Source organism: Primulina tabacum, chromosome 16 (genome assembly GCF_025594145.1).
Source record: "Primulina tabacum isolate GXHZ01 chromosome 16, ASM2559414v2, whole genome shotgun sequence".
NCBI lineage: Eukaryota > Viridiplantae > Streptophyta > Magnoliopsida > Lamiales > Gesneriaceae > Primulina > Primulina tabacum.
Window position 1 is genome coordinate 33,852,390 of NC_134565.1, and position 142,218 is coordinate 33,994,607.

The 142,218-nt window shown below is 33.4% G+C and overlaps 18 protein-coding genes, 1 long non-coding RNA gene, 1 other non-coding gene and 4 pseudogenes across 29 annotated transcripts; 13 read left to right on the forward strand and 11 right to left on the reverse strand.

Moving 5' to 3' along the window:
- The first annotated feature begins 842 nt into the window (after positions 1–842).
- Positions 843–3,465, forward strand: LOC142528714 (uncharacterized). 5 transcript variants are annotated; one of them, XM_075633826.1, is made up of 4 exons: positions 844–1,489; positions 2,065–2,314; positions 2,414–2,523; positions 2,856–3,465. In XM_075633826.1, the coding sequence occupies exons 2-4, from the start codon at positions 2,080–2,082 to the stop codon at positions 3,225–3,227; spliced, it is 717 nt and encodes a 238-aa protein (XP_075489941.1). In that variant the 5' UTR covers positions 844–1,489; positions 2,065–2,079; the 3' UTR covers positions 3,228–3,465. The 5 variants fall into 5 exon arrangements, with proteins under 5 accessions (XP_075489940.1, XP_075489941.1, XP_075489938.1 ...); XM_075633825.1 differs by having other exon boundaries at positions 843–1,489; positions 2,065–2,523; positions 2,868–3,465; XM_075633823.1 differs by having other exon boundaries at positions 2,077–2,523.
- Positions 3,466–3,558: 93 nt separating this feature from the next.
- On the forward strand, positions 3,559–6,089 carry LOC142528713 (uncharacterized; annotated as a pseudogene).
- Positions 6,090–7,625: 1,536 nt separating this feature from the next.
- On the forward strand, positions 7,626–15,328 carry LOC142528240 (eukaryotic translation initiation factor 3 subunit A-like). Of its 2 annotated transcripts, none has more exons than XM_075633270.1 (14): positions 7,626–7,867; positions 8,537–8,606; positions 9,091–9,572; positions 10,459–10,674; positions 10,803–11,171; positions 11,263–11,292; positions 11,515–11,742; positions 11,846–12,007; positions 12,256–12,477; positions 12,593–12,799; positions 12,884–13,090; positions 13,273–13,353; positions 13,976–14,177; positions 14,646–15,328. In XM_075633270.1, exons 2-14 carry the CDS (start codon positions 8,561–8,563, stop codon positions 15,083–15,085), a joined length of 2,892 nt encoding a protein of 963 aa, XP_075489385.1. In that variant the 5' UTR covers positions 7,626–7,867; positions 8,537–8,560; the 3' UTR covers positions 15,086–15,328. The 2 variants fall into 2 exon arrangements, with proteins under 2 accessions (XP_075489385.1, XP_075489386.1); XM_075633271.1 differs by having other exon boundaries at positions 7,626–7,842.
- A 676-nt stretch (positions 15,329–16,004) lies between these two features.
- On the forward strand, positions 16,005–19,948 carry LOC142529316 (UNC93-like protein 3). The gene is made up of 10 exons (XM_075634821.1): positions 16,005–16,393; positions 16,516–16,679; positions 17,026–17,089; positions 17,169–17,282; positions 17,459–17,503; positions 18,102–18,349; positions 18,495–18,585; positions 18,828–18,940; positions 19,029–19,152; positions 19,592–19,948. Exons 1-10 carry the CDS (start codon positions 16,238–16,240, stop codon positions 19,775–19,777), a joined length of 1,305 nt encoding a protein of 434 aa, XP_075490936.1. The 5' UTR covers positions 16,005–16,237; the 3' UTR covers positions 19,778–19,948.
- Positions 19,949–20,918: 970 nt separating this feature from the next.
- Positions 20,919–23,896, forward strand: LOC142528781 (putative ADP-ribosylation factor GTPase-activating protein AGD6). Its single transcript, XM_075633952.1, has 3 exons — positions 20,919–21,933; positions 22,025–22,114; positions 23,138–23,896. Exons 1-3 carry the CDS (start codon positions 21,118–21,120, stop codon positions 23,636–23,638), a joined length of 1,407 nt encoding a protein of 468 aa, XP_075490067.1. The 5' UTR covers positions 20,919–21,117; the 3' UTR covers positions 23,639–23,896.
- A 3,443-nt stretch (positions 23,897–27,339) lies between these two features.
- Positions 27,340–28,827, reverse strand: LOC142528528 (transcription factor bHLH143-like). The gene is made up of 2 exons (XM_075633577.1): positions 28,705–28,827; positions 27,340–28,398 (listed from the first exon to the last, which is right to left on the reverse strand). Exons 1-2 carry the CDS (start codon positions 28,825–28,827, stop codon positions 27,340–27,342), a joined length of 1,182 nt encoding a protein of 393 aa, XP_075489692.1.
- Positions 28,828–29,519: 692 nt separating this feature from the next.
- Positions 29,520–30,096, forward strand: LOC142528783 (uncharacterized). The gene is made up of 2 exons (XR_012815748.1): positions 29,520–29,929; positions 29,989–30,096. It is a non-coding gene; the product is annotated as an uncharacterized LOC142528783 (long non-coding RNA).
- Positions 30,097–33,266: 3,170 nt separating this feature from the next.
- On the reverse strand, positions 33,267–34,592 carry LOC142528529 (protein ANTAGONIST OF LIKE HETEROCHROMATIN PROTEIN 1-like; annotated as a pseudogene).
- Positions 34,593–37,652: 3,060 nt separating this feature from the next.
- Positions 37,653–38,187, reverse strand: LOC142528992 (histone H4). Its single transcript, XM_075634328.1, has one exon. It carries the CDS (start codon positions 38,129–38,131, stop codon positions 37,820–37,822), a length of 312 nt encoding a protein of 103 aa, XP_075490443.1. The 5' UTR covers positions 38,132–38,187; the 3' UTR covers positions 37,653–37,819.
- A 2,046-nt stretch (positions 38,188–40,233) lies between these two features.
- Positions 40,234–43,469, forward strand: LOC142528213 (heat shock cognate 70 kDa protein 2-like). The gene is made up of 2 exons (XM_075633239.1): positions 40,234–40,565; positions 41,498–43,469. Exons 1-2 carry the CDS (start codon positions 40,352–40,354, stop codon positions 43,228–43,230), a joined length of 1,947 nt encoding a protein of 648 aa, XP_075489354.1. The 5' UTR covers positions 40,234–40,351; the 3' UTR covers positions 43,231–43,469.
- Positions 43,470–45,298: 1,829 nt separating this feature from the next.
- LOC142528936 (uncharacterized) lies at positions 45,299–47,852 on the reverse strand. Its single transcript, XM_075634227.1, has one exon. The coding sequence runs from the start codon at positions 46,980–46,982 to the stop codon at positions 45,504–45,506; it is 1,479 nt and encodes a 492-aa protein (XP_075490342.1). The 5' UTR covers positions 46,983–47,852; the 3' UTR covers positions 45,299–45,503.
- A 7,259-nt stretch (positions 47,853–55,111) lies between these two features.
- On the forward strand, positions 55,112–56,850 carry LOC142529864 (dof zinc finger protein DOF2.4-like). 2 transcript variants are annotated; one of them, XM_075635545.1, is made up of 2 exons: positions 55,112–55,299; positions 55,529–56,850. In XM_075635545.1, exons 1-2 carry the CDS (start codon positions 55,249–55,251, stop codon positions 56,540–56,542), a joined length of 1,065 nt encoding a protein of 354 aa, XP_075491660.1. In that variant the 5' UTR covers positions 55,112–55,248; the 3' UTR covers positions 56,543–56,850. The 2 variants fall into 2 exon arrangements, with proteins under 2 accessions (XP_075491660.1, XP_075491659.1); XM_075635544.1 differs by having other exon boundaries at positions 55,113–55,299; positions 55,526–56,848.
- A 12,838-nt stretch (positions 56,851–69,688) lies between these two features.
- On the forward strand, positions 69,689–70,478 carry LOC142529851 (metallothionein-like protein type 2). The gene is made up of 3 exons (XM_075635521.1): positions 69,689–69,857; positions 69,978–70,064; positions 70,156–70,478. The coding sequence occupies exons 1-3, from the start codon at positions 69,793–69,795 to the stop codon at positions 70,238–70,240; spliced, it is 237 nt and encodes a 78-aa protein (XP_075491636.1). The 5' UTR covers positions 69,689–69,792; the 3' UTR covers positions 70,241–70,478.
- A 2,574-nt stretch (positions 70,479–73,052) lies between these two features.
- On the forward strand, positions 73,053–79,295 carry LOC142528938 (transcription factor MYB3R-3-like). The gene is made up of 8 exons (XM_075634229.1): positions 73,053–73,274; positions 73,953–74,169; positions 74,921–74,972; positions 75,121–75,178; positions 75,746–75,840; positions 75,951–76,054; positions 77,130–77,258; positions 78,030–79,295. Exons 2-8 carry the CDS (start codon positions 74,024–74,026, stop codon positions 79,054–79,056), a joined length of 1,611 nt encoding a protein of 536 aa, XP_075490344.1. The 5' UTR covers positions 73,053–73,274; positions 73,953–74,023; the 3' UTR covers positions 79,057–79,295.
- Positions 79,296–80,306: 1,011 nt separating this feature from the next.
- Positions 80,307–82,269, reverse strand: LOC142528942 (transcription factor AS1-like; annotated as a pseudogene).
- Positions 82,270–87,256: 4,987 nt separating this feature from the next.
- On the forward strand, positions 87,257–90,696 carry LOC142528939 (receptor-like cytoplasmic kinase 176). Of its 2 annotated transcripts, none has more exons than XM_075634231.1 (6): positions 87,257–87,848; positions 88,352–88,680; positions 89,255–89,390; positions 89,532–89,674; positions 89,812–89,935; positions 90,047–90,696. In XM_075634231.1, exons 1-6 carry the CDS (start codon positions 87,797–87,799, stop codon positions 90,484–90,486), a joined length of 1,224 nt encoding a protein of 407 aa, XP_075490346.1. In that variant the 5' UTR covers positions 87,257–87,796; the 3' UTR covers positions 90,487–90,696. The 2 variants fall into 2 exon arrangements, with proteins under 2 accessions (XP_075490346.1, XP_075490345.1); XM_075634230.1 differs by having other exon boundaries at positions 87,259–87,854.
- A 550-nt stretch (positions 90,697–91,246) lies between these two features.
- Positions 91,247–91,319, forward strand: TRNAK-UUU (transfer RNA lysine (anticodon UUU)). Its single transcript has one exon. It is a non-coding gene; the product is annotated as a tRNA-Lys (tRNA).
- A 934-nt stretch (positions 91,320–92,253) lies between these two features.
- Positions 92,254–93,645, reverse strand: LOC142528940 (putative WRKY transcription factor 49). 2 transcript variants are annotated; one of them, XM_075634233.1, is made up of 3 exons: positions 93,312–93,645; positions 93,077–93,232; positions 92,254–92,754 (listed from the first exon to the last, which is right to left on the reverse strand). In XM_075634233.1, the coding sequence occupies exons 1-3, from the start codon at positions 93,572–93,574 to the stop codon at positions 92,436–92,438; spliced, it is 738 nt and encodes a 245-aa protein (XP_075490348.1). In that variant the 5' UTR covers positions 93,575–93,645; the 3' UTR covers positions 92,254–92,435. The 2 variants fall into 2 exon arrangements, with proteins under 2 accessions (XP_075490348.1, XP_075490347.1); XM_075634232.1 differs by having other exon boundaries at positions 92,267–92,757; positions 93,080–93,232; positions 93,312–93,644.
- Positions 93,646–103,671: 10,026 nt separating this feature from the next.
- LOC142529869 (uncharacterized) lies at positions 103,672–104,743 on the reverse strand. The gene is made up of 2 exons (XM_075635552.1): positions 104,439–104,743; positions 103,672–103,998 (listed from the first exon to the last, which is right to left on the reverse strand). The coding sequence occupies exons 1-2, from the start codon at positions 104,678–104,680 to the stop codon at positions 103,860–103,862; spliced, it is 381 nt and encodes a 126-aa protein (XP_075491667.1). The 5' UTR covers positions 104,681–104,743; the 3' UTR covers positions 103,672–103,859.
- A 3,891-nt stretch (positions 104,744–108,634) lies between these two features.
- On the reverse strand, positions 108,635–110,495 carry LOC142529580 (L-type lectin-domain containing receptor kinase S.4-like; annotated as a pseudogene).
- Positions 110,496–112,441: 1,946 nt separating this feature from the next.
- Positions 112,442–113,500, reverse strand: LOC142528531 (protein PSK SIMULATOR 2-like). Its single transcript, XM_075633578.1, has one exon. It carries the CDS (start codon positions 113,498–113,500, stop codon positions 112,442–112,444), a length of 1,059 nt encoding a protein of 352 aa, XP_075489693.1.
- Positions 113,501–116,107: 2,607 nt separating this feature from the next.
- LOC142528532 (uncharacterized) lies at positions 116,108–116,677 on the reverse strand. The gene has a single exon (XM_075633579.1). The coding sequence runs from the start codon at positions 116,675–116,677 to the stop codon at positions 116,108–116,110; it is 570 nt and encodes a 189-aa protein (XP_075489694.1).
- A 5,140-nt stretch (positions 116,678–121,817) lies between these two features.
- LOC142529605 (zinc finger protein 10-like) lies at positions 121,818–123,069 on the reverse strand. The gene has a single exon (XM_075635178.1). The coding sequence runs from the start codon at positions 122,853–122,855 to the stop codon at positions 122,010–122,012; it is 846 nt and encodes a 281-aa protein (XP_075491293.1). The 5' UTR covers positions 122,856–123,069; the 3' UTR covers positions 121,818–122,009.
- Positions 123,070–129,935: 6,866 nt separating this feature from the next.
- On the forward strand, positions 129,936–132,696 carry LOC142529115 (tropinone reductase homolog At5g06060-like). 2 transcript variants are annotated; one of them, XM_075634510.1, is made up of 5 exons: positions 129,936–130,086; positions 130,180–130,387; positions 131,816–132,032; positions 132,125–132,231; positions 132,334–132,696. In XM_075634510.1, the coding sequence occupies exons 1-5, from the start codon at positions 129,995–129,997 to the stop codon at positions 132,511–132,513; spliced, it is 804 nt and encodes a 267-aa protein (XP_075490625.1). In that variant the 5' UTR covers positions 129,936–129,994; the 3' UTR covers positions 132,514–132,696. The 2 variants fall into 2 exon arrangements, with proteins under 2 accessions (XP_075490625.1, XP_075490624.1); XM_075634509.1 differs by having other exon boundaries at positions 129,943–130,086; positions 132,331–132,696.
- Positions 132,697–142,218: the final 9,522 nt, after the last annotated feature.

Genomic DNA, 142,218 nt, shown 5'->3' on the forward strand with positions numbered 1-142,218 from the left:
ATCTTAGGCTCGGAAAAATGGTATTCTAACATATGAGGTCGAAACAACAAGAATCGTAAGGTTTTAATTTCAAATAATCAAATCTCAGTTGTGCGGATTACCTTAGGTAGTTTGGAAAAGATGTAACACCATCATTGTATCCGAAAAAATATCCAAAATGGTTTTTACACATTTATATTTATAATATAACAGAGTTGACTGTTACAAATTTAAATCTGGCTTGATTCTGGCGAGGCTTTTATTTTTGTAATGATAAGTTTAGGTATCGAAAAACTCGAAAGATGAGTAAGTTTTTTGTGAGACGGTTTCACGAATCTTTATCTGTGAGACGGTCCTTACGAATCTTCATCACAATAAAAAGTAATGCTCTTAGCATAAAAATTAATGCTTTTTCATGGATGACCCAAATAAGATACCCGTCTCACAAAATACGACCCATGAGACCGTCTGACACAAGTTTTTAACTTCACCATTTTATTATTAATTATCTTACTAATCAAATATTTATGAGTTTAATTATTACTTTTACATTTAAATAAATTGATGTATACGTTTTATTTTTATTCCTAAGTTAATTAATTTAATTTATAATTTTTTCATTAAAATTTTAACTTAATATTGAATTAGGTATTTATTTACAAATAATTATTATTAAAATTTTATTAAAAAATAATATAACATGACGATACAAAAGTATTACAAATTAGATTGCATGTAGCGTGGTGGGCTGCAGCTGGCAGCCACCACGACGCGAGCGTGTAGAGAACGCGCATGATGAGTGGCTGCGTGCAGCCATTTTTGAAGAAAAACACGCCAGGGAGAAATGTTCTCTTTCGGAATATTCTGCAAATGCCCTAAAGTAGTTGCCCTAATTATACAAATCTTCCTATCGGTCATTATCATACATCGTCCTTAAGTCGAGGCCTAGGGTTACCATTTTCGATGCCGATGATTCCGTGATTCTTCGATTCAAATACTGTTACAATCTCCATTTATTTGAAATTTGAAATTCAATCTACTTTACGTTTCCCAATATCGCTGCCTGCAGTTCGATTTCTATTGGAGATTTCCACCCCAAAAGAATTGGCGAATTGTGAATCAGGGAGCATCGAACTATGCATTCGGTGCCTTCAAACGATCTGCTTTTGCTCCCACACAGGACGTCCTATTGTGGCGGCTCGTTTTCTCATCGTCTGAAACATCTTCAGAAAAGTGATCGGCGTGGTAATCTTAGTTGTTAATATTTGTCTTGATCCTTGATTGGTTTGGTTGTGTTTCCAGTTTTCGACGGTGCCTGGTCGCTATCTGTTGATTTCCAGCTACTTTTGTTAAATTATTTGAAGATTTCTGATAAATTTTCTCGTGGGGACGATTCTGATCTGAATTACCTATCGAGATTTGCGGATCTTTTTGGGTTTTCTGTTTGTTGGTATCGCTTCATTATATATTTGGGAGAATTCGTGTTAAGGGAGCTCGGAATCAATACAAGGTACGGTACATACATGGTGAAATGTATGATGATTTGTTTATCGTTATTGCTGCGCTTTGTTTAATGGAATATATTATATATAATATATATGTAATATATTTGCCGCCGTTGCTAGCACGAAGTATATACCTTAGTACTGGGTGGAATTATCAAGGAAACACTATTGTGATGTAAAAAATCTTTATCCCATGTTTTAAACTATTCAGTGATTTCGTTAGTTTAACGTTCTAAGAGTGGAAAACAACATATTAGTTTCGGGGTTCTTTTATTATTGAGTGAGTAGTTACCCCCGCCCCTGCACCAGTTACAGCAATCCTGTATATATCAGGCTATAAGATAGTTATAATGAAATGTATAAGCTAATCAATTTAGCCGGTTGTCTAGCGAAGAAGAAAATCTGGTACACAAGGATAAGCTAATTCCTTATTCATGGAATCTGACCTATGATGTCAAAGGATTTCTCAGGAGAATATGAGTGTTTTGAATTGAATAAGAAAAATATGCTTTGGGTCTATTATACCATGTAATACAGATCATTATCAATTTGAGGTTGTATTTATGGATCTTCTCATCAGTTTTTACTGCAGTAGATGGAAGTTTGCGTTCCATATACACCATCTGCGCAAGATAAAAGCGATGATGGGGGTTCTGCTGCAGATCCATGGCTCCGGGATTACTGCAACTTAAGGGATCTTTCAGTGAATGCCCTCGAGACATGTTTGAGTGAATTTCTTAACATCGAGGACAATAAACCATCAACCAGTAGCTTCCACGAATTTGCTGACAAGAATGGTACTTGCAATGTGGTAAGGGAAGGCAAACAAGGTGGTTTTGATAGAAAAAATTCCTATGGTTCAGCATCTGAGAAATGCTTAAGCAAATCTGATACATTTCCGCTTCCTGGTGAACCTAAATCCTCTGTAGATGGATTGTTGGTTGGAATAGGAAAGCAGGAGGACGTTTTAACTGTTGAAGTCTCTGAACCAAATGGCTGTGGTAAATTTGTTAACTATTCACAATCCATATTGCTACCTGTAAGTCTTTCCATTTTATATTTTTGTCTGTTCACTATAGTGTTTTCTGATTGGTTGTAGAAGTTCTCTATTTTGAAATGGACTTTGCCAAGTAATATTCTTGGCTGAAGACACTCGCAAGAGCAGATATCATTAATACGTCAACCTGTGCACATAATATTCTTTCTGTGATTCTATTATATATACTTATATTTTCATATTTCAACATCACATTTGATCCCAATTTGGAGAAAAGAAACTTAATTGTTCTACTTGATGGATTCAGGTCTCGAGAATCCACTTTTTAACATCTCTATTATTTTATGTTTTTTTCCTTATGCTAATTACCTCAGAAATCGTCAAAGATTGTATCTGCCATGAAAGGTAGCCGTGAAAAGCAGGGTATTGAAACTAAGAAGCTATTTGTGACCTGGGCCCCTGATGTCTATGATCCAGTTCCAACAGCAGCATCACGTGTTCCATCAAACAAGAATCAACGTTATCGCAATGATGGCAACAATTATGGAAAGAACAAGCTGAAGGGAGGAGGTAAATCTTCACGAGGCAGAAGGGGCAAAGACAAGAAACAAGTTCTTAAAAACAATGGGGGTAACAAGGTTAAGCCTATACGCGATAACAGATTGGTCGGTTTTAGCAAGCCTGTGACGGGTATCGAAATTTTAATGTCTGGAGTCCATGCCCCATCCGTGGAAGTAGTTTTCTGAAGAAGTCTGTCACAGGTTGCCCTTTCCAACAGTAGTAGTTACTTTATGAGGGAATTTATGTTCTTAATTATCGTGTTTTCTTTCATCTCACTCATTGAAATAAATAATTAACTAGAGATGAGTCTCTTTTGGTCAGTTTAACTTGAAAGTGTTCGTGGTTGTAGTCCCATGTTTTAAAGATTTTAGTATGATGTACTTGGGGTTCACACCTCTCTTTTAGAATTTTTGGATTTGGATTTGGATTTGGATTGGATTTGGATTTGGATTTGGATAATCAATTCTCTTTTAACCTTGGATCGAATAGTGCCCACGGAATTTTCCAACGTTAAAGATATAGAGTTTGCTTTTGCATTTTGCGGTCAGAAATAAGTGAACTTTGCAATCGGGTGAGCCTGTTGCATCTCTCATCATTGTCAGAGCTTGTATCTCCTATCATTGTCGGAGCTTAGACCATATGAAGTTAAAATGTTGATAATGATTGTGATCTATTTCATCTATGGTTAGAGAATACATATTCGAAAATAAATGGAGGAATTTTTGTGTAAATAAAAACATGAAAGAAATTCCAAAAAGCCAAAAGAAAGAGAATTTGGTCTATGCTCACGTGGACGCTGATTTTATGGAATTCATTTTATCCGATTCGGTTTTCTAAATTTCGCCGACTATCGGTTTGGTCGTCACTCTCCAAAGCTGTTTTGGACACAAAATGTTTGTGTAATTGACTAAATGGCGTTCTGCTCTTGCCTGAAGTGCCATCCCTTTCTTTTTCAACAGATTTCAGAACCCATTAAAAATAATTCACTCTCATTTTCGATAAATCACGTGAAGCAGCTCACGCCATTCTCGTTTGCCGTTTCCTCGAGTGTTTCAAGCGTTTCACTTTCCTCGGACTTCACTCAACAATTTTTGGACACACTTCGTGCTGAAGATAATGGGATGTCGGCCCTTCGTGTCTTCGAATGGGCAACAAAGCCGCCCAATTTTGCACCCACTTTACCGATATATGAGGAAATACCGGAAGCTCGGCGAGGCAGGGTCTTTTGATTCGATGAGACGTCTTTGATGATATGAAGGACTCTAAATTTGAGGTGGTTGAAGGATTTTTCTTTGTTTTAGTTGATAGTTATGCGAAATTTTCTTTGTATGATGAGGCAGTTGGAGTTCTTGATTTGATGGAAAATGAGTTTGGGGTGAGGCCTGGAACTCATAGCTATAACTTCTTGTTAAATGTTCTTGTCGAGGGAACAAATTTGTACTGGAAGAGAGAATGCATTTTAGGAAGCTGAATTACGGCGTGAAGCCGGATGTTTCAACTTTTAATATATTGATAAAGGCATTGTGTAAGGTACATCAAATTAGACCGGCAATGTTGATGATGGAGGAGATGCCCAACAATGGTTCAGCACCAGATGAGAAGACTTATACAATGATAATGCAGGGTTATATTGAGGAGGGTAATATAGAAGGAGCATTGCGAGTTAGAGAACAAATGGTGGCAGTTGGATGCCCGTGGAGTAATGTGACAATTAATGTATTGATGAATGGGTTTTGCAGAGAGCGCAGGATTGAGGAAGCTTTGATATTTGTGCAAGAAATGGCTAAGGAGGGGTTTTGTCCCGATTCACATTCAATGCACTGATAAGTGACTTGTGCAAAGTTGGATTTGTAAACCATGCCATGGAGGTCCTGGATTTGATGCTACAGGAGGGTTTTGATCCAGATGTATTCACGCTTAACTCTGTCGTATCAGTACTATGTAGAATCGGAGATGTTGAAGAAGCAATCGAAGTTGTCAATCAGATACTTTCTAGAGATTGTTCTCCAATGCAGTCCCATATAATACCATTATTAGCACCTTGTGCATAGAGAATCATGTGGAAGAAGCTACTGAACTTGCACGTATTCTGACAACCAACGGTGTTCTTCCTGATGTGTCCACCTTTAATTCCCTTATACAAGGCATGTGCTTAACTGGACACTTTAGCATTGTGATGGAATTATTCTTCGAGATGAAGGCTAAAGGTTGTCGATCAGATGAGTTAACTTACAGCACACTGATGGATTGCCTCTGCACGAAAGGCAAGCTCGATGAATCCTTTGAATTGCTTAAAGATATGGAATCGAGTGGTTGTGCAAGAAGTGTGATAACTTACAACACCTTAATCGATGGATTCTATAAAATTAGAAGAATTGAAGAAGCGCGGAGGAGATATTTGATCAGATGGAACTACATGGGGTTTCTCGATATATGGTACTTATAATACCCTTATTGATGGTCTCAGTAAAAGCAGGAGGATGGAAGAGGCTGCTCAGCTTATGGACCTAATGATAATGGAAGGAGTAAAACCCGATAAATTCACTTACAATTGGTCCTTTCTCACTTTTGAAGAGGAGACATAAAAAAGGCAGCAGATATAGTATAAACCATGACCTCAAATGGGTATGATCCGGATGTTGTGAATTATGGAACTTTAATTCAGGGACTGTGTAAAGCCGGTAGAGTCCAGGTTGCTTCAAGACTTCTTAGAAGTATCCAGATTAAAGGAATGGTTTTAACGCCACGGGCATACAATCCTATTATCCAAGCACTTTTTAAAAAGAACAGAGTCAATGCAGCTATGAGATTCTTCAGGGAAATGGAGGGAAAGTGTGATCGTCCCGATGCTATCTCATACAAAATTGTATTTGGAGGCTTTGCTCCTGTGGAGGGAAAGTGTGATCGAGAAAGATGTGGCTTTGGTACATAAATTTGGATGGCACAAAACAGGGCGAAGCTTCGTCGTGTGTTTCTGTTAAAATTTAGTGTTAGAATCTGTTTTGTAGTTTGTCCCAATTCAAATCTCCATATCTTAAGAGGCATTCCCTCCTATATAAAATAAAAACTTAAAAATTAACAATCATTAAAATTATTTTCAAAATTTACATATATAATATTTAATAATAAATTTTTTTTTTAAAAGTTAACAGTTATCCATTTTAACTCAATTAAGAATTAATTATCAATTTGTATTTAATTAATAATTAATTAAAAATATACAATTATATGTTTTTATATTAAATATATTTATTTTAATTTTAAAATATTATAAAATAGTTTATATACGAGTCGGGTTTTTGATGGGTACAATTAAAATTGGGACCCAACTCAGATCCTCTCGATACCCTATTAAGCGGGTCGAAATCTGCTTTGTCGAGTAGGGTTATTATGGGAGTGAGTTTTGATTTAGTTCATTATATTTTTTATATTATTGTTTGAATTGATTATATTTATATAAAAATATTACAATTTTAAAAATTATCTAAAATTAAGTGAGATCAATTCAATTCAGAGTTTTGATGACTTTTAATGATTTTTTCAAATGATATACTTTTATGGATTTGATAGATTTTTATTGACTTATACAGAATCTCACATATTTATAAATAGATTTATGTGGATTCATATAGATTTTTTTGCAAGATTTTTATAGATTTTTGTGAATTTTTTTATTATCGAATTTTATAAATTTTGTACTTAATTTTATCATATTATTTTTTATTAATTTATTTGAACCAATAATTAATTGACATAATTAATTTTTATTAAAATTTTATTTTGTATTAATTTTTTTGAACCAATACATCAATTGATTAATCTGTAACCTTGTTTTTGAATTGATAATATACATGTGAAAAGAATATTATTTAGCATTGTGTGGATATAATTTTGTATAAAATATCATAGCTTACATATTAATTGAAAATGCTAAAAAATTTAAAACAATCATGATTGTTGCGAGACTATTCAATTATTAAGAATTAAGCAACAATTTTATGATCATATTTTATTATTATTGAATATTACATTAATTTGTATAAATTATAAATTTAAAATATTGATAGATGAGAGGAGAGAAGATAAGAAGAGAGGTGATGCGAATGAGAGAGAAATAAATAGCTTGTGTATGAGTTAAAAGTTTTAAAAATCCATCCAAATCATTTGGTTGAATCAAATACAATTTTTGACAATTTATAGTTGTGCCTTAGATTTTAATGTTTGTATATTAATGAATTATATGAAGTTATTAAAATTCAATTGAAAATTTGAATGCCTATATACTTTTATAGAGTTTTTAAAAGTCATTATTGAATACCACTTGACTTTTTAAAACTCTATGAAGGTCTATTTTAAATATCACTAGATTTCTATAGAGTTTGTAAAAGTTTTCATTGAATACCTCTATACTTTTAAAATTTACAAAATTCATTAAAAGTCAATAAATATCCTATATTGAATACACTTCCCTAAAATGTTGATTAAAATTTATTAGAATATCAATAGCAACCTCCCTTCCTAATATTAACATATATAACATATATGACCCTAATATCAACTTATTTTATTCTATTTTATCCCAAATTTCAATCCAACCCCTTCACATCGTCCTCAAAAACCCTCGGCCATCGCTCACTTCAACCCCGTCACCCGCCGCTTCTGTTCCTCGCGCGCCACCCGTGTCTTACCTTTGTTTTTCTTGGCATTTTTATGCTTCTTTCCACAGATACATTGCAGACTGTTTCTCCGACGCAGCATCGTCCATCGGGCCTCATCCAGTTGTTTTCACTCTTCTACCCAGTCAGTATTCACAATTACGAAATTGGTGGGCATATTAAAATTCGGATCTTTGTGTGGAATTTTTTTATTTGATCTGTTTTATATTTTTTCCCCTGATGGTTTTGAATTTGATCTCCTTTAGGCTTGATTTTGTTTTTTGAGCTTTCGCGTTATTCTGTAGCTATTTTGCTCTGTCTTGTTACGAATTTCGAGTGGCCTAAAAATTTAAGCTTTTCGGGCTCGAGCTCTATCCAAGATTCTTTTGCACCGCACTCCCGCCCCTAGCAAAACGAAGGGAAATAAAGTAAAAAAAAAAAGTATTTTATGTTTCTGGACTTGATAATTAAAATCCCATGATGCGTTCACTTTTGATGGGATTATAGCAGTTAAAAAAATATAATCAAATCTGTTTAAATACTAATTTGGTTTTAAATTTCGTCCTATTAAACAGTTGTAATGGAATTTTAAAGTCTAAATATCCTCAAATCCTGTGAAAATCGTGGTTATCTGTTGCCAAACAGAGGTCAGAGCGTGACAAAAAACCGTGATACAATACTTTTTCACAAGATTTATTTCATTGATCGAATTTATGAATATTTGTGGAATGGGGTTATGTTTATTTGCTACATTTTGGATTGCTGAGTAATTTAATTGTTACTAGCCCTATCTCATGGTTAGATTACAGATTGACTCGTGTATATCTGTTCTTCTACAGCTGAATCACGGTTAGAATTGAGAGATGGCCACTTTTGCCAGACCAGAGAATGCTTTGAAGCGAGCTGAAGGTAGGTTACTATTCAGTCATTCTGACAGCATATTTTGATATCTATGGGATAGATGACCGCAAAATATGACAGTATTGAAATGCTCTTTTACTATTACTATTTAAAACGGCCTATTTGATTCCTACTGCTGTTGTGTTTCCACATATCTATAAGTGAGGATGATTAAGTCAGCAATTTAAAATTACCATATTCCTACAAAATCTGTCTTCTGAGGAAGTGAGTAACTGAGAGAGCCCTCTTTAATATTTGGGTTTTCTTCTCATGTGTGTTGGTTCGATAGTGGGTGAGGGAGTAGCTTTGTTTATGGGTACTGGTGTAAAAAACAGATAGCGTTACCTTTGAATTCCGCAGGACATGCTGTATTTTCTGATGGTTATCAATTTTTCATCCCATTCATCATGCTATATGCTATCGGTTAAAAATTGTTTTATTCCCCGCATTTTCTGGTACTTATTACTGATAAACTTAAAATCTGTTTATGCAGAGTTGATAAATGTTGGACAAAAGCAAGAAGCCCTTGAGGCTCTTCACAGTTTCATTACCTCCAGGAGGTACAGAGCATGGACAAGGACACATGAGAAGATAATGTTGAAGTATGTGGAGTTATGTGTTGACATGAGGAGGGGAAGACATGCTAAGGATGGTCTTATTCAGTATCGTGGTATCTGCCAGCAAGTTAATATTACATCACTGGAGGAGGTTATAAAACATTTCATGCAGATGGCTACAGAGAAAGCTGAGTTTGCGCGTAATCAGGCACAAGCCTTGGAAGAGGCCCTTGATGTTGACGACTTAGAAGCTGATAAACGGCCTGAAGATCTTCTTTTAAGCTATGTCAGTGGGGAGAAAGGAAAAGACAGATCTGATCGCGAACTTGTCACACCATGGTTTAAGTTCCTGTGGGAGACATACAGAACAGTATTGGAAATTTTACGAAACAACTCAAGATTGGAGACCTTGTATTCAGTGAGTTTTTCCATATATTGATACTCATCCTAATTCAGAAATCCTACTGTTTTTTTTTTGTTAGTAGTTTGTATTGGAGATATTGATTTTATTTTTAATTAGTTTGATTTGTGTTGTGAAGCCTGAAGTAGTCTTTGCATCGTCTTCCACCACCCTCATGATTTTGCGGATTTCCCAAAATGGTGTACCATGGGTTCAACTCCTTTAAAGGACCATGGACTTACTCGAATGTCAATGTTCTTTTATTTTGAACTGTGTTTGCAAGATCATTACTTGTTATTTATTGGTTGAATTTTTTTTGGGGATTTGATCTCATTATGCTACCTATGTGTATGGTCTTTGTTATTGGTAGCAGGGTTTAAAGTTTCAAATTGTCCCCGAAACAATTATTAAATAAACACACTCAATATTCCTTATAGTCATCCTCCTCCTGCTTTGTTCTTTTCTTCTTGGTTTTTATTTTATCTGTAGCATGTGCCCGGTGCTTGCTGTCATCGCATTGGATAAAAACTATTTTGAAGATAGTCTTGGTGATCTTTGAAATATGCGCATTTGTATCTGCAAGTTAACATCAATGGATGTCCCAAGCTGATAATCTTCTGTAACTGGATCTTCTTTGAGGTCATCATGAATCTCTTGGGAACCACTGCAGTTCTCTTTTGGAATTTGTGGTGCTATAGTGCCATAGCTCCCCTTCCACTATCATATGCTTATTTTAATGATTTCTGGTAACAAGATACTTCGCTCTGTCCCAAATTTGATATTTGCCAGTTAAAAAGTTCAAAAGCGAACTGATCAGCTGGTTTTGTGAGCATGAAGAAAATATATGTTCTTGCTATGAAGTCGTCAATGGTGATTTCTCATTTTCCTGAATCTTACTGTACAGATGACCGCACACCGTGCCTTCCAATTCTGTAAGCAATATAAGCGGACTACAGAATTTCGGCGACTATGTGAAATCATTCGGAATCATCTAGCAAACCTTAACAAGTATAGGGACCAGAGAGATAGGCCTGATCTTACTGCACCAGAAAGCTTGCAGTTATATCTTGATACCAGATTTGAACAGCTGAAAGTTGCTACCGAACTTGAACTTTGGCAGGTTTGTTCACTTTGCTGTTTATGCTTGAATTGCGAGCATGTTTCAAGTTACTACTCGTTAGTACCTTGTGTACAAGAATTGGTGAATTTTTTTATGATTTTGTACGTTTTCTTTTTAATTACTTGCAGGAAGCTTTTCGTTCCATCGAGGATATACATGGCTTGATGTCCATGGTTAAAAAGACACCTAAACCATCGTTGATGGTTATATATTATTCCAAGCTTTCCGAAATATTTTGGATGTCATCCAACCATCTTTATCATGCTTATGCTTGGCTCAAGCTTTTCTTGCTTCAAAAGAGTTTTAACAAGAACCTAAACCAGAAGGATTTGCAGCTGATAGCCTCATCAGTTGTTCTAGCTGCACTATGTGTGCCCCCTTATGACCGCTCATATGGTGCATCTCATTCGGAGCTTGAGAATGAGAAAGAACGGAGTTTGAGAGTAGCCAATCTTATTGCATTTGATGTTGAAACCAAGCCTGAGAGCAAAGAAGTGGTAGTAATGGAATCTTAGCTGGATCTCTGTTTCATCTTATTACAATAATTCCTTAAGTTTGTTGACTTATTGTTTGTATTTTTGCTTTCAGCTTTCTAGGTCATCACTTCTTTTGGATTTGGTAATTATCTTGGACTCATTTAAATAATTTGGTTTTGATCTTTCTATGATTGTATCGAGTTTTGATTAGATGTTCAATCCCCATTCACCTCTTACCTTTTCCTTTTATTGCATGAATGAGCTATATCGATGAGGGTAGTGTCTTCTTGAATTGCTTAAACCTATACTGTTTTCCAATTTTATATTTCTGACATTATTTATTCTTCCTTATTGCCTTTGTTAGGTGACGAAAGGTGTAATGAACTGTGTAACTCAAGAAGTGAAGGATCTTTATCATATTTTAGAACACGAGTTTCTTCCTTTAGATCTGGCATCGAAAGTGCAACCCTTGCTAACAAAACTCTCAAAGCTTGGGGGCAGGACTGCTTCTGCTTCTTCTGTTCCAGAAGTACATCTGTCTCAGTATGTTCCTTCTATAGAGAAGCTTGCAGCTCTGAGGCTTCTGCAGCAGGTTCGCTTGTCTGTCAGTTGTGTTGCCCCCTGATCTATACTTCTGTCTTGCAGTTTTTGTAATATGACTGCGTTTTTAGCTTTTTCTACATTCATGTATCCAGGTCTCAAAGGTTTATCAGATAATGAATATCGATAACCTGTCGACGGTCATTCCTTTCTTTGATTTTTCTGTTGTTGAGAAGATTTCCGTGGATGCGGTTAAGAATAATTTTTTAGAAATGAAAGTTGATTATCAGAAGAGTGCCATTTTCTTTGGTAATAAGGTAAATCCACCATTTTGTTCTTTGACATATTTTTTGATATGATTATATATAAAATTTGCTGACGTTTTCATTTAGATATTTCCCTCAGGCTATGTCACAATGTTCATAATTGTGTTCTGACCTTGAAATTTTTATGATCTTTTAATTTTTTTTTCTTATTTTTATATCTTTCATAATTGGGGAACCGTTTGATTGACTTATCCCATAATTCACCAATTTATACTAAACATCCATAATTTTCAATTCAGAATCTCGAATCAGAAGGCCTACGAGACCACCTGTCCAAGTTTTCTGAATCCCTCAGCAAAGCAAGGGTCATGATCTTACCTCCTGCGAAGAAAACTTCAAAATTGGAGGATAGACTTTCTGATCTTGTGGAAGTGATCGAAAAAGAGCACAAAAGACTTTTTGCACGCAAGTCAATTATTGAAAAACGCAAAGAAGAACATGAGCGCCATCTTTTGGAGATGGTATACGATTTTTTTCAACATTGATGTCTTATAATTCACCTTTGAATTGTAAATTTAAAGATGATTAGGACTTAGGAGATATCTAATCATTGTCATCAACTTGTGTGTTCTTAAGGAACGAGAAGAGGAGGCAAAGAAGCAAAAATTACAAAAGATAACTGAAGAGGCAGAACAAAGAAGGCTTGCTGCTGAGTTTGAGCAAATGAAAAATCAGAGAATTCTCAGGGAAATAGAGGAACGCGAGCTTGAGGAAGCCCAGGCTTTGCTAATGGAAGCTGAAAAACGCAGTAAGAAGAAAGGGAAGAAACAAGTTCTAGAGGGAGTGAGTGAAACCTTTCCCCCAGTTAGACCTTTATTTCATTCTTATGTGTAACATTTTATTGACCAACCATGTAATTGGATGCAGGAAAAAATAACTAAGCAGACTTTGATGGAGCTGGCTCTTAGTGAGCAACTCAGGGAGAAGCAAGAAATGGAGAAAAAATTACAGAAGCTTGCCAAGACAATGGATCACTCGGAGAGGGCAAAAAGGGAAGAGGCTGCACCACTTATTGATGCTGCATTCCAGCAGCGGCTGGTGGAAGAAGAGGCCTTACACAAACTCGAGCAGCAGGTCTGAACTAGTTGTGTTTTGTGCCTGAAATTTCTCTATTATTGCGTCATTTACTTGTGTGAAATTATGTTCTGTCCTGTTCTGTTCTGTTCTTGGAAGTGTGTAGAATTGACAACATTTTTTTGCTCGTTACCTCAGTCCATTTTATTTATACAACCAATCTGTGTGTTATCTTGATGCAGCGAGAGATTGATTTAAGCAGACACAGACATACTGGAGACTTGGAGGAAAAAACGAGGCTAGCGCGGATGCTGGCAAATAAGGTCATTAACTCCTCTGTCATATAATTATTATTTTTCTAGTTCCCAAACTGCTCATGGGTTGGGTTATGAGATAAAACATCATTGTATCTTCAATCTTGGGAGGAACTTTGTTTAGCTTATATTCTTAGTTCTTGACATGCATATGTCTTCAAAAGTATATTTATATTTTCTCAACATGAACCGGTCATTCTCTTTTGTCCTGAGAATAAAAAATCAATTTCTCTTATGCAAGGTGGGAAAAATGATTTGGTTTCGCAGAGCTTCCAATATCCGGCCCTATCATTTTCATCCATACATCTTGTTCATGTTAATTCATCATAAGTGTTGGCTTGCATCAGGAGAGGAGAGAATAATCTGCGACCCCAAATTTGAATTAGCGCCCCAGTAACCTCGTAGTTTATATGTGCTAATATGAGATTATGATATCTCCCTTTAATATATGTATCATCCAGTTCTTTAACTTTTACTCATACTGAACTGAACCTACCACTTGTTTCTAAGCTCATCTATCTTAAGGGAGTTTATTTGCTCTCTTTCGACGATTTGCTAATCCTCGGTTGCATTTGCTGATGAATGTATAACTGTATTCACTTTCTCATATTCTTTGTTTATTTTTATTCAGCAAATATTCCAAAAAAAAGTGCTTAGCCATAGGAGAGCCGAGTACAACAGGCTTAAGGAGGAGAGGGATGAGAGAATTCTCCAAATTATCCAGTCGCGGAAGCAGGAAAGGGATACTAAGAGGAAAATAATCTATTTTCTAATATCCGAGGAAGAGAAACAGAAAAGACTGCGTGCTGAGGAGGAAGCACGGAAGCTTGAAGGTACTTCCCCCATTTCAAATATTATATTAGTACTGCTGTTATTTATTTTTCGAGACAAAATACCCAACTTTACACTCAGGAATGGTCAACTTGTATTTTGTGGCATGCTCTGGCAGTCACAACAGCGGAACACCCATAATGGCTGAACATAATTTTTTATTTACTTATCATGTCGTCTTTATTTTTTAAACATGTTTGAGATGGGCTTGAGGGAAGTAATCAAGTTGTGCCAACCTGAACATTGGTGTTTTACCCCCTCAGCCTTAACACTATGTGTATGCTATATTCTTCATCTCATGAAGCTTTGTTTGTTACGTGCGTAGACTGGAAAGTTTGCTGTGTTTAGCAAGAAAAATAAAATAATTGTATAATACAGATGGCAAATCGTGATTTTTATTGTGCGTGTCTTACCATTTATAGCTTGTGGTATAAATAACTCTTGCTTTTTGTACCACTTTTCGTTTGCAGAGATGGAGAGGCGGAAGAAAGAGGATGCAGAGCGAAAGGCCAAGCTGGATGAAATTGCCGAAAAGCAGAGGCAGCGGGAGTTGGAGTTGGAGGAGAAAGAAAGGCTGCGGAGAGAGGAGCTCCTAAGGGGATCAGCTCCCACTCCCTCAAGAACCGAGCCCTCCCTCATATCGCATCCAGTCGAGGCAGCACCTGCTGCAGCTGCAGCTGCACCTGCACCAGCAGCTGGTGTTTATGTCCCCAGGTTCAGAAGGGCATCCACTGAGAGTGGGTCTGGGGGCCAGGCTCCACCTCCTGAAACAGATAAGTGGTCTAGTGGCCGCAGAATGGATGACCGAGCACCTCAATACGGTGATCGGTGGCGGGATGAACGTAAACCAGCACTTGGTGGCGGTGCATCAAGGTCCACTTGGTCAAGTTCAAGGACTCGTGAACGTTGAGTTAATATGTTATTGTAGTTGAGCAAGCACGCAGCAGATTCTTGAAAAACAATTTGAGGTGTCACTGCACTTTAGCTGTGTCTGGAGGTGTGCCCTGAGCAGGATTATGTGCTTATTTTTATTTTTAAAAGTTACTTTATGTTTTCTGAATTTGGATTATGGTTGTACTTTGATATTTATTTCGTTTTGTATTTGATCATTTTTAAATTCTGGAATACATAAATTGAAAGGCATTTGGGACTATTTTGTTTTGTAGTTTCTCATTTCTAAGGTATATTTGCTTGTTAAATATATCAATTCGAACCCATATGCGCGCGCATATGGATTCGGCTTAGCTAATATAAAATTTAAATTTTCAACTCTCGATATATATAACTTCTTAGCTTTAATGTATTTGTAAAATTTTTTTTTTAAATAAATATTCTAAAAACTTGATTCTAAAACAAGTTATTCTTGTATCAGTCATTACAGTGGACCGAACATTTAGAGCAATTACAATAACATAAAAACAACTCGTTCTCAGATTCTCTTCATGAAAATTGTTTTTTAAGCTGAATTCCTAACAATAATGAAATATCATACTTAGCTAATTTGTTGTGAAATTTTCCTACAAGTTTTATTCGATTTGAGATGGAGTCGACGTGTACATGAAAAAGTTAAAAAATCCCTATTACAACATTTGCCAGCAATTAATCATCCCTTTAAGAACAGTTGCGTTACGTCTTCACATTATTCCAAAACACTTGCTAAACTCCAAATTATCAACTTTTAGGACATTAGTTTCTCGGATTATCTTCTTGTCTGCACAGCAAACAAAGGCTCACAACAAAACCAACTGATTAAATAAAAAGTAGACGATTTTTGTTTATCCAAAAAATTCATTTATTTTATCTATATAATAAATTAGATAATAAAAATCAAACCAGCATCTCTCCCAATGTCTTACTCAAACTATTGCAAATGGCCGCCTGATCATGTATTTTTCTTGAGATTCAGAATCTTGTATAATCTCAATTAAACTCTATCCCACGTCCTCTTCTCTTCCCTCTCGCCGGCAAATCCATATTAAACTGTTGGATTTACAAGAAAATTGTGTATTTATACGTCCTTGTTGTGTGAGTGGGCTATACAGAAAGTTGTATTATTTCTCCAATGGCAATTGATGAAGAAACGCCACTTTTTGACGAAAACACCCCGCAACTTCAGCCTCTGAACCATAAAAGAGATGTTTATATTTTGTCGTCAGCTTTCTTACTGATTTTCTTGGCATATGGTGCTATTCAGAACTTGGAGAGCACCATCAATACTGTAAAGTTCCCCTTTGCAAGATTTAATTTTTCGAGAATTGTGTTACATGGGTTTTAATATTCATTTAGGAATTTTGACTGTGTCTGATAAAGATTTCAACTTTGTTTGTTAATTCTTTTTAGGAAGGAGATTTGGGTACTACATCGCTCGGGATATTGTATTTGTCGTTTACATTTTTTTCTATAGTTGCTTCATTGGTGGTGCGAAAACTGGGATCAAAGAATGCTTTAATTCTTGGTACATCTGGATATTGGCTATTCACAGCAGCAAATTTGTTTCCCTCTTGGTATTTATCAATTTTTCTGCACTCATGACTCATACCATAATTCGATGTGCGATGGACATGGTATTACAAATAAACGTAGCTTTACCAATTATTTTTTCTATAATTCTGTTTTGCTTTACACTTGGGAGATTTTGATTTTGCAGTACTTAACCAGATTGGTTCTTGTGCACAATTTGTGATTTTTCTGGTGTATCTTCAAGCAATATAAGTTTGAGAAACCAAAGAATGGCCGTTTGTAGATGATTATTATAAATTGCCTTTTGGAGATTTTAATTGGTTGATAATTTACTCTTAGAGGGAATATAACTCGGAATTGTTTATTACGATATATCTAACAATGGTTTAGGTACACAATGGTGCCATCTTCTTTGTATCTTGGATTTGCTGCTTCAATAATATGGGTTGGGCAGGTTGGACTCATTCCCGCAGAATCAAATCTTTATGATATAACCTAGCATGCTTTCCTTTACACATTTGTTCTTCCGTCAGGGGACTTATCTCACTTCTGCTGCTAGCAATCATGCAAATGATAACAATTTACCTGAAAGAACAGTTATTGGACAATTTAATGGAGTATTCTGGGGGATGTTTGCCAGTCACCAGGTGCAGTACTTACTCATAGAAAACTTGAGCTATTAGCTTTGACTTTCTAACTCTTGGTTAAATGTTTAACAAAAGCCTCTGTAGTCTTGTTAAATTTAAGATTTAGTTTTTAGTTTCTAATGTTTGCACATTTCAAATTTCTAACAATAACATATTGATTTACTTTCGACCTGCAGCTTGTTGGCAACCTGGTCAATCTCGCCGTACTGAGAGATGAAACGGTATGTAGACTCAGTTGGAGTCTTTTGAGTCTGCTCCAATAATTGACAGCAAAGAATAATTTCATGGTTTAGTCACTAACCACCATTATTTGATTTATGCACTATCACAATTCCAAGCACGCCGAAAATCCTAATACTGTTTCATTTTGACTGGAATAGTTGGAAATATACAGTTGTTAATACCTGTGTCACTTATCACTGATTCACTCTGATAAGTGTATTTGTTTAAATTGACATATTTTGTGAAAAGGAGAGGAAACTAATGCAAAGAATGTAAGAAAGTATGTATAGAGGTGAAAATCAGCGCTCGCCTTATAATTCAGGAGCTTGGAATCTCATTGAACTTAGTGCTCTCTATATTATCATTTCATGCAGAGGAGAACACTGGCTGCATTACTAATATCTTGTTATGATCAAGCCTTTGATGTTGACATGATTATATTATCACCATGAAATTCAGAAGTTCTTTAGCTGTCCTCGTATGACTAAACATCTGGCTACTTAAATATGAAGTCAATAGTTAAAGTTTTCCACTTTTTGTACGTGTCAGTATTTGTTTTTTTGGCTATAGTTAATTAAATGGCAATACAAATTGCAGGGAGGGAGTACCAGCGGCACAACTTTACTTTTCATTCTGTTTCTATGTAGCATGACCTTAGGTACGATTCTCATGTGCTTCTTGAATAGAAGAAATGGTAAAGACGAAGCGCTGCAAGATTCTTCCACGACCTTTTCATCTGCTGTGGTGTCTGCATCAAAGTCTTTTTTGAATTTACTGCTTGACAAAAGAATTCTCTTGGTCATTCCTCTAATTGCATATTCAGGCTTTCAACAAGCATTTGTGTGGTAATTACCCTGAAACATGTTGATTTAATATTCAAGATACTTACCCAAACAATGATTCTTGAACAACGAATGACCAATCGACTTGCTCCAATTTTATATTCATACCCTGCAGCTACACTAACTTTTTATTTTCTCCTTCATACAGGGCTGAATACACTAAAGAAATTGTCAAGCCCGTGCTTGGTGAACAAGGTGTTGGTGGTGCAATGGCTGTTTATGGAGTTTTTGATGCAATAGTATGAATCGACATAATCCTATTCATCTCTTTTCTTGTTCAAATATGGGTGTCCGCCTTGCTTCCCGCAGATACTGTTTGTGATATTAGTAAATTCATTTTGTCTATGCAATTTGGTTTTCCTGTGCCTTATTAATATATCGATGTTATTTAGCTCCTGTAATTTCTGGGAAAATTTCTGGTTGTTTTAATATTCGGGTGAAGTTTGTATTCTCACCTATCGGTGTTTAAATCTTTCCTCAGTGTTCACTCGTAGCCGGCAGAATGACTTCTGGCCTCACATCCATCACAATGATAGTCTTGGGTGGAGCTTTAATTCAACTTATTGTTCTACTATGGCTACTGCTGAACTACAGGTAGATTTTCCCTTCTGTTATCTTAGTTTCAAGATATAAATTTAATTTTAAGATGATTGAGTTCCCTTCTTGTTTATTATTTTTATAGCGTGACTGGTGGAACGCTTGCGACTTTGCTCCCACTTCTCATAGGGGCATTGTGGGGTATTGGCGATGGAGTACTCAATACACAGCTTAGTGCATTGCTCGGAATTCTATTTAAGCATGATCTGGTACTAATCTTCAATGCTTTCATTTATCCTTTAGTGCTATAAACATTTCTAGAACATCAAATGTTGACCAAAACAATAATTATACGTAACAATGTAATTCAAATATTTTAAAGTATACAAACTTGGGCACTTATTTCATGTGTAAAGCCATACAGAGCAAATGCAACCAACTATTGCATTGAATTGCGACTAATGATAACCGAATTTATGATCTTTGTTCGAATATTATTATAAGGTAGAGTAAGCTAAAGCTATTGTTGTTAGTAACAGTACAACCAAGTTTCGATCATTGTAGCACATAAGCAGCTATAAAGGACGATTCGATTGGTGGCAATTGTTGCTACAAAAGCATAACTTTTATGGAATTACTTCTCCTGGATATTGCCACTCGCTACAACGCTGTGTGTTGATGCCTTGTCATTGCTGGTTATGGTTACAGGAAGGAGCATTTGCACAGCTTAAGCTCTGGCAAAGTGTGTCGATTTCAGTAGTCTTCTTCATCAGCACGTCCATTTCATTGCAAATAATGGTTGTGATCATGCTCGTTGCTCTGTTTATATCTGTAGCAGCATTTCTTTTCCTCACGATAAAGGTGGAGAAAGCGTTTTCGCTCAGCGTTTCGTGAGCTCCACGAAGACGGTCATCCTCGTTCTTTGTCCCTCCATCGTATATCTTGATAATCGAACATGTTACATGTCCATGTCTATTGTTGTGTATAACAAAACTGTTGAAGGTTGAACGGAAATTATACGGATAGACTGCCCGAGTGTGGAATACTCAGTCAGTATATTCTCTATTACTTGATATTTAATAAATTAATTATCATAATAATAATTTGGATTCCAACTTAGGATAAGCTATGCTCGGCTAATATTTTCATATCTAACTTTTGTAAAGAAAAAGTACATAATCATTTTTTATAAACATTTACAATCATTGCCTTGATACAATATATTAATATGACATGCACAAAATATAAGAATAATTTTATATATGAAAATGGGATTTTTCAAAGAAGATCATAAAAAATATAATTTGAATCATCAACCCCAAGTTATCAAATGTTAAATTAATAACGTGAAAAATAATAAAATTAATTACTCATATGATTAGCTTGTTTCGAATTTAATGAGTTATAACTTTTTTTTAAACTTCTTATTATTAATATTTTTGATAAATCTTTATTTTGCCTCCAAACGTTATATAAGAATTTTGATTTTTTTTTAAAAAAAATTTATATTTTTTTAATTTCATTCAAATTTTGTTTTTAAATTTTGACTTTCATGTTTTTTTACAAAAAATTTTTTTTTTTGTAAACTATTGTATATATTTTATTTTTTTATTTTTTATTTTAAATATTTAATTAATGAATTTGAATGTTTAAAAGAATGTGGGTAAAAGAGATATATTGTTATAATGAGTATGTGGCAGTGAGACCCATAAATAATGAGTTTGATTGAATGTTAAAAAGAATGTGGTTAAAAGAGATATGTTGTTATAATGATTATGTGGCAATGGACTCCATACTTTTTAATGAGTTGATGGGTGTTTAAACACCCAACGAATGCGGATGCTCTAACAGGTTAACGTCACTTCATTGACATGGACATACAGTTGATGGATAGTTATATATATGTCTATGTAAGAACAAATGAGGTGGCGTTAAATAAGAGAGTTTATTTTTTTTTTTTTAACATAAATAAGAGAGTTTATCAAACAACCAATTTACCCTCATAAGGAGTATATATAATTCTCCGAGTGCGGACAATTGCGGTAGCCTAACATTTTTCCCGGTGTCGGCGACCTCCTCCTCTTTTTCTCCCATAACTGAACCAGAAAAAATAAAATAATATAAAAAGAAATGAAAATCATCAGGGAGCATCAAATCTAAAGATTCAATCTCCCCCGTCTCGATCCTCTCAGATCCGATTCCTGGATCCCTAAATCCCACTGATCCGACGACGTATGGCTGCATCGCGTAGGCTTAGGGAGCTCCAATCTCAAGTGGGAAACAAGATCTGTGTCGATTGCTCCCAGAAGAACCCCCAATGGGCATCCGTGTCATACGGCGTGTTCATGTGCCTCGAGTGTTCGGGTAAACACCGTGGGCTCGGCGTTCATATCTCCTTCGTTCGATCCGTGACCATGGACTCGTGGTCCGAGATCCAGGTCAAGAAAATGGAGCTTGGGGGCAATGAGAAATTCAACAATTTTGTTTCTCAGTATGGGATCCCTAAAGAAACGGACATTGTGACCAAGTATAATACCAAAGCGGCTGCCGTTTATCGGGATCGTATTCAGGCGCTTGCCGACGGCAAACCTTGGCGCGATCCTCCGGTCGTCAAAGAAACATTGAAATCGAATGATAAGAATGGGACTAGTTTCGCTGGTAAGCCTCCGCTGAAGGCTAATGGGGGTGGAGGCGGTAATTCTGGAAGTAATTCGGGGTGGGATAGCTGGGATAATTTTGATGATGGGGGGAATAATTCTCCCAATAGTATTAGGAGAAACAATACTGTAGGCGATTTTAGGAGTTCCGGGAATGGAGGTAGCCCGCCTTCCCGTTCTAAATCCACTCAAGATATTTATTCACGGGCTCAGTTGGAGACGTCTGCTGCAAATAAGGAGAGTTTTTTTGCGATGAAGATGGCGGAAAACGAGTCGAGGCCTGAGGGGATCAACCCATCGCAAGGTGGGAAGTATGTTGGATTTGGATCAAGTCCTGCTCCAGCGCCTAAGAATAATTATGGAGAGGGGGATGTTCTTTCTGCTGTTACCCAGGTTCGTTTTCTTGTCATGTTTCTTGTATTATGTACCTATCAATTGATGTGTTTATTTGTGATTGCTTATGCTTGGTGGGTTTTGTATGCAGGGATTTGGCAGGTTATCTGTGGTAGCCGCATCCGCCGCCCAGTCTGCAGCAACAGTTGTTCAAGCTGGGACTAGGGAGTTCACTTCAAAGGTAGTGTTTTCCTACCTGTGACATGATTGTTGGTCTTGTTAGTGTACTTGTATTCTTTTGAGAGTGTTCGATTTTACTTCAGGTGATGCGCTATGTTTTGCTCATTAGTCTAAAAGGGAACCTTTTTTTTATTTGTAATTGCCTTCAATGTTTTCTTTTCATATTTTAAAATTGAACTATCTACTAGTGCTGTTGCATACCATCAACGTTATTTCATGGATGCATTTAGTCATATCTAACATCCCTTGATTGAGGTTGTGAGAGATATGAAAGGTCCTTCTAGCCCGACCATGTATTCTTTTTCAGAATTTCTGCCTAGAAAAATTTTGGTGTTTTTCACGTGGTTTCAAAACTAGAGAATTTGTTCCTCCCCTTGTAAGTTTTTATGATGCTAATCATGGGGATAAATGCATTTCACATCTCAAATCTGTGGGAAAAGCTCCGATTTAGGACATGATTCTCAACTAGTGTCAGTTTTATCATTGTTTTTGTGCCTGTGGGTGTTTTAAGCTTATAAACAAGTGATTTGTGCATCATCACCCTTGTACAAATACCATTACTCTCTGGGTTTATAACGAGGAGCATGATATGTGTAGCTATACATTGTTAACGGGAACCTCACCATTTGCATCCTTTTGGCTTAAAACATCATTGGAGCGCCCATTACGTGCTTCGGAATCATTGGATTCAATTTTTGGTCTTGTTTTCCCAAATTTTTGCAACTGATAAAGGAGATGAAAAATAGAGATTACACATCTTTGCTTATAACATGCATTTTTAGGCATCAAACCAAACATTCTGAATGCATGGTCGACTTAAAAAGCTTAGTAATTCGTCCGCATTTAAAATTTATCTATCAGTATCCTGCAGCAGATATGCTGTGTAATTTCACAGAATCACCCAGGGGTATTGTAGCACAAAAAATTAGATCTACGATGTTGGGTGATGATGTTCAGTATCTTTTTTCCCCTAACTTGAATATATGATGAAAAAGCAAATTTCTCAGCAATCCCACTTTTACAGGTAAAAGAGGGGGGATATGATCAGAAGATGAATGAAACTGTTAATGTTGTGACAGCGAAGACATCAGAAATTGGACAAAAGACATGGGGGCTTATGAAAGGGGTAATGGCCTTGGCTTCTCAGAAAGTCGAGGAGTACACTAAAGAAGGATCTGGCTTGAAAAATGATGGCTGGCAACGCAATGAAGGGCACGCTAATGGCTGTTATCAGGAGTTTGGACAAGATTCCAAAGGTTGGAATTCTACTACCGGAACAAAAACCTCTTCTGGTGGGCAGTTTAACTCTGTTAGTTCTTCTTCTTGGGATGATTGGGATGCAGCAGACAGCAAGAAGGAAGAACCGTCAAAGGGGACAAAATCCCAAAATGGAGATAGCTGGGCAGGCTGGGATGATGGTAAGGATGATGGATTCGATAGTTTCCATCAAAATGGGTCTGATAAGAAAACAGTGGGTTATAATGGAAAATCGGAGACCAAATGGACAGAGGGAGGGTTTCTTTGAGGTTAGCACATTTCAATCCCAATTGTTTCTAAAAATTTTACCCTTCTGTCCACTTTAGGGAAGTTATCTGCGATGTGGTTGTGTGATGGAAGTCGTATATGAATGTAAAATTTCCTATAGTTTGGCCTGGAAAATGCCCAAGAAACTATATAGGTTACTTGTTTGTCTTGAAGACCTTTTTCGCTATTGTAATTGTGCATTTCAGACTGCAATTGGATTTTTACTGGTTTTTCAGTATCTGTACTTTAGTTTTGATTACATACAAACTGCGGCAAAATTCATATAGCCGTCCTCGTTCGTTGTTACATCACATCTTCAAGTAGATGGCGGTGTGCGGATTTCTTTAAGACAATAAAGCAACAAGACTGCTGGACCCGGTGAGAGGGCAGCAACCCGAATCTTCTAGTGAGAAGAAATGGGTATTTCATTGAAAATTTTCCAATTTTCGAATTTCATCCTGTCCATTTCACTCCCTCCTGAAGATTTCTGGATTCGCCCGGAAAGTAGTCTTTAATGGTTTAGATACATCTTGATTCCTGAGCTGGGACTCGAGTCTTGGTGTAAGGTTCTTTTTGTCTTTCATTTCTCGAATTCAGTATACGATTATGTATTTATGTCTTGGATATGGGCTGAATCGGCGGCTGGGGTTGTCCTCCCTGTCAAACAAAAAATAAATGAATCTTTACAGATGATGTGTTATAAGTTTTGTGCCTATTTTATTTTTGGTCTCGGCCCTCTTGCCTCGTTTGTTTCTCTTTTGTATAAGATTGAATCAAATCGAATCTTCAATAAGTAGAATGTAGATGGATGATAAACTTTTTCAATAATGCATCGATTTTTATCACGGAAGATCATTCAGTCGCATCCAAGTTAAAACTTTAGCAGAGAGGAGTGGATGGTTCGCAATAGTTATGATTCTTTTCTTTCCGAAATCTGAAAAATTGTCGTGCTTGCACAAAACAAACTCATCCCTAAATATAGAAGAGGCAAGACAGTTTCACGGTTTTATCCGTAAGAATGGTCTATCCAATGAAAAATGATGTTTTTAATATAAAAACTAATATTTTTATATTCAACGGATTGAGTTGGAGATTTGTTTTATAAAATTGACTCATGATATAGTTTATATAACTTTTTTTTTATCACAAAACAGCCCTTTCAAAGGAGGAATTAGTGTATTAAAAAAATTAGTGTATTAAAAAAATTGGTGATGCCTTGACTCGATCACACTGATGCCATGCACCTTTATCTGGTGTGATCATGAACCACATTAATGAAATTGATTGTCCGTGCTGCTACATCAATTTAAACCAGGGCACTGATGTAAGGTTGTTTGCTCTTAAAAAAAGTCCAAACAGAAAGGTAGTATTCTATCAAGCTTATTATACATTAATGTTATGTTTGTATTGATGCATTTCTTTGTGGAATGGATGTGAACCAGTAGATTCGATATTACTCTCATAATTGAAGATTGTATTTGTCTTATTTGGGTTAAAGTTGAGGGATTTGATCTCCATGGATTTGGAGATTACCCATCAGTGTGAGTAGGTTTACATCAAGGATTTGAAATCTAACACGAAATCATTCCATCAAAAACAGCCTAAAGAAAAGTCTCTGTGCTTAGTTTCCAAGTAACGAGAAGAACTACAATTGTATATGTGTACACAATCAAAGGTGGAAACTCTTCGTTTTCCATGATAGTTGACAACAGTTGAACTTGTATTACATCAATATTTTGTTAAAAAAAGGTGAGATAAAATAGTTTTTTACTTTTTTTAGATTCCCGTCAACCTTTTTTTTATTGTGAAAGTTGTAGATTTTGACTCACCCTATATGCCATAATATGCAGAAGCTGTTCTTGGAGATGGGTGAGCCGAAAAGTTGTGCAGTTCACTATGACAGATTTGGAAGATCAGAAACGTTAAAAGATAACAATTAGTAAAGAAACAAAATGAGTGATTAAATTGATTAATCAACAAAAATGACAACATGGAAAACTGCTCAAGTAAAGTTTACAATGTCACTTTATTCAAATCTCAACTAGTGTTGTGATCATTTTTCTTTCAAAGGAATTGTTTTTCAGGTCCCTATACTTGATGTTCTGTTATACACTGTTCTTTCCATTGGATAGATGCATGCAGAATGGAACAAGCTTCTTTCATCTCTGTTTAACAAGAACTCTAGATTTTATGCTCCTTTCTGAAAGTAGCATCACTCTAATCTGAGGATTCTTTTTTCTTGTGAACTTTGTGGGATAGGAATGATCGAGTTCGAGGAAGAGGTGGTGTGAGAGGACAAATTCCGGGCAGTGCTCGTGGTAGAGGAGGTGGTACGAGAATATCTGCACAAGATCTTGATGCCGATTTGGACATGTACCATGCAGCTGCAAAGGAAACAAGTTAGATCTAATCATTCATCACCCGACTTTTAATGAAGATTTAGATGATTTCTCTTAAACTTTAGAAGGTGGGACCAGTCCTCTTGGCTCAAAATAGTTAAATCAATTTTTGATTCTATAAATTCGATTTCTCATTTACATGTAATCATTCTAGGTTTCACTGTCCTGTTTATTGTAGTTATTGCTATGTTTTAATCTTGCATGCTTTGGAAATCCTGCTCCCTTTGGCTTCTACTAACTGTTAATGAAGACATAAAATTGTTTGGTATTTGTTCAGAGAGATCAAAGCAGGCTGGAACGTTTTTCAATTCATATTTGACATCAATCTCAGACATGTTTATTTTCAAATCAACGTTTGGGTCTTAATTATTTTGTTAAGCTATTAGTCTGTTATGTATTTATTAGTTATTTTAAACAAAGACTTGAATTCAGATTGGTCCATGACTGCATGTGAGCTTTGTCAGTCTTATATTTATCAAATATTAGTTAAGATATTAAAACTCAATAGACTAATCAAACGCAATGATCTAAACTCAAATTTGGCAGAAAAAACATTTGTACATCTTCGAATTCAGTTTGAGTCCGATTATTAAAATACAAAACGTATAATATTTGAATCGACTCAAAGCTCGTAAACCGAGTAGTTTGTATCAATATATCCCTCGCCCCACACGATTTGGACATAACAGGAGCAGCATAACAAGCAATGAAGTTGAAACGGAGAATGAGAATCTTACTGTCACACACTAAATATAACGCATGCAAGATAAGTCAACATTCTAGCAACTCAGAAAGACTAATCGATACAGCATTATGTTCAATCATCTGACTGCATACATATACATATATCGGAAAACCATGCCAGTTATAATAAAAAGAACAAGAATAGACAACCATTAACATATCCTCCATGCAATGAGACAGAAGCTTTGACAGGCGAGCCAATTCAAGCCACGGAAAGTGGAGTTGCAAGAAGCCAAACAAGCTTTAGGATGTACACGCACGCAATGCGCATGCATGCTCCATATTGAGAGGTCCTACCAAATGAAGAAGTCTTCTCATTCTTCCAAAAGGAATATGTAATTTTACTCTGTAATAAGCATGTTTCTAGTCTCTCTGTAGGCAGGACAGAGATGTTCATAGAAAACTAGAAAACAAAGTCTGTACGCTCCATTTCGATCCTTGCAGGAGAGGCTTAAAGATTATAATCCACATTATTTAAAAGATTCAACCTTTTTACAGGTAAGTCAAACACTCATATGCTTATTAGTAACGTTCTTAGTGAGGCATGGGATAAAGAAATTCAACCAGAATCGAGTCCTAAGGCCTTGGCTTCAACCTTCAACAATCTCAGGCATTGAATTGTTTTATCAATAAAGGCAACTGGATTGTTATCTTCTAAATTTGGGAATATGCTCTGCAGCATGCTCAGTGTCTCCTGTATTCTCTCTTTCCTTTTGTTGCTAGACAAGGAACCAAATTCTTCTGGATTAAGGTTATCTCTACAACTGGATTCTGTTTCATCATCCAAAGTAGTGCATTCATAGGTTTTTAGAGAGCCGCAAGTGTGCTTTAGAAATGGTAAATCATATCTTCCATCCAAAAGCTTCTGCCTTTTCGTTGGCCCAGTAAAACTGTCAGCCTCTTCACCTGATTCTTCGCCCATTCGATTGTCGGTCATTGTAGTAGGTGAACGACCTGTGCTCATTTCTTCATCATCCTTCAAATAATCGCTGTTGCTATCTGAACACAGCAAAGCAATCAATTCCTCTGTGTCTTCACGAATTTCTTGATCCATATCATCTTGTGGGTGATTTTCTATTCGTTCATCATTCATAATGGGATTCACAGGATTGAAAATTTTCATGGGTTCTTCCTCAATTTGATTGTTATATGTAGAGGGAGGAGGCTTGGGAACCAAACAAGCACCATATTGAATGGGATTCTCCATCGTTGAACTATATACCAAGGTAGTTTTATCAGCAGATCGATCAAATACAAGAAATCTCTTCTGAGGAGGTGGAGCAAAATTTTTTGGGCTTCTTTTTGGTCCGAAATGAATGGTGCCTGAAAGAAACTTCTCTCTGGATGCAGAATATAATAGGGGAGTAAAGCTTGGATGTAATTGATGCCAGAGGTGAAATGAGTTAGGTGCATGAGAGCCATTTAGTTCGCTTGCCTTCAACTGTTGCATTTCAGAAGTTGGAAATGAGGGGCCGGTTCTCAACGTAGGATGCTCAACAGAATAAAGTTTCCTGCGAGCAGGCTCGGTATTTGGCACGCCGATATCATATGAAGAACCCAACGAATTATAAAGAGACCAAGATCCAGAGTCCTTATCCATAGAAGCCTGGTAATGAAACTACAGTTATAAGAAGCATCAATCAAATGAATAAACGTAAAAGTCCCTGAAGATACACACAGACGTACCAGTTTAATGACGCCAATGTGAAACTGATAGCTCGTCCTGTCTTAGAGCGAAAGAAGAGACACAATGTAAAAAGAAATTTGAATGCACATGAAAGAAATCAGTCTACGTAACAGGTTTTAGCAATTGGCGGAAATACTCAGCCTGCAATATGACAAAGAAACTCGCTGTTACTGATTCTTGAAACATATTACAAAATAAATTGAATTTCGGAGTGTAGGAATTTATGTATCATCAAACCTGACAATCTTGGAGGGGTTGAAAGCATGCTATAATTCTAACTATAATGGTGGCACATCCAGAAATTCCATTCTCGTGTTTCAATGCCCGAAATCTTGTCTGACTAGCAGCTTGGCACACCATAACTACTTATTCCCAGCCCGTTCACTCAATATAGAGTAAATCCAAAACCAGAATTTATCAAAAGGGTAATTACTTTAGAGGTATAGCAGAAACATTCAGCTTATAAGGAATACATAACAAGGAATGACGATAAAACGAGACCGCCCCATGGGAGTAGAGAGATATTTCCAAGATAAATAGCGGATCAGTGAGTAAAGAATACCGTCTACTTGATTGATTTGATTTTACAGAATAACTCGGGAGTACAAGTTCAAGGAGATACTCTATGGAACACATCGATTAAAAGACTATACCACCGCATACTATGTTTGCCGTGATTGAGGCCAATCTCATTGAACAAGAGCTCCCCTGCCAAAGTTTATATATACATTACGTTCAGAACCATGTTATATGTCGCATTCAAATATTAAGTATGATATGGATACCATTCCAGACTCGAAAGGAAATAAAAGCTAGAAGAGGCACGCAAAGCTTTGTGTATTAGATATAAGATCTGTGTGTATCACGTATACTCCTTTTTTTCCTAAGTATCAGACAAGAACACTGCTACGACAGGCCGATACGCATGTCAGATACGTCTTTGACACGGACAGAATACATTTTCTAAATACGTTTGGGCGAAATTGTAAATAGTTAAAAGTTTTAGGGGTTAAATTGAAACAAACAAAATTTCTAACACCGTCGCCGCTCACTTCCCTTTGCCGCCCTCCTGCGTTTCCTGGCCAATTTTTTGCCGCTGCCTCTTCTTAAATCACTCCTCTGAATATTTTTTGCTTAAACGAGAGATGCACATTGTATATATTGGATACAATACCGTATCATGTTTTATATTTTCAAAATTTATCGTATTTCAATACTAAACCCATATCATGCAACATAGTGTAATATATAATTTGCTTTTCTCCATTTATAGTGCACCAAAAACCACAAGCAAGTAAAACATCATCTCTCTTTAAGTTAACCACAAGGAAGATTCATCAATCAACCAATCATACTAATAAGAAAATTTAAACTGATACTTGAATTTATAAGTAATTTTTCTAAAAATTCAAAATTTCCCATGGATTCTGCTTTGCCCATCTCAAATCCCCACAAAAGCACAGTCTATAAAAAATATTGTATAAAGCATGGATTCCTAGTCCCGAACAAGGATAAAAAGAGCAATTAAACATCATATCATTTCATCCAATTATCCTACTCGCTAATTTTTAGCAAGAAACGTCGAGAAAACATTTCACAGTAAAGACAAAACTCTCCAGCTGAAACAAATGAGAAGAAAGACTAAAGATTCTAATATAGTATCAGAATTACCGAAATCTCAGCACCCAGAAATGCTTCTAGCCTTCAAAATACCAAAACAAATGAACCCAGATAAAAAAAACCAAGATCGAGAAGCTCGACATCTTCAAGCACAGATCTTTCTGAGTGGGAACAAGTTGGAGCGAACGAATGAAGAAGACAGATTATCCGCTAGCTTGGATACGTAAATATACTACACTTATATATACAAAACTCCGAAATGAAATGAATTATTACTTCGAATTCAATAAATGTGCTATTGGAGCAAACGTGTGAACAATCATGCGCTGGTTGGCTTCGTGTGCCGTGCTTGGTGTAGTTTGGTGGACCCGCCGGTGGTTGTATCATCGGTATGTGTTCCCCCTTCTTTATTTTATATGATAACTAAAAACTTATGCTTTTAATATTTTAAATTAAATTAAAAAATAAACCACACAGAGAAAAAAAATTAACCCTGATATAATCACATATCATATAAAAATTATTATATGCATAGTTAAACTTTGATATTAAAATTTAATATAAAAATTTTTGTATAATATAATTTTTATGGGAAGAAAAAGGAGAGAAAAAATATACTCATTTCACTCCTCCATTGATAAAGCAAATAAATGGTCATCAAGATTAAGCATCCTATGCTTACAAATAATTCATACCTTGACCATTCAAACTATTAATCATAAAATCCACACACCAAATATGATCACATTTACCTTTTCTTTTTCCTTTTTCCTTTTCTCTTTTAATACTATAATTTAAACATTTTGCATCTAATTTTATTGTCCAATAACAATATATATCGTAAGAAAATCTCACGAGTCAATTTGTGAGACGTATATTTTATTTAAGTCGCTCATGAAAAAATATTATTTTTTATACCAAAAATATTACTCTTTATTGTATATATGATCATGATTGACACGTCTCATGAATAAAGATCCGTGAAATTTTTTTACAATATACAATAAAGGTTATGGGAAATGCGAAGCTTCGTCTCCCGTTGCCCGTGGATTTCTTTCATATATTTATAATAAAATATTTTTAAAAAAATTATTTCTATAAATTTAAATTTTTTATTACACAACTCATTTTATATAAGAGCTATTTTTTTAGCAAATCAATCAAATTTCATTAGTTCAAAGAAGAGTTATTACAAATTTTTTTTTTTTAAAAAAAACAAAGATTCATAAAGACAGGAGCATCGCAGAAAAACATGGACTATTATAAGAATTGGTCGATTTTGTAAGTGTACAAGCAACCACAAAATAATTTATATGATTTTTTGTATATAATTTGCGGGAATATAAATGTTTATATAGCAACATAGCTTTCACATAGATAGTAAAAATAAAATTTTATATTCTCATGTATTTTCCATATTAATAATTCTTTCTAAAATCAGGGTTATTTAATTTTTACTTAATCATTTTACCTCTTCATTTATACACTTTATTAATGGTCTTTATCTATTTCATGCCAGTCTTTCGTTATAGTTTTTGTAGTGGTGATATAAATTTTACTCAAGTAACTTTAATTTATTTTTTATTTTTATAAGTTACATTTTTTTTATGTATTTGATTATTCCATTTTTAACAATAACAATAAATAAAATAAATTACTAAGGATTTCGAAACTATATATTTTCGTCGCATGCTCTTACATGTAACATAGTTTTCTCCCTTCGATTTATGTAATTAAGTGTAGCTTCTTCTTCTTCATGGAGTCTTGTATTTAAAAAGTATATTTCAAATAATTTTTCTATAATAGAATAAAAATACTAATATCGAACAGAGTTAGTGAGCTAAATGGGTCATCCATTAAGTAAATCCAGGAAAAAAGATAATGTATAATTAATCAAACCAAAGTGTGAGGATAATAAATAAAAGAAATAAAGAAAAAAGCAAGCCACTTGTATCCGGGAAATTATATCCCCACCAGCTGTAACACATTCGGATGGGTGATCACGCTCGTTTAAAATTTAGAGTTCGATTTCAGCAGATGACGTTAATCCAAATACAGATCTCGAATTTAAGGTCTAAAATCAATATCACTTAACAAAAACTCATATAAGACTATTTCACATGTCAATTTTGTGAGACGAGTCTTTGACTCGATTCAATTCATAAAAAAATATTATTTAATACAAAAATGGATCGGTTCAATCCGTGAAACCATATAATAAAAGACTTATTATACCATTAAATTCATGTGCCTCTTTTTTAAGTTGATCAAATTACAAATACACTGAGCATACCCAGGCTAACAACACGACATATCAATATCGAAAATGAAAACAACTTAATCGCAAATTACGCACACATAATTATAAGTGTGATTATTATAATTATTTATAATATTTTATAATGATTACATAATTTTGCTCGATTTAAAAATTAATTTAATTTTGTTTAAAAACTTCGAAACGAATTGTTGTAGCGACATATATATGGTTCGGACTTTTTTTAGTTCGATTATATTATTATTTCATATATATCAAATTCAACCATAAATATTAATCAGACATTTCATGTTATTATATTGATAAGATTTAGACCCTTTTTCCCGACACTATCATGTTACGAGACCGTGACCATGAAATTAAAGATGGCCTTCTGTTCTTAGGGCATCCGTTGAAATTAATCCATGTTAATAACTCTCCATCTCATCAAAAATGATGGGATCCACGAGCCACATATTCATTACATTAACACTTCCCCATTATTAACACACACCCACATTCATTTAATTTCAACTTTTATTATTTATGGGTCCCACTGTCCACTTACTCATTTTTTTATTTTTAATTATTTCAATTTCTTTCTAATATTTCTAAAATTTTACAACAAATATTACTAAAAATAATTAGTATTATTATTTTAAAAATAACTTAATTCCAATATTCATTAAAATATTATTAAGAAATAAAAAAAAGTAAGACTTTTTTATTTAAAATATTATTTAAAAAATGAAAAAACAACTGTTTAATAGTTTTACTTATTATTTTACGAGTTTCATTTATGTAAATTTAAAAATTTATTACAAATTTGACTGAAAGCGTACACATAGGAAACAACAGTTGAACTATAATGAAAAACAACATATAAATCAAACATTTTGAAATTTGTAATAAACTGACTTCACTAATTGTTGTTGTACTCTGTCCAAATATGCTCAACTAAGTTGGCACGAAGTTGGTGATGTAATTGAGAGTCACGTAGTTCGGAATTTCTACGGAGATAATCATGAAATCCTCGGTTTGAGCCTTGGACAGGTTGTGCGGGTTCGTCACCTTCGTCGTTAGACCAATTTGTCACGTTACACCCCTCATCCTCAACAATCATGTTGTGCAAAATAATGCATGTTAACATAATATATTTTAATTTTTTTCTGTACCAATAACGAGCTGGACCTCTAACAATCGCCCATCTAGATTGGAGCACTCCAAATGTCCGTTCAACATCTTTTTTTGCAGACTCTTGTCTTTCCTTAAACAATATCTTTTTAGAATCCTCCGGACAAGGAAAAGCCTTAACGAAAGTAGCTCATTCCGTATATATTCCATCTGTTAGATAGTAACCCTTCGTATAATGAGTGCCATTAACTGTGAAATTGATCTCCGGGGCATTTCCTTGCAAGATATTGTTGAATATGGGAGATTCGTTTAACACGTTAATATCATTACGTGAACCCGCGACCCCGAAGAATGCGTGCCATATACACAGATCTTGAGATGCGACTGCTTCAAGTACGATTGTCGGCGACCCATGGCCTCTGGTAAACTGCCCTTTCCAAGCAACTGGACAATTTTTCCACTGCCATTGCATACAATCAAGGCTACCCAACATGCCAGGGAATTTGTGTTTCTCTTCGTGCATTTGAAGAAGACGTTGAATATCATCAGCATTCGGCCTTCTCAGGTATCGATCACCAAATATTTCAACCACATTTTGGCAGAATTTGAAAAGACATTTGATGGCAGTTGATTCCCCCATACGTAGGTACTCATCAAGATGGTCGGCATGGACTCCATAAGCCAATTGACGTATAGCAGCTGTGCATTTTTGTAGTGGTGACAATCCTTTCCTTCTAGCAGCATCGTTCCTCATTTGAAAATACATTGAATTGGCCTCAAGTGCATTCACAATGTGAAGGAATAACTCTCTTCGCATACGAAATCTTCTTCGAAATATATGATCTTGATACACTGGGCTGGCGGAAAAATAATCATTGACGAGCCGCAAGTGACCGGCTTCACGATTTCTTTGGATGAACCTTCTTCTTCGTCGAATATCGTTACTACTTTCAGAAGATTCATGTATTTCTCTGCTTAGTTCAAGCATGCATAACATCATTTCTTCTCCCGGATCACAAATTTCGTCATTAACTTCAGCTTGTACTTCGTCTTCGTATGTTGGGCTAGAGCTGGAGCTCGAGCTCGAGCTCGAGCTGCTCAAAGAATGAGACATTGTATACAAATAAGGATTAAAGAAATAAATATTGAACCTACAAATATAAGTTTGAGAATGGTAGAGAATATATATTGAGTGTGGTTGATGAGTAGAAATGTGTTGGATGAATGAATAAATTTGTAGAAATTGATTTGTATTTATAGTGATTTTTTATTATTATTTTATTTAACTAGCCGTTATAGTTTGTATTTTACAATATTATATAAAAACTAGCTGTTATAGTTTGTTAAATATGATACGTAGTATTTATTTTTCAAAAGAGTCGTTGGCGAATAATGTTAGCGACGGTTTTTCAAAAACCGTCGCTAGTAGTGACTTTTTTTAAAAAACTTTCGAAAGTAGCGACGCTTTTGAATTGGCGACGGTTTTTGAAAAACCGTCGCAAATTTCGGAATAACGCCGTTCATTCTCATTAATTTCTTGGTTGCCATGTCAGCGAAGATTAATAATTTTCTTGCCTACATTGGTGCATGAACATTAATGGGCGTTATTAACACTCATTAATGCACCAATGTGGGTGCCGTGGTGCTAAATATGCGTACAATTGTATTAAAAAAAATTTGTGTGAAATGGTATCACGAGTCGTATTTTATGAGACAGATCTCTTATTTAGATCATCAATGAAAAAATATTACATTTTATGCTGAGAATATTAATTTTTATTGTGAATATAAGTAAGGTTGATCCGTCTCACAGATAAAAATTCGTGAGATTATCTTAAAAAAATATATATATCCTTAAAAATATTAGTGTGTTTGAATAGAAATTTTTTAAAATATTTTAAAGGAATGTGACGATTCTTTTTTAAACATAAAATGGAGTAATGGGGCCAACATAAGTTGAAATGACATGTTGCAGGAGCCACCGAGTTGTGACACCCTTTTCGAGTTAGAGTTCGAGATTAAGCATGCGCAATATGATATTTTTTTAGTTTTAAAAATTCGATATACAAAAATTTTAAATTGATTTTATTTACCTTAGAATGATATTTCTCAGTCTTAAATTTTATACAAGTCTTTTGTTCGATATCCAATTATAACAAAACAGGTATTCAGACCAAAAAATAAATTGAAACATCTTTTTCACTGGCAAGTTAACTCCATCTCAAACCCAACCCATTTGGATGTTATAGTTTTAATAATGCATGACTTCTGCAGTAATAATTTTATAATGCATATTTGGGCCAATTGTGTGCCCGCCTCCGCCAGTGCCATTAATAACAATTGGTGTACGTAACATTAATAATATGCACGCGAGGGGTGTGGAGGTTAAGGATTTAGTGTTGTGGGAATGAAATATCGACTTAAATTAAAATTTTTTCTCAATTTATATAAATACAAAATTTATCGATAAACAATATTGATACGTTATAACTTATATAACACGTTACTTAGTTGCATATATAAAATTAATTAAAAAAATTATACCATAACATTGTGATGTCTAATCCCGAAAACATTCGTATAATTGCATGTTATCCAAAAACATTAGCTTTGAAATAACTATTACAACACCTGGAATTTATGAAATAACATACGAAACATACAAAATTATTAAACAATGTTACAATAAGTTAATCCGATATTATTGATTGCGTATAGGATCTTTACATTCTACAATAGTTGAGGAAATTACATTTGATGGGTACTTCAAATATATCCATTCGTACCGGTAGCGGGGATGACAAACCCAGATAAATTTTTCCAAGGATTTTGGACTACACGGAAAAACGCGATATAGAATGGGTTTGGTGATTTTTCAAAATTCCCCGAAATAATCATCGTTCATTGTCCAATCAATCACCTCGTTATAATTATATTATTTTGAAACAATAGTAGTAGTTAATCAGTTAATAAACTACTCTTGAGATTCAAGATCGAACGAGATATAACAAGAATCAAACCACGATCTCAATTTCAGCAATGATTTCATTAGATATCTTACCACTAGAATCCCGCCACCACCGCTAACCCCACTTAGATTCAGGCAAGCTATATCTTTTTTTATTAAAACCATTAATTATGAAATATATATTGTTTAAATAATCTTAGGCATTTAAATATACAAGATAATTAAAACGATGTCAGCCCAAAAAATTAGCCGAACTTGGGCTCACAAGTCGAACATCCTGAAACTCAAACTCGGCAAGATAAAAATATCAAGCCCAGCTCGAACGAGATGTTTACCGAATCAAACTCTGATTAACTCAGGAACAGCTTAATTTGTAGACATACCCAAATGACACCATAGTTTGGCATCACTATAAATAGTGATCTGAACTGATACCCGTATGGGCTTGAACAGGGCCCAAAGAACCCAGACCCAGGTCAATTTGAGTATCTATATTTGCGCAATTTGTACCCTTCAGTAAACGGAGTAACAACCCTCTATAATAAACAAGTAATATCTTCACAGCGACCAACATCTGTAGGAAAACCTAAACAGAACATGTTCATGAACCCAATAGACTAACTCCCCATTTCATCAAGCAATCACCTAGATACGAAAGCGCACACACAATCAATTAGAACTCGGTAGTAAATTAATTCTGCAAGATTTTTGTTGAATTTAAAGGTCGCAAAATAACGAAAATACGCACACAGATTTACTTGGTTCGGACACAAAGCCACAACACATCCAGAACACAAAATCCAGATGACTAACTAATACACTGATTACTACTGCAGCTCTGATTCTAGTAAAATAAAACAAGATAAATATATCAATTACTTTAGACAAATATGGTTAATGATGTCAAAAATGAAAGTGAATCGTATGAATTCAAGACAATTCATAGAGTTGGGAATGGATAATGGGCCATAGTTTAACTAACCTCAGCTTGCCTCGCACTCACCGTTTGCCGCCTTAACTTAACCAGTTGATTTAAGGACGCCCCCAAGCTCATCTGTAGATCAAGTACTGTAATTCCACATCTTTCATGCTAGGATTTCGAAACACACAATAAAGAACCTGATCGTCGATCTATCTAGAAAAGCTGATTATATCTGAAATAAGTATATGTAGGTCAATCTGAACGCATTCAATATATAACAGAGAGATTCAGAATTTCATTTCATTGCACAAAACGAAGATTTTCCGATACAAACACATTCACCACTAACGAAACACTATTCCAATAGGAACCATTTTAAATCTGCACATGTTGATAAAATCCCAACCCTATCGAAAAATAGCCTTAACACAAATTTCCTAACCCGAGGTCCTTAACCACCGAATCCATACAAGGTACGGCCCTGCCTCTTCAAAGCATAAACAACATCCATGGCAGTGACGGTCTTCCTGCGAGCATGCTCGGTGTAGGTCACAGCGTCGCGAATGACATTCTCCAAAAAGATCTTGAGGACCCCACGCGTCTCCTCGTAGATAAGTCCACTGATACGCTTAACGCCGCCTCTACGGGCCAGTCGGCGAATTGCCGGCTTGGTGATGCCCTGGATGTTATCTCTGAGCACCTTACGATGCCGTTTTGCCCCGCCCTTTCCCAGACCCTTGCCCCCCTTGCCACGACCTGACATTTTTGCAAAATAACTACTCAAACGGTTAGCTGAGAAATTCTGTGAAATTATGTATATTGAAGTGAGAACGAGCTTATATAGAGTTGGAGGGTCCAAATTCCTTGAAGGTGCGACGTGCGTTGGATACGCCTTCAATCAACGGTTGAAGTTGTGATCCGCGTTTTTTTATTATATGCTAGATGGACCGTCGATAAGGTACAAGATCAATGGATCTATTTGTTTTTGTCCCGGATAGTGGTTTTGCTCGTGAGACGATTTTTATTTTAATTTTTGTTAAATTAAATGCACTGTTAGCAAACCAAATCAAACTGTTGGTTTCAGTTTGTTTTTAGTTAGCGATGATTTAAATTTGTTTTTAGTTAATCAAATAAAAAAATGTTTGATTCAAGATTTAAAAAAAAAACAAATCGAATTGAATCAACAGGCTTTTATAAACTAACATTATTTTTTATATTTATTTTATAATAATAGCAATAATATAATAAGCAAACCAATATTTATTGTAGTGATAAAAATAATAATAACTAAAAGTTGTAATATTAGGCCATCCACAATAGTAAATGTATTTCCTCCAAATATTTGTGGGTCTCATAATCCACATCATCAATCAAATATTTCACTACTCAAATATCTCACATTTCACAATCAAATATCTCACCAATCAAATATTTATGGGTATCATTATCACTTTAATTAATAGTTTATTTTCATTTAAATAAAATAACTTACAATTTTATAAAAAATATTAAAAATATTTCTGAATATTTTTGAATATTAAAAAAATATTAAAATGATTATTAAAATTACAGGTTATTCACTTTTATACATGTCAAAACGGGCTGACGGGGCGGGCCAACCCGCCATCCGCCATTAGGCGTGGCGAGGCGGGCCAACCCGTCATTTTGGCTGGCCTCTAAATGGCCAACCCAGCCCAACCCACATTGGGCCGCGGGTTAGGCGAGCCAACCCGCTTATTATTTTTTTAAAAAAATAATAAAAACAATATTAAAATAAACATAGAAGAAAAATATATTTCAGTCCAATAGTTTCATAAAAAACTTAAAAACATTGAAATAAGATATTGAAAGCATACAACAATCAACATAATCCATAAAAAAAATAAAATGCTTATTTTAATTCACACAAGTTTTCATCGTACACATGTACTAAAAATTAACTTATGTAATATCACCAACCGTAAATAGAATGAAACCTTTAAATGTGAATTCCAAATCTTTTTTAGTATACACTTTCTCCAGTTTCTTAAGGGTTTGTCATCACAAGAAAACAAAAATTAACGATCTTAAGGGTTTGTCCGCACAAGGCACCTAGCTCTTACCATTCACATTTTCTTAAAAAGTGAGAAACATTGGAAGATAACACAAAGTCGAGAAAACAGACGGTTGTAAATTTCAGAAAATATTATGTGTTCAACAATACACATAATTACTTTATTTACTATATTATTTCGATAATTCTGAATTAATTCGAGTTAAACATTAAAAAAAGAGAGGAAACTGGAGAGTATAACATCTCAAAAAAAATAAAAGCATAGAGATTTTATCAGATTGATTGAAGTTAGGCACATGAGAAAAAATAAGGAAGAAATATGAATTTTTATATAAAACTTAAAAATATAAAATTTGACCCTAATTTGGCGGGCCAGCCCGCAACCCAAACGAGCTCAACCCGTTTGGCCCGCCTCCAAACGGGCTGCTATTTTATCAACCCAATCCGCTCAATTTTTATGGCGGGGCAGGCCGGATCCGACGGGCCTGACCCAATTTGACAAGCCTATTCACTTTGCACACAAATCATGAGAACACAATTGTGGATATTTGGTGGTGAAAAATATTTGGATGACATGACACCCAATACCCACTATTGTGGGTGCCTTAAAGCAACACATTAGTTTCGTAGTGTTCAAACTCACGTGGGCGGTGGGTCAATGTATTCACACTACAGGGAAAAATGAAAAGAATCTTGCACCATTAAATATTTTCCGCAACCATCTAACGGCTACGAATGATTCATTAGGTTTTTCGAACATTCTGGAACGCGGAAATGCTTAGCATCTGGTATAAATATTCTCACATCCCGCTGAGGCACTCACACAAGTAACCCTAATTTATACGGACGGCGATTTTGTGCTAGTATTTTGTTAGTTCGCGATTTTTTTGGGGGTGAATTTATTCAGATCTAGAATAGCGAGAGGCTGCAATGGCAGGGAAAGGAGAGGGTCCGGCGATCGGAATTGATCTCGGAACGACGTATTCATGTGTCGGCGTTTGGCAACACGACCGCGTTGAAATCATTGCGAACGATCAGGGTAACCGGACGACACCTTCTTATGTTGGTTTCACGGAAACTGAGAGGCTCATCGGTGATGCTGCCAAGAATCAGGTTGCAATGAATCCGATTAATACTGTTTTCGGTAAGATCTGTTTTGAAACTGGTGATCTTCTTTTCTTGAAAATGTTCTGTGTTTCAATGGATTTTTTTAGCAGATCTGATTTCTCACGTTGATTCTCGATGTCATTATTTCTTTGTTGGATATGCTTAGTCTCTTACTGCGCTGCGCGACCCGGATTGGTTTTAAAATTAATTTTTTGTGGTCGGCTGCCTCTTTATCTATTTTACGTTTATTATAGTTTTATTTGAGCTAAATTTCCATTGCTGAGTTCAAATATATACGATTAGACTTCAGGATTTGTTGTAGGTTATATTTTGGGTAAAGTTCTTCCAGTAGTTTATGATATTCAATTACCAACCTTGATAAAGCCCTAGTTTCTCCTTGCCGAAACTAGATCCATTGTGTTGTAGGTTTGTTCTTGCTCGTGTATGTATTAACCTGTTGATCTCACCTAAATAATCTATGATTATGAAATTAAATTAAATGGATACTTTATTCTGGTTACGATCACTTGTAGTTTGAACCTTGATGTTAGGAGCATTGGGCGGAGGATTGTGGTTGAATGAGTTGTCTGCAGATGGTGACAATATATGAATATTAAATTTAGGTTCTAAGTGTGGTTGTTTGTATTACAATACCCTCATCAACCATTTTCATCCGATGCTTGTTTCCCACCTTCTTAAGGACATGTTATGTTGGATATTTACACTAATACTCTTTGGCCTTCTGTGTTATTCCATTTTACTGTGGTTTGTACTTTCAATGTTAATGTTGGTTTCATGCACCTGCAAACTTTAAAATAATGCTTTCTTTATGCTTGTTTAGATGGTATTGTAATTGGTATTTTTTGCACCGGGTTGTGTCTCATTGCTGTTCTATTTTTTATCGAATAAGTTATGTCAATTGAAGTTTCATTTTGACGAAAGAAATGCTCTTGCTTTTCTTTTTTGCAGATGCTAAGAGGTTGATTGGCAGGAGATTTTCTGATGCTCCAGTGCAGAGTGACATTAAATTGTGGCCCTTCAAGGTTGTTGCTGGACCAGGTGACAAGCCCATGATTGTTGTCAATTATAAGGGTGAAGATAAACAATTTGCTGCTGAGGAGATCTCTTCCATGGTTTTGATTAAGATGAGGGAAATTGCTGAGGCATACCTCGGTTCCACTGTTAAGAACGCTGTGGTTACTGTTCCGGCATACTTCAATGACTCTCAGCGTCAGGCAACAAAAGATGCTGGTGTGATTGCTGGTATCAATGTTTTGCGTATCATCAATGAGCCCACAGCTGCAGCTATTGCATATGGTCTTGACAAAAAGGCTACCAGTGTTGGAGAGAAGAATGTCTTGATTTTTGATCTTGGTGGTGGAACTTTTGATGTTTCTCTTCTTACCATTGAGGAGGGTATATTTGAGGTGAAAGCTACTGCTGGTGACACTCACCTTGGAGGTGAAGATTTTGATAACAGAATGGTGAATCACTTTGTCCAGGAATTCAAGAGGAAGAACAAGAAAGACATCAGTGGTAACCCACGAGCATTGAGAAGATTGAGAACAGCCTGTGAGAGAGCAAAGCGAACTCTCTCATCCACTGCACAAACCACAATTGAGATAGATTCTCTCTATGAGGGTATTGACTTCTACTCCACCATTACACGAGCCAGATTTGAGGAGCTCAACATGGATTTGTTCAGGAAATGTATGGAACCGGTTGAAAAGTGTCTGAGAGATGCGAAGATGGACAAGAGCTCTATTCATGATGTTGTCCTTGTTGGTGGGTCGACTAGGATTCCTAAGGTCCAGCAGCTGCTGCAAGATTTCTTTAACGGCAAAGAACTTTGCAAGAGTATCAACCCCGACGAGGCTGTTGCCTATGGTGCCGCTGTTCAAGCTGCCATCTTGAGTGGTGAGGGTAATGAAAAGGTGCAGGATCTTCTGCTTCTTGATGTCACCCCTCTTTCCCTCGGCCTGGAAACTGCTGGAGGTGTCATGACTGTGTTGATCCCTAGGAATACCACCATCCCCACCAAGAAGGAACAAGTCTTCTCCACCTACTCGGACAACCAACCTGGAGTTCTGATCCAAGTTTTTGAAGGAGAGAGAACACGGACGAGGGACAATAATTTACTTGGTAAATTTGAGCTTTCAGGAATCCCCCCTGCACCCAGAGGAGTCCCACAGATCACCGTGTGCTTCGACATTGATGCCAATGGGATCTTGAATGTATCAGCCGAGGACAAAACAACAGGTCAAAAGAATAAGATTACAATCACCAACGACAAGGGTAGACTTTCCAAGGAAGAAATTGAAAAGATGGTTCAAGAAGCCGAGAAGTACAAGTCTGAAGACGAGGAACACAAAAAGAAGGTAGAAGCAAAGAATGCACTCGAGAACTATTCTTACAACATGAGGAACACCATCAAGGATGAGAAAATCGCCTCTAAGCTCCCTGCTGCTGATAAGAAGAAAATCGAGGATGCAATTGATTCAGCAATTCAGTGGCTGGAAAACAACCAACTTGCTGAAGCAGACGAGTTTGAGGACAAGATGAAGGAGCTGGAGGGCATCTGCAACCCTATAATTGCCAAGATGTATCAAGGTGCAGGTGGAGAGGCGCCTATGGATGATGATGATGGCCCTGCTCCTTCTGGCAGCAGCGGCCCAGGTCCTAAGATCGAGGAGGTTGACTAAACATTCTTGCTCATGGTGCCAACTTTGCATTATGAGAGCTTTTTTGCATCATTATTGTGGTTAATTTTTGGCGGAGTCGTTTTTTTCCTTTTAAAATCATTATGCTTTGTGGGAGAGCATCTATCCATGGTGTGCTCTTCTTGTAATCGCCTATTTGGACTATCTGTATCCGCCCTCGCTGTCTCCTAGTAGTAGTACCTTTGAATTGTCGTCAACAAGTCTGATATCTTCGCCGAGTATCTCAAAATTTCAGTTAGACAACACACTATGCAAATTTGAAATTTTCTTTTTGCGTTTTGGTATAATTGAATTTGGAGAGAATTTTTAGTACTTGAAAACATCAATCCTTATCATTTTTAAAACTTGACGAATAGAAAGTAGAACGAAGTTGCTTTTTGTGCATTTTCTATGGACGAGTGGACATATATAAATCTCCCTTATTTTTTGGTTGGTGCACGTGCTTTTCCGTGGACAATGAAGCTATTGACCGTATTAATCTTAATACATGATTTTTATCCTTTAATTTCGAGAATTTGCTCTTACAAAAAGGTATCTAATTTTCTTTATCGGTCATAATCTCCGATACTAATCTTTCAGATCGAGAAGATATAGATAATAAGATCAACTATTTGGTAATCCGTCATTATTTTAACTAATTGTCATGCTCATAAGTATATAATGTCTCAAATCACATAGCATGGAGTCAAGCACAAAAGTTGGCAACCAAAAAAGGCGGAAAAATCCCACAAAAAAACAAGAAAATTCGAGTCAGCCTTCCACAATTATATTTTTATCAGATTTGAAGGCTATTACAAATTTCACTTCCCTGCCTCTATATTCTTACAGTTGCTTCAACTAACTTCAATTGTTAACCAAGTGTCGTGGAAACACTGGCGCTAAAAATTTGGTCGTCACAATTAGACCCCATCCCACTAGTAGCAAAGACCAATATCTCTTCAACTATAAATGTGAGTGTAATAATTATTATATAAAACAATCAAAACATGATTTTTAAGATATTATACTATTTAAAAAATTTGAATTGTACTATTATAATTTAAATTTTTTGATAAAATGACAAACGTTCGGTCATAAAATAAGAACAAACTTATTTCATTTTTTATCACAAATTCTCAACCCTTAATGTCAAGATCATCAAAATTTGATGTTTTATATCTTATTACACCTTAGAAAATGTCAACGTTAGCGGGGTTCGTAAGAAATGTATCTTTTCTTTATTCATAACCAAATGAGAAGAAATTTCCACCCAATTGATATTGTAAAAATATTATGAAGAAGAATTTGAGATTAGCAAGCGTGTGTGAAATAAATTTTATGCATCGAATTTATGTAAGTTTTATCTGGTAAAATGTTATCATGTATATATGAGTTGATGCTTCTGCAAATAATAATTAGGAGTCACGAGACATGTGTTTCATTTTTTTTGGAGAATAAAAAATTGGTTGGAAGAAAATATAATCAAATTTCGGAAAGTTGAATATAAAATTTTCCCATCCTCGACAATTTATCATCAATAAGTTGATAAAAATCGGTTTTTGGTGGACGTCGGCTACCAAAGGGCGAGTGATAACTTTCCCTAGTTGACTTCCAACCTACTTATCCAAGAGATGAGATTTTTAATTGCAATTTCTTCAAAACATGTAAACAATTGCTCTCCATATGCCATTTATTAAAAACAAATAAATTATGATCGAGATTCAAAGTATAGTATCATGCCAAATCAATATTGTAATGAAAGAGTAACTACTATCACTAACAAGACAAAAACTTGTATGAAACGGTCTCACAAGTCGTATTTTGTAAGTCGGATTTCTTATTTCAGTTCTATGAAAAAAAATATTACTTTTTATGCTAATAGTATTATTTTTTATTGTGAATATCGATATGATTAACCCGTTTCACATATAAAGATTCGTGATATCATCTCACAAAAGACCTACTCCACTAACAAAAATAGATAATAATTCATTTAAACTACAAAATTTACACCAAAAAATCCGATGAAACATGAGACCCTTTGTGGAATTTACATGATCCAGTAATATCGTGTGCAAAATAAATTATAAGTTCTTCGGAAAAGCAATTACATCAATATCTCAATAGATACATATTACCAACACAACATATATTACTTGACAACGAAACACATATCCTCAAATGCATACCTTGTTTTATTCATTACAACATATCAAGACACAAAACTAGTGAACAATGAAACGCTATCTACATTGAACTTCGAATGTAAGAAAACTTTAGTTCAACGTAAGACCATTAACCCCGTGGTGTGGACGGACACATACACGGACTTCGTGTTCTTCTGGTCCTTCTCGCGGTTTTGGTACCAATATTTCGAGAACCGTGCCTGGTCCATCATAGTATGCTTCTATATTAGCATCTTCAGGGATTCGAGTTGAGAGTGGAATTTCTCGAACAAATTCTCCTTGAGGGCAATGGTCTGGCGATATATCTGTAAGCTTGAAAGTCCGGTTTTGTCTCTTGATAAATGGTGTGAGAGACGTACTTGTACAAGATAACTTGATAATCCCATGAGTGTGAGTGTTCCTCCAAGAAACTTTCACCCCTTGAAGGTCTACAAATGGCAAGCTTATTACAATCAAATAACCTTCTTTGTCTTCGTAAATTGTTTTCGCAGCCGTAACAGGTCCATATGCACTTCTCAAAACCCCACTAACTTCGTTTAGCCACTGTGGTTCATTTTGGTGAACCTCTAAATCAGGAACTCGACCACGAGCATTCAATGGTAAATAGCAATCATCATTGTTCCCGTTAGAGAAGAAATCTTTCTTCCTTTTGTTGCTACCGGGTGATAGATCCATAACGTCTGCACCGTTGTGGTTGGAGGGCTGAGTTGACAAATTTAGCAAAGATCCATTAAGCAACTTCTTCGAGTGAGAATGCGTATCAAGCTCTGTATTTGGGAGATTTCTCCACGTGCTATAACCACTAGCTTCGGGTGGGAGTGTTAAGTTGAGGTTCCTTCCAGTCAGTTCCGTCCATCTTTTCCAATCATCTTCACCAAGACTCGAAAGATTTGGGGATGAAACAACCTCAATGCCATGAATACACTGAGGATTAGAAAGTCCCCTGTAATGCTTCCGTTGCATTTTGTGAGACCGAACAAAACCTTTGTCAACGCTGAATGGAAAGAGACGCTCTCCTTGGCGAGAGTGCCCATTCATATAACTCCGGAGCTGCATCTTCCCTAGAGCATTCTCAGGCCGTTCCTTGAAAACCCACATGTACATATTCTCCATATCATGTTGAACCATGAATACATCGAGCTGGATATCAGATTTATTGAAGCCAGACACTCCATTACCATCAGTTTTTATTTTCGCCTTTGATTTCTCGATCAATACTGGCTTAAAGTAAAAGCTAAAGAAGAACCAAGCACCCCAGATGCTATCGACCCTTTTTGCGTATTTCTTGCCATTAACTTTGGGAACACTATCAGCCTCATAAACTTGAGTTCCGAGTCCAACATCAAGAATATCACAATGTTCAGGGCTTATCTCAGCTGAAAAGGGTAAATTTATATCAGGCGGAAGGGTTAAAGCAACTTGGCGATTCATCTCGAGGTCTAGCTCTTCGTGTGAGGACGAGGCACTTGAGTCCATGGACAAGAGGGTTGAAGGGTGATAATTCTCCATTGACAAACCTGTCAAAAGATTGTCTCCTATCTCACAAACCAGTCTTTTCTCAGAGGGCATCCTTTATTTAGGTGGATTTTTTTATGTTACCCCAATAACAACAATTTGGACAGAAATCAAATCTTCATAAACAACTTAAACATTTCAATCCCAGCTGCAAACTCCACCCCACATCAAGATCCTAATTTTATTCATTCCCAAAATAAAGAAACAGAACACTAATGATAATACAAGAGAAAGAACAAAACAAGAAACCCACCAAAAGCCAACAAAATTAAGATCTTAGCCTCCAAAATAAACTAAGAAAAATCTAGATAAAGACCACATCCAACCCTAAGCCAATAATCTTTTCGAACCCTCCACACGAAGGTGGAAGACATTTCATCAAACAAATCATATCCATTAGTCTAAACCTGAAAATCCCAGAAAGAAAAGATGCACAATATGTTCCTCCTCCTTCCTGCTCTATAAAAACTTATGCATAAATGACTTAGTTAATGCCGATCCTATGTACTCACAGTCTGTAATAAAATTACCAATCAATGAAGCCGAGCCCCAAGAACAGCACCAAATCAGAGGGGATCTTGGACGAACACCTTTTGGGATAAGCCTCCACAACCAAGAACCCACGCACACTCGGGCACATCGAAGAATTAACGGAGCTCAAGATCCTCATCTTCAAATTAATTTCACTGTATGATAATATAGATCACCCCTTCAACACACCAAAAAGAGTCGAATTTTTTAACAACCCCTCGAAGAATTTCTGTCGACAGAGACGTGGAAAGAGAGTGAGGCAGATATCCTCCTCTAAGCAAAATGCTGGATGTTTGGCAACCTGGGATTCAAGAACGGGTCTCTGATTTATACGTGTGGTGGCGCTTCAGTGGGGAAAAAGAAGAAGCAGAATTCTCCTTTTATGCTGTAATAATTCATCAATTTTTTTTTATCAAGCAGTTAATAAAAAGAATTTTAAAAGCTGGATTTATATACACGAAAATTTGTAGTAATTTATTTAAAAAAAGTTTCAAAATTAGTTATCGAACTCATAACATAATCTGAAATTAAATTTTGTCCATAATTTGTATGGATGGATTAAATTTCAAAGAAATGATATTAAAAATTTTCAAACTCATTAAAACTATGGAGAAGGAGTTTTTTTAGAGTATGTGTGAGACGGTCTCACGAATCTTTATCTGTGAGACGGATCAACCCTATCGATATTCACAATAAAAAGTAATACTCTTAGCATAAAAAGTAATACTTTTCATAATGACTCAAATAAGATATCTGTTTCACAAAATACGATCCGTAAGACCCGTCTCATACAAGTTTTTGCATTTTTTTTTTAACTTAAAGCCCGTGGATAAGAACATGAATTAATGAGAATCTAAATCTAGATTTATGCTCTAAATTATTGATTTGATGAAATCAAACTTTGTTCTTTTATTATTATTTTTTGGCATGACTTTTTTGTAGTTTGATGGTGAAATAGTTCAAAATTTAATTTAAAATTTATCTTGTCTTAATTAAATTTTTTTACTAGATAATTCAACTATAAAATGTCTCTCCGATATACAAACACTATAAATATAAAAACAGTGGGGACATTTTGGAAGGAGACTTTCATTAATGCAATAATTTATTCAGTCCTTCGAAAGAGAATTGTTGGGTTGGAGTTTAGTAAAGGCCGCTTACTTTACATGAGTTGGCGTTCGTGTTGATTACAATACAAGTTGGACAAATTTAAGTATTTGAAAAAGACCCAAAAAATCTCGTGGGACAATTTTACATGTCAATTTTGTGAGATAATATTTTATTTGGTTTATTCATAAAAAAAATATTATTCAATAAATCTTGGAAGCTTAAATTGAACTACCAAAAATCAAAATTCATACAACTAATTACATATTATCAATAAATCAAAACAATCTAATATCTATATATTCTCTGGATCAATTTGAATATTAGACATCGTCTACATATCTTTGAATTTAAACGCGATCTCGGATATACGATTTCTTGATGCCAAACACGCCCTTGATGAAATCCAAAGTGGATTATTTATTGTGAATTTTAAACTAGCTAGTCGGATGATTGATGACATGAGGAGCAACGTTTGATGTTATTACTTACAAGTTAATGGGGCTTGGTCCACCAACAGAAAAAAGAAAGCATAACAAAGTAAATTATTGATTGAACAACATTATTATAATATTTAAATCAATAAAGACAAAAAAAAATATCAAAAGAAATATGGCAGAAACTTATGTGAAACGGTCTCATGAGTCGTATTTTGTGAGACAGATATCTTATTTGGGTCATCCATGAAAAATTATTACTTTTTAATGCTAAGATTATTACTTTTTATTGTGAATATCGGTGGGGTTGACTCATCTCACAGATCAAGATTCGTGAGACCGTCTCATAAGAGACATACTCAATTTAAAAAATATATATTATAATAATAAAAACTTGCGTATCATTAATGCTCTATGTGAATTCACGATATATGTTGAATTCATATTAATTGTTTGAAATGTGAAGGCAACTCATTTGTGTATTCTTCGTCTTCAACTTCTCCACTTTCAGAAAAAACCAGTAACACCTTTATGGCCTCATCTTTAGAGTAGGTCTCTTGTGAAACGGTCTTACGAATCTTTATCTGTAAAACGGGTCAACCCTACCGATATTCACAATAAAAAGTAATATTTTTAATATAAAAAAATTATTTTTTCTTGGATGACCCAAATAATAGATCTATAATACAAAATACGACTCGTGTGACCGTCTTACACAAGTTTTTGCCAAAGAAATGTCACACGATTATGAAGATGCTTTTAAGTTTAAAGTACATTTTGACAGAAGGGATTTTTAAATCTTTCCAACAATAATGAAACATTAGATGGTTTTGGGTTTTTTTCCCTTCTATCCTTCATAGCCTCACAAAAAAAAAAAAATTTGTGATCAAATTTCTCGAACCATAAAAATGTGAGGATAAATTTCATCTCATATAATAAAATAATAATAATTGAAGTCAAAAACTTGTGTGAGACGGTATCACAGGTCGTATTTTGTGAGATGAATATCTTATTTGGTTCATCCATGAAAAAATATTACTTTTTATGCTAAAAGTATTACTTTTTATTGTGAATATTGGTAGGGTTGATTCGTCTCACATATAAAAATTTGTGAGACCATCTTACAAGAGACCTACTCATAATTGAATCCTCTTGATAAAGAATGAGTCGCTCATAAAATATGAGAGATACACATGATCGAAAGATTTTGAGGTAAGAGGATCAAGAACTTCATTATGCAATATTGTATAACTCATATTTCTATGATTGGGACTCACTTTTATTCAATCAAAATCACATATTATACTTCATTGGATCAATCAACTGTGGTGACATTACTTTTATATAAGTTTAATGCGTATTTTATGATTTCAACGGACGAATTAATTTCAAAAGATTTAGCAACTTGATGATCTTCATCTAGTCAATGTCCAAATTCCCACACTAAATTAATAAATGGAATTTATGAACTTTTTCTAATTCTTGCTTGTGGCAACAACACATTATAACAAACAATTATTTTATATCGTTTGAGGACAAAAGCTTTGTGTTTTTTGAATTGGGAATCCATTAGATCTCTTGCATGAGTCCAACAGTCCTTCCATACCCAATTAGCATTAACTCATAGTATTAATCCAATAATACGAGGTTATTTGGCCACTTTAAAACATCTCCGTACAAAGTTTAGTACATTAATCCAATTTGGTGGATCTATAGATTAATTGTGTTAAATATTATTCGAGGAGTAACCTCGTATTACTCCGAGTATAACATAGACTCAAATCGATAATGAGACGTGTTTCATCGTTTATATCATAAAAATTCAGCCAAACCATATGTTATTATGTCTTCGTGTATTAATTTCGAATTGATATTGTTTATTAACGTTAATTAAGTTAATTAATTATGTCGTCCCATTTTCTTTGAATAATTGCTTTTATCATGTCTCACGCGCTTCGAAAATAATTTTTTCCTATCGTTAATAAATTACATTATCTCATCAATCATGTCCAACCCAATTTATTTTCTAGTTTATAATTTTTTTTGATTGCTTTTCCTTTTTACTGTTTTTACGCGAGATGATCACGTGATCATCTTGTGGACATCACACCATATGAGATAAATTTAAAAAGTTGTCAGATTGAACGAGATGATCATGTGATCATCTCGTGTAAAAAATGCACATCACCAAGTGTTGTGTTTTCAACACAGTAGAGAATCCAAATCCTTATTTGTTTGGGGTTGAAATTAACATAATTGCCTAATACAAGCCCGACTTCTCGATATTTCTGGACAGTTGGTTCTATGATAGGGAAAGAGCCCCGAGCTCTTGAGCCGATAATAAAATATAGAGAGATAACACGGCCGAGCCGCCGATCCAGATCGGTCGTGCGCCGAGTTTGCATGATAGGTAGGTAGATATTTGTATGTTTTGTGTGGTTATGGTGCTGAGCAGAAATGTAAAACCTTTTCTACTGTAGATATTCTATGCACGAAAAAAAGCTAGAAACTTTGGATCTTGACCTATAAGCATATTTCAACATATGACAAATATTATTATTCTCTTTCGGTCGCGAGCATCGGAGGGGTTTCATCGGGAACAATTTCGACACCTTCTAACGTGATTTCTTGTTTGTACTCAGACTTTTGTTGCTAGACGATCAAAAAAATCCAAAGCAATTTTGGGAAGGGAGAATTTAATTTACAGCACCATTTATATATAAAATTTGACACCCTGTAGCTATTTGTAAATCCCAGAAAAGAATAAAGTTAAAATAATTAATTTATATGTTGACAATTGAACGCATTGCTGTCTATTGCATATTATATATATATATATATATAATACACAAAAATATGAAAGATGTCTTTCAAATAATTTTAAATAGTAAAGTAATTCAAACATCTTAATATTATAATAAGTACTTCTCAAAATAGTTAATTGTGATAGCTACACTAAATGACACGACTATTACTCATATTGTACTAATTCAAAATCGTACTATATTGGCTAAAAAAAATTCAAGGTATTGGGGTGTAATGATTATATTTATATAGTAAAACAATTGAGAAGTGGTGTTCGTTTTACCGTAATATTTAAAAGATATATGAGTGTATCGTTAGCACTAACTAAAACTATTTGTAAAGCTGCAAGCATTCGTTCCTACATTTTGTATCTTATAATTCTCATTGATTACAAAGAGTGTAATTATTGAGATGAAGATTGTTGGGATGCAATAATTGTTCCTGGTTGGTAGAATAATTGAAACATGATACTTGTGTTGCTATATAGCTTAAAAGATTTGAATTGCATCTTTACCCCTAACTACAACTTTTGGTGAAACTACAAAGGTTCGGTCATACTCAACATATGAGAAAAAGAACCTGTACTAATCGAGAGAACACCAAAACGCAATTTATTTTTCCAACATTTTCCCACTAGCTTGGTTATATATATTTTTCGTTTATATTGGCAAGTAGCTCTTTTAATTTGCAGTTAGATTTGGATTCAAATAATTAATTTGTAGGATAGCTATTTGAGCTTAAAGCTTGACAGATTCGTAATACATCAACCCTCGCAATTAAAAAAAAGAAACAAAATTTTCAAAAATCGAAAGATAGTTAATCGAAACTGAAGTTTGACATCATATTAAATCAAAATCGCGAAGAGACATATCGTATATATAGTTGTCACTTGGATTAATATGATCAGCAAGCTGATCAAATAATAATATCTATACATCCACATGCGTCGACGCCAATAAAGTGACAACAACTCAATGCTAGATGTAAGATAGAATAACTAAATTAATATCGAGTTGAATTTTGAGAGTCTGATACAAAATCCAAAACAAGAGTGGATTAGTTCCAAATTTATGTTCACAGTGTCCTTTTCATGCGAGTGAGTTCAAAAATACGTTCGCATAAAGCATTTTCCTTGGACGTGCCCGTAACGCCACACCACAATATCACATGCATTATAAATATATCCTCCATTAAAGAATAAACTAAAAAAAAACTACATACCATATCCATCTTAGAATGAACCCATTGTTCCTGGGGCTTTTCGGGATCATGGCGGGTTCCGTAGTCGTAGCTATTTGCCATTGCTTAGTCGTGCTAAGCAATGGGACCCTAGCTCTACGTTTGAATCAACCAACGACTATTCCCACGAATCTTAGGGAAGATGATCTCGAGAACGGTCAAGAAAACACGCCGACCGCTAAAAATATGGACGAACTAACATTACAAGTGATTGTCACGTCCGAGTTTTCGAGAGAGTGCAAGGAAGATTTGTGCGTGGTGTGTTTGGGCGGATTCATGGAAGGCCAAGGGGTACGAGTGTTGCCCGAATGCTCTCACGCGTTTCATGCGAGTTGTATCGATAGGTGGGTAGACAGTCACCCGAGTTGCCCTATCTGTCGGGCCGATTTGGTCCCGTGATCACACATTCATGCTTGCAATTTCTATATACCGAGTCAATTCATCTGGCGTTGTTTATGTTACTTGGTTGAGGGTTCTTGATTGATCGGCGAAAACTTCTTCACGTTTGGTGGATTTATATAATGATGTGAAAGATTTATTTATTTTTGTTACCATTGCTGTAATTTTTTCATTTACTAGTTGTTTGGGTGCACTTGAAATCTTTGGATTCAAATTACATCTCTTTTCGTTTTTAGTTGCTAATTTATTAACTAATGAAATACATTTCAAATTCCCACAAAATATAGTCGTTAGAAATCTTTTCCCTAGATCGTTTTCTCAAATCCAAATTCTTCACTACAAATAAAATTTTATTAAAAAATCGTTAGTTCTAAATCAATCGATCAATCCACATGCAGCATTAGTTATTCAGTCGATAAATTTCAATCGAAAACCTCTGAATTTGGTAAGACTGCATTGATATAAAACTAATTCGCATTTGGGCCAAAGGAGGCCCGAATGTGAATTTCTAGCCTGCAGAAGTGAAGTATATAGGCATATTTGGGCCATTAATATAGTACCTATGACTATTAGTTCACCAATTCTTAAAAACAAATTAAGAAAAGAATCTTAAAAACAAAAATTTTTTTACAAAAAAAAAAATCAGGAAGGAATTGGAATAGAAAAAAATTGATATTATTGGTAAAAAATGAATTTTAATTTTTCCCCTATGATATCGGAAGACAAAGAATGAGCCATCGCGATTTGGATGTATTCAACTTGAAATCTTGGAATTAGAATCATGAGCGCACGGTGAATAGGTTAAATTTATAGTACAATTGTTGAATTATCGATTCATATTTATCGATATAACAATTGTTTGAATACTAAATACTCAACATGAACACTCGAAAGTTGTAAATGTACCTCGAGGGGTGCTCTAGTTGGTAGAGTAGGTGTACTTGTGACTAATTGGTCACGAATTCTATTTCCTACCAATATCTTCTTGACGAGTTTTGTGTGATTTACCTGGTTGACGTGGTTTACAAGCTATTGCATTCAGCCCGAGAATTCATCCAATGCACATATACTAATAACAGCTGCATGTTACTCCTTTAAAAAAAAAAAAGTTGAAAATGTATTACCACATGCAGAAACTAAGAGCCCAAAAAAGTTTCATTCGGTTGGCAGTCAGGTCACTATTTAAATTTTTTAAAAATTTTAAATTTAAGTGAAGTTTTTTGGTGAATTAAGTAGTACGTTGTTTATATTTTAAGATGGGAATTGGGAACTACATATAGTGCAAACTGGTTATGAATCAGAAATTAGCTAGAAGTGATATATGATGTTTAGGTCATGATTTCGAGATCAAATTTTGATCATTAGCCGACCAAAAACCTTTTAAGTTAATTTCTAGAATGAATTTTGCAATTTTCCTCACTATATATATATATATATATATACAAAAAAAAATGATACAAAAACCACTACTTTTTCATGCAATACTGCGACCAGAACAGAAGCTTAAAGACTAAGTAATAAAGCTAAAAAAAACATCACAGTACTCTCGAAACCCTAAAAGCAATAAAACGAAACTAGCTAGACATAGTGAAAACAATTTAGTGGTTGCTGTTTGTGTATATATATATGCATAAAGCCCTCTACTTTATATTGGCTCCTATTATATTCTCATTCTTCTTTTTATATTCTTTCTTCTTTTTTATTTTCTCTCTGGCCTGGCCTCTAGTTGATGTGATTCTCCACTACCTCTCCAAAAAACCAAATAACCTTTACAAAAGAGAAAGAATTAAAGCTCAAGAACAATGGTTTTTTCTTCCATTCCTGCTTATCTTGATCCTTCCAACTGGCAGCAGGTAGGTTATTAATTGAGGGGTTTTTTGTAAAGAATTTTTAGCTTTATTTTTCTGTGTGATATATGTTTTATTATCTTTATCATATGCTTTAATTTTGCAAAAGTAAAGAATTTAAAAGATAAATATCCCAATCCCTTTTAGTTAATCTGTATTTTTTTCATCTTATACCTGTGGTCTCTTTAATTTCTTGATGAATATACCTTCTTTTTCTTGATTTTGTTTTCAGCAGCAAAGTAATCAGCAGCTAATTGGAAACAGCAGCGGTTCAAATCCTTCTCTGATCCCACCACTACAACAACCGCCTGTAACTTCTCCTCAGCCATCTCTTCAGCCACATGGAGGTGGGGGAGCTGGTTCAATCCGCCCTGGGTCCATGTCGGAACGGGCTCGAATCGCTAACATGCCCATGCCGGAAACAGCTCTCAAGTGCCCTCGTTGCGAATCTACAAACACAAAGTTTTGTTATTTCAACAACTACAGTCTCTCTCAACCACGCCACTTTTGCAAGACTTGCAGAAGGTACTGGACCAGAGGCGGCGCGCTGAGAAATGTTCCAGTTGGTGGCGGCTGCCGGAGGAACAAAAGAAGCAAATCAAACAGCTCGAAGTCTCCGGCTAGCGGTGATAGGCAACCCATCGGAAGTTCTACGAGCAATATGTCCACCATTAATGGGGGACAAAGTAACATACTAGGCCTCACACCTCAAATTCTTCCCCCGCTTCGATTCATGTCTCCTCTAAGTCAATTCACCGATAACTTTAGCAACGAAATGGCGTTAAATTATAGTGGAATATCTTCGCCAATGGTTAGTACTGCAAGTGATCATCAGATGAACTTTCCTACGGGGGTTAGCAGCTATCTTGGTGGTGGTGGGGTGGCTTCTCTCTTCTCCAGTGGTAGCGGCGAGCCATGGCGGCTGCATCAAGTGCAGCAGTTCCCTTTCTTGGGCGGTGGTTTAGACCCATCACCGGCAGGAATGTTCCAGTTTCAAGGCGTGGAGTCGGGATTAGTTGGCGGTGAAACCAGTCATATTGATCAGTTGAGACCTAAGAATTCTAGTTCAATGATTAGTCAAGTTTCAACATCTACGAAAATGGAAGGAAACCCCGAGCTTAATTTATCAAGGCAATTCTTGGGAGAAAATATACAAGGAAATAATGGTAATTGGAGCAGTCCTGCTGCTGCTGCTGCATGGACTGATCTTTCAACTTTTAGCTCTTCTTCCACAAATACTCCTTTGTGAATATTTGAAGTATGTTTCGATCAGTGTGCAAATTTAGTTTCGTTTAAAGCTTTGATCTGGCTCGAGATATGATCATGGTGGAAGAAAATTGAAGGTTGGTTCAAGAAAATTTTATATAATTTTCTATCGAAAGATCGAGGACCGGAAAACCCTGAATTTGGTAGGTTAATTACGTTTCATTTTTATCTTAATTTGTGTGTTGTATGTGTGATCTCTTGTAGCCTTGTATGTTTAATTAGACATCGTTGAAATCTAATGTTTTTTCAAGAAATTTGATGCTAATTCGAATATCATATTCAATCCAGATTGATATCTACAGAATAAATCCCTCTTAATTATTTACAGAATCGGATAATTTTCATCTGTCATCAACAAGATCAATTTATCTCTTGAAAAAAATTAATTTTGTGCAACTCTTTTTGCATGCATGCGATCAAGATACAAGCTAGGTGATTATCGTGGCAATAGAATTCAACAGTACAATTTTTTAATTTTTTTTCATTTTGCTAGCTAACAAGATAAAATAATTTTTTATCACTTTTAAGCCTTTGTAGGAGGTAGATTATTTAGTGCGAATTAATTACCAATATTAGTGTAATTTATGTAATCGATATAGCTCGATGTTCTATAATCTTCATACAATGTAGATGTTAGTGGTCTTATTCTATCAAAAAATTGAAGGAACTATGTGAAATATGGTTTTCGTGTAATCGGCGGCGTGAAAAAAAAAAACGATTAAACACTATGAATATACAGGTGCTTGATTCATTTGTACATAAATACTTCATATATTTGATGTGTAAATGTTGCAACAATCTCTATATTTACCATTCTTAAGTCATGCAAATTCCCTTTCATGCCAAACTGAAATTATAATTTTATTGGGATAAGTAATGATATGGCACTAGATATGGACGTTACGAAAATCGGATTAAATGAAAAAAATAAAAAAAATCTATATAGACCAATTTATATATGACTAATTTTAAAAAATTTCATATATAAATATAATATATCCCATATAATCCCACTCCTACATATATAGTTGATCTTACATGTGTTTTAAATTTTTACATATATATATATATATATATATATATATTTGATTTTACATGTGTTTTAAATTACTTTATGCCAAACTTATTATATCAAATATATTGGTCAAAAAGAAATATATTCTCCATGTTAGCTTTGGATTCCCAATTATCACCTAACGAAGGTAACATACATGCATGGCAATCAGCAGTACAATCCAAACTATTCACTTTTGCACAATTCTGGAAAATGTTCAGAAAATCTACCTAGACTTACGTACTTAGTCGCAGGCCACTTTCCCAAGAAAACTTCACTAATAATATATGTGCTCTAATTTTTACAATGATTTGTCAATAATGTGTAGCAAGAATGGGAGTTTGTCTCTTGATTGTAATGATATATTGTTCGAATTTTTTGACGTTATAACAAAAGTAGTCTGTGTGGATTTGACAAGATCCTCAAAAGACACGAAAATTTCATGATGTCCCACTCAAGTTATAATTTGATCCAAAATTCAACAATTTCCCAATTCCGAAACCCAAAGAAGTGTTTGGAAATGGGAGCGAAGGAGGGAATTTTCGATTTTTGTTCCCCATGAATCACGTAACGAATGCACGGTATATGGATTTAAATCTTCTGCTGTGATTGAATCTGTGCTGTGCTCTTTTTATACGAGATGATCAGCTGAAAAGTACACATCAGCATATGATGTGTTTTCAGCCACAGCAGAGGATCCAAATCCACGGTATATATTTACGAACACAAAAAGCTAAAAATGAATCAGGATTAATTGCATCTATCTCCAAATCTTTAGTGTGTGTATGTGAATTTGCATATATATAATATAATTTCTTCCTTCCCTACACTTTTACCATAAGTTCTTTACCATGAAAGTGTGAAAGAATAGACCAAGTAAAAACCAGATTTTACTCAAACCCAACATTCATTTGACGAGTATATACATACCGTCAAGTATTTGCTTGTAGTATATTATAAATCAAAATGCTCGCGAACATCGAACCCGAAAAATTAATCCTTAACCAAAGCTTGAGGAGTACTACCAATCACCGGATTAAACCGAAATGAAATTGAAATAGAAAATTAAAGTCGAACGCAAAACAGCAAGTTGAAGCATGAAAATGCGTACTGGGCTCAGTACAATATATCAGTGGAATTCCTCACCTTCATGGCCAGCAGGAATCTTTAGTATTTCACTTTTGTTAAAATCAAGGCTGCGATTGCTATGCTTACCAACAACGAATAAAGTAGTTATCTCCAGATAAAGCTACACACCCCCACCTCACCCCCATGCTACCCCACCCTTCCTAGTCCTTCTCATACATACATACATATATGTATGTATGTATGTATGTATGTATGTATGTATATTCTACTCCTGTGCTAATAGAACATTGGAATGTCTGGCTCAGAAATTCAAGGTTGATCAGTTTCTATTGATACAGATTTCGAAAAACACCCAAAAGAAAATAAAAACCATGCATGCATGCTTATTTTTTCTTAGCAGCTAATTATGCTTTAGTTTTATTAATATTTATCTATATATCTATATATATATATATATATATATAAAATCCTGTACGTACGTATATATAGTGGAAAAGATATATAATTACGTACAGAGAGCTAGCTAGCATAATTAATAGCAAATAATAAAAATAGATTGAGTATGTGAAGTGGAAAGGTCATTAGATTCCATGTAGGTCGTTGTCGTCCTCGCGTTGCCCTCAATCACACAATATAACATGTTTCGTGTCCGCAGAATCTGATACTCTCGTTTTTACCTCTAGTTTATGTCATTATTATTAATAAAAAATTTGTTAATAGATATTGTCCAATATATATATATAAAATCGAGGTAAAAAGGATTTGCACATAAAGAGAGGAGTAGGTCCACTGAGACGGTCTCGAGTTGTTAATTGTCCCACATTGGTTGGATAAATAACCTGGGAGTTGTATATATGGGCTTGAACAATCCTCCCCTCTTGAGCTAGCTTTTGGAGTTGAGTTAGGTTCAAGTTCCGATCTTAACACGAGTTTTAGTGGAAAGAGAGAGGGACCAACTTCTAGCTAGCTAGGGCTTCCATGTTTCGAAATTTATCCAAAAGGTCGATATATAATCGAAAAAATATACTCATACTTTTTATGCCCAAACACATTTAATTATCGGTCAAGTTTCATTCAGACCTTTTTTGTGTACTTATCTAAGTTTGTTAGTGCTTAATTATAATTATATACTACCAAAAAAGGGTCATTAGGGACGGATTTTTCGTTGCTAAACCGTTTTAAGGATAAACAATCTATCTATATACAAGTAAATGTATCAATATATACATCAACAGTTAAGAAACAAAACTGATGAAAAAACAAAAAATTGAAATGGTATCAAATAAATTCACCACGAAGACTTTGTTCCAAAACTTCTAGATATGCGTATAAAACATGAATAAAATGTTAATCTACAAAAAAAAAAACGTTTGGAAGATTAAAAACAGCTAAATACATTACCCACAAGAGAAACTCGCCAACTGTGTTGATAAAAATGAAGGTTTCTATGCGTTTTTATAATTAAATGACAACAGTTTTTGAACAATCGTCGCTAAATTTAACTGGATTTTCAAATTTTGATAAGAGACAAAATCAATGCTCATAAATTCAACTAGATCCATAGATATCATAACTCAGAAAACTCTCCAAAAAAATTATAATTAGATCATATTCCCACATTGATCTCAATGTGCAATCTATTTGTTTATTTACCAAACAAATATTATAGTTCTTTGAACATTTTATTGAGCAACTACTGATTTGAGTGTTGGAGTGTTTTCATGGAACATCCCGACATCATTTATTTGGCTTTGTAATGTAAGTAACATCCCAAAAGTTAACTCTTTGGGCTTTGTTCGAAAATTAGACGACCACTCGGATTTTCACAAATTACCAAAATTTTCTCTAATCAGATAATATCTATTTTTGGCTACAACGGTAATATAGATATTATTTGTGAATTCTTGTATTAATAATCACATATATGCCATCAATTATAACTCATCAAAATTTCAAATGAGAAGGTCTTACTATTTATTAAGTTTGAGCATAATAAGACAAACTCTTTGGTGTCATCGTCTATTTTAACTTCTTCTTTGTTTCAATTTATCATTTCAGAATTGCAATTTAATCGTCATTTAAATATATTCAAAGTTCAAATTGCAATATATTCCTTAATTTTTACAATTAAGATTAAGATGTTAACCTACTTGAATAAAAATCAAATTAATTATAAAAAGGGTACAAACACACAATTATACATATATATTCATCACCACAAATTATTAGCATGATGCCAAGAACGATGACGACAACATCCATCCACTTTTATTAATTTTTTTATCCATGGGTTTGTCTTACATATCTTAGTAATATCTTAACAAAAAATACGAATAAAAAATATTTTGTACATAAATTATTGATAAATTGTCAGTTTAGTAAAAAAAACATTTTGTTAACCACTTTCCATTTAATATATAAAATTTATATACTAAAGGGTGTATGATATACTATGAACGAAAAAGAAATATAAATAACATTGTCCATGTTATAATTAAATGGATCGTATTTTATTGTATCAAGGCTCCACAAACTAAATAGCTAGGCGGACAAATGCACCTTCCAACTCAGGGCAAAAACTTGTGTTAGACGGTTTCATATGTCGTATTTTGTGAGACGAGTCTCTTATTTGGGTCATCCATGAAAAATTATTACTTTTTATGCTAAAAGTATTATTTTTTATTGTGAATATCGGTAGGGTTAACTCGTTTCACAGATAAAGATTCGTGAGACCGTCTCACAAGAGACCTACTCTCAATTCAGCATCAAAAATGGGACACCCAATAACAAAGATTTATCTTTCACAATCTGTCCCCCCTCTCTGGCAGAAAACGTAAATTTGTCCTTGTCAAAATAATAAATAAGAAGGTAATTTCAAGTTGGTAGATCGTATAAACATTTGATCAATCTCATTAGTTTGATTCATCGTATCAATATTTTCTCAAACGCATATATCACACATGATTTTTTTAGTACAACAATATGATTTGAATACTACCGCGTTAACTTCGGTGGTTTATCTAATACGCACAGAAAGACGTCGGTTGTAGTTTCCATCATCATGAAATAAATGTAATTGTGTGATACTACCAAACTTTAGATATCAAATTTTACTATCAAATTTAATTAAATCATTATCGAAATATATATAATAAATTTTTAATAACTTTAAATAGAAGAATTTTAAATTAATTCGGTCTCAGTTTTTGTTATGTAAATAAAATAAAATAATTCGAAGGGATTGGGTTAAATAAATAAATGGGACCGACTTTTTTTTTAAGCGAATTGACCGATGTTTAAGTTTAAAGTGATGGGGACCGTCTTTCTTCTATTTCTCGTGGAGTGTGGTGTTTATCAATTGGACAAAAGTTATTTCATTATATTATTTTATTTATTTGTGGGGAGAAAAATATATATTAATAATTTTTTTTTTTTAAAAAAAAGGACCCAACACAACAAATCATAATGATCATAAATCAGTTCCTCGAATAATATTAATAATAATTTAGTTGTTGATAATGGCAAAAACATCATGGATTCCTTACTCATTAAGTCGGAAAAATATTCTTTGTCGTGACAAGCCAATATCTTTCTAGGTTTTTTTTTCTTTCCTTTGCAACATTATTAACTTTTCATTGTTGGCTTGTTTCCAAGATGTCATAATCCTTTGATTTTGACTTAGAGAGAGCACAATTAACATATCGAGAAATTAAGCCTCGTTCATTCACAGACTTGGTGCACGAGCCGCACACGAACAATCTGATACTACCCTGTGAATCGAGTCGATGGTTTTATGGGTTGGAGGTTAATTTCTCACTCTGAATTTTTTTTCTCCTTGGATTCATAAGATAACAAGACATGACGTCGGATATTGTTAATGGTTGTCACACTAAAAATATCTCAAATTTAGTAGAATAAAGTTACAATTTGACTAATTTGAGGATCAAAACCCAGAATATCTTAATTTAAGGGATAGTTTTGAAAATTTTGCTCTAGTAAGAGAGATTAACCTTTTAGTAATATATTTAGAAGAAAAAATAGTTCTATTAAGGCATAGTTTGGTACATGAGGTAAGGGATGGATTGATAAATAATCATCATTATCCCATGTTTGGTACCTTTTTAAAAAGCTCATGATAATATCATGAGTCATTGATAAATAATTTTTTAGAATGATAAAATGTTCCTTCTATTAGGTGTGATAATTTTAATTTAATGATAAAATACACTACAAATGACTTAATTCCCCTCAATTTATAAATGATTTTTATAAATCTATGCTAGTAGGTAGAAATTAAAATCAAATAAATATTTTTATTTATTTTTATATATTATATATTATGATAATTATATAAATGAATTCGAGATAATTATATAAATAATTTTTATAAATATCAATAAAATTATTAGTATAACTTTATTAACATTAAAAATTGATATTTGACTTGACTCACAAAATCAAGGGCTCAATTATCATATTATATAATATATAAAATTAGGTAAAAATAAATAAATCATGCAGGGACTATCGGCGCATGAACAGATAAAAAATATGAACTCAAGCAACAACTTTGAAATTATAAAGTTTATTATGATAAGGTTAATTTTGTCATTACAATCTAATATATAAATTTAATCACTCTTATTAAAATCATACCAAACATTCAATATAATATCTTACATCTTATTTATCCTTAACTTATCATTATATTATATATAACATGTTTATCCTTTCATGTGTACCAAACTATACCTAAAGGTCTTCAGGGGAAAAAATTTAACTTATTTATTAAATACAAAACTCGTATGAAACAATCACATATCAATTTATAAAACGGATCTCTATCCAACTAGATTCTTGAAAAAATATTAATTATTATGTTAACAGTTTTACTTTTCACTTTAAGTATGAATTGCGTTGACCTGTATCACATAAATAGATGATCCGTAAAATCGTCTCACGAAAGAACTACTTTTATTTAAAATATGGTTTTATCCCAAATGAGCATAAAAGTATTATCTAATTTGATAATATTAACTCGACTACGAATATAAGATGGGTATATGAATAATTACAATAAATTTGTACGAATAGTTCAAGTTCGAATGGGTTTGCGGGCCTTGCAGTCTTAAGCAGATTGGGTTACGAGGGCCATGCTTCCAGTGGGCCGAGTCGAGTCTTTAACCCATTAGTTGGACAACGATTAAAAAGAAGTGGGTTTTATTTAAAGTTTCTATTTTGAGTCAATCGCGTGTATTTATTTGCATATGGCTTATTTTTCATGACAGCCAAACTCGAGCAGTAAATAGTAATCCTTCAAATAAATTTTGAGACAATTAATCAATTAACCATGCTCGTGATTCAATGAGTACAACTGACTAGGGAGTAGGGAGGCAAGCGCATCAAGTCACTCGCGAATAGTTCACGAATGTCTCGATTAAAGTTGATTCGTACTCGATGCAACTCAATCATCATTTTAAAACGAACTACTCGAATACGAACATTATGTAATTACTATTCTAAATATTATTTGCATGATCGAGTTTCAGTTTAAGCTACTCGAAGCGTACAAATCCAGCTTAGTTTGGAGTGTTCATATTACAAAACAAAAATCGTTGTATCTTAACAGACATTTGTCATATATTATCACCACGGTGTGTGAGGCAAAAATCATCTTAAAAACATAGTGCGGAACTCTAGCCTCGATTTTACCCACTGTTACAGTTTTGTCTCGGAGTTTGTTGCAACCAAAAATGCGTCAACTTTCAGCTGATATCATTTTAAATTGCACCTAGTACAATACCGACAATTATAATATATATTTATAAAACCAACATATATTCGTTCGTTCATATAGTTGATATTATCAGAATCAATGTAATAGATAGTGCGAATGAAAAATAGTAATTGAATTGCTATATATTTTAAAAAAATTTAGATTATATTATTGATATCACGTTGATATTTTTTCCTCTTTTATATTTTTTGTTTATTTATTTACTTGTTTGTTGCTCGTTTAAATAAAGGATGGATAGGATAAAAGAGATTTCTATTCACGTCGAAGGGAGGAGGTTAATTAATACCCCAATTAAAATCTAACTTTTTTCCAAAAAGATTTATATTATATTTTAAAATATTAATCCTCACAAATGTGAAGCCAAATATGTACCAAATAAAAAATAAAAACCACAATCATACATTTCCGTCCAACCAACAAAATCCTCATACAAAACTATTTTTTAAAAAAAGACAAGCAGGTCCAAGAAACCAGCACTCCATGTGCATACTTGACGTAGGAATAAAATGGGAAAATTTACAAAATAACATCGGTCAACTATTTATTTAAGAAAATTACCTCCTCGTGTGTATTTGAAATACACACATTGGTCCACTATTTAATTAAGAAAATGACATCCTCGTGTGTATTTATCGGTCAACTATTTAATTAAGAAAATGACCTCCTCGTGTGTATTTGAAATACACATGAGCAGGTCATTTTCTTAATTAAATAGTTGACCGAGCTTAAAAAACAAAATACCCCTTGACTTGACATGCCATCAATGAAAAGTTAATAATAAAATACTTTTTAGATTTTTAAGTATTTTGATATTATATTTTTATTTTATAATTTATATAAAATAATTATGAGAGATGCATTTGAATAAGTCTCTTGTAAGACGATCTTACGAATTTTTATCTGTGAGACGGGTCAACCCTACCAATATTCACAATAAAAAGTAATTCTTATCATAAAAAGTAATATTTTTTTATGGATGAACCAAATAAGAGATCTGTCTCATAAAACACGATCCGTGAGATCGTATTATACAAGTTTTTGTCAAAAAATTTAATACCAATTTTTTTTTTAAATTTGTTTGTACATCTCGCGTGCAAATGAGTACTGGTAGTATATGAAGCATAAGTCAAAGATCTCAAGTTTGAATCACACAAATTTTTTTATTTATTAATTATTTGTTTCTGTAGTTTACCTGATATGTTTTATCTAATATTTATCGAAATGATAATGGATATGGATATTCATTATTTAAAAAAAAATTAAATATTTTTGGAACATATATAATTTGATTTTAAATATGTTAAAGGAAATGTCTTATTTATGAAAAAACATGATGCTTCTTTTTAGCTTTTTCTTTTTGCTAAAAAGAACATGATGCTTTGATGCCCACATAAATTCCCTTTAAAAAAAAAATCATTGGTTTCATCGGTGAAAAATCTGTAATCTTTAAGGCAATGTCTTACTTATGAAAAAATATAAGCAAATACATCGTACAACGATATTTATAATAATTGTATCGTGAGATTTTGTTATTATCTAATAATGTGTTAATATTATAACATGAGATTTTGTATTAAATTTTTATCATGATATTTTAATAAATGAAATTTTTGCATTGAATTTTTTGTGTCGTAAAAATTGTTGTACATATTTTGTTATATATGTAGCATCACTCAAAAAATAATCGCGATTCTTAGAAAAAAAAAAGGTTTAAAAAAAAGACAAGAAACCCCAATACAAATTTCTTGAATGTGAGATAAATTGGAAAGAATATGTTTCTCTAATTTTTAAACATAGAGTACTTAAAAGAAAAACATATTGTTTTACAGATATTTCTATGTTCTTTCATATATTAAATTAAGTATTATATAGATATTTGGATCGATACAATTATTGATGTTAAAGTCAATAATATGACAAAAACCCCGTTATTTTCAGCACGTTTTATGTTCTATAAATTAATTTTGGATATTGAAAGTCGCAAATAATTGTCAATCAGGAAATTGTTATTTAGTAAAGTTCCTTTCCGAACTACTAATTTTTCCTTCTAATATACTAAATTAAATAATGTTTTTATATCGATATTATCTATGATAAGACGAAAATTATAAATATTATGCTTTGGATAAAACCGTTGATCTTTCTCGTTTATCAAATTAGAGTCGGTTTATCTAAAATAATGTTTGTCTACGACATGGTAATAATTATATTATATATTAATGGAAAATTGATTTATTCTGAAAATTGCACTGGACGATAATGTGTTGACAATGTATATTGAGATTATTTAAGTAATTAAATAGGATATGTAATAGTTATAGATAAATAATGCTATGTCTGATTAATTTGAATGATTGATATTGATATTGATATTGATATTGATATAATAATTAATTGAAAAATTATGTTTTTATCCTCTGATAATTATAAACAAATAATACTTTGTTTTGCTTTGAAAAAAAATGTTGAGATTCTTTTTAAATTATTATTTTTACTAAATCTTATGAATTTATTATATTTTAAAATATTATTAATATTTTTTTACCAACCACATTTACCCTAATTTTTACCTCTCATAATTACAATTCATCTTTCCCAATTTTGTATTTGATCCCCTGGACGTGTCTCTTACCTTTGCGTAAAATAGAGTGTATTGATCTATTTGCAAAATGATTCATAATTTTTTTCTTATCGTTATTGCTTATTCGTCCAAAACCAGTAGTTTCATTTTTTTCCCCTCCTTTTTAAATCACCATTTCAAATCTGTCCCCTTCTTGCTTATCTATTCTTGTTTCTTCATCTTTATCTTTGACAAAACAAAAAATGTTTCCTGTTGCCTGTTTTTTTTCTAATTATCCATCATCTTCATATTCCTGTTTTTTAAAATATAAATTTTAAATCCATGTCATTATTCCTCGTTGTTGACTATTGGTAAGCCATTTGATGCTTGAAACATTTTGTCAGACAATTGATATGCAATATTTTGGTATTTGAAGAACACATAAAACGCTTTAACAGTGCATCTTAAAAACTGTATCAATAATTAAATGCAATAAAATAAAGATCCACAAATTTGTTTATGGATGTTTCGATAATAACAAATCATATCTCTAGAATAATTTGATTTATAAAAATCTTGTACAAACTCATTTCAACTCAGGACTTATCTCTTACCTAATTAAATTTCGTAGCATACTCGATTGTAGGCAACAACCACACAATTCGCATAATGTTTAACGTCTCTTATACCAAGACTACAAACACAATATTTAATATATTTGTGTGAAGACTCATTCATCTAAACTTTGAAGCTCGACTCTCATGTATATGCGTGAGTCATTGTGTGCGAGGATTTAATGTGTATCTCAAATATATCCTCACGTTTGTATTTGCTTTCATTCTAGCTAATTTATTAATGCAGGCAGCCAATGCTTTGAATCCCCTTCCAAGTATTTGATCTTCATAATGCATTTATAGCTTCCAATAACGATATGATATGAATGTTTGAAACAAGAATATGATCGTTATGAAAGTTTCTGTATTGTTTCTGATATTTAAACAGTCATATTCGTGTTATCGGCTATTTGCTGAATTTGACGGCTGCTGAATTCTGACATATGCTGTTTTTGCAGTCTAAATCCAGCATGTTGATTTTGGGCTCTACTGGCTGCAGCAGCTCTACTGGTTACAATGGCTACTTGTTTTCAATAGCCACCTTTATTGGTTTGGGCTCTGCTACATTTCGAGATCTACCGCTTTTTAACACTCACAGATTCAACACTCGTGACTTCGGTAGCTATGTTTTTTGCTTATCACTCTTGATTCGTTGATTTTTGGGCAAGTGATGAACATAAAAATTGTATCTTCTTTTCTTATCTTTCCATATAATCAAGAATAACTCAATCTAGAGCTTGTACAAGAGCGTTATGCTCCAAAAACTCATTCGCGCAAGAGATTTCGTTTTACTGAATTTGAGTGCATTACCAAATTTCAATGCGAATTTTCGTCCTCTTAGACTCTGATTCAAGCCACAACTTCTAAATATAATTTGTAGCATTTTAAATTGGTCGTTTAACAGTTTTGACGGATGGTCATTTGAATCACGGAGCTACGAAATATAATTAAAAAAAGTTCTGCTCGCCAGATTTTCAGCTCTACTGATTTCGGATTTCAGCATCCAAAACTTTCAACTTGAACAAACTACTAAACACTTAAGTAAATATGTCAAAAATATACTAAAAAATTTTGTTATCACCAAAATCAAGAATGTTACGATAATAATACCTAACACCATTATTTGCATATAAAATATTAGGATAATTTGATTAAACAAAAAATAAATAAAATATTGTTAAAGGGGTAATAAATTCAATTGAAAGTGCGTCACATGCAGTTTTCTTCAATTTACCATATCTACCAAGAGTGATTTTTTATCAGCCAACGCAACAGTTTTGTGTGAACAGTCTCAGACTTTTTACAGTAATCACAGGTTCTGTAAAAACCAACCAAACACCAGATAAGCTTGAGAAATCATCTCATCCCTTCTTTATCACTCGTACCAGAATGACTAGGTGCTGTTAAGGAGCTTTCTGATTGTTTTGTTTGAAACTCACATCTTGGACTGCGTTTCTAAGATAATAAATTGTTCTTTAATATTTTGTTATTTCTTTTATAATATTTAATTTTTTAATTTTATATTTAATTTTTTCATTATTGTTATAAAAAATTTATTAAATATTCATGACTTACTCGAAATAATTCAAATTTAAGAAAATATAATTAAGATGATAATAAGATATATACGTTTGATATAATAAATATTCAATACTCCGACGTGTACGAGGATGAAGATGAAATCAAATACATGTATGATGTAGAGGAGAATGGCGATGTTGAGAAATATAATAAATGAGAATAAAAACAGATGATACTCATTATAATCAATGCGGTTCGCTAGTATCTAAAAATAACGCGTGATATTTTCTTCGGGATTGAATCGAACGGATGACGTCCAGTTTCTGCATTTCGTTAAATAACTGCCGTAGGATGATTCAGCGACCGGGGCAGTGTAAAACGACCGTATACCTGGTGTAATAAACCAGCACACCTGCCAACAGCCCTATGAAAGCGTGCCACGTGTACGGATGATATCCACCCAACCACACTATAAATAAAGGTCATTGGTATTTGGTCCTCCCATCGAACTCGCTCCACACAGAAATTGTTCTGAAACTGTGAAATCACGGGAGTTTCTCATCTTTATTGTAATTTTTCAAGATAAATCCGAAGAATTATGTCTTGCTGCGGAGGAAACTGTGGATGCGGATCTGGCTGCAAGTGTGGCAATGGCTGCGGAGGGTGAGTAATTCAAATCTTTTTTCCTTTTCGGTGTTTTTCTTCTTTGAATCTCCGTTGCATGCCGTTTTTGTACACGATATTCGCGTATTTTTTCTGACGATCTACGCGGAATTTATGCAGTTGCAAGATGTACCCTGACTTGAGCTACTCGGAGGCCACCGCCAACACGGCTGAAACCCTTGTCCTCGGTGTTGCCCCTCAGAAGACGTACGGATCTATTTAATTAATTACATCGTTTTATAGCTAATTAATCTTTCGGTTTTCTGAGAAAACAGGGGGATTGATTTTTGTGATTCAGTTATTTTGAGGGATCAGAGGCTGCAGCGGAGAACGGGTGTAAGTGCGGCGCCAACTGCACCTGCGATCCATGCACTTGCAAATGAATTGGACGCGATGATGAAAAGGAAGAAGGAAATTAGTACTGATGAATTAATTATATGTGGTAATTTCGAGTCTAATTAAAGTTTTGGGCCAAATCAGAATCATCATCCGCTGATGATTATGTTTTGATTTGTGCCCTCTTTTATTAATAAGGGATCTGGTGTGTTGTTCTTGTGTATTATTATAGAGGAAAGTTGGGTTGAATTAATGAATGGAAACTCTCCTCTTTCTTCTCTATTAGATTACATCTTTCTTTCTTCAAGAATTTTCCATGGGACTTTACTCATAAATTTTACGATTAAACGATTTTATTCATTTTTTCACAAAACTCTTTTTGAGACGCTAAAATGGAACCAAAAACTTCTTTTCGAATAATTTTTTTAGAATTTTAAGCACGCCGATTATGATTCCTCTATATTTAAGGATTGCCACAAAAAAACAATCTTAGTGAAAATTGTAATGAGTGCTAATCTGAAAGTTAAAACCAAAATGATACAGTTACCTAACCTTCGTAAATAAATTGGTTAATTATTACATTGTTTTAAATCACAGGCTTAAGCTTAACGTACTTTAGTAGATAATACGTATTACGCACTATATAGTTGTCGTCACCATAATATTAATAAATTAGCCCATTTATTACCATTAAAAGTTGATCGAGATGGTTGAGTAAGTAAATGTTCCACTAATTTTTCAAGGATTCGATTGCTTTTACCAACAACGTGATTTGTTCATTATGATTTATATGATTAATGTGATTTATAAATTATTGCCATCCAAAAATATATTCAATATACAACAAAATATAAAAAAAATAATAATAATAAAAAAAGACCCTTTGCTTTGTTATTGGGGCCAGACCTTGCATTATTGGGGGCACTGGAGAAGGTGAGAAAATATTATATGATGATGGATCTATCATGAGTGTGGATTGCTGATTTGTTAATATTGATGTCTATCTAGAAATCGATTGCAACAAACCACGACTCTATCTGCAATTCTGGATTTGGGTAATTCAATTTTGTATTGGATCGGGGATTTTTTTTTTTTATTAAAAAAATGAATTTGGACGAGAGTATTTCAATTTTTTTTAAAAAAAATTAAAATCACATCATTTAAATTGAAATAACATGGGATTAGTAGATAGTAGTTATCTGGAATTATTTAAAAAAAATTCTTAAAAGTAATCATAATATCCAATAAAAATAATATAGAGACTAAAAATATTTGCATAATTTTATTGAGCAGATCTCTTGTGTGACGATCTCGCGAATTTTTATCTGTGAGACGGGTCAACCTTACCGATATTTACAATAAAAAGTAATACTCCTTACAATAAAATTAATACTTTTTCATGGATGACTCAAATAAGAGATCTGTCTCATAAAATACGACCCATAAGACAGTCTAACACAAGTTTTTGCCAATTTTGTTTAACAACTTTATCATTTCAATATTTTTGTAAAAATATTATTTAACAAAAGTTTATGCTAATTCATCGAGATAAAATAGATATAAAAAAATTTCTTTATTTTATTAAGAAAATATGATTTTAATAATTAGAGGGTGTATTATATGCATTATAACATAATATAAAATCTTAATTTTAATTTCAATTTTTAATTTATTTCACATTTTATATTCGGTTTTGTTGAATAAAAAATTTTGACTCCCCAAAATTATTTATGAATTAATTAAACAATTTCAAACAAAATTTTTTATGCCTCTATTTTTAGGTGTAGTCTTGTTTTGTTTTTACATTACAAATAAGTAACGAGTAAGTCTCTAAATATGAATTTTTTTTTAACATAAACAAAATTATATTTAAGTTCTTTTGGGTAAAAACATTATTTGATGTATGGATGAAAAAAGAAAAATAGTGAATGAGGTAATTTTGTCAAATATTAAAATAAAAATGTGAAATGTAGTGAATTTAACAAGAAATGAGGTGGAAATATCGTTGCTCGTTATATATATATATCACAAAATTCTTATGAGATTGTATCGCATATCAAATTCTTGAGACGAATTTTCTATTAGATCCGACTCATGAAAAAAATATTATTTTTATTTTAAAATTATTACTTTGCACTCCAAATATGAATCAAATCAACCCGTCTCACATATTTATATCTGTAAGATTGGTCGATTCGTTTCATATATATACTGAAAATTAATATTTTGATTTAAAAATTAATATTTTTTTATGTATCAAATCAGATCGAATATTTTTCTCATAAAATTGATCCGTACGATAGTTTTATAAAAATTTTTTATCCACATTTGTCTTTTATTACTTGATTAGATAAGCATTATTTTTACTTTTATATATATTAAATGTCTACATAAAAATAGATTATTAAAATGTTCATATATTTAAAAATGATCTTATTTACTCTTTATTTTAATTTTTTAAAAAATAGAGTACAAATAACATTGACCTGAAAATTAATAGTTAGCAATTTCGGAGCAAAATATTTGGCACTATATAATTGAATATATTTTTGCCATAATTCCACTTATCCTTTGTTTAATTTAGTTTCTTTAAAAATCTAAATCAATCCGACGGACCACCGAAATATAATCTCACAGCTGTGAAAGTGAAATTACGCAAACACCATTGTGATCGGTTACGACGTATCCGCTTGCTAGATTCACTCCAAAAGTCTCGGCCATCTTTTTTCAATCCAACGGTCAGTATTAACCCGGGAAGATTTACTCTCCATCAAAACGTTCGCCACTTAAATAATGGCTGAGCTACTAATGTGCCGTTTGAGGTTCAAACTTTTGCACCTAACGGCCACGTACAACCGTCAATTGCCGTCACAGTAATCTTACCACATATTCTCGCATCGGAATGACAGCAGCCTAACGGCGCCGTTATCGACCCCTAATAAGTATTCGTTACATACAAAAGATCTACAAATATTCAACGGCCAGGTATTTTTGCAGCTCGGGAATCTCTCTCTTAATTAAGAGATTTTTCTGTTTTGTTTGGGCTCACTAATTGAAAAAGATCAGATTTCGGTTCGCAAGGTTAGTTTTTTTTTTTTAAAAGGTTTTTACGTTTTAATTTGTATGAATTATTTTCCAGTTTCATTGGACTTGATGAATTAGGTTAATTACGGCTATTTAATATTTTTCCTGACGAGCTATGATCAAGCGTTGCATATCGAGGTTACGTTTTTCTGTGATTTATTGATTTTAGATTTTGTTTTATGCTTTAGGTTTTTGGGAGATTATTGTGTGGTTTTTGGGATCCGAACTTATCTTATTGTTGTGTTATTTCCGAAATTCTCTTTTAATAAAAGTTTGAAGACTCTATTTGTTTGTTTATTATTTAATCAACTTGGTAATTCAAATATAAGATTGGTGAATCAGGGAAGTTTGATATTCGATTGTTAAGCTTAGTAACGGTGTTTTCTTAATTCCATTTTCTATTTGCTTACTCTTTTGTTCCTGTTTAGACTAGTGGTTTGCAGAATTATATGTTGTGATCAATGCATGGAAATTGATCTTATCAAACTGGTATATTTGATGAAATGTTTTTTGATTCATAAGCTTTGTTTTGGGTGTTACTGTGAGATTCTTGAATTTAATTTCTATGAATATGCTACCAACTTCTTTTGAGTTTTTTATTTGATAAGATTGTGTATTTATGTGTTGAAGGAGATCTGATTCATCAATGTACAATGACATTTTGTTTTTATATAGGTTTTATTAGATTGGTGAAGCTTGAACTAGGAAGTTTGGCGATTTTGAAAGGTTACGAGTTTGAAGGACAAATGACAGAGGTGAAATCACATGATTTTTTCTTTGAGAACAAACAATCTACAGCTGCTTCAACGTCTTCTGTTTCTGAGAACAATAGCAGCGCTGCTTCTATGCCTCCCAGCATCAGAAGTCCCATTAATGCTTCGCCAGCTCATCGGTAAATTTTTTTAATGTCTTCTCAGAATATGTTTTTCTGAGCGACATATTTGTTTCGTGGCTTGTTACTGACTGCACAAATAACATTTGCCAGAAAAGTTTTCTTCTTCTTCTTTGAACTAAAGCTTTAGGATGTGCTTACTCCTGGGATAATTATTTGCTTTAGTATTTGAATAGAGAGTTATACTTTTTGTTGGGAAGATTCAAAATGGTGGCTTTATCCCTAGAGCTTTGGTCAGTCAGTTGTTCAGTTCTTTCACCTTTGTTGTTCCACTTAGCCTTATCCCGGTATGGGAGGGGTTTAGTGATAGGTTTTGTTGGAACTTGACGGTCCTATTTGATCAAGTACCTTACAAACTCCTCATTTCCTTTCTTATGGATTCACCCATGCAAAGTGCAGTATATAGTATAAGTTTTATAAAACTTTTCTTGGGAAATGAAAAGAACTTGCAACAATAAGATGCTATGATTGCCTAAGATGATAAATAATCGCTATGGCCTATGTTACTCTTTCACTTTGTCTTAATAAATGGCCTACCAGCATTTGGGTCAGAGTGAAATTTGAAATTTAATTTAAACTTTTTATCAAGATCTTAAAGATATGAACTTTATCTAAGGTTCAACAGCCTGCTTCTTATGAATTTTAGCTGTAGGTTTGCTTTTAAAGGTTATTGCTTGCGTTATATGTTGTTAAAAGACACATAGTCACAGATTAATGATCTGAAATTTAAGTGACATGATTTGGTTTACAGAAGAACTACTGGGCCAATTAGAAGAGCAAAGGGAGGTTGGACTCCGGAGGAGGTAACAGTTTTTATCAAATGGAGTTAAACAATATACCGATTTCAGAAGTTTACAGAATGATGTATCTGCCTGGTCAATTATTTTGAGACCATTGATTCAAAATATACGTGCTTAAACTTTTAGGAGTGCCTCAATTTTTTTGTTTTAGGATGATACACTAAAGAAAGCTGTCACAGCATTCAAAGGGAAATCGTGGAAAAAGATAGGTATCATTTTCTGTTTCATCGATGCATGATATTGCATTTTGCATTCATATTTGTAGCTTTCATTTAGAACATTCTTTATTTAATGATGTTGTGGTGATGTTTTAGTGTTTTGGTTCACTGGAATTATATTGGTTAACCGTTACATGAACTTGAAGAAGGCCAAGAAACATTTGTTCGTCCGAAGTAAACAGTAGACTTGATATCTCATTCGAGGAATCTTGAACCAAAGACTAATACTTATTAATCTGTAGTTCAGCGATGGTTGTTTTATCATGATAATATAGAATTTTTTATGGAGTATAACAGAAGAAATTATAAAACATGAGGCTAAAAATTTTGTTCGTTTCTTGCACATTCCTTTGGAATTCTTTACGATAAAAATGTTATTGCTCTAGTTTAACAAGAGCAGGCTTTCTTTGAGTGGTTTTCCCTTAACATTTATGTTCAAAACTATAGTTCGTACAATTTCTAGTTCATTGACTTGTAACACTAGCTTGATGTACTTTTAAACTGTCGTGGGATCTTGGTAAAAGTGTGTGACCTGCTCTGACATTGATGTGTATGTAGCTGAGTTTTTTCCACATAGATCGGAAGTGCAGTGCTTGCATCGGTGGCAAAAAGTTCTTAATCCCGAACTTGTTAAAGGTCCCTGGACTCAAGAGGTTGGCAGTTGAAGCCCTCCCTCTCCTAATGGTGTCTGTCTCATTTTTCAAACAATCTATTATGGTCAACGAGTGTGTGTGGTTCTGTAACTGTGCTCTGATACTTTCAGGAGGATGATAAAATTTCGGAATTGGTGGCTAAATATGGACCTACAAAATGGTCGGTTATAGCAAAATCGTTGCCCGGTCGAATTGGAAAGCAGTGCCGGGAGAGGTGACAATTTAATGACTCGTATTCTTGATATGTTTTGGTATGGAGTGTTGTTCATCCAAAGTTCTGCACATGTATGTTAGTGTGCATAGTTAAATGTTAGATTTTTCTATCACCATTAATGTTCTAAAATTCGCTAGACACTAGTTGAACGCCAGACCAGTGCTTAGGCGGAGACTAGGGGCCGCTAGGTGGATTCCACGGTATCAATATAATAAATAACATACTACAACTACTACACAATAATATCAAATTGAAAATGCGTTCAAAATTGCACAAAAATAGAATATCACAAATTTTTACTGTGCTTATTCTCCATAATTTTCAACAACTTGTTCGTCATCATATACACACTCAATATCATAATTTTGAAGTCCCTCTTCTTCCGTGGATGCAAAATTATCATCGTGGAGTTCTCTCACCCCATAGATTGCAGATGCAAATGAAATTTGATGCGTTAGGACTTAGGCAAGCCAACAAATCGCACATTTATCCAGTTTCTTGTGCATATGTTTGCCTAATATTAAGTCATCATGGTTGAACGATCCCCCCATCTGAACGTTTTAAGCTGTTGTGATGGAAGGCATTTTATGTTTATCAGTCATAAATAAAACCACATTGTGCCAACCAGTTGCTACTTACATCTGAAAGTTTGAGCTCTTGAGATGGAATACTTTTAAATTTATAATCATAAATGAAACCCACGATGTGCAGCCAATATTTTGGTTTTCAAGTTATTTTATATTTATAACTATCAAAGCAACTTGTATGTGTCGGCAGTGTCCTGTTTTTTCCATTCTGTCCGGTTAAAGAACCGACGATAAGAGTATAGTGCCTCAAAACTATGAACCTCTCTTGTTTAGAATTCAATGTGATATTTAATGGGGCATCAAGTAAAGAATTTTGAGAAGTTGGGATATTTAATATTTTTAAGCTGTATTCAATTTTTTTGTTCATGCATAACTGATTAGTTTGTGAAGCAATTTTTGGAGTTCTTTATTTAGTTGTATGTGCCGGAGTTAAAATTTTCTAATGTGTCCATTGCATAAATTGAATCTTGTTTCCCGAGAAACTTCAGGTGGTACAATCATTTGAATCCAAACATTAAGAAGGATGTCTGGACTATGGAGGAGGAACTCACTTTGCTTAATGCCCATCGGGTTCATGGGAATAAATGGGCTGAATTAGCCAAACTTCTACCTGGAAGGTATTGATATTACACTGCTATATCTATTTGCGTATGGAGGAAAAGTGGTTTTATAGAGGTGACTCTTGGAGAGATTTACCTTGTTTTAAGAATAGTGTATCCTCCTATTTTTGTCTATAAAATAATATAGAGATGCTACTGGAGAGCTTTAACGATTAAATAATTGCAATGCAATTTTGATTAGGATCTTCTTTGATACTCACCTTGTTTGTGCCAACGTAGAGATTGTTTATTAGTTATTCCAAACTTGTGCCTCGCATTTGGGAGCTTTATTTACTAATTTCTTGCATCTACTTGCTTCAGTGGACAATTGTCAACACAGTGCTGTGCCATGTCCCATGTCCATGATATGCCTCTTTGAAAAGCATCATTGTCTGTTTCTTGGTTTTGAATAATAGGTTTAGTTGTATGTAGGGAATGCTCTTCCCTTGGTGTAGCCATTGTGATGCAGATGAGTAGATAAAGATCTCTCCTAGAACTATAATGGAAAGCTAGTAGAAAATTTTTAGTGTCTTAAATTATAATTTTCTTAATTTTTTTAAACGAGATTCGTGGTTGTGAAAAATAAATTCATATAGTTTGTCCTTGACTAGTTAGGAAAAGGCATGTTTCAGATGAATGTGCTTTAAAGTTTGTTTTATGTTAGCCATGTTTTGTGATAAAAGGTAGGTTGCGTTGTTTTGCATTAAAAAACTCAACCATGCATGGTACTGTTTACCGAACGCAATAGATATTTTGCATGAAACTTTTAACTGGATGTAATCTGCGCAGAACTGATAATGCAATCAAGAATCACTGGAACAGCTCTCTGAGAAAGAAATTTGATTTCTATCAGGCTACCGGGAACCTTCCTACAGTTGCGAAACGCGTTAATCGAGATAGTGCCAGTGACATCAATAGAACTACTCTCAGTGTAGAACCGCCTTCTGTTTCCAGTAGGGGAATGCATATATCTATTTTAGAGTCTTCCGAAACCACTGGTACACAGAAAGTTGAAGATGGAAAGGATGCAACAGATATCATGACCAAAAATCATGATTTTGCTTCCTCAACTGTTTATCTGCAAATTGAGTCTACCATATCTGAGAGCACCAATAGTGACACGATGCTATCAGAAGCAACTGATATACAACCAAACAAAGAATCTAAGATTGAGAAGCAAGGAATATGTGATGATGCTTATAACTACCGTGTATATGGCCCCGGATCGCGTTGGGGCGTTCCTGTACATGGAACACTATATTACGTGCCACCACAGTCGGACAGCTGTGCTCATTTGGATTTGAAATTTTCCAATAATCATGTAATGCAGTCTGAAACAGACATTACTCCATCTACGCCTTCTAAAGCTTTTCTTACTCCACCAAGTGTAGCAGGTGGAAGCAGGTCTGAATTAACTCCTGAATCTATATTGGAAATTGCTGCGAGGAGCTTTCCAAATACTCCATCCATTCTGCGGAAAAGGACCAGAACGCGGCATGGGGGAACAGATTTGCCAAATGGCGAGAAAACTCATATGCATACGTCCGAGAAGGTGGGCTCACAAAACCTTAGTTTATGCGCTGATCATACATGCGGAGATGACAACCAATTAATCACTTGCAAGTCCTTTAATGCATCTCCTCCATATCGGTTAAATTTCACGAGGACTTCTGTTCTTGCGTCTGTCGGGAAGCAGCTCAATTTTGCTTCTAACACGGAGCAAGACTGTCATCAAAATGATACAAAATCAGTAGACATGATAAACAGGCGAATCCCTCTTGTAACAAAGTTCTACACACGTCAAAGACGGGGGTGATGTAATTGGATGCTTTTTTATGCGTGCTGTAGCATAGACTTTGAGAGAGGCACCTGTTCTTATCCTTGAAAGCTGCACTTTCTATTAGTCCTCACTGCTGCTGTATTACATTCTTCATAGCTACTGATTTAGTGATAATTTTTCTTTTACTCATTACTTCTGACTTTGTACATTATATCGAATCATGATATTCCCTGTTTTGACAATAATTTTGGAATTACAATTATTTAATTTGTTTCTTGGTTCGTTCTCGTCCTTCAGTTAAAATAGTACCTTATGTTTTTAAGTGATGAAGATATTTGAGATTACTGCCCTATTGATAGCGTATGCAGAGTACACGAGTATAATCGACATCTCTATGCACGAAAGATTTAGTAATATGTCTCTTGTGAGTCGGTCTCACGAATCTTTATTTGTGAGACGAGTCAACCCTACCGATATTGACAATGAAAGATTCGTCTCACAAAATACGATCTGTGAGACCGTCTCACACAAGTTTTTGTCAAGATTTAGAGGCCGGGCACGGGAAATTCTATGTTTGTGATGTTTGTTATATTTCCTGAAGAATATACTTGCAGGAGATTCAGTTCCATCCATCACTCCAGAGACGTTCTCATCATCACATGAAATTAAGATGGTTTAGTTAGGTTGATATCGTATAGATAAATAATATTGTGATTAACAAAATATTTGAGTAGGACGTATAAATAATCAATACACAAAATTGCAACCAAATATTTCATATCAAGCCAACCAAAAACAACACTAACGCAAGGTTTAGTGATACATTTTAGTGGTTGAATCAACCAATTTGCACATCAACTGCACAGTTATAACACTTGCCGTTTGTTGTGGGAGAATATAGTTAAGTTTTTGTGTTCTAAAACTAATGAAAATATCAAATAAACTTAAGATATTGTTTGAGGTCACTTGTTAGTTTACGAAGACAATGGAAAATGAATTGGGTTGGATCATACATATACTCCTCCAATCTCCCACAATCGATATTATTTATACCACTATTGAAATCATAGTACACGAAGTGGCACAATCAATATTCAAAGTTTTTTTCTATATAATTGTAAATAAAAATATGTTATAGCCGACTAAATTTAAAAAATCTTTTTATGCCTTGTATTTTTGTGAACAAGAACAGTACCAAAACAAATGCATTGACATCTGCAGAGTCATTGCACGGCATTAGCACTCCATTTTTGACAGAACATGAGACAAGGAACCAAGACTTGCATAAATTTTATTAATAATAAATTATCCATGCATTATTCTCCAACAAAACAAATATGAAACAAATGACATTTCTTGCAATAGATTACTGCGGTAAATGCAAGTTAAGAATCGACAGAATCTGAATATGCAAAATATAATCTTTGACATGAAACTTACTCCTTAAAGATAGAGACATGCAGGTTTCAGTATCATGTTAAATTTATTCAATGATACCGAATTACGGTTCCAAAAACAGAGTGTTAAGTTCCCATCTGCTTGAGAAATTTAGTTAGCCTCGAGTGTTTTGCAGCCCACTGCTCGGCGAGTTTCTGCTCTTTTGCCTCTGCTTCCCTTCTCAATCCTGCTAATTGTTCTCTATATTCGGCTTTGATGCGAACCAAAAAAACCCTTTGCTCTTCCCTAAGAGCTCTCACTTTTGCTTCTGTAGCCTCCATTTTCTCCTTCCTTCGGCTAGCCTTTTCCGATTCCAACTGAAGTTCAACCCTTTTCAGTCTCCATTCCGCTTCTTTTTTCTGAGCAACCCAAGATTGCTGCCCTTCTTCCAACTCTTTGCAGCATTCCATAAGTTCAGAAAGTACTGGATTTGGATTATCTCCAACTAGAGGATTAAAGCCATGAAACGCGAAAGTATTGATTGGACCGTGCGATCCATTATCTGGTATTGTATCATGCTGAGACCAAGGAGAAAGGCTTAAATTCACAGATGGTGGCCTCATAGTCGGTGTCGAACTCAAACTAGCTAGCCATGGAGGAAGCACTGGTGATGTTGATAGAGGGAGGGTGATTAGTATGGAGAAATCTGCCGTTTGAAGTGGTCATTGTAGATTCTTGGGGTGTCAATTTTATGCAAGATCACTATATGCTACACTCAGGTAGATGTATCCTTCTTAATCCCCGGTTCTTTCTAAATACGACTTTCCTCCCAAATTGGAAACTGATTCATATGGACCAAACTCTTCACAGTTATCTGATTTCACAATCAAAAAAAGATGAGAAAAGGCACAAACATCACAAATTTATAAACAGTTTCAAGCCACATTGATTGTAAAAGAGTTGCTCTTGGACCACGAAATAATTCGGTTAGAATTCATGCAACTTGAAAGCTCTGATTTGGTCCAACAAACTAATGGAGCAAGGTAAAAATGCATCACAAAAATATTTAAAAAAAAAAAAAATTGGTCAACCAGACCATGACAAATTTCATAGCAAGTATCATCAAAGGGGTGTCTTTTAATCAATAGTTAAGCCATTTCTAGACCAAATGCTCCATTAGTTCCCTTGATTACTTTAATTTTAAGGAAGTCGTGGGATCATAAAAATATAAGATATATTACATAACTAATTAGAATAAAACTAGAATTAGTGTTCAAATACTGAACCTAAAATTGACAGTTTTCTCCTTCTCCATGAACCAAGAAAATATATATAGTCTCTACATAAAAAAAATAATTGAACCAGAATCGACTCTTATAGTGAAGCAACATTGCATCATGGTTGCAAACAACTTGAGGGTATACAAAACATGGTACCACAAGGAAAAAAAAACAAGAAAAATTGAAAAATTCTGGAGAGGTGTTTGAAGCGAAGCAAACACAATCCTCTCTACTCAAGATTTTCACACATTTCTTGAATCTTTCATGTTTTTATCTAAAGAAAAAAATAAATCAAACTTTAAAAAAAAAATCAAGAAGAACCCAAAAGAAGACAGGCACATAGTTATTAAAACTTAGAAAAATAGATCAAAGCAGGCAAAAATAAAAATAAAAATTAAAGCTTAAGTACAATTATAATTATGCTCAAGAAACCAGCAAGTTTTATCCAAATCCCATTTCCTAGTTATTTTCTCATATTTATTAACATATATACGTTACCTGCAATCTGAAATGGCTACCCCGTCATAACTTTAAGGTTCAAGAAAGAAGGTTGATAAAGAAAAGAAGCTCTGTGAGCAACCTCAGAATTGATAGCTACAACTCTTTAATTGGATTATTTATTTATTTTGAAATTTGCTGTTAGTTTTATTTTATTTTTAAATAGGTTATTTTATCCTTTTTTGGTAACTAGGAAAAGACACGTGCGACGCACGTGAAAATACATTTCTATTATCAATAATTGTTGTTAAATAAATGAGATCCGAAGAGATTAATTTACAAAAAATTATATATTAATGATTTCATGTTATATTAGTCGATAGAAAATGAGTAATGTTACATGTGCAACCAAATTTGTACAATAATTCTTACAATTCAAAAAAATACAGAAATTTAATTTATCAAAATCTAATGATAAATTAAATATAAAATCACATTAGTTAATAACAAAATCTCACGATATAATTGTTGTAAATATCGCAGTACGATATATTGGTTGTACCTTTAGCATTATCCGTAGGAAATTCAATGTAATATAATTTGTACTACATTTATTATAAAATGAGTGCAAAAGATATTTGTTTAAAAATTTTATGTGTTATAAATCTAAGTTATTCTTGAATGGAAGGATTTCAAATCCATGAATTTCAATACATTCAAATGTATTTTTGTTATTTAGAGAAATAACATCATAAACTTCAAATACACTCATTTCATGTTTATATAGTAGTATTTCATATTAATTATGATATTTTTCAAGTCCACCCAATGTTATTTGAAATTTATTCTACTTTATATAAATAATAATATGTAAATAAGTAATGCGTAGATTCAAGATTTGATATATTGTTTCATTGTTAACAAGAAAATTATAATTCTAATCCATAAATTTGAAATCAATTTATCCAAGCGCAATCTAAATAAATTAATAATTGTTGAAAAACATAGTAGTAATAAATATTATAATTTTGTATAAATTAGACATTGGAGAAAATATAATATAAAATTGATATCACAATAGTTATTAAAATTAAATTTGAGAGAATAAAAAAGTATAATACATAACGTTGACCACTTATTTCACCACGTGTTATTGATTTATGAAAAATAAAAATATAACATAGATAATATATTCTAAACCTTAAATTAAATTATTGCGTCAAATGTTTTCTTCTTTTATATTTTCAATTTATATTGCTTTCACGATTTTTTGTTGTCGTCAGTTTTTTCTTCTCTGTGAAAAACAATATTCTCGCCATCTTTATTAGCAAATCTTATGAGAAGAAATGTATATTCTTCTCTATTTGATGCCTCTACAAATCTCCACACAAATTAAGTGTTTTGTTGAAAAAAAAAGTTTGTTTCATCAAGCAAATAAAACCAAAGAATTTTGTTATTTCAATATTCTACAAATTATATTTATTTTTTGTAAATATTTTAACTTAATTTACAAACAAATAAAATCAATGAAATTTTGGTTATTCTATCTTCTAGACAACTGACAAAATATGATTTAATTAATATTTTATTATATTTATCAACAAGTGTTCAACTCTTAATGATATAACATATTTATGCAATATGTTATTTAAATACAAAAATTCAAAATTACGATAACATATATTTTTTTATATTTCATACTATATTATTGGAAGTATTAAATTTGTATATATTAATTTTTTTCTGAGAAACTTCTTGCATATATAACTCATTCAAAAGATTATAGATTTACAAAATAAAACAAATCATATTCAGTTTAATATTTTGTGAAAAATATATGTTCACTTCATCTACAAGCAAATAAAAACAAATAAATTTGACCTTTCTTATTATCAATCATAACTCATAAGGAGAAATATTGAGCAATAATGAATAATTTTTGATGAAATTGTTATAGTTTCTTATCTTTACAAAGACGAAAAATAGTTAAAATTAGTAAAACTGTATGTATTCAATCATATATTGTTAAATTTTAATAATAAACTAAGGCTTTGAAAAATATTAGTTGGATTTTTTTATAAAGAAAAATAGATAGAATAAATACTCACGAAATATTTATAAGGTCATCTTTCTTAAATATCCAATAATGCTTTGTATCATTTTTGTAAAATGTAATTAACCGTCGAACCTTCTTCATAACACCAACCCACATGATTTAATTATTGGGCTTCATTAATTTAATTTGTCGTTTTAAATTAATTATTCTCAATTAATGCAAAATAGAGGATAATTAATATCATGTCCTTACACAAATTATGTTGTTTGTGAAAAAAATTCACTATATTTACAACCAAATAAAACAAAAGAATTTTGGTATTTCAATATTGTACAAACTAATTTTTTTGGGAAAAAATTATTTTCGCTTCATCTATAAACAAATAAAACCCATGATTTTTTGCATTTCAATATTCTCAAATTAATATTTTGTGGAAAAAAATATAAATAAAATAAACCAAGGCTTTGAACAATATTAGTTGACTTTCTTTTTGATAAAGAAATATAGATAAAATAAATATCAATGAAATATTTATTAGGATTATATTTGATAATTCTTGTATAATTTTGTAAATGTAATTAAATATCGAACATTTTTCATGACACCAACCTTGTTAAAACAAAAACAAAATTAGTTTAATTATTTAGCTTCATTAGTTTAATTCTTCATTTAAAAAAAATTAATCTTAATGAACGTAAAATAAAAGATATTTAACATCATATCGTTATACAAATTAAGTTTTTGTGGAAAAAATATTTTCACTTTATTTACAAGAAAATAAAACAAAAGAATTTTGTTATTTTAATCTTCTACAAATAAACTTTTTTTGTGAAAAAATCTACAAATTAAGTTTTTTGTGAAAAAATTCTTTTTCACTTCATCTATAAGCAAATAAAACTAATATATTTTGGTATTTTAATCTTTTCAAATTAATATTTTTTGTGAAAAAAGTTTGTTCAAATCATCTATAAGAAAATAAAAATCAAAGAATTTTAAAGTTTCAGCTTTTTTGGCAACTTGATCATTATATAACATAAATGTAGTTTGACAATTTTGTCCTTATCATAATAACTGATTTGACAAAAACATCCTCCCTAAATTTTTCCTGTATTTACAAACTAAGGACAAAGTTGACATTACACAATAGAAAAACTTTGACCTTGATTCACACTTTTATAATATGTATAGATTATTAATCTTGTTATGTAATTTGATTGATTATATTTTTAATCGTAATTAATTTAATATATTCATTTCAGAGATTTGATGAATTTTTTTAAAAATCGATAGGCTTCCATCGACTGGGATTTTATTCCAAACCCTAAACCTTAGAACTTTGCATCTATCACCATGGCAAACATCACTGCATATAATAAGATTGTATTCCATTGACAGCTTTTAATTTCACACACTGCAAAAATTGCCATTTTTGCAAAAACTGGAACATTCAGGTGACAGACTATAATAATTTCGATATTTTTGTTGAAGAGTAATAATTTCAATACTTGAAAATCAAAAAACTTCTGCATGGTTCGAATGAATTCACTATCTTTATAAAACAATAATCAATACAAGAAAATTTCTCAAAAATCTTATATATAAATATAAATTTTTATTTCTAAGTGCCATAAAATCCCAAAATAATATTTTTTGGGATATAATATACAAATAATAAATAACAGCGATGGCATTAAATGGGGTTAATCTGTGGGGAAGGCTGTAGTCCGGGTTTCACGATACAAGGAGACGAATTTGATAATGAAAAACTCTCTTACTCAGTATTATCAGTGATATGTTACATCTGTTTTCTCATTGAATATATTGATTTTTATTTTAAATGTAAAAATTTTGATATAAAAATTTTTTATGGGTTTTTAATGTAAAAATTAACGAAAATGAGTGTTATGTCCTGTAGATTTCTTTGTTCTTTTTTTAGGCTTAGTTAGTTCTTTATGTTTCTATTTTAAAAAAAATTTAAAACAGAATTGCGTCATAATTAATTCCATCAAATCATTGTTCAATCCTTTTTAAACACAAACGAATAGCATCTAAAAACACATAATCACTTGCATTGGTGATGCTAACATGGGCCAGCTCGTGCGCCACTTTGTTTGTTGATCTTGGCCGGCAATGGAGAATGTTAGATGTTGCTGCAAGAGTGCATTGTCTTCGGTTAGACTCCGCCAAGGGTTCATACATAGAGAAAGGGTATTGGGTTTTGAATTGCACGTAGGACGTTAATAGCATCTGTTTCAATCTCTCATTTGGGCTGTGTAGTTGATCATGTTTTCCTGATCATGATTGATAAGTTGTAGCTTGAGATCATACGATCTGCTCTATCTAAAAATTTGGTCTCCCTCTCTGTGTTTTTATTGTATTTAACATTTATCTCATATATCAAATGCAAAAATTATAACATGCAAAAGAGGGAAATGACAAATTCGTGAATGCAAAAATCCCATGAAAAAATCTTTAAGAACTTTGACTAGTTCATAGTAAAAATTTCATTGGAAAAATTAAACACTAATTTGTCATTTTTTAATTTGATCATTACATAGTTTGATTGGTAATCACACACAAAAACACGGACTGTTTCAAAGCTTGTTTAGTAAGAAGAGGGGACCAAATAAGATTCCAAATATAAGTTTTTCATTCTATCGCATAAAAAATTTGTTCGGTATCGTTTATTTGGTTAATATGATTTGTAAATTATTGTATTAGTTCGAGAATTTTTCAATATATATCAAATAATAACGCTAGTGAGTTCATAGAAAACTTCATTTATTCTATAAAATTCTAAATTAAAATTATAGAAGCTCAAATTAATTTTATTTATTATATTTTTGGATACACATTTATATGATACAATAATTTGAATTATATAAAAGTTTCTCGTTAAATTATGAAAATAGATGAAAGGACTTAGTTCCATACTTCTATAAAAAAATTGTCATAAAAAATAATCTGTTCATAATTCCAAGGTATTCTCTTATAAAAGTTGTCACTCATCCATGCGAATCACATAGCAAATACCAAATAAATAATTGATATCACTTAAATTCCATTTATTAATTATAAAATTTGACAAATATTCCGACCCACCTCAAATTTGTACTCCATGGAAAAGACAAGAAGCAGGTCAATCTGGAATATAGCAGAGATCTAAAAAGGATTATTTGCACGTGAGCCCCTTACGAGGAAGGAGACCTTTGATTGAATTAAATTTTAGAAAGCACTCAGAAATCCCATGAAGGAGAACCATTTATTCAGCTATACTTCATCTTCCTGTGCTGTTTCTCTACGAAAAATCTCATCTTTTTTGTTGTTTTGTAATCAATAATATCTGGTTTAAACTTTGAAGAGAGAGGATTGGTGAGCTTGGCGGCTAACACCTGACTTTTAGAGAAAGGAATCAAGAAAACCCAAGGGATTCAGATCAGACCCAGGCTACTAATTTTGTTTGCTTCAGTTAATTTTATCATGTAATGAAAGATATGAAATCTTGTACTTGATTTCGGATTTGAGACTTCATTTTTTGTGACCTGTGTCTTTGAGCTGCCACAAGAATTTGGGCATTTGTTTTTTTTTTTTTTTGGGACTTTTTGGAGAGTGACTTGGAATTTTGATGGGGATTTGCTCGAGCAACCAGATAAAGGCCGAGAGCCCTTTCCACACTGGTACAAGTATATTTTGGATAATCTTCTCCTGTTTTTAGTTTCTTGATTTATAGGAGGAAAATAATCGTTCGTTTCACCTGAGAAAATGAGGCCTTAGTTTGAAGTTCTTCTTAATTTTCTTGAAAATGATGGTGTTTTCTTTATTTTTTTTACGAGTATGAGGATTCTCGCTTCGGTACATATTGTGTCGGTAAATATTGTGGATTTGTTTGTTAGCATTTCGTGAATTAAATAGATTTTGTTGTCTTAATTTTTGTAACTTTATCATCATGTATTCCACAGGGTTGTTTATGCCATCCAGAATATGTGTCTGTTTTACTGATCCATAGTTTCTAATTGTTTGTCCAAAACTGGTCTACCGCTAATTTTGAAATTAACTATGACACTTTCAAGTCTCCCTTGTTTTTGAGGATTTATTTGGCAATAGAAGATTATATTGCCTTGTTGATAACTGGTTCGATTGCAGTTTCATTAGTTATTCTTAATTTCAAACTCTTATGAAGGTGTGAATTCTTCGAAAATGGCCAGTGGAGATGGGATAGAGTTGAGTAATTCAAGTAGCAAAGCTTCATCTGCATCAGTACCTCCGACTCCTCGAAGTGAGGGAGAGATATTGCAATCTTCAAATATGAAAAGCTTCACATTCAATGATCTTAAGGCTGCCACTAGAAATTTTCAGCCCCATAGTGTAGTAGGGGAAGGTGGTTTTGGTTTGGTTTTCAAGGGATGGATCGATGAACAGTCCCTTGCTGCATCGAGGACTGGCTCTGGTATTGTGATAGCTGTTAAGAGGCTGAACCAACAAGGGTGTCAGGGCCACAAGGAATGGCTGGTATGTAATGATTGTCTCCTGTTAATGTTTTACCATACTTTTGGGTTTTTAACGAATCTTTTGCAAAAACTAACTTGTAGTAGTACAAGTATATTTAGCAAAAATGCGACACATGAACTACATGTGATTGTCTGTAAAGAGATACATTCACGGCTTAATGCCTAGAGTGCTAAAACTCTTATTCACCTTCTAATTTCTAGGTACTGTTGTTACTAATCACCTCTTTATGTAAGTAAAAATTCATTGGGGTAAAGATGATATCCAGTCTTTCTTAATAAATAAATCATAGCACAGATATATTGTAATCTTAATAGCGTTAAATTTGATTCCAGAAAATGTTTGTTGATTCTAACATAAAGGATTAACTGTTTCTTGTAATCATTAATACGGATAGTATAACAAACTCCTATGATTGGGAAGATATGCCATTATTGCTGTACAATTGATATTTCTTTTTGTATGAGTGAGCTTTAATTTTGGATGCAAGTTGACATGTTTCTAGTTAGACCATTGACTTCTTGTCGCACATTCATATAGTTTACATTTTATGGATATTGTTCTTTTGGATTAACAGGCAGAAATCAACTATCTTGGGCAGCTTCGCCACCCTAATCTTGTAAAATTAATCGGTTATTGTTTAGAGGACGAACAAAGGCTTTTGGTATATGAGTTCATGCCAAAGGGTAGCATGGAGAATCACTTATTCAGGAGTGAGTTTCACATATTCTGACAGGATTATACTGATATAATCGTTGTGCATTTCGTTCGTTGTGATCCGAAAATAATGTTTATTTGTTAAAATTATTGTCAAATTGAAAATTTATTGATAGATTGCTATTATCTCAATCTAGGAGGTTCTTATTTCCAGCCACTTTCCTGGAGCCTAAGAATGAAAATTGCACTTGGTGCTGCAAGAGGACTCGCCTTTCTTCATGGTGCTGAGACAAAAGTGATATATAGGGACTTCAAAACCTCTAATATCCTGCTTGATTCGGTATGCATTTTCAATTCTTGTGTCTATTATATAATTTTGAAATACCAGTTCAATGTTTGAAAATGTTACTTATATTCTTGAGACGACAGATTGCTTAGTGTGTTGTGCCGCTTGTTTTTGCGTTCCAAAATTTGTAGAACTACAATGCGAAACTTTCTGATTTTGGGTTGGCAAGAGACGGCCCAACTGGAGATAAGAGTCATGTATCTACACGAGTGATGGGAACTTATGGATATGCTGCTCCAGAGTATCTTTCCACAGGTATAGATGGCGTGCCAACTCGAGGCTCCTCGTTTCGGTAATCTAGGAACATTTTTTCCGGAGCTTTTTTTATACCTGTTCTCTGAAATAGCAATTTTTTTTGTTATTAAGGACATTTGACTGCAAAGAGCGATGTATACAGTTATGGCGTGGTACTTCTAGAAGTTTTATCCGGTAAGAAAGCTATAGACAAGAATCGTCCGTCAGGGGAACACAATTTGGTTGAGTGGGCGAAACCTTACCTCAGCAACAAGCGTAGGATATTTCATGTCATCGACGCCCGTCTTGAAGGGCAATATTCTTTGGGACGAGCCATGAAAGCGGCTAATCTTGCACTCCAGTGCCTGAGCATGGATGCAAGATCTAGGCCAAATATGGACAATGTGGTAACCGTGTTAGAGGAACTGCAGGACTCTCCGAAAAATGAGCAAAAGGATAACCGGAGTAATAAACCAAGCCAACCGAATGGTGAACGTAAGTCTGGTAAGACCGACACTGAAGCAAAACGTTCACCAATGGCTTATCCAAGACCACCGTCCCTTTACACATAAAGCTTCGTCAGTTTAAATGTGGTATTAGCAAGAACTTGTACGTGATATGTATCTATATATGTGAAGCTTTGTATATTTTTGTTTTCATGGTTATGCTTCTTTTTATGCTGGTATCAGATTTATCAGCACCTAGCTTTTCCTGTTTGAGGATTTTGATGCAGACTGGGAAATGTTCTAGGATCACTGAACTTTGTTTTGGCGATTGTGCAACTAATATTGAAAAATATTAAATCATAAAGCAAAAGAAACATCACTGTTTGGATCTTATCAAGGATGTTTGATGTTTAGGAACACGAAGTCATGACCTTACAACAAAAATAAGATGAGGGATGCCTAATTAAGAATGTCTAAAGGTGGTAACATATCACCCAATAAAAAGACTGATTCCGTGCTACGTTTGGTGGCATTTATTATTTCAAATTGGCCCTTTTCATTGATATGTGACCACCTTTAGACATTCATTGTAACATTATTGAATAGCTGAAAGAAGACAAGTCAGCATAATTTGACTTTATGAATTCAAAAGAGTAAGAGCAAACATAATTGGAATCAAGAAATTAATGGCACCCCCATAATGAAGTGGGGTTAGTTATGAATTAATATATCTTCCACTACCCGCAATCAACGTAGGAACAGTAGGAGATAAGTGACTAAATGATTCTTTTACTCTTAAATTTCGTCGCTTCACGAATTCCAAGTGAATTTTATGATCTTTAGTTATTAGTTGTTATATATATTTTATGATCGATTTGCCCAACAAGCCGTCTTAGCTCAGCTGGTAGAGCGCGTGGCTTTTAACCACGTGGTCGTGGGTTCGATTCCCACAGACGGCGTTTTAATTCTTGGGTTTTTTCCTTTTATTTCCAATTATGGATAATATGACTTTTAAATATATAATAACTTAAATAAGTGAATAAGCCCTTTTTTAAAAATTCATATTTGGTCAATGTTATTTATCATTTCTTAATTCACATACTGAAAATTGTTTTAGTATTATCAAATCTTATTTAGAGGAAAAAAACATGTTTCTCATATTCTTACTTTTTTTTCTTCTATTCTTTTCAAGAAAAAAGATTTGATTGACATTGTTTATCGTCCTGGTCAAACATGGATAATTCTGTTGCTTATTATGTTAAGTTTTTCCACGAATTTAAATAAAAATATAATGAGTTATGATTATGTCTTTATGAATTTTTCTAATTTCCAATCGCTCAGAATGTAAATTTCTGACTCCATCGGTGTTCGTATGACTGGTGATACCTCAGGCATGGACCCATCAAGATCAGATCCAAGCTCCCGACCCATCCCTAACACATGTGGAGGGCCCATGATAGACCTATGTATTCTCCTATAAATACTATATTTGAGCGTACGATTCATTCATTCACTATATTATTCTTCAGCAGCACCCTTAGCTGCTCTCCCCTTATATCCTCAGTATCTGAGTTGAGCGTCGGAGGGGCTACGTCGGGGACACTCTCTCGGCCTCCTTCTAACGGTCTTCTTTGTGATTTCAGGCTCAGAGCAAATTCGAAACCTGCGTCTAGATTAGTGTCACTTGCTGAAATCAAACCCTAAATTTTCAATTAGTATCAACTAGAATCTTGAGAATTAGGTGAGGCCACGAACATGTTTAACCCATTATTTTTTTAAAATTTCTAATCAAAATTAAAATAAGTTGTCCAACTAATTATAGCTGGATAATTAAAGAGCTTCTAAAATAATATGATTATGGTTCTAATTTTATATCTTTGTTTTTTTTAATCTCACGGACTCACTAAAACCCGATACCTTCAAATCCCTTATCCAAATAAAATACTCTCACAAATAGACATATGAAAAACACTGAGAATAACATTATACGAACATTATTAAATTTCATATTAAACCTAAATATGAATTTATATAATTAATAGACCTAGAAGGGAATTTGGCGAAGAAACACAAGATCAAGAATTGGGATTCCTAATAGAAAATGGCACAATATCTTCAAGCAGGCCTTGTCGGCCTATCAATCCTGCTTCAACTTCAAACTCCTTAACTGGGTCAATTGTTGTGCCTGGACCGGCAACTTTGGGCCTTTCTCTATGGGCCTGATTTTTGGCTCCATACGTGGGCCTTTGGAGCTTCTTTCTGGTTGGGCAGGAAAATGGGTGATCAAGGTGGACGTGAAGGCCTTCATAGGTGACCATTAGGGTATCCGGGTCATCCATGGCCCTCTCCACTCTCTTTTTCGCATTGCATCTCGGTTTCGCGCACCGGTAATAGCTTCTGCGTGTAATTTTCTTTATGTTCGATAAGTTTGATTCATTGGATGAGACGATGAATAAGTTATTTTTTGAACTCCAATTATTGTAAAAAAAACTCGAGCCAAACATTGAGTGATGCAAAGATCATTCACATATATCAAAACGGCGTATGCGAAGTACAAATATCATCATTAGTTTCTCTTATACACTCAAAATTTTGATTTTTTAAAATAGTTTTCATCAAATAAATCCTATACCAATTGATTTTAATAAGCGATTTAGATGTTTAAAAAAAATTAAGTGCAATATTGCTTTTAATTCTAGTAATATACTGTATCAACCACCTGGGATTGGGGGTATTCTTGATGGATTTCTGGCCATATTTCCTCCATTTATAGCCATCATCACTGATTGTACTTCCATGATTCTTGATCCTCACACTATACTTCTTGTTTCCATTACAACCACCCTTGATGACACCACTGAGTCCCGAAATTCTGCGGACGAATCAAACAAACTTCATGCACTCGCGTATTAGCAAAATTAAATTAAAAAAAAACCAACATGATATCGAACCTGCATGCTTCTGATCTATCTTCGCGTTGAATGCTATGGATTCCATAGATCATGTCGGATAAAGAACTCTCCACATCTTCAATCGTAGGGCCTGAATACAACGTTGACAATAGACGAGGATCCATCGAAGGGAAGGGACTCGTTTCCACTACTACTCCATGATCATCATTACTAGACAGGAAAAAGAATGGCGACTCATCGTCCAGAAGTTCATTCACCAGCTCATCTTCAGACCCTTCTGTTAATTTTACTAGTTCATCCATTTAGGATATTATCTTGAGCTTTACCACGTACTGTGAATATACAAACTATGCCTTTTGCATTTGCAAGTTCGGACTATATATAGCATAAGCTTTTTACTAGGTATATATGTATAGAACTGCGATAGTACTTGAATTGAATGAATGTAGTAGTGAGGGAAATAACTTTTTGATTGGATGTTTCTTATTTTGGGGTATGATCCATTAAATTAGTTTTGATACTGTACCAACTTTGATTTATTTGAGCTTTCATAGTGCTAACACGGAATTGAAAAATGCTGATATGACACTTCAAAATAATCACATGACATTGAGATTGCTGGTGTTATCGAAAATTGCTGACGTATATGATGTCAAGTTAATAATTGGACCAAAACGAACGAAAATGAAAAATTAATATACCGAAACTAAAATTTGAAAACTTATTGTATCAGACATACAAGTGGACAATTTGATGTGAGATGTATTCAATTTTTTTTTCATAATTTGAAAATTATGTGAAATAGAGTGGAAATTACCTATTTTTGTCCGTGTTCAAAGATGGAATTCTGCATTTTATTTCAAAATTCTAGTGTCACCCACTGACTAACTGCATGGCTTTATTGTTTTCTTATCAGGAACTGAAACGTCAAGATTCTTTCCAGCAAAATTCTATTACTTATTGGTAGTCAAGACTCTGACTCAAAGGAGCGTAGGGGAAAAACAGAATGATGATATTTCTACGTCAATATTTGTATATCAATTAGTACAACACAAAAATTTAATATAAAAATTCAATTTGTCAAAATCTCACCGAACATTAAATACAAAATCTCTCCATATAATTACAAAATCTCACGATATAATGTTATAAATATCAATGTAGCGATAGATTAGTTGTATATGTGGCATTATTAAAAAATAATATACTAATATTGGATGTCCTAGTAAATAAAGAATAATATACATTGTACACAACACATCATATTTTTAAAGTACTAATTTAATATCTTGTTTTTATCATGGGCATAGTGAATTGTATTTTCAAAAACTTGTCGTTCCAATTACCATATTTCAATGAGTACTATTCTAGCATGAACACTTGTTACTTCCCAATAAGTGCATCATGTGGGAATCAAATTAACATATGACATTAATTATAAATTATATGATCGAAGTAATTATATAATTCAAATACTTTAAACTGTACAACATCTTAAACATCATTTTTCATCGAACTATTTTATTAGTGGCAATTAATATTGCATCCCCAACACTAAGAATTTAATGTGATTCAACTGATACAATTCATATTTTTCTGAAAATCAGAATTACAATAATTGTTTTGATTTCATGTTCCTTCGACTTATTGCACAAGTCCGAAGACCATTAAATCAAGCACTTAATGAACGGTTAACCGTCGCCTACTTATATTAAATTAGGCCGTCCGAGAGTAGACGAAGAAAAAACAGTCAAACCCATGCTGACTTGTGGGATTCTCACACGTGTGGAAATAGTCGTCGGTCGAGCTTGGCTTTCTCGAATGGTTAGAAAAAGGGGAATTTGGTACCAACTCCAGCTAACAGCTAGGACAATGGAGTTATGTTTTGAATTATGAGGTCAAATTTTGTTAGCATTCGTGCGTAATTGCCGGTTAAGACAGATTGTACCATGTTTCTTGGGTTATCCAAGTAACTGGCTTATGGTTTTGAGAAGTGAAAATGAGATAGAAATAACACGTTGAATGATTGGCTTTGTGACAAAATTCAGTTGATCAGTTGTTGTCATGATCGGAAGTTGATTTGGACTCGACCTGGGTTAATGAGTTGTAATAGCATTCGGACGTGATTGCCGCTAGCATTGAACAATGACGGAGTCATGATTATTTTAATCTACTTGGATTATGATTTTAAATTCTCTATTTTTTTTTAAAATTTTAAAATCGAGTCACGTTAGCTAAGTAAATCAAAAATTTATCTATCATTTCTAAAATAAAAAAATTGAGCCACTTGGGCTAATTCTCGGACGGCCATATAAGTGGCGAGTGACACGAAATAACCATCAACCAGAGTTAAGGTCAAATTATGTGTTTTGGTTTATTTATGGAAAATCGATCTGTATATCATGTGAATCGCTCTGTGTAGTATTGAATGTTAGATTGATTATATACATATGGTTTAGGGTTTTGATATGTTGTTCACTCACTGTGCCCAACAATGAGGTGACACTCATATATTGAATGTAATGAAATATATCAAAATGTATTTCTAATACATGAGTGTCGCTTCATTGATGGACATGATAAATGGATAGCATATCAAAACTGTATATATATTTATCAATGATGTTCTTGTTCTGGGCTCATATCTTTAGAAGACTATAGATATAGATTATCACTCCGGCCTAGTATTAATGTCAACCATATTCGTTCTCTTATTAGGCTTGCCTTACATTCAATCTCATTGTTTTATAACTCATTTTTATAGACTAGACATCATTTTGGCAAAAAAATCTTGATCTAGTCCTCCTCCATTTGTTATTGCGATATAAAAATATGTTAGTAGCAATATTTCATGTCCTATTCTAAACATATGGGCTTGCCCCTAAATTTTAACACTACATCCTATGTTAGAAAATACAAATTAATGTTATATTTCAAAGAAATATAATTTAAGAAATCATTACTAGTATTAATGATAGTTATTTTAAATTAATTATATTAATTTAGAATTCATGGCTATTCATTTGCTAAACATACGTTATGACTGTTTCTACCTTTAATTTACACTAATGCTACAATTTATTGATATGACCTTGAATGAAAATTCTGGTATTTTATATTCATTTGAACCGAAGAGTATGGTGCGATAAGCGAAATATCATCCATTCGCCTGATTGGAAACTTTGTCATCTTCTTCTAAGAAACATACGCAATTAGTCTATCAAGTATCCAAGACAATTTTCAAATTTATATGCGCATATCGATCTCCTTGATTTTGTTGTGACAAAGTAAGTTGAAGTTGGGTGTTCAATGAAGTCTTTGCTCCGAATCATGTAACTCGTGAACAAGACGAGATCATTGTATTCTGGGAAGTGTTTGTTCATTGATGTTGTCGCATCAAGGCATTATCTTCGAAGATGCAAAAATACTCTTTAGTCCAATGTTTCGGCACATTTCGATATAATATTATTTGGTGGAATTTGGAGTTAGCTTCTTGTTGTGACTGTTCGATTCTAGTATCATCCATATCATATTTCTGACATTTTATACAAAAAAAATAAAAATAAAGATATCGTTTGTTATTAATTAAAATGACGATTTTAACTTATGAAAGCCACATGGTCTAAGTCGTCGTAGGATGATTCCGAACGAAAGTGGACTTGGAAGTTTGAAGCTGCCAATTTTGACCCAAATTTTGGTCTCCACGAACAATTAGTGTTGACCGTGTCAACCCTAAATTTACTTGGTTCAACCTTCAACCCACGAACGAAAGTCGTTCGAATTATGCCCCCATATTTTTTTCTAAAAAAAATTAACCTCACCGAAGTATGTCTTGGCTTACTTTATTTTAAAGTTAAAAAATAAATCAGTTTTGAAATCTTTCTGTGTTCGTTTATTTTAAAACTTCACAAATTTCGGTAAATATTATTTTATTTTATACTAATAATATATTACAGAATAAAAAATAAAGAGAAGGAAAGCCGAGCCAAATAGACAAATTAGGTAGGAGCCTGTTTTTGTTCATCTCATAAGTTGATCTTATATATATGTGTGTGTGTGTATACACACACACACACACAAGTGCTTGTTACTTCTACATTTTCTATATAAAAAAGGGAGAATTATATTTTTGTTCTATAATTTGTATTTTTGTCATGTTTAGTCTTATTAACAGTAGTTTGTATTTTCAGTCATATAATTTGCATTTTTTTTATTTTTGATCATGTTACGGTGAATTTTTATTTTTAGTCATATAACTTCCATTTTTTTCATTCTTTTTTTATCGAAATCCATCATGTCTATCGGTAGTAAAAGGAACGAAAATGAAAACAAACATAAGTTAAAAGATAAAAAATGACAACAATATATAAGTTACAAGACTAAAAATAAAAGTTCATGATAACAAGAACAAAAATGAAAAACAATATATAAGTTACATTACTAAAAATCCGAATTCACCATTATTAAAGCCTAAATGAAAGAGTACAAAATAAACAAAAAATGTAGTTTTCCTAAAAAAATAATCTTTAAGCTACCGTAATTTTATGAGATTTTTTTATATAAAAAGATATAGTTCCAATTTATTTTAATCTATTTCAACCTTGAATATTTAAATTTAGTACACATAAAAAGTAAGAACTGTTATCTACCTCATACAATGATTAATCAAATTAGTATGATAATAATAAATAATTTGAGTTACCAAAAAATAGAAATTCAAATGAAATTCCTTCCCCCCCCCAAAAAAATCCGGCGCCGCCCTATTTGAACCAAGGCGTGGGCCAGCCTCACCACCTCCGCAAAACAAGTCGGTGCCACCCCACTCTTAACTGTCACCTTAACTGTTCCTCCTCCCCCACTACCCACACACCCTACCTAAATATATATACTCACTTAAAATGACAGAATTTTATATAAAACGAACCTAGTAACTGTTCCATATTCCCCTTCTATTTATTATTCCTCGTTAAATTTTGCATTCTATTTTGTAAAGTTATTAATTGAAGGAGGAATCACAGATTATTACTGCGAGCGAGCGAGCGACTGTGGAATAATGGAGGTGGAGCAAGGTTGCACAACCCCCAAGAACCAGGAGTGTCGAATACCGGCGGCGCTGGTATGTCCTCCGCCGCCGAGGAAGAAGAAGAATGAGCCGGCCACCAAGCCTCAGCCGCCCAAGAATGGATACTTCCAGCCGCCGGAGCTCGAAACATTCTTCGGAACCGCGGCTCCGAGAAGAGAGGCTTGGGATTAGGTTTGTTGTTTGCCCAGTTTGCATGCCTGCAGCTTCATTTCTTTCTTTTCTCTTACTGATTTTGTAGTTGTAAGTCGTAGTTTTGAGGATGTCCTAGGTTTTATGCGTACATATCCTTGTTGTTTTTTTTTTTTTTTTTTGTAAAATCTAAAGTTTTCCAGTAAAAGAAACATTTCTTGTATTTGATAGGCAACAAATCAATCGAACAAACTTTTGAAGTTGAATTAAATACAAGTTTCAATCGCAAACAACCTTCCACGACTTTACCTGTAAACTTGGAATTTGTCCCCGCAAAAACCGAATTCAAACATTCTTAAAAAAAAAAAAACAAGCTTCAATTTGTTTAAGATCTGAATTTATAATTGTTCTGAAGATATCTCTTGTATCGAAAAACGAAGGAAAATTATATCCTAAGTAATACTCTCCTTGTAGTTGAAACCGTTGGATGCGGTGGATCCAATCCAATGAGAAGTGATTAGACTTTCCAAAAAAGAACCTTTAAGAAAATATTACGACGCTCAATTGCTCTCCAATAGAAGTTTTGAAATTTGGAATATAAAGTCCAATATAATAATGCGTAGGCTTCCTCATGTGAGATGATGTCATACACACACACACATATATGTATATGACACAAGTCAATATTATTTATAATGAAATATAATATTTTTCATGAGTTGGATCAGAAGTTCGTCTCAAAAAATTTATTCGTGATATTATCTCACATAAGTTTTGTGTATAATAAATATGGGGAACATGTATGAGTAGAGGTTTGATGAATTTTATGAACGTGGGAAGCTACATTAGCGGAACTGTGGAAAGTACGCGGAAATAATATATCTATTTTATTTTATAAAAGTTGTAGACATGATAAAAATCGTCAAAAAGGAGACCAAAATATGTATATTCATTTTTACCCTCTATTATGGACAAATTCACCAAAATTGTTTTATATAAAAATTGTATTGTAATCCATCACTATTTATTATAATCACATTTTCTTTTTTAGATATAATTATAAAAAATATTGTATAAGCATGCAACAAGTCCATCAGCTGTATTATTATATATTATATTTACTTTCTATATATGATAAAAAAAATAATACTACATATAAAATGTTACGTCCCCTGTTCTCCAACAAAATAGAGAAAGTTAGAATCTTTGTCCCAAGAAAGCGATGGAGTTGCATTTAGTACTATGGTCGTAACAAATTTATCGAATGATTTGAAAGCTCAGATACATTCCTTCTTATTTTATATTATTCATTCATTATGATGAAGTAGGAACATTTTATTCATCAAGTTTCTAAAATAGGAAGTAAGATAAGTTGAAAAGGTTGGCCATTTAAAAATTAAATTCAAACTAATCAAGCAATTAAATATACCGACAATTAATTCTGCCGACCCAAATGGGGAAATTAGCCTATATATGAGTTTGATGAATCGAAGATTGACAAATTCGAAAACTATCCATTTAAAGAGTCGAACTCGATCATCTTCATTTTCTAACAAAACCATCTTTCCAAGCAAACAAATGAAGAATAACTCTGTAGCAACATTGATCTCTAGCTAGCTAGTTCGGCATTCTATGGTGCATTATTGAGGGTATTGGTTTAGTGCCCGTAACTCGAGATATCGCCCTCTTCCCATCCCTTGTAATCTTTGCGATCTAACAATACTGTTAGATCCTTCAATATGGTCATTTGGCTTAGTGGCATGTGACAGATCCTCGAGTTCGAAACTTCTCTCTCCCGATACTAAAAAAATGATTTTAATAAAATCTACCTAAATATTTTATAATCAAATAGCTCAAAGAATTAATCACACAGCTCGTTTAGCCATACAAAGTAAGATGTATAGTCTCGTCGATTTGTATGGCGTTGTAGCAATTCTCAAGAGCTTTACTTACTATTTAGTTTACAAAGTAATAATCAATAATCATATGTAAGTGGTGTTATTTCATTTTAATGGTATTGGTAGAACATGGAAATGTTGGAGAAGCAAACAATTCACCCTAACAGACAGAGAAGCCGTGCATACATTGTGACAAATTTAACGGGGAAATGAAGCCCCGTTAACATTCGTTGCCTAATAATCTCCTTATTTATAGCCCCGAAAGATATCTTCATTTCGAACACTTAAAAAAACATTACATTTCTTGCTTATTAGGAGTATAAGCTAAATAGCTAATTAACAATGTTGTTTCGTGTCTCTTTTCCAGCTGCAGTGCTTTTGGGGTTTCTTCTTTGAGCAGCCCAACAATTTCACCGAGGCAATTGGTTCAAGATCTAGGGCTACCTTAGTTGTTTTTCTGGACTGTCCAAGAACTATATCTACTTCTTCATGCTCTTCTTCCATCACTGCATACACTTCTCTAATCGAGTACTGCAATTCTCCTCTTGCTGGCCTTCTATCAATTCTCTCTTCTCGTCCTTTTATTTTCCACTCAGAGTCTCAGACTTCTCCTATCCTGCCTCCGACAAGGAATTTGATCTTCTGATGATAAGCCGAGGCAATTACCATGAGGGAATTCACAGCTAGTCTTCCCTGCCAATGATGCTATACGAGGAAGGCACATTGGCCACTGTGAAGGTGGCCATGACCGTCTTTCTCAAGTTCTCGAGCCCTACTGTCAAGGGAAACACTATTTCACCTTTGGGGTACACGGTGTGACCAGCGAAGCCAAAAAGAGTTGTCTCCACTGGCTCCAACTTGTAGCCCTTCAAGTTCATTTGGTCAAGAGCTTCCTGAAAGATGACGTTTACTGAGCTCTCTGAGTCTACGAACACATGCTTCACATCATAGTTAACAATCTTGACTTGTATGACCAGGACATCATATTTAGCATTCTGATATTATTTTTTATTTAATATTTGAGATCATTTGTGGGGCCCTTAACTCCTAATCGTTATTACAACACAATCTGATTAGGGTTAATTAATTACAGCGGAAAACGAGTTTAAATTTTCTTTACAATGAGTCCAAATCATTTTATTTGAATACTAAAAATAGTATTTCTCATAACATAAACCTCGCCCACACATAATCAAATCCAAATACAGTCAAACAACTCATATCTTCGGGACATGCCCCGGTATATAGATACATATATATACTGGGAACAAAACATAAAACCTCAACTCAAACTGTGACTCCCTCCAGAAGTACCCTATCCAGTCTCCTGATATCCTGGAGTACCTGCCATTGTCCACACACAAAGACAACAACAGCCCCCGTTGGGGGTGAGCAAAGCTCCGTATAGAACAACCATCATATATACCACAACTATCTAAACAATGATATATGATATGCAATGCATGTATGTCGTGGAGGTATCAGGTCAAATGACCATCCACTGAGCACATGCAGAATCAAACGAATCGCTATCAAATCAATGCTCGAGCTGGCACAACGGCCTCAATCAGGGATACTTGTATGATAACGTCGACAAAGCATCATCAAATTCCAAATCTCAATCAATCATCGGGGCCACAAATGTCTATGTTTTAAGGGTCATGTAATACCAAACATAGCATTGTGTTCACAAACCCCAGAATCCAATCAAATCATATCAGGGTATCCAAGGATCATAGCTCAACGTGCATGTCATGTATCGATGTATGCATCAAACGATGTATGTTAACAAAACATTTATTTTATACATCGATACATGACATGCACGTTGAGCTATGATCCTTGGATACCCTAATATGATTTGATTGGATTCTGGGGTTTGTGAACACATTTATTTTATACATCGATATTCAAATTACAATGTCATGTATGCCACATAAACTCAACAAATAAGGCATATAGACATGTATTCTCATTCCAATCAATCAAACCAATCCAACATATATCATATAATACAGATACATGTCGTATGTTACCCGGTCGCAACATACCTCAATTCTACGTTCCAGTTGATGTAGCTTGAAGATATCAGTATAATAATCTATCTACATCAATAACATATTCATTCCAATCAATAACATGATCCAAAATCAATAATATGAGTTTCAAATATTTTTTGAAACTTCAAAAATTCATATCAAATCCAAATCATAACATAATTCAATTCCGACTTCGAATATGAGTTTCTTGTCGGTTATTCTACCACATATAAGAATTTCGACTTCAAATACATGCTATTCCAGCACTTTAATATTTAGAGCTGCTGAAACTAGAAGAAATTTACCTCAAAAGGAAGCTCTCAACGCGAAGATTCCGAATATATAATTTGTTTCCCGTTTGGACAACGTTTCGAAGTCGATTCGGACGAAAGAAATCGATTTCTCTTTTCTCTTTCTCGAAAATGTTATAAGGAAATGAAGAAAGAAGCAAACGAAATTCTGATTCTTATCCCCACCGCTCTCGCGCTCGGGCGGTAGAATTCTCGCGCCCGAGAGCGAGACATTCTGTCCCCGAGTTTTACTTGCACCGCGCTCGGGCGGTCAAAAACTACCGCTCGGGTGCGGAAAGTTCTGTCCGAGCCTTAATTTTTCCACACCGGCGCTCGGGCGGTCATTTTCTACCGCTCGGGCGCCATACGTTCTGTACAAAATATTAATTTTGTATTGTATCGACGTCCGGTTTCTCCACTCAAGCTCTTACAACTTCAATTTTGTTAATTAATCAATATCTTGTACGATATTTCATTAATAACACTTATTTTCTCATTTCCCATTGTCATGATATACCTCATATACATATCACATGACAATTTCATAAATTATCGATAATCAACATATGATTTACGATAATACGATACATGGTTCTTACATCATTATTTAAAAGTAAAAAGGAAAAATAACGTAACAATATTTTGCAAAAGCAAAACTCTTTTGAGACCGTCTTATGAGACAATTTTATGAGATGGATCTCCGAATCGACCTAACTCGTAAAAAAAAGTATCACTTTTATGTCTAAAATATTATTTTTCATTACACTTATTGATCCGAAAAATCAGTCTCACGGATAAAAATATCCAAGATCGTCTCACAAGATATATATTGTTTTGCAAAATACATAGAGAGGGTTTTATTATATTAGCAAAATAAAACCCCAAATTCTTCAATTTCTCCATGAGAAATCCATCTCCCTCAAATTCTTTATTTTACAACGGTTCCCAAGCTCAAACGGGTAAAAAATACGCATATATATCGATACAATTGGCAAGCCCCCGTATCATAATCAATCAAAACAGAACGATATACAACAAATGAAATATGGTAAACTTTAAAATCGTTTAATGCAAAAGTGAAAAATTATTTGGTAATCAGAAAACTTGGGATCGATACGAATTGAACATAATCAGTCGTAGGTTTCGATCTATTTGTCGATCTGGTTGAGCTTGCCTAGACCCTTGCAGTTCGGACATACAATTTGTGGTACATCTTTTCTTGCTGCATTTGCTTTCAGGGTCGACCCCGATTTCCTCACAAACCCTGCTCCATCGCATACCGTGCACCTATAATTTAACAAATAAAATAAATAATAGCATTTACAGATTGAATCCAAACACATATTTAGTTCAACACATACACATTGTTTATCAAATACAAATTTCAATTCGTTATATCATTACAATTAGATTGTTATCGCACATTTGTTTATTCTATGCTACATCGAGTAAATTTTACGAGTAATAAAATATTAAATGATCAAACAATACATTATGATCTTAAAATACGATGTATACCATACCAACATTACCGACATTATAAAAAAAAGCAAGCTATTTATTTTCATAAATGTTAAGGACATTAAAAATTTAATGGTCCTACACGTTAACAAATAGAAAGGCCGGGTAAAATATAAAATAAAATAATACATTTAAATTATATAATAACTAATGTGTGGACACACTAAAAAATCAGTGTAATGAAATTAGAGTTGAGAATTCGTTACAGGTCTTTGCGGGAGAAGAGAATAGGGAAAGCGGTCCCGATCAACGCCACGGCGGCGGCGCCGGCGAACAGATAGACGGTACTGTCGGATGCAACGTCACCGGCGGCGGCGACCACCGTGAGAGGCTTTCTCTTCGAACTCTTTAGTGGAGTACATTGCGCAGAAAGCTTTGGACCCAAGAATGCTGAACGTGGCGCGGATTGGTTGATCGAACAAGTGGAGAAGAGGGCGATGGAAGCCATTTGTGAGTGAAGAATATTTAATAATCGTGGTTTATAGAAGTTTATGCTGCAAGAAATAAGTGGATAAGGATGGATAAACGAGCGCTGAGGAATCCTCGTGAGTTTTGGATAAAAGGGTGAGATTCACTTTGTATGACGTGTAATTTCCAGTCTTCATAAATCTTCTTCTGTTTTATTTATCTATAACGTGGGACATGCTCAGACAAGCAACTGATATGAGTCGAGTGAGTCTATTGGCTCATGTTCATATCCGGAAAAAAGTCCCAACAAAAAATTTTATGATGCTTGTTTAGGTTATCTCCTCTTACTCTCATGATACCTTGAAAAATCATTTCAAATGTATTTAATTTTTTTTTCATGATTTTTATGAAAACAAAAACTTGTGTGAGACGGTCTCACGGGTCCTATTTTGTGAGACATATCTTTTATTTGAGTCATCCATGAAAAAGTATTACTTTTTATGCTAAGAGTATTACTTTTAATGTTAATATCGATAGGGTTGACCGGTATAACAGATAAAGATTTGTGAGACCGTCTAACAAGACACCTAGTCTTTCATGAAATAACATATATATATTGATATCCCCATGGATGGGCCCACTACCCCCGGTCCATCCCTAGTCCAAATGGAAAATAAGCACATCAAGGGCCCAAGTATTCTTCTATAAATACCAGGTTTGAGTGTTCAGTTAATTCATTCACTATATTATTTTTCAGCAGCACCCCTAACTGCTCTTCATTTATATCCTCAGTCTTTGACTTGAGGGTCGAAGGGGTTACGCCAGGACACCCTCCTGGCCCCCTCCTTCTAACGGTCTTATTCGTGATTTCAGGCTCATGACAATTCCAAAACCTGCGTCTGGATTAGTGACACTTGTTGGAATCGGACCCTAAATTTTCTGCAAGGATATACACCCGTAAGTTTAAATGGAATAATTTTTTTAATTAAAAAACGAACACATTTTATTATCTTGATGTCCAACTTTTTAAATTTGACCTAGGTCCTGACAATCTCATGTACGACACTAAAAATGACATTATATAATTTATTTATTTTCAATATTAAAATTTTTATTTTTAACTAGGGGTAAGATGTATTTCAGGCAATTTAAAATAAGATATATGCAATTTTAGAAATAATACAGATGCTAAGATGTGGATAAAAATTAATTTTCTTATGTTTAATTTTAATATGTTATAATTGGAAATTTTATAATATTTAATGGGAGTGAAAAAAAACTACTTTTATGTGCGCATGATGGGCAGATGAATAATGTGATATCAAAATAGTGGGAAGAGACCATGTGTCGAGTAGGGATGGCAATTGGACGGGGCGAGGGCGGGTTTGCCATCCCCATCCCGTCCCCGAATTCCATCTCCACCCCCATACCCGCCTCGATCCTTGCTTTTTCGGGTTCGTTAAATCCCCAAACCCGAAACTTCGGGGAACAACTTTCCATCTTCATCCCTATCTCTGTTTAAAAAATTTTAATATGGCAATACGATGACGGATTCAGAAATTTTCTCCAACCAAAGCTTATTGTTATCTATTATTATTAGTGATAATATTAATATCAATATCAATATTAATAATACTATTATTATTAATATTTTAAAAAATAATAATAATATTATATTATTAATACTAATAATACTATTATTTTATTATTGATATTATTTTCGGGGCGGGTTCGGGAATGGTGGTAATAATCTCATACTCGTCTCGAACTATATAAGGGATTTAAAAAATCCCCGAACCCGAAAAAACCGGGGATCCCAAGTCTAGTTTCGAGTTTTCTTCGCAGGGCTCCAAACCCGTGGAGAAAGTTGTCATCCCTAGTGTCGAGCCAATCACAAAAGCCATGCCGTGACCGCCCACAGGCTGGTACGGAGGCACTATAACAAACACAAAGCTGGTGGAAAAGGAAAGAACCGAACCATCGTCCGAGTTGTTGAAATTAAAGGGGTTGGGATAAAAGGCGTGTCCTGTTTTCTGTTTGGTGACATTTGAGAGCCTTAACACGCCATCATCCATGCTCAAATTTGTTGATCTGAATCCCGTTGCAGGTGAAAGAAGGCTCGGAAGCTGCTAAGGCCATTAGAGGTGACAGAAACAGAGCTAAATGTAACAATCTCTTCACAAGATTTTTTTGAATTTTATCATTGAAAACAAAAAACAAAAAATTACATCGTTTTGCATTCAACGGCGGTCTCGAAAAGGGCACCATTTGTATTCTCATTTTTTTCAAATTTTTGATGTGAAAGGGCCACCAATTTGACATGGACAAAACCACGAGTCTTGTGGAGTAAAACATAAGCGGACCCAAATTTGACCTTGCTTAATTACCTACTGCTTCTGCAATTGTGGCAAAATGAATGCATTCAATGGCTACATTATTTCAGACGAAGCTTCATTCTTTGATACTCCCCGTGTAACGCCAAATCAATTTCAGTCATCTGTATAATTGAAATTATTCACACCCAATCAATTTGGTCATCTGTCTATTTGCATATCAAACTTAATTCGTTGTTTTCCCAATTTTTTTTTGTAAAACTAAAAATTACCAAAATACCATAATCAAAACAAAACCCATGTTCTTAAAAAAACAAATGAAAAACCCAAGCCAAATGCCGAGTACCCGTATCTCGATAGATCCATGAATAGGATCCTTACTTCTTTTTCTGAATCCACGTCAAATGCCTGGATCGACATGTTCAAAGTAAAGGATAAAATAAAGATAACGTTTTTGTTTTATCCCCGAATCACTTCTTGATCCCACCATACTGCAATCATTAAATCAATATAAAATATATATAGCCATAATTTTCATAGTAATCACTCGTACCTTGACCTCCACTAATGGCTGAGAAAGAAACCCGACCCGAAGATGTCTCCGACAAACTAGGGGTGTCAAAATTCGACACGACCCGTCAACCCGACACGACCTAACACGAAAAAAATCAGGTTCGAGTTCGGGTTTTTCGGGTTCGGGTTGAGTTGATTCGGGTTAGTGCCATGTTAGGCGGGTTTCGGGTTGGGTCGGGTTGGGCCGCGGGTTGACCCGCAAACTTTTTTATTGAAAATATTACCTATATTTTTATATATGGTATGTTTGAACAAAATTTATTGTATATTTATATGATAAATTTTCATCATTCAATATTTATTTTGCATATTTTTATTTTTTTAACAATTTTTTATTTGATTTAGTAAATATACTTTTAATTTTCTATGATTAAAGTTTCAAATTTAAATCGAAAATTTTGTTATTATATGTTTAAATTAAAATATTATTATTTTTTTGAATTTTTTTCATTAATTTTTTTTAAAAATTTTAAAATAAATAAATAAAATTCGGGTTAGGCGAGTTAGATGGGTTGAGTCGGGTTATACGGGTTCGTGTTCGGGTTGGGGGTTTTCGGATTGATTCGGGTTCGAGTTGAAAAAAAAATAAAAAAAATTTCGCGGGTTGACCCGAAACCCGACCCAACCCACCCGATTGACACCCCTGCGACAAACCATCCATCGACCCGCCATTTCCACCAGGTATCCAATTTTCTTGGTTGCTCTGTTCAAGATCCGTAATTTATGAATTGTTTTTTTTTTTTTGCAATATATAATTTTTTTAATCTTTATTTTTGAGTTAATATGATCAGCAGTACGAGGAAGTCATAGACGTGGGAAAACATCATGGGATGAAGTAGTGGGATTAACAGCAGATGAAGCAGAGAGGACGATTAAGGAAGAGATGGGTGAAGGGATCAGTATCCATGTGGTTCCACCCGATTCGTTTATCACCAAGGATTACCGAACGGATCGGGTCCGGATCTTCGTGGATCCCACTGGAAAAGTGTGTAGTACACCAAGGATTGGCTAAATTCGTCGCAATTTACATGTACTGATGCACTTCGAGTAAGCAACAGGAGACATATTAGTTCATTTGAATAATCGAGTTCGAACATCAGAATTCATAAATTATTTGGATGACATGATGAATACAATCTTGGCTTCTGTTACCATCCAAAATACAATAAATTTTTGTAAGGACTGCATCAAATTGAGGCAACAATTAACATGCCTATCTAGCTTCCCTTAAACTATTGACATGTAGGAAAGGGTGAGTGGAAATACAAGTAACCATGGATGTAGAACTCTGATCCACATCTCCACCAAAAGAACTAGTTGTCTTGTCGTACGAAGAAGATGCATACGAGTACAAATAATTTTCAAATCCCCCATCGACGTCGCTAGCACCCCCCGGTACCTTCACAATCTCATGTTCCATGTAACTCAGAACCTGTCTCGTAGTGGGTCGTCCCGTAGGATCGTTACTTGAACACATCAGTCCCAACTTAAGTACCATCAATACCTCATTCTCATCGAAATCGCCCTCCATTTGTTTATCAACCACATCAAAAACTCCCCCTTCTTTCCATTTCTTCCAAACGTAGTCCACCAAGACTAAATCTTCCGGATCAGATTTCGACTCGATTGGCCTACGCCCACACACGACTTCGAGTAATAAAGCCCCAAATGCAAATACATCAGAACTTGTGGTAGCTTTCCCGGTTCTTGAAAGTTCTGGTGCAAGGTAACCCAATGTACCCACCACTCGTGTCGTGCTCGGGTTCGACCCATGATCGTATAATTTTGCCAGTCCGAAATCTCCAAGTTTCCCATTCATCTCAATGTCAATTAACACATTACTGGCCTTAACATCCCTGTGTAACACAATCTGTTCATATCCTTCATGCAAGTACAGTAAACCAGCTGCGACACCTTTGATAATCTTGAATCTTTGATTCCAACTAAGCACATATTTTGGCTCATCAAACAACCACTTATCCAAGCTTCCATTCGGCATAAACTCATAGACTAAAAGAAGATCACCGCCGCATCTGCACCACCCGAGAAGCTGAACCAAATTTCTATGGCGGAGCCTGCCGATGCTGGAAATTTCAGACACGAATTCACGCACACCTTGTTTCGATTCATGCGAGATACGCTTTACAGCAACTTGGGTTTTCGGATGATGCAAAGTCCCTCGATAAACTCTGCCGAATCCTCCAGACCCGAGTAGCTCACTGTCCTTGAAACCTCTTGTCGCCTTCTTGAGTTCTTGGTACTTGTACCGGTGTGGGCCAATTTCAAGCTCCCATGATTCTATAACCTCAACATTCTTGATCTTTTTAAACAAGAAAATAGCAATCAAGATTGAACCGTGTCGAACTCAACCGCAAATATGTGGTTGGATGAGTTGCCAACATTGCTGGAATTCATCAGACCAAGGTACTGGCTCGGGAGAGACGAGTTCAATTCTTTGGAAGGTGAAATCGTGAAAGCCATGCCATGGCCGCCGAGTTTGGGGTACTCAGGGTGAATGGCAAAGGCAAAACAGGTGGAGAAAGAGAAGACGGCGCCGGTGGTTGAGTTTTTGAGCTGGAGCTGAGTGGAGAAGAAGGCGTGCCCTTTAAATCTGGAGCTCTCATTGGTTAATTGAAGGATGCCATTTTCATCTATCAGTGCCACCCCATTTAAGCTTATGTTGGATTTTGAATCGCTGAAACCTGTGTATGTGAAATCAACCACCTGAGATTGAGATTGAGATTGAGATTGGATTGAGAAGAAAGTGAAGGATAAGAAGACAATGAAGAAAACGGCCATCGCAGATTGATTAAGACTCATTCAAAGCTCAGATTTTTATTTGCTTGCAAAATTTTAATGTCTGAAGTTGGGCAGGAAGTGTTCTTAGCTGAGGGGTGAAGCAAGTGCATGGGTGAGATTTGAATACGGTATTGGTAGTGTCAGTGTTATGTATTATTATTTTTAATTATTAAATTTGATGTTGATTGAACTACTTATAATAGCCGTTAAATAAGTATTTAAGATATTTTTATAATTTTAAATAATTTCTTTAAATAAATAGTTTTTTTAGGTACCGTTTGGTTCATGGTATGAGATATATAGTATGGAAATAAGTAATATTTTGTAATAATAAAATAAATAGAAAATGATAGTTAATATAGTGTTTGATTTAATTGATTAAATTTGAGATAATATGATATTATGATTTTGTCATTGTTGAAAATATTAATAGAATAATAATAATATTATTTATTAAGGGTAATATCGTAATTTTATATTATTGATTTGATTGATGTGAGATAAATTATTACTGAATTTGATTGATGTGAAATAAATAATTAATAAGATTGATCGAGATAAATAATACTTATACAAACAAGTAATATGATAGGACTATTTATATTAGTACTTACAAGTACTTGAACTAAACAATAACTTAGTGTACACACTCTTTAATTTTAATTGTAAATGTGCATTGTGATAAATTAAATTATCCCTCCTATTTTGAGTGGTATGTTAACCTAATCAGCACATTTTCACCCGCCCTTTCATTAAACAAAAATCTGTGTGAGACGATCTCACTGATCGTATTTTGTGATACAGATATCTTATTTGAGTCATCCATGAAAAATTATTATTTTTTATGTTAAATTATTATTTTTTATTGTGAATATCGGTAGAGTTGGCCCGTCTCCAAGATAAAGATTCGTGAAACCGTGTCCGTTAGAAATGTAGGGTGTTAACATCCAATTATTGTTATTCTTTTCAAGAAAGCGTAATTATTTCTGAAATATTATATCGAATCACCTGGATACTATCACACAAATTCATTCGATGGAATTCTAAAGAGCAGTCTTTCCTTTTACCCGAGTGATACGGCAAATTTATCATATTGCGAACATTGTCACGGCATCTCCCATTATTAATAATTCTTTAATCACGACGAATCATGATATTTTCTTTGCACGGACAAGATAAGATGAGCGTCACCGTCAATATTTGGTGCTAAGATAGATCCAAGAACTAAAATGCATTAGTCCAAGCTCAACCCATTTACCTGCCTAGGCAAGACAGAAATATATATTGCTGAAAGGATTTGGAGTGATGCTGGAGAGTAGCTGTGTCAAAATTGATAGAGTCTGGGCCAGCTCTTGGCATTGGCATATTTAAATAAGCTGAAAGATGCGACTCACACGGTTGTATTTAGTTTAGGCATAAAAATTTAATAATCTGAAGTATATATCATAAGCAGTTAGGATACATTTAATAGCGACCATAAATCTTGGAATCACGTGGCAGGTGCTGCTCTGAGATAAGGTATTTTAAGGTTCCAAACAGATTCAGATGAATGTATGCACTGTTTGATACCTAATAAAAAAGAAACTAAGGTGTCATGAACCAGAATGGATGCAAAAATTGAGTAGATTTCTTATGATCAACCTCACACTTGAATGTATTAATGTATTTATTCTTCTAAAAAACCAATCAAGGTTCCCATCCAATGACAATCCACAACTCAACCCCATTCTGTAAAATCGAATCACAAGTACAATCATACACATGTCTGTCGATTTTCATGCCTACATACGCAACTCAACCCGACCAAGAGCTCTGCGATGGCGGCTTCTGTCTTCTCTTTATCAGAAAAATGCAATGTCTGCAACAAAAGAACACTAGGTTTCGAATCAAATTTCATCTTCTCGAAACTCCTCTCCATCTGCCACTTCACCGTGTTGTGAGCAACAGGTGCAAGCCAACCCAACATCTCGGTCATAGCCTCCCTCCATCCAATGGCCAGCAAAAAATCGTCTTCTGCACGTTTCATGTTCTTGCTAAGCTTTGTCCTGACAAGAACTTTCAGATTTTCAGGCAGCATTTGGTATAATGATTCACGATCAATATGATCGATGGAATTCAGTTGGATCCAGATACTTTTCTGCTAATAGAATCACTTTTGCATAATGCAGTGCTAGTCCCGAACCACCTAGAGTTAGAGGTCCCGCAGAGTGGAATAAACTCTTTTTCAAAAGGTTTTCAATAGATAGAACGCTATCATCTTGCTCAATGAAGAAAAGGTCAGACTTTTGGCTGTGAAACCTTACAAGACTAACCTTTGAAGCCATTGTAATAGGGCCCGAATGGGATGTAAACTGTTCCCTGACTGGTTCAATCATGGGCGTATCTGTTTGATTTTTAAAACAGCCGATGTTTTGGGATGAAAAAGTGGTAAGATTTGGAACATACTGCCGGAATACGGCACAGATTCTTACATATACAACGCACACAATTCTTGCCATTAGGCCAACACTTTTATCAAACGTCTTGCACCAAAGCGAAATTCCCTGGAAATAGTGAACCATTTTGCGCTGATTCACGAGTTTTTGAGTAAAAGAATCGAAATTCGACTTTATCAAATGCATCTTTTTGTTCTTCACTTGCCTCATCTTTTGTTCAGTAAGCTCCAACTCTGTCAAACCCTCCAATGCCGCGTGCAGACGCGAGGTGGCTGAGATCAATCTCTGCATTTTTCGCAGCATTTTTTCATTCAATCTGGACCCATACTCCAATTTCCGTGAATCAATGATCCCAAGTTTCAAATTCACATACGCCAGATCGAACCGATTAAGCCCAAAATCATTGCATTTCTTTCCGAGCCGAGAAACGGAGGCGGCAGCACGATCAAGATCTTCAAGCATTTCCTTGCAGGCGAGGCTCAACAGAAACTTTTCATCTCTAGAATTCAGAAACATAACTCCTTCAGAATTTAAAATCTCTTCTCTCAACTTGAAAATCTCTTCGTCGGAGAGGGATCTGTAAAGGGATACTAATCTTGCCATGATTTTGGCCGTTTCAAGTGATAGAATTCCTAAATTACATGATTTCTTCTTACTCTCAGTGCAGAAACTATCCCCTCGGCCACCCATTATATAGCCAATATCCGGTAACCAACCCATGTTATTGAATCCCACCAGCAGAAAACGTATCACTGTATTTCTTGAACAAAAATTAAAGCGCTTAAAAAATGCAGGTTATCGAGGAAGATAGAGGTGTTTTGAGCAAGGATAGGGGAGAAATGAAGGGGACGCTGCTTCTGAGGTTTCATGGAGGTGGGAGATCTTGCTACGATTAGTGTAGATTGTAGAGAAGAAAATGGAGAGCATGGAATGAGGTAGAGGAGGAATCAGTGTGGATCCAAGGTTGACCATCACATCAAAGGAATTATTGGATTTTAACGTTATTATATTGGATTGTCCGAACACAATCAAATGATGGAGAATACAAGGGAAGTGTTTGAAGAGTTCTTCTGTTGATGGTGCAGGCATGTATTGAGCCGTTGTGTATTCATCATTTATTTTATCTTTACTATAATATATATATATATATATATATATATATATTATAAGTTAATATTTTCATTTGTATTAATTATGTAGTTTTATGTCATAAGGCAGTGAGAAAAAATTAGGGTTGTCGAAAGAGGTTAAGTCATTCATGTGGCCCAGTCAACCTGGTTTAAATGTAAAAACTATCAAAATTGACGGATTCATCCTGTCACATAAAATAAATGAGTTGAATTGATAATTTTTCGACCCATCGATATTAATGAACCCTACCTAAACACGCTCCAGTTACCGTTTTAATATAGAAATTCTCCACTTACTATTTTACAGGATTTCGTATATATATAAAAAATTATTTCAGATATATCACACATAAACATGATATATATGTGCACCCACACATATATGTAAAATTAACTAATGTGATTCACAGGTTAAATATATTAAAGAGAAAATATATTTATCTGTGAGATGTGTCAACTCTACCGATATTCATATTAAAAAATAATACTCTTAGCATAAAAAGTAATACTTTTTCATGATGACTCAAATAAGATATATGTTTCACAAAATACGACCTGTGAGACCGTCTCACATAAGTTTTTGCCTAAAATTTATCACCTTTCAATGGATAAAAAAATAAAAAAATAAAATAAAATTTATTATTTTCTTGTTTTTCCACAAACATGTTGCATGATAAATAATAACAGATAATACACATATAACAATTCTTATTAACAACTATTATCTGATAAATAATTCGATTTAAACCAAAGATTCATGTCTGAGTTGTTTATAGATAATTTAGCACCGAAAAAATTTCAACAAAATCCCAATTAGAAGTCTTAGCGACAATATAGTAAGGTTGTTTGTATGGAAGGATTTGATTTGGAGATAGAGTTTTGATTGAGGAATTGATTTCAAAATCGATTTTGAAATGATATTAATCTTAGTTACATTTCAAATCTATATAAATAAATATATGAATGCATGTATTTGAAATTCACCCAACATAAATTCACGTGGATTGTGTTTGGATTGATGAATTAATTCAAATGTATATTGTGGTTTAGAGAAGTAATACCATAAATTTCAAATCCACCTCTTACATGTTTATATAGTATTTCATGTTGATTATGATGAATTTCTCGTTTAGATATTAATGATATTATTTGAAATACATTCTAATATGTATTACTAATGTGTAAATAAGTAAATTGTAAATATAAGATTTGATCTATCTTTTTAATTGTAATTAAATAATAAAATCATAATCGAACTCCTTGGATTTCAAATCCATCCTCTCAAGTTTAAGCCATCAAAATGATATGAAATATATGGTTTCAAATCCCTCGATACAATCAAACAATGTGAATTTATGATTTCTTTTACCCGTTATGTTTTTTATTTTCTTCTTCCTACCTTTTTTTTTTGTTGTTGGTATGAAAATTTAGAACTAATTGGTGCATATGTTTTAAAAGTATCAATTAAGTTCTAAAATTCTTGAAGTTGAAATAAGTTATGGTAAAAACATACATCCCGATTCTAGAAAATGCAATTAGTTGTTTTACTTTCGATGCTCTTTTTGCATTTATTTAATTAATTGCTAAACAAAGATAATCGAATGTCAATATATCTGGGAATTGAAGTCACTCATTGATCTAGAAATCAAAATCAGTAATATATTCTAGATAACAAAATCAATAATATTAATTTGGAAATAATTTAGTTGCTTTGTGTTAAGATTGGAATTTGAACCTAACTCAACCTTAAAAGCTACCTCAAGGGGAGATGATTGTCCAAGAGTATATATACAAGTCTTGGGTATTTTATCCAACCGATGTGAGACAACTAGCACACCACATGCTATCACGCCCATGAATGAATATGTGGAGCGTGAAGTTTACAAATGACTCAATTATGGACAGAACGAGTGACCCAACTATGGGCAGTCCAACATATAACGGTGGAATGTGAGCTCTGATACCATGTTAAGATATGAAATACAAATTATTTCCTATATACGTCTAAGATTAAGAAAATTTAACTAGAAATTCGAATTAAAATATTTTACGAATGATGAAGATAACTATCCTCATTTATTCTTGAAGCTACTTTGGTTTCATTTCACTAAACTTGAATTCATTACATTCAACGTTAAAATTTGAATACCTCGAACAAGATATATATCTTGAAATAATTCCAAGATCAAAATTTGAACTATCTCTTCATTGATGCACCATGATCAGGCTCAGGCCCTAGTCGGAGTTCCAGGTCGACTTCGACACGTGACACAGCTCGACTCAACCCTAACTCTTCCTCCACATGACCCTTCCCAAAATTTTTATCTCCAGGTTTCTCGCCAACTTGACTCACAGATGGCTCCTCAGAAAATAAAGGCAAATCACGTATAGGACGATCTTCTTCCACGACACGAGAGTCGTCATCTTTTTCAGGAATACGCGAGTACTCTTTTGTATCTGTCTCACTTGGAGAACTTGATTTATGGCTAGTTGAAGAATTAAACTCCGTAGGGGGACTATCTCCACGATCTGTAGTCCTGTTGATCTCCAAAGAGAGCAAATTTTCGCACGAAAATTCCTTGAGTTTTGCTCGATCTTTTCTATGGACATTCATGTGCCCACCTAATGCTTGAGCGTTAGAAAATCCTCGTTTGCAGAAGGTGCATTTATATGCTTTTTCGTGTCCTAAATCTTTCGCAAAATATTGGACATCGCCTCGCGTAATTCTTTGATCGGAGTTCTTGAAGTTTGAGGGATCAAGATCCATTGCAAAATAATGGAGGAATTAAAGAAGTGACATTGGTAAAATGAATAATATTTCGATTGAGTCAAATGGTCGGTTGAGGTACTTAATATAGAGAACTATAGGAAGCGTGCTAAAAATTTAATTTAATTTAATTAATTTATGCAGTATTATATTGATCAAGTGTACGCAAGGCGGCCACATTTTCCTTCCAATCGCTTTCTCTAAATGTACTTGATCGGCAATATTAATTCTACCTAGACTTCCTGCCCAATTTCAGATTAATATTAGCATTCAATCAAATAATATTCTTACATAAAATATAATCAAATGTTGGTACAAATTAGACAATTTCCCACAGTAAGTAGGTCTGAACCCAAGATTAATTTTTTTAAAAAAAAAATTGAATTCAAGGTTTGATTGGGCTTTGAGGTTAATGCATCCTATTTTTTAATTTTTTTTTTTAAATGTAGGAAATGTTACATAATTCTTTCCAAAAGTACATCCAAAAATTCATCACGAGATAAATTAGCGGACCAAAAATGTTATTTTCGAAAATATATAATCCATGCTCAAACCTATTTATATGTATGAAATGTTCGGTAAGTTCTTCTGGAATGCAGGCACGGAGACTTCTTATATCAATGTAATAATACTATTTGTTTAGTTAATTAAGTTTATGTTGGTCCTAATTGGTAACCTGTATAGGAGACAAGCGAAAAAAAGAAGAGTCAATAAAAGTTTTCCTGTCTGGACTACGATAGCACTTCCCAATTGACCATTCTCCAAATGTATATATATTTTTTTTTTTCACGAAAGAACATTGATCAAATTATATCGATTCGTTTAATTAACTTGTCCGGCCACAATAATTATTGACCAAATCTGTCCATATGGATCATAATACAACTTTATTTTATATCTGTATTAAAAATTAAAATGGAAGATATGAAGTGATATTAATTAATTAATGTATTTTTAGGAACATTTATATTTAAAAAAATTAAGAAAAGCTGGAATACAATTTTTCATTGAAGAGCTGACGATTGTCTCGCCGGACACTTCTTCGTATTTATATTTGGGAACCAATTTAACTTTAATTGTATTTATCATTAAAATTGAAATCAAGGTGGTTTTGGAATGGTTCAATGATGTGTCAAATGGTTCAATCAACAGTTAGTTCGGCTCTATATACTCAGGGGGCGGGAGTTAAAAGTACGTAGAATTGCGTCTAACTATACTCCAAAAACCAACTCAAAATCAGATAATTGTTCAAGTCCATACATACAACTATACACACATCATCACGCTCAAGAATGGACCAACTGGAACACAAAGTTCAGCATATATTAGTGGATATCGCATAAAAACAATCCAGCACATAACGTCGTTTTCCGAATTTAATGATAATCATTAAGTAGCTAGGATTATTTAATGATCACAAGGACCAGGTTTTATAAATAAGTATCGATTGTACTGTTTGGCTGGCTTTATTACGTCTGGATTTGGTTGCCTTCTTTCAGATCTAAGGCCACACCAACCATTATTAATTATATTACATAGTGAGTGCAAGGTGATCATTATTTAAATAATTAAATATTTAATTTTTAGAAAATAGTTATACTTATATTTTGTCCCTTCAATTCATGAGTTTCCGGAGATCAGCCCATGTAGATAACGTCAGTATGCATGTGTAGTATGACAGCAACCTATTTCGTGCTCGAGACTAGTTTATTGTGAAAGTCTACACGTAATTTTGTAGAAATTAATATGTATTTAAGTTGATGATGACACTTAACTCACTAATTACCAAAAATACTTTCAAAAAAATTTGTAATTAAAAGTGATTATTTATATTGTTGAAAAAAAATAATTGCTCGTGGGCTTTTATTCCTCCTCTAAATAGCTATTGGACTTGGGTCATTTTGTTCTTTTAGGTCCATTTTCTTGAATGACTTATCTACGAAAGTGTGCAGGCTCGTTTATTGTTAATAGGCGACGGCTAGATTTTTCTCTCAATATTAGAGACTCGAATGATTTCCAGAAAAAGAAAAAGAAAAGAGAGAGAGAGAGGTCGCAATTCCATATTTTCTTTTATTAAAAAATCCCTTCCCATATAAATTTCTGAATCTCCTGTTGTAAATAGGTCCGTGAGTTCATGCCCTTAGATTCTAGTCTAGGGTAAAACATTAAGTCGCAGTCCTTTTTTTATAAATACCGCAGTTGGTGATTGGAAACCTTGTCATAGGATATTTAAATTCTAGGTAAAATGTCGATTTTAGTCGTGTATGTATTGAATTGTAATATTTTTAGTTATGTATCTTTTATTGAAACGATTATGATTGTGTAACTATATTTTAATGATCAATTTTTGACATTTTTATTAAATCATGTAACTAAATTACTAATGTTATTGTTAAATTTTTATAATTTCATGGTTAAAAAAATTCTTGTAACATTTACCACGTATGTTTAACAGTGTAATTAAAATTCTATTCTTTGTTAGATATTCGAACTTTTGGAATTGTTGCCTTCTAAAAGATTTCAATAATGCTCTATATATATTTATCTAGCTAACTTGTGTCAGACCAAAGACATCAAGGTTACCAAACTTTATTACCCTACCGATATTCACAATAAAAAAAGTAATACTCTTAGCATAAAAAGTAATACTTTTCATGGATGACCCAAATAAGATATTCGTCTCACAAAATACGACCTATGAGATCGTCTCACACAAGTTTTTGCCATGTTGTTATTAATTACAATAATAAACACACACACAAACACACACACATATATATATATATATATATGTATATATGTACGTATATGTATATATGTATGTATATGATCATAGTGTGATCACTCTATTCAAACCAATAAATATTACCTAACGATCACGGGAGTCAAGATCTCGTATCGCCATGGATATTAAATATACATATAGCTTTCGAATTACTTTATACTAAACTACTATTTCGACGCAAGCTGCTAATTTTTGGAATCAATATTAATTACAAAATAATCCGTAGCTCTAAGTTTCCATATTTTAATGGGATTCTTGGAACTAACAAATGCTCTACAAAGAGCAATCTTATTTATACACATTGCTTTCTCTAAATTCCTCTAATATTACAGATAAACATATCTGAATCCCCCCATGTGCACTGCTCTGATCCTTCGCTTCAACTTCACTTAAATAAAATGTTTCTGCAATTCGTCAGAAAATAGTTAATTCTCGTTAATTTCCTAAAGAGGACAGACAACAAGTAGTATTTTCTTACACTTATTTGTACTCATCTTCGATAATATCAAAGAGAAATGTCTGTTTCTATGTTCTTGATCAAGGCATATGCCTGGTGGCTGGCTATTCTGTATTAGTAATATTATTATTGATCGAGTATTGCTTGTTATATATATATATATATATATATATGGCTTGTTATGCTGTATTCCATAAGTATCTTAAACCCAAGTACGCATCAATAATTCGGATATATAGTAAATAATATAAAATCGGAAGGAGCGAAAGAATGCAAAAACTATGTACAAGTTCTAACATGATTAATAAATAATCAAGGGCAAGGTATTAATTTTATCCATATGAAGACATGAAATCGGTAATGATTTAATATAAACTAACTGCTAAATATTCAAAATATATATATTTTAGCTATTATATATTATGCAGCTAGGGCTGTGGTTTGTTAAGAAATATTACTGAATATTCCTCATTCTTGCTCAATAATTAATATTCATTAATTAGTATATTATTTATGTACTCGAGAAATAAAATAAATTAAAAGTGAAATAATTCGCAGAGAAAGAAACAGAAAGACGCCCAGTTAACCCGTAAGACTCAATGATGCAACAATATTCTGTTTATGAATAGAAAAGGGTCGTATGTTTATAATACTTAAATGGATTGATTCCTTTTAGTTGGTGGCAAATTTTTGGAAGCATTGAGTAATTAAAGAAGGAAGAAAAGTGAAAGAAGGGACGACAACTGCATGGATTTATATGCTTTGCTACAAACAGATTTGGTGATAATAATACAAAGATAAAGGGAATCCATGTTGTGTTGTATCCGACTTATTATTTGTACTTCAATATACATGAAAAACCAATCTGTCTGTGCATGTTTCATATATATATATATATATATATATATGAGTTGATTTTAGAATGTCAGAGGGGTAACTTCATAGGAAAAGTAAAAGGGATTTTACTTCAATCCATATATGCACTAATATCAATGCTTTTTCGCTATGTTTTTCTTGTATAGAGAGTAATATAAAATTAGACATTCTTTTCTTTAAAGTGTGAAATGGCAACTTATTTCTATCAAGTTCAATAGAATTTTTTTTCCGGTACGTCCGCAGATTTACTGTACCTGGATTTAGGATCCAAATAAATCGTGTCTTTGGAAAATGATAATTAGAAACTCAAATCTAATATATAACAATAGTTCTTTTTAGGTCATTTGGATTAATTCTAACCCAAAAATGCATTTTAAATGCATTAATGATCTTCAATTTCTTCCATTTTAATTTCTCTTTAAATCCATATATGTCCATTCAAAATTCAGCCTTAAATTAGAGCACACGAGTCAACAATCAATTTAATTAAATGCTGATAAAAAAAATTGCTCTTAGCCTAATTAAATCATAGTACAAGAATTATCTTGTTGCCGAGACTCCTGGGAAGAATTCATTATTAGATTTCCTGTGAAATTTCTTTTCTTGATATAATCATATACGTAAGAACATCTTCATATTAAATTGTCAATATTATATTTAGTATAACTTTGAGATAAAGAGTGCATACACTCGTCGCTCCTATATATATATATATATATATATATATTCTTGGGTACTGAGAAGGAAAATGACTTCAAATTCAGGTAGACGTGAGGGATTTGATAATGGGATGAATTAAACTCATGATTTTCTCATCTTGCAGCCACCGGCGTTTTCCAGGAATTTGCACGACTAAATTAAATGTAACTTCAAGTATATCTTCGAGGGAGAAAATTTTGATATATATTTTGTTTTTCAGAAAAAATAACACATAAAATTCGAATGAATTAGACTTTGAACACAATCGATTCATGACTGCAAATACGTACGGCAACTAAGAATCCAGGGAGAAACAGAAAATATTAAACAGAATGAAGGTGCCAACTAAAGCAGCACGACCAAATAGAGGCAGCAAGCAGCCCGGTTGGGCGCTAGAGCTTTATAAGAGTTTAGAGGAAATCTTTCATCTCAGTTTCTTCTGAAATGAACGATACAATTTAACACAAGGTATGTAATTCTTTGGTTTAAAACGAAACAAATTGATTTGCAGCTAATTACTTCACCTTTGGAGCGTCACCAAGCCTTAACTCGAGATCCAATTCCTCTACAGAACCCGAATTCAGTTTAAACACATCTGTTTCACGAAATCTACCCTTTTTACTCGATTGTTGGAAGAAACTTAAGGGCTTGGATTCGATTCTCCTCCTCTTACAACCGCCAACTTCTTCATCATTTGATCCATTCATATCTGTTAGACAAACTTCCAAGTCCAAACTCACTGATAAATCCACAGTAGAATAATCTTCCGTAGAATTAGTCTCAATTATAAACGCCGATTTCTTTTCTTGCTTCTTGATCGAATCCAGAACACGATCTTTTTTATCTGTGACAAAACTTGACCAAGAGGGATGAGTAGATGAAACCTTGGTACTCTTCAAATTTTGCTGGAATACTGGGGAGAAGAAACTGTGGGCTGGTGTATCTTTTGTAGCAGGAGGTGATGGAACCCTAATACTGATATTTCTTGGGTCTGAAACCAAAGTATCAGAAATTTCAAGGTTAGGGTTTTTGTACAAGAGAGAACATATTTGAGATGTGTAATTAGCAGCAACTCTATCAGTGCTGGAAGAAATAGTTGGAGATTGTTTTAATCTAGCCCTTTCTCTTCTGTGGACATTCATATGGCCTCCTAGAGCTTGAGCTGACCTAAATTCTCTTCTGCAAAAGCTGCAAGAATAAGATCTTGGTGGCCAAACACACCCTCCAAGTGTTCCGGCTGCATCAAATGCGAAAGCCTGTTCTTCCCACGAATCACTGTAAGAATTCATAGCCGCCGACACAATTTGAGGATTCGGATCTGGTGTTGTTTTAGCCCATATCCAATATCTTGCTTCTTCCATTAGAAAAAAGAACAAGAAGAAGAAGACCTAATATACTAAAGGCAGCGATTAATTTTAGGTTCCTAGGAAACAAAATAAGGTTGTAATGAATGAAGAATGATGACAATTCTACGTCTTAGTAACTGAGAAGATAATTAATTTACATAGGTATCTGTGAAGAATTCATAATGTTAAAATGATTAGCAGAAGATGACCAGATTTTTGACGAGACAGGCGTGCGTGGGTAATGGTCACTCTAAAGTAATGTTTGTAGAAGTTTATTTTAATACAATCTCTAAACATTTCATTGACTATAAATTTGGAAACACCTAAATAACTTCTTGTAAACATTATCTAATTTTGGTGGTTTCATGTAGCTAATGAATCTTGGCCAAAACTTGTGTGAGACGGTCTTACTAGGTCGTATTTTGTGAGACAAATCTCTTATTTGTATCATCTATGAAAAAATATTACTTTTTATGCTAAGAGTATTACTTTTTATTGTGAATATCGGTAGAGTTGATCCGTCTCACAGATAAAAATTCGTGATACCGCTTCACAACATACATACTCATGAATCTTTGTAATTTTGTGATTATTTGAAATTATATTTAGGCGAGGGTGGATCATGGAAGTAGACCCTAGATATATTATGATGGGGGCATATATAGCATGGAAATTGGACACAAACTTATAAGATTGCGTGATTGCATGATGATGTCTTGATTTGAATTTCGTATAGTTGGTGTTATTCATACGTAAAAGGCGAATTTGGCATAACGATTAGTAGGAAAACGAACTTGATATGTGATCGATTTGAGATCGTTTGACTGATAAATGTGATGTTTATGATATTAAGAACCTAATTAAGGAGTAATTGTTTGGAGTTTTTATTTTATTTTCTCTATCATTATCATATACATTATCCGATCTAATTCAACATGAATACAAAATTGGTTTTGGTGCTAAATCAATAATTTATATCAATACAACATGCACATGGTTGAACTCTATTACATTTGTAAATTTTGTGTGTGTGTGGACTAAATCATAACTGGAGACGTCGTCCTATATATATTATGACCTGAAGCCCATATGTGTGCTTATTGGAAGCTAAGGCCATTCGAAAAATTAAATAATTGATTTTTATTTTAATAATTAGTATAATATATTATATATATATATGTATGAAAGTTTGAAGCCAGCAAGGGCACTAAATAATAACAATATTCGTAACGTAGATTGCAAAATTTGACAGTCAAATTGAGAATGCCACTGGCTTGACTAAAGAGAATCTTTTGGATTTTGAGTGTTCGCAAATGATGTGTTGTTGACCAAAGGAAATCAAAATTCGAACATATGACCAAATTTGCAAAGAGATAAATATGTATGATTAAAATTGTAATTTTTTTTTTCAATATTTGACTGGAAATATATATATATATATATATATATATATATATATATATATATAATTTTGGTATGCTGCACATCTACCATACACACCTATGTGAGCACCGATGAGGTGTCACTCACCCATTGGATGTGATGAAGTATAGAAAAATTGCGCATCCAATGGGTGAGTGACACATCATCGGTGCTCACATAGGTGTGCACGGTAGGTGTGCAACATAAAATAATAATTATACGAATGAGATTGTCTTTATTGAGACATTCTACTTAACACGAGTGTCTTCATTCTCAACTTGTTTAAATAAATAATTCATGCACCCCAGAAAAATTTTATTTTCTTGTTTTCGCAAACAAGACAACTAGTATGAAAGAGAGACCAATTGATTTACAAAGGAGAAATGGATAATAAATGTTTATATATTTCTCTAAATTAATTTTTTTTTAAAATAATTTTCTTTTGTCTATGATGCAAGCACGAAATGGATAATATTTGTTGCAATCCATGATAATATTCATTGCGCGAAATGGATAATATTTTACAAAGGAAAAATGGATTATAAATGTTTATAGCTTCTCAAAAATCTCCCCTCAGTTTGTAAATTATATTCGAGTAGATTTCTTGTGAGACGGTCTCACGAATCTTTATCTGTTAGACGGGTCAACCCTACCGATATTCACAATAAAAAGTAATACTCTTAGAATAAAAAGTAATATTTTTTTCATAGATGACCCAAATAAGAGATTTGTCTCACAAAATACGACCCGTGAGACCGTCTCACACAAGTTTGTCATTATATTCATTGCAATCTATGATAACTGAACTGCGTTATCTTTAATCCCGATATAAATTCTAGTATCAAACATTTGTTAATTTACTGAAAGTTATAGTTTGTTGTTATTATGTAATTATAATATTTTAAACCGTACAACAACTTATCAAACGCTACTTTCGATATTTGCTTTATATGTCAAATTTTTATTTAACTTTGAGATTTATATATGTTTATAAAGGTTTAACATGATGTCTCATCAACCCATTCTCTTATATATAGAGAAATACAAAAATTTATTATTGTACAATTTGTAAAATTTGACTAAAAATAAATAATCTTCATTTTCAGAAGTAATTAAAATAGATGGATATATTGGATAATGTTCTAGCAACTATAATATGTAACGGGCTAACTCTACAATATCAGCTAATAAAAATTAACCATTAAAATTAATGTTTTTTTCTTAACAAATCGACGGTTCATTTATTTGACAAGGAATTGTTAATATAAATATTTTTTTTGTGGTGTTGTCTGGACGGGAACTCACCGTTTAACGACTAATCTATAGATTATATCAGATTTGAATCTACCTTGGTCCATATTAAATTTAATTTTGATGCTATCAAATTTCCTAGTCAACATCCAATAAGTTTAAAATTAATTTTGAAAATAAAACTGTCGGGACCATCGTACAATTGCATCTACTGATAGCACTTAATTATTAATTTACTGGCAAACGACGTACCTGTAACGTATATGAATCATGATCATTAGTATATCGAATCGATTCATAAAATTTTGTTATACTTTTAATTATTATTTGGATAGTAATAATGAAATTATATTAAATATGTAATTTGTATATATAATATGTGAATTTTTGAATTGTATTAAATACTGTAATTATTAGTAAATTATATCAAAAACATAACTTATCTAAATGGAAAGTTAATTATATGATTAATTGTGACGTATCGACTCAAACTCCGCTAACAGTGACTATAAAAAAAAGTTCTTGACAAGTTTCGTTTATTTCTATGTAAAAGTTCGTGATTCTTCTGGCATTTTTGGCCCGAGGTTTCTTTATATGAGTTGGAAACAAAATAAACCTTGTACTACGAGTAGAGATAATTTGGCAAATTGAAATAAAAAATTTCAAAATTTATATCTACTTTTATTAAAAATATATAATATTTTTGTCCTCATATAATATATACTTTTTGGTTTTTCAATTATAAAAAATTTAAAATATTTCTTCTCATCACATATGTATTCCGATTTATGTTTTTTTTTTTAAGAATTTGCCGTGAATGATTTTATAATCAACATATGTTTACATCCTTCCTACATGGTTTACGAGGAATCTTCTTTGTTTTAGGCGATGAATTGAGCAAAGTTCTCCATTTTCCTTTGCTTTCATCGACAAAATTACAAGGAGTAACTGACAAATTAGATTATAGAAGAAGCGTAGCGGCTGCGGGTTTCATCGTCGAAAAACCAACATATTCTCAAATTTACCGTGGCCTAAAACAATTTTTTGGGTTTGGCAAACATCGACTTCCTTTTAAAAAGACTGAAAACCTCACAATTTTAATGGATTTACTTGGTTGACTGTGGACCACAGTTAATCCCTTAACTGGTTAAAGTAAAAAATAAATAGGACTAAACGTTGATTTTATGATTAAGAAACGAATATTAATATATATATATTTAATTAAATGTATCTCTCAATGTTTATATAAAATAAAACGTGGAGAAGGTACTGAATGGGACAGATGGACACTTATCCAATACATTTTGATCGAATTTTCGAGAAAAAAAATATTATTATATTTACATGTCATTAGATTAAATTAAATTAATTATCCTCTGTCTATTAGTGAACAATGATCCCACGAGTGAATCGAAAGTTAGATCTACATTGGATCTTACACGAATCACCCCAACTATCCTCCAGAAGAGAAACCAAATCTCTCTTCTAAAGAAAGGTTTGGTTTCAAACCCCGGTTCGAACAAGAGGAGTGTGCCATGTTAATGTGGCTTGAAATGTTTACTACTTTACATTATTCAACTTATTAAATGAACTATCCTTATTTTTAGAAATTAGCTTTGTAACAAGTTGCTAAACAATTTCATAGAAAATAATATGTTTTTTAAATAAATAGAATTGTCATGCATTTTCAAATTGTGATTCCGATGGCCAGCAAATTTGACATTAAAGTCTCAAATTTGACACAAATTATCGAGTTCGAGACTCCTGTTGTAACAAAACCCTTCATTATTATTAGCACCTCGAAGTTGGAACATGACTTTGTTTCATTATTGAAAATTGGTGTAGTTTTTAGGATTAAATATTTTTTTTTTAAAAAAAATACCCACATATACATGTGGATTATGAATCACAAACAATACTTTCTCAACGGGCCTGCCTGAGACTAAAAGGCCCGATTCATAAGCGAGATCAACGTAAAAGGAAAACACCGAAGACAAGAAGTAATAAAGGCCCAAGGTCTATAAATGTCAGAAATAGTATATTTCACTGGTGGAATTGATTTGAAATTCAACTTAATGAATCAAAAAATAATTTGTTGAGATTAAAAAGAAATTATCAAACCGATTTATCCAAATAAACCAATGAATTTATTATCATAAATCTGAATTTCTTAGCATCGAAATAACCTCAATTTCCATATACGGGGCCAAAGATAAATATTGCTTTAGAAGTACAATACCAAAGTTCACACGCTATCACATGTGAAATAGGATTATGATCTCATTTGAATTGATGATATGATAAATTTATTGTATAAGTTGTTGTTCATATTGTATTAAAGATATAAAGACTAAACAATATTGCGAGAGAGAGAGAGAGATTTGTATAGTATTTTTAAATATGAAAATTCGAGTGGGAAATATTAGGTGATACATTTTGTATGTGGAGTATATATCCCTGCATGTTGCAGAACAAATCGAATTTTCAAAGAATTGTAATGTTTTAGCAATTAGCAGCAGTGGTTCTCAACGATTTTACTAAATAATGGGTTTCTTTTCCCTTTTTGAATAGTTAAATTAAAAATAAATAAAATATGGTCGATTTGAACTATTTTTTTCTTTTTTTCTATTATTGATTACAACAAAACCCAAGTGTCCAAATAGAATACAAGTTTTTTTCTTGAAACTCGTGAAGTTTGTAATATTCAAACAACATAAATCACGAGGCAAAGTAATATATATGTTTGTAATACTTGTTAAGGCTAGCAAGTTTTATGAAGAGTTGGGAACAGCCGAATAATCACATAGAACACACATATATAAACAAAAACAATTAGCATAGATACATGAGGAAAAGCTCGATGATCAGAATCTTTATTTTTTCTTGCTTAATTGGTCATATCTAAATTAATATAATATTTCGGTTAATCAGCTATTATACAATGTGACAGCTATCGAAAGGTCCATAATAATTTTGGATAATCGGAAACCTACCGATGTTGTGATTTATGAAATACACACAAAAAAAAACTACATCAAATGTCAATTTTATAACACGAGTCTCCTGACCGATCCAATCTAACCCGTGAAAAAAGTATTAGTTTTAACTCTAGACGTGGATCGTTCAATCCGTCTCATATATATACTATTCTATGAAGTTTGAGACACCTAGAGTAACTAACTTTGGTGTCATTGTCTGTATTAATAATTATATATATTAATAAAATGTTAAAACTTTAATGTAAGTCCTATGTAGTTCAGCGGATAAAGTGATTGTTTCTTATGAATTAAGTTATAGGTTTAATTCTTATTGATGTCATTTTTTTATTCTTTTATTTTTCTATTGATTTTTTTAATTTATATATCAAAATTATAATGTAGTTCATCACTATATCTTATAATTATATTTTGATCATCATTTAAATATAAACCACGTGAATTATAAAAAATTTTATTTTGATCCTCATTTAAACATATATAGAACGTCTCACTACCAATGAAATTTTGTAGGCCAAGTTGACGAGATTAATTAATTGACAACTTTGGTTAATATATAGGGTATAGTATTAGAGTGCAAATACAACAAAATCATGAGTGAACAATCAAAGAAATTAAGCAATAATTGGAATTCAGATGGGTCAACCATATTAAATTGATGCTAATAATGTATAGTAATAAATAAATGAATAATGTTAAAGATATAGTACAAATATATCGTAAATTGATATTTACAACAATTATATAATGAGATTTTTTTATTGAATTTATAATGAGATTTTGATGAATGAAATTTTTATATTGAATTTTTTGTGTTGTAAGAATTTTTATACAAATCTTGTTGTACATTTAACATGGCTCAAAATAAATATGATTACGTATGCATAATCATTCAATATTTCAGTCCTAAATTATATCAAATTATCACCTAATTATCACAATCGGGTCAAAAGATCACATTGCCAATTTGGGATTTAAATAATATGCCCGGAAATCATAGAAACATCATAATAAATCAAAATCACAATTTCAATATCGAAATAATTTTATTATAAAGATCTTCAGAATCGGATTATAAAAACCAGAACAAATATACAAAATCGTCCAATTAATCGTAATCATATCTTACTTTGTTATTATATCATTAAATGAAAAAGAAAAGAAACTTTATAACTTTGTGCCCCGTTTTTGAAAGTGTGAGTCTCTTGTGAAAAAGTCTTACGAATATATATATTCATGAGATAGGTCGATTTGGTCTACACGTATATAGAAAAATAATACTTTAACATAAAAAGTATTATTTTTCTATAGATTGAATCAAGCTGAATATTTATCTCATAAAATTAATTTACGAAACAGTCTCGTACAAATTTTGTGTTTTTCAAACTTTCACATTGACTTAAAATAAATAATTCATGAAAAGTAATTTGCTATAAATACCACTCCCAAGGAGAGTATTTTGTCCATAGAAATTAATTGTTCACAATGGCAAATGAAACACAGACTTGCAGCAGAAAACACAGATGGACACTCCAAGGAATGACGGCACTCGTAACCGGTGGCACCAGAGGAATCGGGTAATAAATAATATTTCAATCCACTCTCTCTCTGGCGATTTTCTATAAAAACTGATTTATATTATATGTGCGTGAATGATATAAAATTTGCAGTTACGCCATAGTTGAGGAACTAGCTGGATTTGGTGCGAGTGTTTATATTTGTTCAAGAAACCAGGAAGAAATCAGTGAAAGGCTCAAAGAATGGGAAGCCAAAGGGTACAAAGTAAAGGGTTCGGCCTGCGATTTGTCTTCGGCGACTCAAAGAGAAGAGCTCATGAAAAATGTCTCTTTAACCTTTGATGGCAAGCTCAATATTCTAGTAAGTTCTTCGTATTTCTTATTAGATAAAAACTTGTATGAGATGGTCTCACAGATCGTATTTTGTTAGACAGATCTCTTATTTGTGTCATACATGAAAAAAATATTATTTTTTATGCTAAGAGTATTACTTTTTATTGTGAATATACGTAGGATTGACCCGTCTCACAGATAAAGATTCGTGAGACCGCCTCATGAGAGACATACTCTTCTTTTTATCATAATTTTCCTTATTTTCAATTTCTCTATTTTACGTGACGGAGTTGTTATGTGTTGGGGAATTTTTTAATTTCAGTCATCTAATTTTGTTTCTAATATGATTTTAATTTGATATTCTATGACATCAAATTTCATTCACAGTCATATAACTTTTGATTTCTGTCATTTTCATCTCGTAAAAGTACTACTATTCCAAATTAAGATATATATATATATATATATATATCTTGTATCGAGTAAATATATCATAGCAACATGATCTTGAGTTCCATAATATATAATTCTCGAAAAATTATACAAAAAAAATTTTAAAGAGAAGAGAACTGGCCCTCGTAATGTGGTTTGTTTGGGTGTTGGGGGGGACCTGGCAGATACGTACAGGTAAAGAGCATGCATGTAGCATAAGAAAATAATAATATATTTATTAAGAGAAATTGACCATTCTCGTCGGGACACTTGCAAAATTGAAGAAGTTTGTCCTTTCTGTGCAAAGGAACCAAATAATATAATAAATTCTAGAGAACAAAATTTTTTTTATCAAGAAAAATGTGTCATAAAAAATAAATTGATTTATTCAAATATATATGAGTGGGCGTACATGATCGAGACCTTAAATCTGAAAAATATAGGAATTATTGAAAAAAGTCATAAAATGAAATATATTTATGCATAAGTTAGATCAAATCTTCAAAGTGGTTCCTTTATTCCATACACAGAGGGACCACATCGATCGTAACATGGTCACTGTGTACCGAGAAGTAGACAAGGTAGGGGTCTGTTGTGTGTTTCATATTATATATATATATATATATATATATATATATATATCTCTCTCTCTCTTTTAATTTGAAATCTGATGTTGTTTTCATCCACAGTATATATGCTTTTAATTATTTTATGCTAAATAAAGTTTGGTATTATCGATCCCTGATAGTTTTTGTCGCCGATATTAAGATTGTTTTTTATGCCGTTTTTTTAGAAAAGTACTTCTGTGATGCCATTTAATTTACTTTATATGAGAAAATTGAAAAAGTATTTACGTAGTTGGTTTGTTTTGTGGCTTTTAGTTAGGTTGTGCAAGTAGTCAAAGTTTGTTCGTAATCATCTAATGAGTTAATGTTTTTTTTTATAATTATTGGCCAAATGCGAACGTGGTGCTTTAATTTAAGCTATTTTTTTTCGTTTAGAACAAATTATTTAATTTCTGTAGGTAAATAATGCTGGAATAAGTTTGATGAAAAGAGCTTGTGATCATACTGCTGAAGATTACTCTCGTGTAATGACCACAAACTTGGAGTCCCCTTACCATATATCTCAACTCGCTTACCCTCTTTTAAAAGCATCTGAAGTTGGGAGTGTAGTCTTCATATCTTCTGTTGCTGGTGGCATGGCTTTGCCTGCTATGTCGGCGTATGCTGCATCGAAAGGTGGATGATATGTTCAATTATTTAGTACATGATTAATTTGTATCTAAATATTTCAGTACTGCTCGATCTTATGCAAAATTTTCGATCCTTAGGTGCAATAAATCAGCTAACGAGGAACTTGGCATGCGAGTGGGCTAAGCATAACATTCGTACGAATACCGTCGCTCCGTGGGGGGTTCGAACGACCATCTCGAAACATGTATGATTCCTGATCATGATCTGTTCTCCAACTTTTCTATTACATTTATGATGAGAAAATGTTAATTAAGATGGATGTTTGATTTTGATGAATTATAAGGAGGACGTTGATCCAAGCCTGCTTGGAATGTTTGCGGCACTAATGGATCGAACCCCGATCACAAGAATAGCAGAGCCGGAGGAGGTGTCTTCCCTGGTGGCATTTCTTTGCCTTCCCGCTGCTTCCTATATTACTGGCCAGGTTATTTATGTCGATGGAGGATACACTGCTGGAGGAATTTAGTTCAAATTCGGAACAGTTTCAATTAGGCAACCTTAAACATTCATCTTGATTACTTCAAAACTTGTCTCAATTATGAATATTATGTTATATTTATTCTGAGTAATAATCTGATAAAAGAACTAATGCGTGTGAAACATATTCATTATATGGCTTTAATTTAGATTAATTTTTAAATTCTCAACATTTGATTGAGGGTACGAAACAGGTTGAGATATATGTTTTAGATTTAAGTGATAATATATGCCTTAAGCTGTATTATCTGCAAATAAAACTGTATAATTAATGAAAGCATAATTCCATGCATGTTTTAGAACAATTTAAATTTGTCTTTCCAAAATAACAGTTAAGACAAATCCAGTACTTAAGTTCTTTATTTAGACGAGGGTTCTTTGAGACGGTATCACACATTTATATTTATAAGATAGGTCAAAACACTTCATACATGCAAGGAAAAGAATATTTTTGACACAATTTTTGTTTTCAGGGATCGAGCAGGAGATTTTTCTCGTAAAATTAACCCATAGTCTAATAGCATTTTTGTGTTCGGTAAAATGAATTCACGCATAAAAAGAAAATACAAAAACTCGTGTACGACGGTCTAACAGATCAATTTTGTGAGATGAATTTTCAACCCAATCAAACTCGTGAAAATTTATTACTTTTATTTCAAAAGTATTGTTATTCACAATAGTTATAGATCATATTATATGTCTCGCAATTATATACATGTGAAACCGTCTCACAAGATATTTACTCAAAAAAAATTCTTAGTATGAAGTTTTACTTCCGATGAATTTCAGATAAGATGTTCATATGAATATTTGAATTCAAAACAAAAATATATTGATCAACCAGACATTATTTGTTTTTTCTTTTTGTTATTTAGCTTTTCTAAAAAAAATTATGATCCAGATGTAGACAAATGCACAGACCCCCAAAAACTGAACCTGAGAGATGCAATTTTTTCTTTTATAATGATTTTTTTATAAATATTATAAAAAGGAGTTGTTTAAAAAAACGTGATACCTATTTTATCATTCTTAATTATTATTCATTTTTATAACAAAATATTCAAATTACATTGAATTTGTATTTTTAAAGAGAATTTAGACTTTAAATTACTATAAATTAGGAAATGTTGAAGCTTGATTGTATTCATTAAAAAACTTAAAATAGTAGGTGTCACGCTCCGAGCTCGGGCCCGCGCCTGCGTGACTGTACAATAGGCCCCTATAGCAATTACTTCGTATTCGTCCTCGCTTTTACGAAAATGATTAATCCAAGTTGCTATAAAATTCCATTGTAAGACATTATAAACTCATTTTAAATCTTTCATTTTTAAGATGTGGGACAAGAGTATCACAATCACCCCTCCGTCAGAACGCGACGTCCTCGCCGGGACCTGACCACTCGATCCACAACGCCGAGAATCTAGAGGTGGCTCCTACAGGTTCAAGAGGTAGCTCCCGTCATGTAGCACTTTGCCCCGCATAGCACTTATTTCCTGGTGTTCTTTGCTGGTGACCGACTCTGATACCATTCTGTCACGCCCCGAGCCCGGACCCAGGCCCGTGCCTGCGTGACTGTACAATGGGCCCCTATAGCAACTATTTCGTATTCGTCCTCGCTTTTACGAAAATGATTAATCCAAGTTGCTATAGAATTCCATTGTAAGCCATTATAAACTCATTTTAAATCTTTCATTTTTAAGATGTGGGATAAGGGTATCACAGTAGGTTTGATATAAAAATTTTCAATTCCAAATGTATCTGTTATAAATTTAGTAGAGAGAATGAGAGAAAAACAAGTCTCCCTTATTACAACTAAACACCTCTATTTATAATGTAGAGAGGTTAGTCTATAAAAGGAACATTACAATCAAATCAATCACCTAAATATCATATATATATATATATATATATATATAACACTCCCCCTTAGATGATTGATGGAGAATCCAATGTTACCTCGTTAAATCCGTGTCAGTAAAACCAAGTGGGAAAAACCTGAACGAAGGAAAAAGAGTACAACAACTAATACTCCCCCTGATTTCAATCACCGAAGATCTGTTAATTGATGCATCCCTATCTTGTATACCAATTTCTTGAATGTTGATGTTGGTAACGCTTTTGTGAATAAATCAGCTACATTGTCACTAGAACGAATTTGTTGTACATCAATATCACCTTTCTTCTGAAGTTCGTGTGTGTAGAAAAACTTTGGCGAAATATGTTTCGTTTGATCACCTTGGATATATCCTCCTTTTAGTTGTGCGATGCAAGCAGCATTATCTTCAAATATAGTCGTCGGGCTATCTTTCATTGTTGGTAACCCGCATGATCTTTGAATATGTTGGGTTACGGACCTCAACCACATATATTCTCGACTTGCTTTATGCATTGCAATGATCTCAGAGTGATTAGATGATGTCGCTGTTAAAGTTTGCTTTGTCGACTTCCATGAAATAGCAGTGCCCTCTCGTGTAAACACATAACCTGTTTGGGATTTGGCTTGATGTGGATCTGAAAGATAGCCTGCATCTGCATATCCTATTAAAGATAAATTTGATTTTTTCGAATAAAACAATCCCATATTAGTTGTACCACGAAGGTAACGAAATATGTGTTTCACACCATTCCAATGTCTTCGGGTTGGAGAAGAACTATATCTTGCTAGGAGATTAACAGAAAATGCTATATCTGATCGAGTGCAATTTGCAAGATATGACAATGCACCAATTGCACTAAGATATGGTACTTCAAGACCAATGATTTTTTATCCATGTTCAAGTAGGCGGAAAGGATCTTTATTACTGTCGAGTGATCGGACGACCATTGGTGATGCTAATGAGTGTGCTTTGTCCATATAAAAGTGTTTTAATATCTTTTCTGTGTATGAAGATTGATGAACAAACATTCTTTCGGATAAATGTTCAATTTGCAATCCAAGACAGAACTTTGTCTTTCCCAAGTCTTTCATCTCAAATTCACTTTTTAAATAATTGGCAGTTTTGGTGAGCTCTTCCGGAGTTCCTATAAGATTTAAATCATCGACATATACTGCCACGATTGCAAAACCCTCATCCGTTCTTTTTGTAAAAACACATGGGCAAATAACATCATTTGTATAACCTTCTTGTAGTAGAGACTTGCTAAGACGATTGTACCACATGCGTCCGGATTGTTTTAATCCATATAATGATTTTTGCAATTTTATTGAGAACATGGTATTGGGGGTTGTATCACTTGCTTCTGGTGGTTTACATCCTTCAGGGATTTTCATATATATGTCGTTATCAAGTGAACCATATAAATATGCAGTGACCACATCCATTAGTCGCATGTCCAAATTTTCTGATACAGCCAAGCTAATCAAAAATCGAAAAGTAGTGGCATCCATCACAGGTGAGTATGTTTCCTCATAGTCGATTCCAGGTCTTTGAGAAAAATCTTGAGCTACAAGTCTGGCTTTGTATCTTACATTTGAATCATTTTCATTCCTTTTTCGTACAAACACCCATTTGTATCCTACAAGGACTACATTTTTAGGTGTTTGAACTACGGGTCCAAACACTTTACGTTTTTTTAGAGAATCTAATTCAGCTTGTATAGCTTCCTTCCATTTCGACCAGTCATTTCTTTGTTGAAAATCTTTAACAGATTGTGGTTCGGGGTCATTAACACCTTGCGTGATATCAAGGGCCAGATTAAGAGTGAAAACATTGTCAATGTTTGTTTTTATCCGATCCCATATTTTACGAGATATCAAATAATTTGTTGAAGTCTCGGTATTTTCATGTGATTCTGGTTCTCCCTGAATCACGTTATCCACATATGTTTCATTTATTTTTCTTGTAGTATCATGTAAGGTTGCTTCTTCTGGAGCTTTCAATTCTTGCTTTTCTTGCACCTTTCTTTTCCTAGGTACTGTATCATTCGAACCAATCGGTCGACCACGTTTCTGGCGTATTTTAGATTCATTTGCGGGTGAAGTATTAGATGGTCCTGTAGGTACATCGATCTTCACTGGAGTATTCTCCACTTGTATATGTGACTTTGTTACATTTTTTGTATTAACAAAAGCATCGGGCAATTCATTAGCAATTCTTTGCAAGTGAATGATACTTCCAACTTCTTGATCACATTGATTGTTTCGGGGATCATAATGTGATAATGTTTTCTCATTCCAACAAATTCTTCGTTGTTCTTCTGGATACAATTTTGCTCTTCCCAGTGTTGGAAAATCACTTTCATCAAAATGACAGTCTGCAAATCTTGCGGTAAACAAGTCGCCTGTTAATGGCTCCAAATATATAATGATAGAAGGTGAGTCATATCCCATACAAATTCCAAGTCTACTTTGTGGACCCATTTTGGTCCGTTGTGTAGGTGAGATATGTACTTGTACCGCACAACCAAATACTCTAATGTGAGAAACTTCAGGTTCTCGACCATACGCAAGCTGCAAAGGTGAGTATTGGTGGTAATTAGTTGGTCTTACACGAATCAGTGATGCAACATGTATGAAAGCATGACCCCAGACTGAAGATGGTAGTTTTGTTTTCATGAGTAGCGGTCTTGCAATTAATTGCAATCTTTTAATAAATGATTCTGCAAGACCATTCTGTGTATGAACATGAGCAACTGAATGCTCAACTGAGATCCCAATTGATATACAAAAATCATCAAATGCTTGTGATTTGAATTCAGCAGCATTATCAAGACGAATTGTCTTGATTGGGTGATCAGGGAATTGGGCTCGTAATTTAATAATTTGACCAAGTAGCTTGAAAAAGCTATATTTCGGTCGCAAGCAAACTAACATGTGATCACCTAGTTGAGGCATCAATTAATACCATGAAGTATCGAAATGGTCCACATGATGGGTGTATAGGCCCACAAATATCCCCATGGATTCTTTCCAAGAATGTTGGAATTTCAATATCACCCTTCGTTGGGGAAGGTCTTATAATGAGTTTGCCTTGTGAACAGGCTACACATGAAAAGTCATTATTTAAAATAATCTTTTGGTTCTTTAAGGGATGTCCACGAGTATTATTTATTATTCTTTACATCATTGAACTCCCAGGGTGACCAAGTCGGTCGTGCCATAATATGAAATTTTTCTTGTCAACAAACTTTGTGTTTGTGATTGTATTTGCCTCAATTGCTTTAATTATTGTGCAATACATTACAGAGGAGAGTGCACGTAATATTTTTTTTATTTGCTTCTGGCCGCATATAATAGATGTAATACAAAGGTATTCAACATTGTTTGCATTCAATGTTTCAATATGATATTCATTTCGGCGGATATCTTTAAAGCTAAGCAAATTTCTATTGGATTTGCTAGCATATAGAGCATTTTCAATATATAGGCTTGTCTCATTTGGTAAAATGAGTTTTGCCTTTCCATGGCCTTCAATAATTTTTGATGCACCCGATATTGTTATAACATTATTTTCAGCTAATGTTAATTCTAAAAAATACATGTTGCTTTTAAGGATGGTGTGTGTTGTACCACTATCAACTAGACAAACGTCTGGATATTCCCTCATTAATCTAAAAATAAATGCATAATAAAGTAAGTTATAACTCTAAGATCCATAAAATAAAATTGTAGTTAAACAAGGTCCTCAAAGTAGTTATCACTTATTACAACTCAAGAAAAACCTTAAACCAAGATATAATAATGCAGACATTCTAGAAAAAAAACATAGATAATTAAAAACATTGAGCTATGACAAGAAAAAAATACTAGAATCAGAATTTGATCAATCTATATTTTCTAGCACACCACCCCCAATCAAATGATCAATATTCCCATCCGGTTGTGCAAAGAAATCAGAGACATCTAAATGAATTATGTCGACAGGGCCATCATCATCAGCAAATTTTTTCTCTATTTTTCCTTTTTCTTTGATTGAATTTTGGTAGAGATCCACAAGATGCTTTGCCGTACGACAGGTACGAGACCAATGCCCCTCCGTTCCACATTTGAAACACTTATCTTCATATTCTTTTGGTTTTCCAACTGATTCTTCATTATTCGGTTTCCACGGCTGGTGGTTTGTTTTCTGTCTCTTTCCATCATGTTGCTGATAATTTTTCCTTTACCATTGCCACGTCCGCGTCCACGCCCATGCCCTCTTCCATAATGAGGGATTTGGGTTGAGTTGACATTCACTTCAGGGGATGCTGTTTCATTTGCTTCAGGAAATGGTGTAGAGCCGGTTGGACGCATTTGATGATTTTTCATTAGTAGTTCATTGTTCTGTTCAGCAACTAGTAGACATGAAATAAGCTCAGAGTATTTGTTAAATCCACGTTCGCGATATTGCTGCTGCAGGAGCACATTTGATGCGTGGAAAGTAGAGAATGTTTTTTCAAGTTGATCTTGATCAGAAATATTTTCTCCACAAAGTTTGAGCTTGAAACAAATCTTGAATAATGCAGAATTATAGTCCCTTACAGATTTGAAATCTTGCAGACGAATGTGGATCCATTCGTAGCGAGCTCTTGGGAGAACTATAGTTCTCTGATGGTCAAACCTTTTTTTAAGATCTTTCCTAAGTTCTTGCGGGTTTTTCACAGTGAGATACTCGGCTTTCAATCCATCATCGAGATGGTGACGAAGGAAAATGAGTGATTTTGCAAGATCCTGCAGGGATTCGTTGTTTGCTTCTTTTATCGTATCTCCAAGATTTTTAGAAATAAGATGCACATCAGCATCCAAAATCCATGACAAATAGTTTTTTCCACTGATGTCAAGTGCTTCGAATTCGAGTTTGGTAATATTTGCCATAGCAACTGTTAAATGAAAAAAATTAAGAAAATTAATAACGAATGAAATTCTAGAGACATTTTTTTTTGTATAATATTAAAAATGTTATATAATATCACAAAATTTAATCATGTCCATAGTAAGAAACAGATTTGATAGATATATTAATATATTCAATTATAGTAAAAGCATTTATGAAGGAAAACAATTAATCAATAGTTTTCAAAACCATGTAAAATCCTATCTAGTACTAATATTGCAAAATAAAATCCAACAATAATTAACTTATTAAGTGCAATAAGTCACTAATCAATTAGTATATACGTAGAGCTGAGGAAAAAAATAATAATAATTAAGAATTCATCACGTTAATGGTCAAAATGTAAAAGCATATAAAGTAAATGTATTTCTAATTTGTATTTAGTCAATATTCTTCAGGAATGTAAATTGAAGATCTTGGATAATATTCTTCAGGAATATTGATAGATATAAGATCTTGAATAATATTCTTCAGGAATGTAAATTGAAGATCTTGGATAATATTCTTCAGGAATATTGATAGATATAAGATCTTGAATAATATTCTTCAAGAATATTGGTAAATTTAAGATCTTGTATCTATCACGATTATCAACATAAAAATATGTAGTGCTGCTTTAAGAACACCAACATAAAATAAGAATTTGTACTTCTTCAAGAGCATCAATATAAACATAAAATATTGTGCTACTTCTGGATCATTAATATAAAACTAAAATTATCATCATAAGATCATATTTGCTATTTCGAGAGCACCAGTATGAAATCTACATATTGTGCTTCATCGAGAGCATACATACGAAAAAAATAATTAATGAGTTTACCTTTGAAGAACACTCGTGCCGATAACGTGTTATAAATTTAGTAGAGAGAATGAGAGAAAAACAAATCTCCCTTATTACAACTAAACACCTCTATTTATAATGTAGAGGGTTAGTCTATAAAAGAAACATTACAATCAAATCAATCACCTAAATATCATATATATATATATATGTATATATCTATATCTATATATATATATATATATATATATATATATATAACAGTATCCATAAATATGTAACAACTTTAAAGTTTTGAAATCCCTATACTCCAAAGGCAAACGTTGTGGCATGGCCCGGAGAAGTTAGGTTGATGAACCTATATATCCCAACCGGAGATATACGGTACACAACCGTCCTGAGTAATTAATATATTATGAAAAAATATTGTTCAATTAAAAAAATTATAGTTTCGTTTTATATGTAAATTTGTTCACTCTCAAGTTTTTTATGATTTTTCACTATTTTCCGTTTTAATATTTCTGAGAAGAAGTGGATTTTCTTTTGTGTATTCTATCAATCGCGAAGTCAAAATACTAATCGCAAGATCACACTCATGATTACGCAAGAAATGACATCATCTGTTCATTAGTAAATTTAACTTAGTGGAGTGGTATATAATCTTTAAGACATTCAAATATCAAGATCATTCACATGGTTAATAAGATATTTAACATCGAGTTCTCAAGTTTGATATGAATTCTCGTTCGGAACGTAATTCAAAAAAATAAAAATAATAATATTTGGAAGTATATGCCACCTTTTTAAGATCTACAATTCTAATTGAAATATAAATATGTCTAACGCTAGTTAACTTTTGGTAAAGTTAGAACATTTAAGTTCTAATTTATCTATTGTTTTTTACTCGCATATTAATTCTAAATAAGATCAAATCTTAATGATTAGCAGTGGCCAAGATGAACGACGGTATCACAAATTTATATCTGTAACCGACGAACGGGTCTATGTCTACAAATAAAAATAATATTTAAACATAAAAAATAATTTTTTAAAAGAGGAAGTCATGAAGACATGTGTGTGTCTGTGGAATTATTACAAACTAAATACTTCATTGATTTTCTCATTTAATGATTATTAAGAAATAGATGCATTTAATTTTTAAGTCTAAATTTAAATAATTGTTATTAGTGAAATTTCGGTGGGGGAAACAATTTAGTTTGGTGGAAACTCGTTGTCTTAATATCTCTTCTTTAAAGCAACAATATCTCATTAATCAAATTATTTTTAGGGGCTGCGGTTCATCTGTCTCCACAAAATAATTTTAAATTTAATGATTTAATTATGATTCTATAAAATGTATTGTATCATGTCGAACAAACTTCATATATAAGCTAACTAGGAATCATCAACAAAAGATATATATATGAAATTAATTAATTAACATGCGGTGAAGCATGGCTAATTCGTGCATTCTACAAGAAAAGTACATGTGAGCTAACTCAATCCAATTGCACAAATATTTTTTAAAAACTAAATTTGTATTCTCGACAGATCTTATCCTCGAGAGATCAATCGTCTTTGCAATTATTGTAAACAATGTAACTCAAATATTTTAGATTATACAATAATATAAACATCATATTTTCTTTGACGATACTCGTCCTTTAACATGATTTATTGATTTTTAAAAAAGTTCTAATTTTAGCTATGGGATCTCAATGGCAAGTGGTATCTAGTAACGATTTGTTATAACCTTATGCAAATCGTGTTATAGCAAATCGTATCACTTATAGCAGATAGAGACTTACATTTTTTATATACTAAATTAACTAGGAATATTAATCTTTTATTACTTTATTTTGTCAAACTTTATAGAGTATGTCTCTTGTGAGACGATCTCACGAATCTTTATCTGTGAGACGGGTCAATCATACCGATATTCACAATAAAAAGTAATACTCTTAGCATAAAAAGTTATACTTTTTCATGGATGACCCAAATAAGAGATATGTCTCATAAAATACAATCCGTGAAACCCTCTCACACAAGTTTTTACCAACTTTATAAACTTCAAGGAAAAATTGCATGTTGCTTTCAC

Bases quoted from the DNA above. Each gene is read 5' to 3' on its own strand.
- LOC142528939 (XM_075634230.1), top strand. From the start codon at position 87,797: ATGGGGATTTGCTCGAGCAACCAGATAAAGGCCGAGAGCCCTTTCCAC. The intron at 88,681-89,254 runs GTATGTAATGAT...TTGGATTAACAG, and splicing joins AGGGCCACAAGGAATGGCTG to GCAGAAATCAACTATCTTGG. The intron at 89,675-89,811 runs GTATGCATTTTC...CAAAATTTGTAG, and splicing joins CTAATATCCTGCTTGATTCG to AACTACAATGCGAAACTTTC.
- LOC142528938 (XM_075634229.1), top strand. From the start codon at position 74,024: ATGACAGAGGTGAAATCACATGATTTTTTCTTTGAGAACAAACAATCT. The intron at 75,841-75,950 runs GTTGGCAGTTGA...TGATACTTTCAG, and splicing joins AAGGTCCCTGGACTCAAGAG to GAGGATGATAAAATTTCGGA. The intron at 77,259-78,029 runs GTATTGATATTA...TAATCTGCGCAG, and splicing joins GCCAAACTTCTACCTGGAAG to AACTGATAATGCAATCAAGA.
- LOC142528936 (XM_075634227.1), bottom strand. From the start codon at position 46,982: ATGCCCTCTGAGAAAAGACTGGTTTGTGAGATAGGAGACAATCTTTTG.
- LOC142528714 (XM_075633823.1), top strand. From the start codon at position 2,080: ATGGAAGTTTGCGTTCCATATACACCATCTGCGCAAGATAAAAGCGAT. The intron at 2,524-2,855 runs GTAAGTCTTTCC...TAATTACCTCAG, and splicing joins CACAATCCATATTGCTACCT to AAATCGTCAAAGATTGTATC.
- LOC142529864 (XM_075635544.1), top strand. From the start codon at position 55,249: ATGGTTTTTTCTTCCATTCCTGCTTATCTTGATCCTTCCAACTGGCAG. The intron at 55,300-55,525 runs GTAGGTTATTAA...TTTTGTTTTCAG, and splicing joins ATCCTTCCAACTGGCAGCAG to CAGCAAAGTAATCAGCAGCT.
- LOC142528992 (XM_075634328.1), bottom strand. From the start codon at position 38,131: ATGTCAGGTCGTGGCAAGGGGGGCAAGGGTCTGGGAAAGGGCGGGGCA.
- LOC142528781 (XM_075633952.1), top strand. From the start codon at position 21,118: ATGGCTGCATCGCGTAGGCTTAGGGAGCTCCAATCTCAAGTGGGAAAC. The intron at 21,934-22,024 runs GTTCGTTTTCTT...TTTTGTATGCAG, and splicing joins TTCTTTCTGCTGTTACCCAG to GGATTTGGCAGGTTATCTGT. The intron at 22,115-23,137 runs GTAGTGTTTTCC...CCACTTTTACAG, and splicing joins CTAGGGAGTTCACTTCAAAG to GTAAAAGAGGGGGGATATGA.
- LOC142528528 (XM_075633577.1), bottom strand. From the start codon at position 28,827: ATGGTGTGCCAAGCTGCTAGTCAGACAAGATTTCGGGCATTGAAACAC. The intron at 28,399-28,704 runs GTTTGATGATAC...TTATAACTGTAG, and splicing joins AACCCCTCCAAGATTGTCAG to TTTCATTACCAGGCTTCTAT.
- LOC142529605 (XM_075635178.1), bottom strand. From the start codon at position 122,855: ATGGAAGAAGCAAGATATTGGATATGGGCTAAAACAACACCAGATCCG.
- LOC142528240 (XM_075633270.1), top strand. From the start codon at position 8,561: ATGGCCACTTTTGCCAGACCAGAGAATGCTTTGAAGCGAGCTGAAG. The intron at 11,293-11,514 runs GTAATTATCTTG...TGCCTTTGTTAG, and splicing joins CATCACTTCTTTTGGATTTG to GTGACGAAAGGTGTAATGAA. The intron at 13,091-13,272 runs GTCTGAACTAGT...ATCTTGATGCAG, and splicing joins TACACAAACTCGAGCAGCAG to CGAGAGATTGATTTAAGCAG.
- LOC142528940 (XM_075634233.1), bottom strand. From the start codon at position 93,574: ATGGATGAACTAGTAAAATTAACAGAAGGGTCTGAAGATGAGCTGGTG. The intron at 93,233-93,311 runs GTTCGATATCAT...ATTCGTCCGCAG, and splicing joins GATAGATCAGAAGCATGCAG to AATTTCGGGACTCAGTGGTG. The intron at 92,755-93,076 runs GTTGATACAGTA...TACACGCAGAAG, and splicing joins AATACCCCCAATCCCAGGTG to CTATTACCGGTGCGCGAAAC.
- LOC142529851 (XM_075635521.1), top strand. From the start codon at position 69,793: ATGTCTTGCTGCGGAGGAAACTGTGGATGCGGATCTGGCTGCAAGTGT. The intron at 69,858-69,977 runs GTGAGTAATTCA...GAATTTATGCAG, and splicing joins TGTGGCAATGGCTGCGGAGG to TTGCAAGATGTACCCTGACT. The intron at 70,065-70,155 runs GTACGGATCTAT...TTTGTGATTCAG, and splicing joins GGTGTTGCCCCTCAGAAGAC to TTATTTTGAGGGATCAGAGG.
- LOC142528213 (XM_075633239.1), top strand. From the start codon at position 40,352: ATGGCAGGGAAAGGAGAGGGTCCGGCGATCGGAATTGATCTCGGAACG. The intron at 40,566-41,497 runs GTAAGATCTGTT...TCTTTTTTGCAG, and splicing joins TCCGATTAATACTGTTTTCG to ATGCTAAGAGGTTGATTGGC.
- LOC142529869 (XM_075635552.1), bottom strand. From the start codon at position 104,680: ATGGCTTCCATCGCCCTCTTCTCCACTTGTTCGATCAACCAATCCGCG. The intron at 103,999-104,438 runs GTAACGAATTCT...GTTAAATTATAG, and splicing joins CTCTTCTCCCGCAAAGACCT to GTGCACGGTATGCGATGGAG.
- LOC142528532 (XM_075633579.1), bottom strand. From the start codon at position 116,677: ATGGATCTTGATCCCTCAAACTTCAAGAACTCCGATCAAAGAATTACG.
- LOC142528531 (XM_075633578.1), bottom strand. From the start codon at position 113,500: ATGGGTTGGTTACCGGATATTGGCTATATAATGGGTGGCCGAGGGGAT.
- LOC142529316 (XM_075634821.1), top strand. From the start codon at position 16,238: ATGGCAATTGATGAAGAAACGCCACTTTTTGACGAAAACACCCCGCAA. The intron at 17,283-17,458 runs GTGCAGTACTTA...TTCGACCTGCAG, and splicing joins GGATGTTTGCCAGTCACCAG to CTTGTTGGCAACCTGGTCAA. The intron at 18,586-18,827 runs GTATGAATCGAC...ATCTTTCCTCAG, and splicing joins ATGGAGTTTTTGATGCAATA to TGTTCACTCGTAGCCGGCAG.
- LOC142529115 (XM_075634509.1), top strand. From the start codon at position 129,995: ATGGCAAATGAAACACAGACTTGCAGCAGAAAACACAGATGGACACTC. The intron at 130,087-130,179 runs GTAATAAATAAT...TAAAATTTGCAG, and splicing joins GGTGGCACCAGAGGAATCGG to TTACGCCATAGTTGAGGAAC. The intron at 132,232-132,330 runs GTATGATTCCTG...ATGAATTATAAG, and splicing joins GAACGACCATCTCGAAACAT to GAGGACGTTGATCCAAGCCT.